Source organism: Bufo gargarizans, chromosome 10 (assembly GCF_014858855.1).
Source record: "Bufo gargarizans isolate SCDJY-AF-19 chromosome 10, ASM1485885v1, whole genome shotgun sequence".
NCBI classification, from domain to species: domain Eukaryota; kingdom Metazoa; phylum Chordata; class Amphibia; order Anura; family Bufonidae; genus Bufo; species Bufo gargarizans.
Window position 1 is genome coordinate 79,495,538 of NC_058089.1, and position 144,179 is coordinate 79,639,716.

General features: G+C 45.8%; 1 protein-coding gene across 4 annotated transcripts; it reads left to right on the forward strand.

Annotated features, from left to right (window-relative positions):
- The first annotated feature begins 15,881 nt into the window (after positions 1–15,881).
- On the forward strand, positions 15,882–119,633 carry LOC122920771 (transmembrane protein 272-like). Of its 4 annotated transcripts, XR_006386938.1 has the most exons (8): positions 15,882–16,009; positions 21,848–22,023; positions 23,645–23,677; positions 53,896–53,955; positions 64,792–64,918; positions 100,211–100,387; positions 110,100–110,254; positions 119,509–119,633. XR_006386938.1 is itself a non-coding variant. In XM_044270495.1 (7 exons), exons 3-7 carry the CDS (start codon positions 23,656–23,658, stop codon positions 119,533–119,535), a joined length of 441 nt encoding a protein of 146 aa, XP_044126430.1. In that variant the 5' UTR covers positions 15,882–16,009; positions 21,848–22,023; positions 23,645–23,655; the 3' UTR covers positions 119,536–119,633. The 4 variants fall into 4 exon arrangements, 1 of the variants encoding a protein (XP_044126430.1); XR_006386936.1 differs by lacking the exons at positions 64,792–64,918; positions 119,509–119,633 and adding an exon at positions 112,854–112,894; XM_044270495.1 differs by lacking the exon at positions 64,792–64,918.
- Positions 119,634–144,179: the final 24,546 nt, after the last annotated feature.

A 144,179-nucleotide genomic window follows, 5' to 3' on the forward strand; every position in this document is an offset into this window, starting at 1 on the left:
CTGTCTCAGCGTAGAACACCAGAGGGTCCTCTGCTTCCTTGTGGGTTTTACTCCCGGAAACTGTCTTCCGCGGAGTGCAACTATCAGATTGGTGACAGGGAGTTATTGGCCATCGTGCAGGCCCTTAAAGAATGGAGGCACTTGCTCGAGGGCTCGGTGGTTCCGGTTCTCATCCTGACGGACCACAAGAATCTGACCTACCTCTCTGAGGCCAAGAGATTGACACCACGTCAGGCCAGATGGGCTCTGTTCTTGTCACGTTTTAATTACGTGGTCTCCTACCTACCCGGCTCCAAGAACATCAGAGCGGATGCCTTATCACGGCAGTACTCCGAGCTGTCCGGGGAGGAGTCGATTCCGACTACGGTCATACCCCCGAATCAGATCCTGGCTGCTATTCGCACCAGCCTGACCTCTCCTCTGGGTGAGCAGATTTTGGCGGCTCAATCTGGTGCTCCCTCTGGGAGACCCAACGGCAGATGTTTTGTGCCTGAGGAGTTGCGCACTCGGTTGTTGCGAACCTACCATAACTCCAAGGCCGCGGGGCACCCTGGAAAGAATCAGCTGTCCTGGGCGGTTTCACGTCTGTTCTGGTGGCCTTCTCTACGTTCCGACATCGCCGCATATGTAGCGGCATGCTCCGTTTGTGCCCAGAGTAAGTCCCCTCGGCACCTTCTGTTGGGCCTTTTGCAACCCATAGCCACCGGGGAGCGTCCATGGTCACACCTGGGGATGGATTTCATTGTGGACCTTCCTGCATCCCGAGGCCATACGGTCATTCTCATGATTGTGGATCGGTTTTCCAAAATGTGCCACTGTGTTCCTCTCAAGAAGTTACCCTCTGCACAAGAGTTGGCCTCGATTTTTGCCAGGGAGGTCTTCCGGTTGCACGGTTTGCCCAAGGAGATTGTGTCGGATCGGGGGAGTCAGTTTGTGTCCAGGTTCTGGCGCGCCTTTTGCTCCCAGTTGGGGATTCATCTCTCTTTCTCCTCGGCCTACCACCCTCAGTCCAATGGGGCCGCAGAACGATCCAATCAGGCCTTGGAGCAATTCCTTCGTTGCTATGTCTCCGATCACCAAGACAATTGGGTTGACCTCCTGCCTTGGGCTGAGTTTGCCAGGAACACGGCGGTGAACTCTTCCTCTGGGACATCTCCCTTCATGGCCAATTATGGGTTCCAACCTGCCGTGTTACCGGAGGTATTCTCTCCCCAGGATACTCCGGCTGTGGAGGATCACCTTTCCGTCCTACGTACTTCTTGGGTACAGATCCAGAGGTCCCTTGAGGTCTCTGCGCAACGCCAGAGACTCCAGGCTAATCGCAGACGAGCGCCCGCTCTTTCCTACCAGGTCGGAGACCGTGTATGGTTGTCCACCCGCAACCTCAACCTTCGAGTGCCCACTCCCAAGCTGGCGCCTCGCTTTGTTGGTCCCTTCCGAGTGCTTCACAGGGTAAACCCGGTAGCCTATGCCCTTGCGCTTCCTCCTGGCATGCGGATCTCCAACGTGTTTCATGTCTCCCTGTTGAAGCCATTGGTGTGTAATCGTTTCACTTCCTCGGTTCCTCGGCCCCGTCCGGTCCAAGTGGGCAATCGTGAGGAATATGAGGTGAGCAATATCCTGGACTCACGCCTGGTCCGCGGTCGGTTGCAGTTTTTGGTCCATTGGCGTGGTTATGGTCCAGAGGAGCGTTCCTGGGTTCCCTCCACAGATGTCCATGCTCCTGCGTTGCTCCGAGCCTTCCACGCACGCTTCCCTCTGAAACCGTTCCTTACTCCGCGGAGGAGGGGCCCTTGAGGGGGAGGTACTGTCATGGTCTTACCTTCTCACTGTTCTCCTTCGTTTGACATGTGCTGGCGGCCATCTTGGTTTCTGGGTTTCTTGTAGCCTCCCACCCTGCGGCTCCTCCTTCCCACTGGGAGGAGCTGGATGCCCAGCTCATATATATAGAAGGTCTGTGGCTTCAGTTCCTTGCTTGGTCCTCCTGTGTTCACATGCTTCTAAGACTGCTGCTGCTTCTGGTTCCTGATCCTGGCCTCGTCTGACTACCCCGTTGGTTCCTGATCCTGGCTTCGTCTGACTACCCCGTTGGTTCCTGATCCTGGCTTCGTCTGACTACCCCGTTGGTTCCTGATCCTGGCTTCCTCTGACCACCCTCCTGATTCCTGACCTCTGTCTACGCAAGACCCTGCTTCGGTTTAGCCATCCGTTTGGACTTTTGCTACGGATTGATTTCCAATAAAGCCTTCTTATTTCCACTCATCTCTGTTGTACGTCTGGTTCATGGTTCCATGACATTGGGTTTGTACCAGACATAGCGTTTTCTTTGATGGCCGAAAAGTTTAATTTTAGTCTCATCAGACCAGAGCACCTTCCTTCATACATTTTGGGAGTCTTCCACATGCCTTTTTGCAAACTCACAGCGTGCTTATTTGTTTTTAGCTGAAATGAATGGCTTTCTTCTGGCCACTGTGCCATAAAGCCCAACTCTATGGAGCGTACAGCTTATTGTCGTTCTATGTACAGATACTCCAGGCTCTGCTGTGGAATTCTGCAGCTCCTTCAGGGTTACCTTAGGTCTCTGTGCTGCCTCTATAATTAATGCCCTCTTTGCCCGATCCGTGAGTTTTGGTGGGCGGCCGTCTCTTGGCAGGTTTGCTGTTGTGCCATGTTCTTTCTATTTGGTTATGATAGATTTGATGGTGCTCATGAGGATCATCAAAGATTTGGATATTTTTTATAACCTAACCCTGACTTGTACTTCTCAACAACATTATCCCTTACTTGTTTGGAGAGTTCCTTGGTCTTCATGGCAGTGTTTAGTTAGTGATGCCTCTTGCTTAGGTGTTGCAGCCTCTGGGCCATTTCAAAAAAGGTGTGTATATGTAATGACAGATCATGTGACACATAGGCAGACATCATTTCACTAATTATGTGACTTCTGAAGGTAATTGGTTGCACCAGAGATTTTTATGGGCTTCCTAACAAAGGGGGTGAATACATACGCACATGCCAATTTTCTGTTTCTAAACAATAATTTTATTCATATATTTTTCTCATTTCACTTCACCAACTTAGACTATTGTGTTCTGATCCATCACTTAAAATTTCAGATTAAAAAAACATTGAACTTAAGGCTGTAATGTGACAAAACATGAAAAAGTCAAGGGGGGTGAATACTTTTGCAAGGCACTGTATTTTGATCATAACACATCTGTGCCCACCTACCCAGATGTGTTATGAAGAGCGCAGATTCCGCACATATGGTGTGCTGCTCAATGCTTGCTTGATGCACATATAGGTGACTAGAAGTAGCACACCATATATTTTGTTAGTGCATTATTATCTTTTTTTGTAATGTTTTTCATGAATGTGGCCAGGGACATCCGCATATTTATTTATCATACCGTGCAGGATGTTTTTATCTTTGTTGTTTCTGTGATTCTTTTGTCTATTATGTAGTATATGCTTGCGGGAGTAGCACCTTCAAGTGTGAATGCGCTCCTATTTATCTTGGGAGAAGCATTCCTGTGCACTTTCACCCTTCCTATCAAACAGATGCCTTGATTAGGTGGTACATATAGGTGTGCTTGCTCCTCCTCTCATTGGTTGCTTGATGCACATAGAGGTGACTGGGAGCAGCACACCATATGTGCGGAGTCTGCTCTCCTGAACATACAAGCCCAATGGCTTAGGTAGGTTTGGCGTAGGACCCGCCTGACCTGAGACCACCTTGGCTCTGGGTAGGTGGGCACAGATGTGTTTTGATCACAATATATTGGCTAAGAGTCTCAGATTTTATTACATCAGAGTGAGGGCTTGGTCCATATATAATGCTTGTATCTATTTTGTTAGTGCATTATTTTCTTTTTTTCTGTGATTTTTTTTCCACACATACATGCGATATACAGTGGGATGCGAAAGTTTGGGCAACCTTGTTAATCGTCATGATTTTCCTGTATAAATCGTTGGTTGTTACAATGAAAAATGTTAGTTAAATATATCATATAGGAGACACACACAGTGGTATTTGAGAAGTGAAATGAAGTTTATTGGATTTACAGAAAGTGTGCTATAATTGTTTAAACAAAATTAGGCAGGTGCATAAATTTGGGCACTGTTGTCATTTTATTGATTCCAAAACCTTTAGAACTAATTATTTTAACTCAAATTGGCTTGGTAAGCTCAGTGACGCCTGACCTAAATACACAGGTTAATCCAATTATGAGAAAGAGTATTTAAGGGGGTCAATTGTAAGTTTCCCTCCTCTTTTAATTTTCTCTGAAGAGTAGCAACATGGGGGTCTCAAAACAACTCTCAAATGACCTGAAGACAAAGATTGTTCACCATCATGGTTTAGGGTAAGGATATAGAAAGCTGTCTCAGAGATTTCAGCTGTCTGTTTCCACAGTTAGGAACATATTGAGGAAATTGAAGACCACAAGCTCAGTTCAAGTTAAGGCTCGAAGTGGCGGACCAAGAAAAATCTTGGATAGACAGAAGCGACGAATAGTGAGAACAGTCAGAGTCAACCCACAGACCAGCACCAAAGACCTACAACATCATCTTGCTGCAGATGGAGTCACTGTGCATCATTCAACCATTCAGCGCACTTTGCACAAGGAGATGCTGTATGCGAGAGTAATGCATAGGAAGCCTTTTCTCCACCCACAGCACAAAAAGTGCCACTTGAGGTGGGCTAAAGCACATTTGGACAAGCCAGCTTCATTTTGGAATAAGGTGCTGTGGACTGATGAAACTAAAATTGAGTTATTTGGCCATAACAAGGGGCGTTATGCATGGAGGAAAAAAGAACACAGCATTCCAAGAAAAACACCTGCTACCTACAGTAAAATATGGTGGTGGTTCCATCATGCTGTGGGGCTGTGTGGCCAGTGGAGGGACTGGGAATCTTGTCAAAGTTGAGGGACGCATGGATTCCACTCAGTATCAGCAGATTCTGGAGACCAATGTCCAGGAATCGGTGACAAAGCTGAAGCTGCGCCGGGGCTGGATCTTTCAACAAGACAACGACCCTAAACACTGCTCAAAATCCATTAAGGGGGTTGTCCAAGTTATATTTATTGATGACCTATCCTCAGGATAGGTCATCAATATCAGATCAGAGGGGGTCCGACACCCGGCACCCCCTCTGATCAGCTGTTTGAAGAGAAGGCGTGCGCGGTGTCAGCGCTGCCTCCTCTTCACTGTTTACCTTCTAGCCGTTGCATCTGCAGTGGTGAGCAGGTGTAATTACACCCAAGCCTTCCTATTGAAATGAATGGGACGGTTAGGTGTAATTACACCTGCTCACCACTTCAGATGCAACGGCTAGAAGGTAAACAGTGAAGAGGAGGCAGCGCTGACACCGCACACGCCTTCTCTTCAAACAGCTGATCAGAGGGGGTGTCGGACCCCCTCCGATCTGATATTGATGACCTATCCTGAGGATAGGTCATCCATAAATATAACTTGGACAACCCCTTTAAGGCATTTATGCAGAGGAACAAGTACAACGTTTTGGAATGGCCATCTCAGTCCCCAGACCTGAATATAATTGAAAATCTGTGGTGTGACTTAAAGAGAGCTGTCCATGCTCGGAAGCCATCAAACCTGAATGAACTAAAAATGTTTTGTAAAGAGGAATGGTCCAAAATACCTTCAACCACAATCCAGACTCTCAATGGAACCTACAGGAAGCGTTTAGAGGCTGTAATTTCTGCAAAAGGAGGATCTACTAAATATTGATTTCATTTATTTTTTTGTGGTGCCCAAATTTATGCACCTGCCTAATTTTGTTTAAGCAATTATAGCACACTTTCTGTAAATCCAATAAACTTCATTTCACTTCTCAAATATCACTGTGTGTGTCTCCTATATGATATATTTAACTGACATTTTTTATCGTAACAACCAACGATTTATACAGGAAAATCATGACGATTAACAAGGTTGCCCAAACTTTCGCATCCCACTGTACATAGTGCTGTATGTATGCATGTATGTGTAGCAGGCGCAGCACTATAAAGTGTCTATTGTGCTGTGGCATTAAAAGAATTTTGATATCTCTGACTTTTTAGTCTAACCAGACTATTACTCTGTAATTCCTCTAGCGCCGTTCTATGGAAGCAGTAGGTTTAAAGAGCAAACCAAATGCTTCAAATAACTTCTTTATTAACTTCAACTTTTCTTCATATATAACACTGCCACCTCCACAGCAGATAGTCCATGTACAAAACACGTGTTGAATAAAGTATCACAAATGGGGGCATGCATATATATGATGGTGGTTCAACTGTTCAATCTTGTCATTCAACATAAAATGGTGGATATATTTCACTCTTGAGTATCTGTACTCCTCACTTTAAGTTATTTAAGCACTTTATGATCTCTCTGAGAGGTATATCTGAGGTCTAATTAATAGTTCACTTGCTTTACTTGGTTTGCAGTTTGCTCTATACAATTGCTTACGATCTGGTATGAGCAGTTTGCATTTTTATGCAATTCGTTTGGAGTGTATGATTGTATGGCTCAGTAGTTTGTCTGTAAGTAAACACATATATAACTAGTTCAGTATACAGTTCTAATCACTATATTAACAGTAGAAACATTATATAACTGTTTTAAATAACTATTTTGGCCTCTCTGTTTCCATAAAACACAGCTCTTAGTGGAGTGAATGTCCCCATGCTAGGGGGATATCCCACACAGGCTGTGTGTGAGGCTGGCTGTGATTGGTGAAAACTCCTGTTGTGTGTGAGGCTAGCTATGATTGGTCAAGACTCCTGCCCAGCAACAACAGTTTAACTCTATGCTTTCTGTTGTTTCTGCTGTGTCATTGAGCTTACCTCACATCCATATAATGAATCTTAAAGGCATATTATCTTTTCTGCTTCTGTGAACACAATATATAACAGTTATATGACATCCAAACATAAAGTCACTATAAATAACTCTGCTTTTGTCTTTAACACACAAACATAGGAATTGTATTAAGGTTATTGGCAGGTCTAGCTGAATAAACATATAAGCTATATTAGCAACCTAGGACAGGTATTTGCTGGCCAGCTACACTCCCACCAAAATTACCTATAATTCTGTGTTCTTAGTGGTAGGACTTAAACATGAATTTGAGGAATTTTACATTATGTTCTCAACTCTCAAGTGTATTTTATCACTCTCAAGTAGAACAACTAACTTCTGTATAGGACGTTCCAACTTGAGTGGAGTAGTGAGACGTTTTCCTTTTTTGTCAAGTTTTGAGTCTCCTACTTGTAACAATACTCTTCTTACTAAACTGTCTTCATCCTTTTGAACTTCTAGAACTTTGGCCAATTTCCATTGACTTCTAGGTAAATCTTCTTCTTTCACTAACATTATGTTACCAACTTGGACATTTCTTCTGGGTATTTGCCATTTACTTATTAGCATAAGATTGGCTAAGTAATCTTTCCTCCATCTATTCCAAAACTAATCTAATATATATTGAACTCTTCGCCATCTCCTTTTAGCATACAAATCCTCTTTGGCGAACTTGCCAGGTGGTGGCTGTATGTTATCAGACTTAAGGTGAAGTAGATGGTTGGGAGACATTACTTCATAGAATAGGATCCTAAGTGAAGCATCATCTATTATTCCGGCGTTCCTTTTCAACACTGAACTTAACAAATTTCTTATAGTTCTGATTTGTTTTTCCCAAACCCATCCTGAGTGGCTTGCATGTGGAGCATTCTTGTAAAAATCACACTGTTTCTCTAACAAATACTCAGTTACATTTTCTTTATTAATCTCTTTTGAAGCTTTCTTCAATTAATTCTTTGCTCCGACAAAATTAGATCCTTGCTCAGGTCTAAGCTCTCTGACAGTACCACTAATGGCTATGAAACACCTCAATGCGTTGATGAATGAGTCAATTGACATATCTTCTAACATTTCCAGGTGAATTGCCCTGGAGATTAGACATGTAAATATTAGTCCTTATCTTTTGTACTCCTTGCGGTTTTGTTTGGTGATGAATGGGCCAAAACAATCCATTCCGCTATAAAGAAATAGTGGTGATGGGTTTACACGATCTGCCGGTAAATCTGCCATTCTTTGTTTTTCGGTAGGTCTACGTGCCTTTCTGCAGACTACACATTTACTTATATACTTTGCTATAACTTTGATTCCTTTCACTATTCAGTAACCACCTTCTCTCAAACAGCTTTGGGTAAAACTTCTTCCTGGATGCAAGAATTTGTTGTGGTAGTGATCAATAATCAATCTTGTGATGGTAGAATTTTTGGGTAGAATTGCTGGATGCTTCACTCTGCTAGGTAACGATGCATTTTCCAGTCTCCCTCCCACCTACAGTATACCATGCTGCAGAACAAGATTACGCTTGCACAATGGGTTGTTGTTTGGAAACCTTTTAGGTTCTTGACTAAGTCTCTTCAACTCTTCACTGTAGAATCTCTGTTGAATAAGTCTTTTGACTGTTTCTTCAGCTTTCATTCTTCTACATTCAACAATTCCTTCTTTCTGATTCCCTTTGTCAAATGTTGAATTCGAGCTACTACGTTTATGACTGTATTCTATTTTGAACATCTGGCTAGTCTTTGAAGTATGTCATCTTGACACTTGGCAGCAGTGCTCAATGTTTGTACAACTTTTACTTCTGGATCACCCATAGACAATTCTGTGTAACCTTTACTGGGCGTGATTTCCTTTTCCCAAAGGAACTCAGTTTGAATTTTTCAATTCTGTTACATTCAGGCCTCTTGATGCATGATCTGCTGGGTTATGCTTTGTGTCAATGTAATGCCAATGTTCTGGATTTTTTTATTTCATCAGATTTCTCAACTCAACTCAACTTGGCGACAAATATATGAAATCTTCGAGGTTAGTTGTTTATGTATCCTAGGACAACTTGTGAGTCTGTCCAAAAATATTCTTCATTTATTTTTAACTCCAATTCTTCTCTCAGAAACTTGCTTACTGATGCTGAAACAACAACTGCTGTCAGTTCATATCTTGGTATTGTCTCAATACTGGTAGACGCAACTCTGGCCTTTCCCATAACCAGGGAACAGTGTATCTTTTCTTCTCCTATCACTCTGATGTAGGAGCACTGACCATAACCATAACTACTGGCATCTGAAAAGTGATGAAGTTCTATTTTCTTGTACTTTCCAAAATCATGAGGCACAAAACATCTGGGTATCCGAACTTCTCTTAAGTTTTGCAAGTCTCTTATCCAACCCTCCCATCTTGGCCTCAAATTTTCAGGTATGGGCTCGTACCTTCCCAACTTCTGTCTGCATAATTCTTGCAGTATTTATTTTGCTCTGAGGATTACTGGGGCCAAGAATCCCAATGGATCATATATAGAAGGCACTGCTGAAAGAATGGTACATCTAGTTGAAATTTTCTCTTTAATAAATACTTCAAAGAAGAACTTGTAATTTTCTACATTCCATCCCAGTCCAAGTACGTCATAATTGAGATCTACATTCTTCATTGATTATGCACGTTCAGAGTCACTGATGGATTCCAGTATAGTGATGGACGAACATCTGCCGGGACAGTTCGCGAACCCGATCACGCAAACGCGATCAAATGTTTGCGATCCACAAGTTCGCGGCGGGTCCCATTCATTTTAATGGCAGGCAAACCTGAAAAACCTTCAGCTCATATTTGCAGCCAAGAAATAATTACTAGAAGTGCACACTGCTATAAATGAAAATAAATTAAATTATTAAAGTTAAAGGGGTTCTGCACTTTGTTTTAACTGATGATCTATCCTCCTGTGATTACCTTTCGTGGTACCAAGGCGTTGGGACAATCGTAGCCTTGGCACCACAAAACAAACAGTCCAACACCAAACTCCTTCAGTGGGGACATTTCATGAGATATGACAGATAGGTGTTCCCATTTATTGTCTGTTTCACAGGTAGGTATGCGATCTCGATCTAGAGGTATATTGTCTTTTGTAAAAGCTGGAGGTAGATCTAATGTGAAGTTTGAATGAAGGCCTCTAACTCTCAGTCCTTTGACCCTTTGACTGTTCACTAATGTGTCTCTCCCCGTCATTGTGGTGAGTTTGAACTTCACTGGTTTCTGTAGCCAATTTCTTGCAGATTTATCAATGAAGGTGAGGTCACTCTGGGCATCCAGTGGCGCATAGGCGTATAACTTCTTGTTCCTCCTTTTAGGATTTAAGATGCACATTGGTACAACCAATGACGTGCTGTTGCTTTCACCTTTCCTCACTCAAGAGAATACCGATTAGTTTATTTTCTTCCTCAGTATCTTAGGTATTGAGGATTTATCTTTCTTGGACGTTCTTCATGTAGTGGTGTAGGATGGTGTTCTTTGAAAACGCTGCATGTGGACTTTTTCTTACACTCCTTAGTAACATAGCCTTTTCTTAGTCATCCGAAACACAGTTGGTTATCCAGTACAAATTTTTTATTTTCTTCTGGGGACTTCTCCTTCAATTGTTGGCATTTGTATATGGAGTGTCTCTCTCCACAGAACATACTTTTGAAGGTAGTCTAAAGATTTGTCAGTTCTGTCTCACTACTGATCCCAGTAGTGACTTTGAATTTGCTCTTGTAGATGTTTGGACCTTTAGCTGCTGTGTTGGTTGCAAAGCTAGTTGCTCTTGCATGTCTTAGCTCTCTTGCAGGCCTTTCTTCTAAGGATTTTAAGTAGTAAGATGATGTTACTGGATTACTTGCTATCCGTGCATCCTCATTGACGAACTCAGTAAACTCTTTAAAACTTGGGAAGTTCTTACCTAGATCTAACTGTTTAGTCACATAGCGATTCCATCTAGAAGCCACTTCTTCAGGAAGCTTAGTTAGCATCCTGTGGTTTTGAGTACTTCCAGTCCTTGAACATGTTGGATGGCATTGCTGCATGCTTGAAGGAAGTCATCATACTTTTGGAGTCTGAAATGTTCTTTAGGACCTATTTTAGGTCCGTTATTTAGTTTTTCTCTAAAGGCTCTTTGTACTAAGAAAGGATGTCTTGCATTCAATTGTTTCCAAGCTTGCTTGTAGGCTTCTCTGTCTCTTCTATAGATGTTACCTTCAAGAACTTCCTTTGCTTCCCCCCAACATATCTCTGAAGGTAGAATAACTTGTCAACTGGACTGAAGCAATAATGCTCAATGATAATTTCAAAGCTTGCCTTCCACTCTATGAACTTCAGTACGTCTCCTGAAAATACAGTAGGTTCCAGAACGTGAAGTCTAGCTAGGACTGTTCTCTGTTGTCTTGCTGGGACAATGGTTGTAACACTCTCCTGAGCATTGCCGTGACATTTTGGAATAGAATAATCCTGTTCTATTTTCTCACTTAGTTCTGAATTAGGCGAGTCCCTTTCTTTATCTTTTCTGGTAGAGAGAGAGCGTAAATTCACACACCCTTTTCCTGACACTGGACTAGCCTTTCTTTGTCTTTCTGAGCAGGGATAGAAAGATAATTACTTATTTTCTCACTAAATGCTGGAGATTTCCTTCAATTCTCCTGGGCGTATGGAGGAAAATATGAGTCTGTTTCTTCACTTAGTACAGATTTGAACCTAAGACTACTCTGATTCATATCCTCTTCGTGTACTCTGAGTCTGGCTTCTATGATCTTAACTTCTTTCTGCCTTTCTAGACTTGGTGCTGTGCCTCCATTTCAGCTTCCATTTGATGGCGCTGTGCCTCCATTTGACAGTGATGTGCCTCGATGTGAGCTTCTATCTCAATTTCTGCTCTCTTGACAGCAAGTTGTTCAGCTAATTCCTTTCTTTTGGCTGAAGTATTTGAGGACTCTGATATATGGGTGGCACTTCTGCTAGCTAAGGGATTGTGGTTCCCCCTAAGGACCTAGCATAGTCTCTCATAAAAGCTCATTCATTCTACTTCTTGCTTTAACTTCATCATAGTTTTCTACGGTTGATAGTTCTTTCATGAGCTTTACCAAATCTTTAGTGACCGCAGTACATGTGTTCATGTTCCTTGCAATATCCTGGGAAGGTGTCGGAAACGATCGCAGGTTGATATATGCTGCCATAAGCTCTGATTCAGATTATTCTACCGTCTCTACCATATCACTCAAGTTCCTTTTCATACTTTCTTGCTTTAGCTTTCTACGAATGTCTTTAATGTATGATTTCCACCTATCATACATCTGGGCAACCTTTTTCTCCTTCAGTGCTGCTTCTTGCTCCAAAATTTCCAGCATTTCTGGGGTCGGTTTTCTGGTACTTGATGAATGTCTTAGTTCATCTGCTTGGGCTAGATTTGTTTGAGGCAAGACTAGTGCTGCATTAGACTCTTCTAACTCAGACAGGTTCTCTTGCTCGTCACCTTCTACCCGATCTATCTTTGTATCCTCTAACAGTGGCATGTTAATACTAGGCCCGGACATTTTACTTTAAATGCTATAACAATCAGAACAAATATTAAGATGCCTTTCACTTTAAATGCAATACTGACAAATGCAGAAATAAATGATTTTCACTTTAAATGCAATACTGACAAAATGCAGAAATAAATCACTTTCACTTTAAATCTAACAAAGTCCATGTATTACAAACTGTTCTTTGTCTTTTATTCCTGAACATGAAAATGTCACTTTATCCCAAAACCTAAGTGCAATGAAAAGTAATAAGAAAAGCTTTCACCTTATTCTGAAGATCAGGAACAAATGTCTGTCTTAAAGAAGACATGTCTTTTCTTTATGATGCAATGCTCTGTGATGACTTGCGATGCGCTGGCTTGGATATGCTGTTGCAGGCTTTAGGTCTAGTGGTGGGAAACTAGCTGGCCTCTTCGTGGATAGCGGTGCGGGCACTTTAGCTCTGGACTTTGGCCTCCCACCATGCATCTCTTTCTCTCTCTAGGGATCGCAGAAGGGTTGGCGCTCTTTCTCTGACAATTTTGCCTTTGCCGTTCTGCCACTTTAAGAGTCGGCTGCAGTTTGACTAATGCACACGTTCTATGGCCTCAATGGTAGCTCCGATGAGGTGTCTTTGTTTGCTCACTCAGGGAACATTTGCTGCGCGGCGGTATGTGCTGGCGCGCCGCTGATCTAATGCGCTCTTTTCTGTGCAAGTTGAGGAGCGCTATCGCTTCTCCCTCTGAGGGTAATAGTTCCACTGTTGCAGGTGCAGCACTATGAAGTGCCTTTTGCGCTGTGGCATTAGAAGAATTTTGATATCTTTGACTTTTAGTCTAACCACACTGTCTATTATGCTGTAATTCCTCTAGCGCCGTTCTATGGAAGCAGTAGGTTTAAAGAGCACACCAAATGCTTGAAATAACTTCTTTATTAACTCTTCATATATAACACTGCCGCCTCCGCAGCAGATAGTTCATGTACAAAACACATGTTGAATAAAGTATCACAAATGGTGGTATGCATAAGATGGTGGTTCAACTGTTCAATCTTGTCATTCAACATAAAATGGTGGATATATTTCTCTCTTGAGTATCTGTACTCTCACTTTAAGTTATTTAAGCACTTTATGATCTCTCTGAGAGGTATATCTGAGGTCTAACTAATAGTTCACTTGCTCTACTTGGTTTGCAGTTTGCTCTATACAATTGCTTATGATCTGGTATGAGCAGTTTGCATTTGTATGCAATTTGTTTGGATTGTATGGCTCAGTAGTTCGTTTGTATGGTGGAACTGTAAGTAAACACATATATAACTAGTTCAGTATACAGTTCTAATCACTATAACAGTACGAACATTATATAACTGTTTTAAATATCTATTTTGGCCTCTCTGCTTCCATAAAAACACAGCTCATAGTGGAGTGAATGTCTGTTCAGCTTCTCTCTCTTTTGAATAATAATTCTAGCAGCTCCTGCTAGGGGGATATCCCACACAGGTTGTGTGTGAGGCTAGCTATGATTGGTCAAGACTCCTGCCCAGCAACAACAGTTTAACTCTATGCTTTCTGTTGTTTCTGCTGTGTCATTGAGCTTACCTCGCATCCATATAATGAATGGAGGGCTAGGAGATGAAGTATATGGGAGAGGAGCACATGGAGACTGCTCCTTCTTTTTCCCTCTCTACAGCCACTCTGACTGGAATCTTCTGGAACTAGGGTTGGAGCCAGCTAACACCCTTAGCTCCAAAGATGGCTGGGGCAGAATTGTTGACTCTGGCCTTGGCTGAATCATGCTGGAACAACTGGATGTTCAGTATATAGCATTAACATTACAAACAGTTTATAACAAACCACAACTTTGAAGCTACCCCCAGGTCTGGGATATTGCACTTTTAAAATGTCAGTCTACATAACTGAGGAGACCGCATATAACATTGTGTGGTGGGACCAGGTATTTACTGTTGAGTCTTTGGAAGCCATGGATGTGTTCTTTTAAAATTTTGCATGTTTACTCCTCACCCAACAGATCCGAGAAAATGTAAGTAGACCCAGGCGATAATGATTCATGTTCGTTTGCGTTTGCTTCTTTTTTCCTGTTCTTTAATTAAACTAAGTGCCATATTCAGGGAGTCTATTTGAACTGAGCAATTCTGTCCCACTGCCTTGCTAAATTATACCAAAGATACCAGATTGGATTTCAGAGGTTCTACTCTGCGTCCTCTCTGTGAAAACCTCTATCTTTATGTCAAGAGATCTTCCCATTACTGGGTTGTCCCGGTTTAGTACTGAATTCGGACATTTTCACCAAGGCAGGCCCTGTGATATGAGCATTGGAGTATTTCATGCTTCGATGCTCTCCCTTGCCCTGCATTGAATAGTGCAGGACAAGGGCTTCTTTGTATCTGTTTTTACACAACTAGGTGTAGGCTTCCGCCCAGTAGTGTATTCGGCAATGTCTTTACAGGGTAGGACAGCGCTATCGCCTAGCATACCCTATGGAGAGCCCGGTACATCATTGAATCTCCATATAAAGCCTTTTCTCTGCGCAAATAAGCGCAGGGAAAAGGAGAGCATAGGAGCATGAAATGCCCCGATGCTCATATTAGGGGGGCTACCTGAATAAAAATGTGGGTATGTCCGGGTTCAGCTCTGAACCTGGAAAACCCCTTTAAAGGCTTGTGTGACAGTTTTTTAAGAGCAATCTGGACAGTGGGGCAAAGTAAGATTGCCCTGAGGACTCTGATAGGTCTTGCATGTTCTCTTTAATAGATTCCTCTGTAGCCAACATGTGGATCTGTCATCATCTTTGCAACGCAAGCAGAAGAGGCTGCCAATTACCTTTTTAAAAATGTGTCTGAAGCCTAATTCACACGTCAGTGTTTTGGTCAGTGATTTCCGTCAGTGATTGTGAGCAAAAAACAGGATTTGAGCCTCCACAGAGATAAGTTATAAGGGAAAGATCTGCACCTGTTCTGTGTTTAGAACTGCACCTGGTTTTGGCTCACAATCACTGATAGAAATCACTGACCAAACACTGACATGTGAATGAGGGATAACTATAACTGTCCCTTGGATTTAACTCTTTCAAGATGTCCCTGAGTTTTCCATTACTCATCTTCACCATGATGATAGGCCCGTGACAAGGACCTGTTTTATGTGGGTATGTCTCAGACATCTGTAATGCCATTCAGTCAGTTACCACCCCTGTAAATCAAAGTGTCCCTGAATAAATATAGTATGATAAGGCAATCACAGTATTTAATAGTTCCCTTGGAAGGTTGCTGTGTGAAATGGTGGCTGGATTACATTTACGTAGAAACTACAAGGGGGGATATGGGTACTTCCAATGTAACCCTGGCCGCCCATAAAAATTTAGAGAGGTACGATCGGAGGTCATGGGCAGACTACAACTAAGGCAGTCTGTTAAAATTAGGGATGTGCCCTTACTCACTTGATCTGCTGAAGTCTACATTTGAATTTGAAGAGTATATTTACTTAAGCACTCATGATCTGAAAGCTGCAGGGTGAACAGACACAGCAGGATCAGTTATATTTTCTTTGCACTGTAAGGAGTCCACAATTACTGTGTAGTCCAGGAAGTAGATGGTCCTAGAGGTTCCCTCTTCAGAAGCAGGTAAGTGTTGGGCCACTGACCTGCTGAGGCCAATGTTCTGCAGTCTGCCAGACAATGTGTTCAGCCCATGTATAGTGAATGATGGGACAACCAAAAGCTCCACTTCAAAACCCTCTGTGATGCCTTCAGAGTGCTCGGGCAGTGGAGAGAGATATCTCCAGGGTGCTGTATGGGCAGGCCACATTTCTTCCTTTTCCAGCAGTGGTTCTGTGAATGGCCTTGTCACTTTCAAGATGGTGCTTAGGTAAGGTTTAAATTCAGGCCTTTCTGATCTGAGGATATGGAACAGTGGTGTGCAGTTCTGGTGGCTGCACACATGTCTGTTTATATTCCTGCCACCTCTATGGTTAGACATGGTATGTCACTGCTCTGGGCAGGGTAGAAATTGAGCTCACAACTTCACTTGTGGGACTAGACAGCAAATTCTGAGTGGCGCTGAAATTTGGTCTGTGCCACTGGGTGATAAGGCAGGCTGGACCACCACATCGGAGCCACGGTTCTCCCAGGCCACTTTATGGTGATGCTGCATGTGTTGACACCGCAGAGTATGGCATTTTCCCCCTAACACTCCGTGCTGACTGCCTGCTACCGCTGCCTCCGTGAACCTCTGCATCGCTACTTTCCAGGCAGGTAGGCTCCTGCAAAGTGGGTGGTCTACCCCGGGCACGTTTGGCTTCTGACCTACCAGTGCTGCCACCCTGCTGACTCATGGCCACGCTACCACACTGCTGGCATAGCCGCTGGCTCACGCGCAAGCTGCCACCCTCTTCTTTTGATGATGATGATTTCGTTCCTCCACTGTTCCCCTGGTTTATTTGATGCTATTTTGCAATATTGGAGGCTGCAGTACAGGTTTCCCATGGCCACTCAGACCCCCCCCCCCAAACCCTTGCAATACATCCTTAGATGCTGTTCACAAGATTCATTCTGTCCTACCCTCCTTCTTTTACTTCTCCTCTGCTCCCTCTTACTCTCCCTCTTTCACAACTCCCTTCTCTGATAATTGTACTGAACATTTCCAAAGACTCTCTTTCTCTTCCTGTCACAACAAAACCTTAGAAGTTGTTCTATGCTTTAACCCCTTCTCGACATCCGTTGTACATGTACGGCTCTCTGTTTTGCTCGAACAGCGGCAGTGGTCCAGCTGACAGCGGGGCCCCTGCTGCATTCGCCAATATTGGTGAAAACACAGATGGCGGCACATTAACCCATTCTATACCATGGTCAACGCTGACCATGGCATGTACAGGGTTTGCGGAGGGAGCTGCAGTGACGGGGACCCAATGGCTGGCATGGCAGACCAATGCCTTCCACAGGCAACGGGGCCTGCCAGCTTTTTTTTTTTTTTCAAAAAGCATTTATTGTGCTACGTCTGTAACGACAGCTGTATAAAAATATCATATGATCTACCCTATCAGATGAACGCCATAAAAAAACTGTCAAAAAAGCTATTTTTTGCCAGCTTGCCTTACTTGAGCGATCAAAAAGCATTATGTACCCCAAGTTTGTACCAATGAAATTTTCACCTCATCTTGCAAAAAATTTAACCCCCAAACAGCAATTTATGACCACAAATGGGGTGTTGCCATGTACAGGAGAAATTGCTTAACAAAATTTGGGGTGCTTTTTCTCCTGTTACCCCTTGTGAAAATGAAAAATGGGGAGCTTATGCAACATTTTATTGGAAGAAACTCAAATTTTTATTTTCATAGCCAAGTGTTTCTAAATTCTATGAAATGCCAAATGTCAAAGCATTATCATTGGAGTGTATGAGAAATTTACGAACAGATATACGCCACAAGAAGTGTAAAGTCTGCCTAAGTTATGTAGAGGCCGCTTCAGGAAGGATAAAGACCGGCATCTAAATCACGAGTCTTCATAAATGTCGCCTTATGTTCCTATGGGGCCCTGCCAAAAGCAAGGGCACCATAGAAACTAATGTGTGGCATCTTCTGTTCATTCAGGAGGGCAGAAGCTGCCACACAATGCATCTGGCTCCCCCGGTCCTCCCCAGGAAAGCTGAAGCACACCCAGAAGCACGTGCGTCTGGGTTTTAGCACCTCCAGGTGCCATGGTGACGTTTGACCACGGCATCTGAATGGTTAAATGTCTATGACCAGCATTACCGCCAGTTGCAGACATTAGTCCTGGGTGCCTGCTGTTTAAACCATTTTTAAATGCCCGATCACTGGCATAAATTTACGTATGGCAGTCAGGAAGGGTTTAAACTGTATTCAGGTACGTAATAACTAACAAGCAGAGCAGAGAGGAGGACGAGGCAGCTCTTTATCTCAGTATTCTGAAGTAACTTGTTCTGCTGTGCGATTAGGACAGGTTTTGTGTGTACTAATAGGACGGTGGCCATTTCTTTTCTCCTAATAATTGCTTTCTATACAAAACAAGTTATTAGGATGAGTTCACAATTCAGTTATTTCCATCAGTTATTGTGAGTCAAAACCTCTAGTGAAGCCTACAGAGAGGTAAGGTATAATGGAAAGCTATTCACCTGTTCTGTGGTTTTGACCCGCACCTGGTTTTGACTTACAATAACTGATGGAAATAACTGAAGTGTGAACTTAGCCTTATAAATACTGAAAGTTATTTGGGAGTGTATTCATAATAAAGTAATATTTAAGTATTTTAATTTTCTTAATTCCCGGAGAACTCCTTTAACTTGTTTCCCACCACCTTGCAGTGGAGTCTGTATAGCTTGATCACTTTGCTGACACAAATACACAGTAGTTTTCAAATGTGCTATAGCCTAGAACCCTGCAGTCTCTCTTGGGCAATGTTATTCCCCATAGATGAGCCACCTCTATGGTCCATATGGTCTGGAGAAGCAGGAGATAGATTTCATGCTCCCTCATTCCCCACTTTCCTCTCTGCAACTCCCTCTAACTAGCTCTGCCTCTACCTTGGCAGGAAGTCAGACCAGCCCACTGCTACCAAAAGGGGTGGAATGGGATGGAAAGTCCCATTCCCGTTGCCAACCATACCTCATCTGCTGGTGAACAAAGTGTACAGTGAATTACAGGATCGAGCTTGAGTCCGCGCGATAGACGGGATCGCGCTGCTACTGAGGCCGACGGCGCATGCGTCGCCTGTACAAGCGCGGTCCCGGCGACTGAGCCGGGTATCAATTAGACTGCATAGAGGCGGGGTTAGGGCAGGGGAGTTACAGCCTGGAGTGAGGGAAGGGCTACCCCCTTGACTTCTATCGTGACTTGTGGAGCTGGAGAAGAGTACTTTATAAGGTGATTTTTTTCATGCATATACAGACGTGGACAAAATTGTTGGTACCCTTTGGTCAATGAAAGAAAAAGTCACAATGGTCACAGAAATAACTTTAATCTGACAAAAGTAATAATAAATTAAAATTCTATAAATGTTAACCAATGAAAGTCAGACATTGTTTTTCAACCATGCTTCAACAGAATTATGTAAAAAAATAAACTCATGAAACAGGCATGGACAAAAATGATGGTACCCCTAGAAAACACAGAACATAATGTGACCAAAGGGACATGTTAATTCAAGGTGTGTCCACTAATTAGCATCACAGGTGTCTACAACCTTGTAATCAGCCATTGGGCCTATATATATGGCTCCAGGTAATCACTGTGTTGTTTGGTGATATGGTGTGTACCACACTCGACATGGACCAGAGGAAGCAAAGGAAAGAGCTGTCTCAAGAGATCAGAAAGAAAATTATAGACAAGCATGTTAAAGGTAAAGGCTATAAGACCATCTCCAAGCAACTAGATGTTCCTGTGAGTACAGTTGCACATATTATTCATAAGTTTAAGATCCATGGGACTGTAGCCAACCTCCCTGGACGTGGCCGCAGGAGGAAAATTGATGACAAATCTAAGAGACGGATAATCCGAATGGTAACAAAAGAGCCTAGAAAGACTTCTAAAGAGATTCAAGGTGAACTTCATGCTCAAGGAACATCAGTGTCAGATCGCACCATCCGTCGTTGTTTGAGCCAAAGTGGACTACATGGGAGACGACCAAGGAGGACACCATTGTTGAAAACGAATCATAAAAAAGCAAGACTGGAATATGCCAAACTACATGTTGACAAGCCACAAAGCTTCTGGGAGAATGTCCTGTGGACAGATGAGACAAAAATCGAAGTTTTTGCCAAGGCACATCAGCTGTATGTTCACAGACGAAAAAATGAAGCATATCAAGAAAAGAACACTGTCCCTACTGTGAAACATGGAGGAGGCTCTGTTATGTTCTGGGGCTGCTTTGCTGCGTCTGGCACAGGGTGTCTTGAATCTGTGCAGGGTACAATGAAATCTCAAGACTATCAAGGAATTCTAGAGAGAAATGTACTAGCCAGTGTCAGAAAGCTTGGTCTCAGTCGCAGGTCATGGGTCTTGCAACAGGACAATGACCCAAAACACACCGCTAAAAACACCCAAGAATGGCTAAGAGGAAAAAATTGGACTATTCTAAAGTGGCCTTCTATGAGCCCTGACCTCAATCCTATTGAGCATCTTTGGAAGGAGCTGAAACATGCAGTCTGGAAAAGGCACCCTTCAAACCGGACACAACTGGAGCAGTTTGCTCATGAGGAGTGGGCCAAAATACCTGCTGAGAGGTGCAGATGTCTCATTGACAGTTACAGGAAGCGTTTGATTGCAGTGATTGCCTCAAAAGGTTGCGCAACAAAATATTAAGTTAGGGGTACCATCATTTTTGTCCATGCCTGTTTCATGAGTTTATTTTTTTACATAATTCTGTTGAAGCATGGTTGAAAAACAATGTCTGACTTTCATTGGTTAACATTTATAGAATTTTAATTTATTATTACTTTTGTCAGATTAAAGTTATTTCTGTGACCATTGTGACTTTTTCTTTCATTGACCAAAGGGTACCAACAATTTTGTCCACGTCTGTACATGGCAGAAAAGCGGGACAAGACTGTATGATAACACAATGAGGATGATCTATAAGGTACTTTTGATAGTTTATTAAGTGAAATGCAGGTGAAAGGTTCGCTTTAAGTCTATTGAGTATATTGCTTGATGTAGTAACTGCACTGGCAGCACCTACATCAGTTACTTACTCTTATGTTGTATATATAGAGGACAAATTTAGTACCTCTGCCTTTTGAACCCCAAGTTACAAGCTCCCCATTACTGCCATATAGGGGACCAGACCTAACAATGCATCACTTCTAGTAAGATCTTCCAGAGTCAATTGGTGCTACACTATCTACACACTTTGCAGAACAGACAAATGGCCGTACCACGTCCAGGTGGTGCTCACTGTATAAAATCCCAAAAGTAAAAAAAAAATCACATCCAATACAATAGTAGAAGAGTCAGGTTTGTATCTTTATTTCACATCAATCCAAAAACTGAGGATTTCCCTCCCGTTTGCAGTTGAAGCAGAACCGTGACCCGATAAATATGTGGGTTGTAAAAATCTTACATAATGACCACTGTAGCATCCTGATCAGCTCACTCCTCAGTAATGCTGGGTGTTTATAGATTGCACCAAATATATATTTTTCGTGTTCACCTTACTTTGTATCTGATCTGTGGACTCCTCATCATGAGAACAGGGGTCCTGTGCTCCATATGCATGTAGGGGCAGGTCAAGCATGCAGTTAAACCCCAACCAATCAGATGCTTATGCCCTGTCCTGTGGATGAGGCATACATTTCATTCCTGGCACATCCATTTCAACACTCAATACATTTGTCAACGATTGAGTGAAGATTGTACAATTCGTTATTATTTAGTGATTTGTAATGTGCTGTCTCAGGGGATGATTTGATCACATTCCAGGTTCAGTTATATCATTATTACTTTTTTACAGTGCATTCTCAGTGCAGATGTCAGCAATCTTCCACCTGTGCCTTTAGGGCTGGCGGGTGAATGCATCCTTAATCCGGTATGTGCCACTACCTCTAGGCTATAGCTGTTCTCTGAACTCCTGCATCACCATCAAAGCCTTCACCTTATTTCTTGAATTTGTGGAAAGGGGATCTGCAGGTAAGCAATGTAGTGGATGCTTAAATATGAAGTGCTTTACTTTTAGTAGACAATACCTCAGTATATACAGCATTTGAATATGCCACTATTTTTTCCTTATGGTTTCTGAGAAAAGATTTCAGTGTGTTTGGAGCAGGGCAGATTAGGTGCATCATTGGCCTGGGGCTATCTACCCAACTTGAGCCCCCTCCCCTCCATTTTCCCATGACATCCCCCAGCAGTTTAAAAAAAAAATCTGTATGAAGAGGCTGCGGTCCTTACTGAGCACTGAAGCCTCTTCCTCGGCCATGCGCTGCTCAGTCTTATCTAAGTGAAAAGGGCTGAGCTGCAATACCAAGTACAGCCACTATACAATGGATAGCGCTGTGCTTGGCAAGCAGCGAGGAGGCCCCGTTGCTCACTGGAGCACCACGATCTCCTCAAACTGCTGATCGGCCGGGGGGGGGGGGGGAGTTGATTTGGAACCCTCCAATCTCAAAATTGATTACCTATCTACCTGAGGGTAGGCCAACAATGTGTAAATCCTGGAGAAACTTATTTTATTTGTAGTGTTACATAGGACTTGAGGTGACATCTACTACATTATCTATACTCAGAGAGCTATCACTATGCTATCTGTGCTGCCACATAGGTCTACAGGTACCATCTACTACATTATCAGTACTCAGAGTTATCACTGTGTTATCTGTGGTGTTACATAGGACTGCAGGTAACATCTACTACATTATCTGTACTCAGAGAGTTATCACTGTGTTAGGGCTCATGCACACAAACGTATTATCCGTGTTTGCTTTTTGCGGACCGTATGCGGAACCATTGATTTCAATGGGTTCGCAAACAAAAAGAAAGTTACTCCGTGTGCATTCCATTTCCGTATTTTCGTTCCACAAAGAATAGAACATGTCCTATTATTATCCGCATTATGGACAAGGATAGGACTGTTCTATTAGGGACCAGCTGTACTGTTCTTCAAAGTACTGAATGCATGCAGATGTCATCCGTATGTTTTGCGGATCCGTTTTTGTTACTTGCAGTCCTATGTATCACCACAGGTAACACAGGACTGCAGGGACCATCTCTAGGTACAGATAATGTAGCAGATGTTACCTGCATACTGGTGCTGCCTCCTCTTTCGATGCTCCTCTAACCTCCTCTTTTTCCCAGCAACGAGAAAGTTTCAGTGGCAAGAGGGAGGGGGACTGTCAGCAGCTGAGAGCGGACCTTTAACAGAAGGTGTGCAGCTGCACTGCTTAGGGGGACAGAGCAGTACTACGCACTGCTGAATTCATAACATGTGTATATGGGCATTTGGGGCGATGTTGGGCCCCACAGAAATGTCGGGCCGGGGCTGCCGACCCAAACGCCCGTATTATAATTCACCATTGTTTGGAGGATATATAAAGGTACAGTATGGTCCTATAGACTGCTTTCCGTGCTATTTTGTGGCTCCGTATATCTCAGAGGTTTTACTTAATCACAACAATAAGCTTGTGTGCATGAGCCATTATAGATTAATTGGACTACTTTCTATAAAATAAAGTATATGAATGTAACTTCTTTTAAAACGTTTATAGTAACTGTAGAAAAAAAGTAATTGTAATAAAAATGATCTGTCTTTCAGAGCATTACATAATGGGACTCACATTTAGTGGAGGTAAGGACTCTACTTTTATAAGAGAGATGAAGATGTGATTATTCTCACTATATTGTTAAGTTCTGTTCTAATTGGGGTAATCTTAAGGCCTCCTGCACACAAACTAAGTGCACTGAACTAAATCTTTTTTCTCCTCCTCTTCACTACATTGACTAGTGTTTTAGAATACTACCACATTTCAAGATGAATTTAGATAACTGAGATTTAAGAAAAAGCACTTAGGCCTCCTGCACACGAACGTGTGTGCTCCGTGGCCGTATTGCAGACCGCACACCGGAATTACGGAGTGCTTCCATGGGGTTTCGTGTGCAGGAGGCCTAAGTGCTTTTTCTTAAATCTCAGTTATCTCAATTCATCTTGAAATGTGGTATTCTAAAACACTAGTCCATGTAGTGAAGAGGAGGAGAAAAAAGGAGATTTAGTTCAGTGCACTGGTCAATATAGCTTTCATGCTAAGACAAATGAACTTGTCTAAAGAGAAAGAAGCAGGATAAACCTCCCTAAATCTCCAAAGTCTGCAATAAAATACAGTGGGGAAAGTTTACTAAATTGTCACATGCCTGTCTTAGTCTGAAGCTACTTTCACACTGGCATTTTGGTTTCCGTTTGTGAGATCCGTTTCAGGGCTCTCACAAGCGGTCCAAAACGGATCAGTTTTGCCCTAATGCATTCTGAATGGATAAGGATCTGTTCAGAATGCATCAGTTTGCCTCCGTTTCGCCTCCATCCCGCTCTGGACGCAGACACCAAAATGCTGCTTGCAGCGTTTAGGTGTCCGCCAGATGATGCGGAGGCAGACACACAATGTAAGTCAATGGGGATGGATCCAGTCTCACTGACACAATATGGCACAATAGAAAACAGATCCGTCCCCCATTGACTTTCAATAGTGTTCAAGACGGATCCGTTTTGGCTTTGTTACAGATAATACAATTGGATCCATTCTGAACGGATGCATGTGGTTGTATTATCTGAACGGAAGAGTTTGTGCAGATCCATGACTGATCCGCACCAAACGCGAATGTGAAAGTAGCCTAAAGTGTGCAGGAGTAAGATGCCACAAATGATTAAGAGACACAGGCCTCTATGTTTGTCAATGTGCCAGAAAATTAAAGGGGTTAGCCCAAGATTAATGTAAAAAAATCAGACATCATATACTAAATGACAATCTCTAACAAAGCTAGAACCAGCCCTGTACCTCACATGGATTCAGAGATCTCCCCATTCATTGCTCTGCTAGATTTATGTCAAGTTGGCCGCTCAAGGGGAGTGTCTTTTCTGCTGCGCTGCAGCCCAGGGGGCGTGTCCATGCTCTCCCTATCATAGCTCAGGAGGCGTGTCCATGCTCCACCTATCACAACTCGGGAAGCAATTGAAGGATGAAGCTGAGCATGTGCGGCCATCTCAGTGAGCAGGACAAAGAAATGAGAAAAAAACTGCAGGTGGCGCTGTACAGATACATTTTATTGAATAACTCAATTTTTTTGTTACATGCAATTACAAAAGTATTCAAATGCAGTTACTAGTTTTAAAACTGTAGAACATTTACCATGGGACCACCCCATTTAAATCTACGCCACCCATGATCTGGCACAAATCTGTAGTGTAATTTACACCAGTTTCTGTATAATAATGTGAAGAAAAGAATGGAACCCACTGGTCTGCCCTGCCAGCAATATGGATGGAGAAGCAGTGTTCTTTAAATGTTCTTTTTTATATATTTTTTAATATGATGAACGATATAATAAATGGTATATTTAAAAAAAATAAAGAAGAACATTTAAAGAACACATCAATATTGCTGGCAGCGCCGACCAGTGGGTTCCATTGTTTGCTTCACATTATCTAGAAAATCATCCTGGCACTCGTTCATCCGAGCCAGGAGGGAACCTGGGCAGCAGCACAGCATCACTTTATGCTGGTAAGGATTAAAAACCAGTGAAGCCACCATAGCTGCTGTGACTACTCACAACAGCATCTGGTAAGCGCATATACCTTACTATGACTGCACATCTTTCAAGGTGATATTGCACATGAGGTGCTGTATGTTTTTGATTTTCTTTTGTCTATATATATTACACCAGTTTTTGGCATAAACTATGGAGAATCTGTTGGTCTGCAGGAGCTGTAGAGTTATGAAGATTTTCCTGCGTACTTTAAATTCAGTATTCTCCACATCGCTGACTTCTCAGAGTATGGAGTTTATAGTTTCTCAATGGGGCCGCAGTGCATGAAGTACGGGCAGAAGCATGTATTCCTGCTCCTGCCTGTGCCCCCCGATGTTTACTAAATGCTGGCCTATCACATGGGTACCCCTAGTGTACTCTGTGCACTGCTGAGAAGTCAACAATGTGGAGAATAGTGAATTTAAAGCTCGCAGGAAATCTGTGCTTTAGAAGGGAATATCTCTAGTAAAAATACAAAATCCATTAATAAAATACATTAGAAAAATTATTATTATGGCTAGGGATGAGCAAATACTGTACGGAGCAGGAGGTGGGTACAGTATTAGAATGTATTGGCTCCGATGAGCCGAAGTTATTGCTTCGCAAAGTAACTTAATAAATTAATTTGTACTGTAAAAAAACATTTCCCGAACTCAGGTTAGGTTCCAAGATACCACCTGGAACAGATCCCGAGTTCAGGAAAAATGGTTTTGTACAGTAAAAATTAATTTATGAAGTTAGTTCGCGAAGCAATAACTTCGGCTCATCGGAGCCAATACATTCTAATACTGTACCCACCTCCTGCTCCGTACAGTATTAGAACCAAGTTTTATGCGAATCAACTTTGGATGTTTCATCCGAAGTCGATTCGCTCATCCCTAATTAGGGCATTTAAATAAAATCATTAAAAGTTTAGTTACTCTTTAATTCTCTTTACCACAAAATATCGCTCAGGACTCTTGTTGAGACCATTTAGTGTTAAGATTCAAAACATTTCTCATTTGGACAATAGTTTAAAACCTTTATCAAACCTCATCTGTTCACATTCTGTAATCTCCATTTTACTCGATCTTTTCGTGACACTCTGAGAAAATAATGGGAGCGCTATGCTTATTGTATCCTGCTAAAATGTTTGATTAGTCATCCCTTATAATCATAGTCATAAAAGAGGCCACAAATGCATCTCTCTCTTTTATATACAATATATCTTTTCATCTTTTATCTTCCTTATATTCATGACCAAACGACTAGACCAATCTGCACCAAATTTACCGCATGAGTAAATCAGGTGCTTCCAAAGGTTGTAGACTAAGTTTCTGCTCTCTAAGACCTACAGTTTTTGAGATAGTCACAAAATTAAATTGTAATACAAAAACATGTATGGCATAATCATATGACCCATATTAGGCTACTTTCACATATGCGTTCGGTGCGGATCTGGTATCTGCACAGTCGGATCCGCACCTATAAATGTAAAAGATGGATCCGTTCAGTTAAAATTCTAAGTCTAAGTGTATGCAGACGGCTCCATCCTGACTTTACATTGAAAGTCAATGGAGGATGGATCTGTTTACAATTGCACCAATATTGTGTCCAGATCCGTCCCCATTGACTTCCATTGTAACCCAGGACGGATCCGTTTGGCTCCGCATCGCCGGGCAGACACCAAAACGCTGCAAGCAGCGTTTTGGTGTCCGCCTCCAGAGCAGAATGGAGGCGGAATGGAGCCAAACTGATGCATTCTGAATGCATTCCATTTGGGGCCGCTTGTGAGATCCTTGAAACGGATCTCACAGGCGGAACCAGTGGCATTGCCAGGGGGGACCAGAGGGGGCCACGGCCCCCGTACATCACGCTGTGCCCCCCCATGTGCCCCCCCAACTAAAATGCCCTCCCAGCAGTCGGGCACAGGGAGATGAGCGCTTCCATTGCTCTCATCTCCATAGTCATCTGCCTGTGCTGCGGCAGGGGAGGGAGAGGCGTGTCCCTTTCCCTTCCTCTGATAGGCTTCAGGCACTAGGCCATACAGCGCGGGACACAGGCCGGAAAAGGCTGCATCGCATCGCTGACATGGAGGTAAGTATAAGTGTATTTTTTTTGTTTTTTACAATAGTTTTACAGGCACATTGGGGGGCTCTTGTTACTGGCACATTGGGGGGGCTTATTACTGGCACATGATGGGGGGCTTATTACTGGCACATTGGGGGGCTTATTACTGGCACATTATGGGGGGCTTATGACTGACACATGATGGGGGCTTATTACTGACACATGATTGGGGGCTTATTACAATACTGGCAGATGATGGGGGGCTTATTACATTACTGGCGCATGATGGGGGGGCTTATTACTGTAACGGAATGCCTAGCACCCCGACCGGGTACCTCCGTCGATAGATGCTCCTTGTGCTTTCCGAGTACTCCAAGCACTCCACTTGACACCGTCAGCGCTGCAGACCCCACGAACCGCCGAAGCTTGGCTGGGGTCTCACCGCCCTCCACCCACCCTGGACCTACGACAAGGCTCCAGTGGGTGAACCTCTCCTAAATGCAGAGACAGGAACCAGGAACAAGCTCTTACAAGAGCTTCTACTCAGGGGAGTATTGTGATATAGCAATCCCCAAGAGTGTAGTTATCGCATTCCCCAAACATGAGCCAAGACTTCATGAAGGTATAAAAACAGCATCTCTTTATTGAGGGCTACCCGCCCGTATTTATGCAGGTCCCCATCTGGTGGACACACCCCCAGGGGACCAGAAGGGAGACTGCGACACACAGACACAACACATCCCCACAATGCACCATGGCCTCCTCCCCTCTGCCCCGGAGACACCCGAGGAGCAATTCAATTATCTCTCAGGACAAAGGGAAATCGCCAATACACATGTGGAGACAACAGGAAAGAAATTACCATTTAAACACACAACGGGACAATGGCACAATGGGACAATAGAAACACACCCAGCATATTCCTCCCCTCTGTCTAGGAGACAATTGAGTCAATCTCTGTATCTACCCAACTATCTCCTAAGCTGAAAAGTTACACCTCTCATAAATTGCCGCAACTTTGTGAGCCTACATTGTACATACACATAACCCATATCAACCCAACCAGTATAACTTGGGGACAAACCCATCCAAAATTCACTCAAATAGGTTCAAGGGTTTAAAAGTTAGCAAAAGTATCTCAAAGGGCCGTAATCTTGGGGTAGGAGGCTGGCAAACAGCCCCCTCCAAAACACTGTGGTGAGGTTGGTTTCGTCACACATCTCCCCCTCCTAGGGAAGACTAGCCAGATACCTGACCTCACGGTCAGTACCTGAGTTAGTCTGGCAGTCCAACCACAAACCAATACTGCACCTGTTGAATCTTGGGGCCTGACTCTGTTCTGTATATCCCCAGCTGTTGAGTGGGCATCTGCTACTCCTTGCTTCCTTGTGGTTCTCCAGCTTGGAGCTGTAGGTACTTGGTGGGCAGAGGCCGACTGCGCTCTGCCCAGATGCCAGCTCTTCCGCTGGGGTAGCCTGTAGGTAGTCCGGCTCTGAAGAACAGGATAGGGGAGGGCAGAGGCCAACTGCGCTCTTCCCAGAGGCCAGCTCGTCCGCTGGGGTAGCCTGTGGGAAGTCCGGCTCTGGAGAAGAGGATAGGGGAGGGCAGAGGCCGACTGCACTCTGCCCAGATGCCAGCTCTTCCGCTGGGGTAGCCTGTGGGAAGTCCAGCTCTGGAGAAGAGGATAGGGGAGGGCAGAGGCCAACTGCGCTCTGCCCAGATGCCAGCTCTTCCGCTGGGATAGGGTCAGGGAATCCTACCCCCAGGACCTTGTTGCGGATCATCTGTGGACAGGAGGGATCGCTTACCTCCTCCTCCTGGCATTCCTGTGGGGTTGGTGTGGACTCTGTACCGGCCTGGTGCAGAGACTGCGGTCCCATCTGGGTCATTGGAGTTAGGGGTGCTGTCCCCCTGTGGTTGGGGAGAGAGACCGGTTGTCTCCTCTCCCTTCAAAGTACACTGCCGCTGGGGAGAGAGACCGGCTGTCTCTTCTCCTATTAACACCCTCTGCCGCTGGGAAGGGAGGACGACACCCTTCTCTCCCTGTATTACCACCATCTGGAGTTGGAGATCTGGGCCGGCTGCCCAGCATCCCTGTAGGGCCGATGGAGAGATCTCGGTCCCATCTCCACCTGCCATCTGTGGGTCTTCCCAGGACCAGTCTGTGAGGTCCCTCAACATTTGCGAGTAAAGACCACCTGCGTCCACACCTGGCAACTCCGGCTGCTGCTGAGGGTCTGGGCCAGCTGCCCAGCATCCCGGTGGAGAGACCTCAGTCCCGTCTCCACCTGCCTGTTGTGGTTCCTCACAGGACCCGTCTATGAGGACCCCTACTTCGGGTTCCTCTGGCAGCCTCAGCGGGAGACTGCTAACCTCCTCGGATGAAGCCTCTGCTCGGCTGCTGTAACACTCCTTCCGCTGGGCAATTTCTCTCTTTCGCCATTTGGAATTCTCGTTCCATCCTTGCGTGTCGCTTGGCTGTGACCTGGTTCCAGATGGCCTGGCATATATCCATGGACACATTATCTCCATCCTGGGCCACTCGCTGCCTCACCTCAGCCAGCCAGTCATCTTCAGAGCCTTCCATACTTGTCTGCTCCAAGTCGCTGGATACCTCTGCTCCCAGGGGCGCTGCACGAGTGCTAGCGTTGCCCTCAATTTTTAACTCCACACGTTACCGGTGTCTCTGAGCTGCTTCTCCTCGCACTAGGACGCCATCCCACCGCTTGCCACCAATGTAACGGAACGCCTAGCACCCCAACCGGGTACCTCCGTCGATAGATGCTCCTAGTGCTTTCTGAGGACTCCAAACACTCCACTTGACACCGTCAGCGCTGCAGACCCCACGAACCGCCGAAGCTTGGTTGGGGTCTCACCGTCCTCGACCCACCCTGGACCTACGACAAGGCTCCAGTGGGTGAACCTCTCCTAAATGCAGACACAGGAACCAGGAACAAGCTCTTACAAGAGCTTCTATTAAGGGGAGTATTGTGATATAGCAATCTCCAAGAGTGTAGTTATCGCATTCCCCAAACATGAGCCAAGACTTCATGAAGGTATAAAAACAGCATCTCTTTATTGAGGGCTACCCGCCCGTATTTATGCAGGTCCCCATCTGGTGGACACACCCCCAGGGGACCAGAAGGGAGACTGCGACACACAGACACAACACATCCCCACAATGCACCATGGCCTCCTCCCCTCTGCCCCGGAGACACCCGAGGAGCAATTCAATTATCTCTCAGGACAAAGGGAAATCGCCAATACACATGTGGAGACAACAGGAAAGAAATTACCATTTAAACACACAACGGGACAATGGCACAATGGGACAATAGAAACACACCCAGCATATTCCTCCCATCTGTCTAGGAGACAATTGAGTCAATCTCTGTATCTACCCAACTATCTCCTAAGCTGAAAAGTTACACCTCTCATAAATTGCCGCAACTTTGTGAGCCTACATTGTACATACACATAACCCACATCAACCTAACCAGTATAACTTGGGGACAAACCCATCCAAAATTCACTCGAATAGGTTCAGGGGTTTAAAAGTTAGCAAAAGTATCTCAAAGGGCCGTAATCCTGGGGCAGGAGGCTGGCAAACAGCCCCCTCCAAAACAAAGTGGCGAGGTTGGTTTTGTCACAATTACATTACTGGCACATGATGGGGGCTTATTACAATACTGGCACATGCTAGGGGGCTTATTACATCACTGGCACATGATGGGGGGCTTATTACATTGCTGGCACATGATAGGGGGGCTTATTACATTACTGCCACATGATGGGGGGCTTATTACTGGCACATGATGGGGGGGCTTTTTACTGGCATATGATGGGGGCTTATTACTGGCATATGATGGGGGGCTTATTACTGGCACATGATGGGGGGCTTTTTACTGGCACGTGATGGGGGGCTTATTACTGGCACATGATGGGGGCTTATTACTGGCACGTGATGGGGGCTCTTGTTACTGGAACATTGGGGGGGCTCTTGTTACTGGAACATTGGGGGGCTCTTGTTACTGGCACGTTATTGGGGGCACTTCTTACTGGCACATTATTGGGGGCACTTGTTACTGGCACGTTATTGGTGGGCACTATAGGGGCATCTACTGAGGCCACAAAGAAGGGGTATTTTATATGGGGGTCTATGTACAGTAGCATTTTATACTGGAACACATTATGGTGGGTACTATGGGGAAGGGGGGAAAGGAGTACTATGGAGTCATCTACGGGACACTAAGAAGGGGTATTTTATACTTGCAAATTATGGGGAACACAGGGCATCTACTGGGGCACGATATATGGGGCATTTTATACTGGTACATTATGGGGGGCACTAGGAGGAAGGGGGGAGAGGAGCACTATGGGAGCATTTACTGGGGGCACTATATAGGGGTATTTTATACTGGCACATTATGGGACACATTAGCTCAACTGGGTATTACATGGGGGTATTTTTTGTATTGTCACATTATAAGGAGATTTATTTCTACTGGGGGGGGGGGCATTATGGTGGGCTTTATTATTCCCCCATGGTATGACCCCCTAGTAGCAGCACCAGACTCTCCCTGCTCTGCTATCCCTCTGCCCCTTCTCCAAATCCTTATTATGAAATCTTTCTCATTAAGATAAAACACAACATCAGCTCCGCCGAGCCCCCCAGCCAAAGTGTTGAAGTGGCGTCCGAGATCCCAAGGTCAAGCCAAGTAATTGTAAGTTTTCATGTGGAGTATGTTTATGTTATACACATATAGCATACACTGCGCCCTACAATGTACAGTATACCGCTACACTGTGCCACACAATGTACAGTATACCTCTACACTGTGCCACACAATGTACAGTATACCTCTACACTGTGCCACACAATGTACAGTATACCTCTACACTGTGCCACACAATGTACAGTATACCTCTACACTGTGCCACACAATGTACAGTATACCTCTACACTGTGCCACACAATATACAGTATACCGCTACACTGTGTAGTCTGTTCTATAAGCACCCTTGTTCTGTGGCGGCAGACAGAAAATAATCTGGAAGTGCCCCTCCCGAGACCAGACTCTGGATCCGCCACTGGTCTGGACCGCTCACAGGAGTGTACATTTCTTCAAAACTGTAATCCGTATGCTCTGACCTGCAGAAATCAGCACTTGCTTGGTAACAACTAACAGGCGGTGCCTGTAGGCTGTAGCCTGGCTCTGTTACCGAAGCTAGCCGAGTGGTGTATGGTTAAGGTACTAGTAGAGATGAGCGGCCGCTGAGTCCTGATTTAAAGTTAAAGTTACTGCAGGATATGGATTACAGTTCAGAAATGTCAAATGTACACTCCTGTGAGTGGCGGGGAGGGGGATCTGTGGATGACACTGTTATAGGGAGGGGGATCTGTGGATGACACTGTTATAGGGAGGGGGATCTGTGGATGACACTGTTTTAGGGAGGGGGATCTGTGAATGACACTGTTATGGAGGGGGAAATGGGGATGACACTGTCATGGGGTGGATCTGTGGATGACACATATAGCATAAGATGCTATATACGGTATGTGTCATCCACAGATCCCCCCCATAGCAGTGTCATCCACAGATCCCCCTCCCTATAAAAGTGTCATTCCACAGGCAACTAGGACATGTTGAAATCTGAATGATTGTGTTTTTTTTTTTTTAAACCACAGACAGCAGGACTTTTCTTCCCTGTTGCGGTTTTAGGTATTGGGTAAAGTATTGCAGCATTTCTAAGCGTACTTGTGTAAATGTATCGTTGTTATAGCTGCCCCCCCTACTTAGGTCCTGGCACCCAGTGTGCCCCCCCAAAATTTGAAAGCTAGAGACGCCACTGGGTGAAACCCTAAACGGCAGTGTGAAAGTAGCCTAAGCCAAAACAAGCTTGCAGGTCCTTCATTATTAGCTTAACTAACATACACAGTCACATGACCCCTTTTGGCCAATAGAAGCTTGCAGGTCCTTCATTCTTTGCCTCACTGACCTACACACAGCAGGTCATGTATTAAGACCGTCAAAACCTTTGCGCCACAATCTGTGCCAGTAATACACCAAATATAGGCAAATTTCTGGATAATAAGTGACCCCCACAGTTTTTACACCAGGTTTCCATAGCAACCCTGCCATTTTTCTTTACTGCTATAGGGGCACTGTGGATGTCACTGTTATGGAGGCACTGTGGATGTCCCTGTTATGGGGTCACTGTGAATGTCACTGTTATGGGGGCACTGTGGATATCACTGTTATGGGAGCACCGTGGATGTCACGTTATGGATTTTAAATGTTTGAGGTAGCTCCAGGCGAAAAAGCCACGGGGTTAATGATAGCTACTATTTTGTAAGGACCAATGAACCTAGGAACAAGTTTCCAAGAGGAAACCTTTAACTTAATATTCCTAGTAGATAACCACACATAGGCATTCACTTCTAGGACCGGACCTGACGACCGTTTCTTATCAGCCATGCATTTATATTTACCCCCCATATTTTTCAAGTTAGCTTGCACTTTCTGCCATACAGATGAAGGAGATGACGAAAACCGTTCCTCTTCGGGAACCCCAGAAGACCCCCCTCTTGGAAAGTACAGAATTGGGGATGAAAACCATATGCACCAAGAAATGATGACTTGCCAGTAGATTACTGATGACAATTTTTTATAGCAAACTCGGCTAATGGTAAATATAATGACCACACCTGTTGGTTTCGAGACACAAAACACCTTAGGTATGTCTCAAGGTTTTGGTTGGTACGCTCAGTCTGTCCATTCGACTGAGGATGTAAAGCTGAGGAAAAGGACAAGTGTACCCCCAAACGGGAACAAAAAGCTTTCCAAACCTTAGAAATAAACTGGGTTCCCCGATCCGAAATATATAGTCCCAGGTGGGTGATGTATACTACATCAGGGGCAAGCTGAGCCTGTCACCAAGTGCATTTAACCCTCAATAGTGTGGTTGGTCAAGCTGTCACACCAAGTGCATTTAACCATCAATAGTGTGGTTATTTTTTGGCCATATACTACATCAGGGGCAAGCTGAGCCTGTCACCAAGTGCATTTAACCCTCAATAGTGTGGTTGGTCAAGCTGTCACACCAAGTGCATTTAACCATCAATAGTGTGGTTATTTTTTGGCCATATCCCAGTCTAATTCTGTCTGTAAACCTATACCTGTCACCCAGCGCCTAAATAATAGGCCTCAAATTTATAGTCAGCTAAATCTGTGGTTATTGCTGTGGCTGGTCAAGTTATTTAGTGTCCATCAAAGCACAGTTTTTGTTCTGGGTTGAAATACAATTTCCAATTTAGCAATTCTCTAAATTAGTGGTTTCTGCTGTATCAGGCCTACTTTAAATTTATACAAACCAAAAAAGACAAGGTGGCATTAGCAGGAGGTGCTCAAACCCACATGCAGTCGTGCATATATACAGGGGAGTAAATCCTGCACTTGTGGCCCGTTGCTAATTGCGATCCCCAGCAAAATGCATACGGTGGAGGATGCCCGCGGCGAACCACAAGAACCACAATAGACATCTCACACAAGGTAATAAGTGCGGATGTCATAATCAAAATAACAATATAAAAAAACAATAACAAATACAGGTGCACTCTGCAGTCTCACTAAACCCTCAAACTGATTTTAAAATTGAGAGATTAGTCAACATGTCCTACGGTGTAGAACATGTCTAAGCCCGGGCACCACGTCAAGGTTTCTCAAGTAGCCCGGGACCTAACACTCTCCTACCTGCGCCGTATGGGCGATACCAGGAGCCAGTGGGCAAATTACAGGAGCATGAGGCCGACTCACAAACAGCTCACCAGTTACGTCCAGCATGTAACCATGCTTGCAATGGGAGGAGGGAGGAGTCTGCAAGTCCCACTCAAGACTGACTGATATGGCCCAGGCCTCACAGGTGCACCTAAATGTGGCCTGTAGATGGAAAACAGGCACATTTAAATTGGAGTTTATACACCTCCAGGAATCTATATATACAAACCAAAAAAGACAAGGTGGCATTAGCAGGAGGTGCTCAAACCCACATGCAGTCGTGCATATATACAGGGGAGCAAATCCTGCACTTGTGGCCCGTTGCTAATGGCGATCCCCAGCAAAATGCATACGGTGGAGGATGCCCGCGGCGAACCACAAGTACCACAATAGACATCTCACACAAGGTAACAAGAGCGGATGTCATAATAAATATATCAATATAACAAAACAATAACAAATACAGGTGCACTCTGCAGTCTCATTAAACCCTCAAACTGATTTTAAAGTTGAGAGATTAGTCAACATGTCCTACGGTGTAGAACATGTCTAAGCCCGGGCACCTCCTGCTAATGCCACCTTGTCTTTTTTGGTTTGTATATATAGATTCCTGGAGGTGTATAAACTCCAATTTGAATGTGCCTGTTTTCCATCTACAGGCCACATTTAGGTGCACCTGTGAGGCCTGGGCCATATCAGTCAGTCTTGAGTGGGACTTGCAGACTCCTCCCTCCTCCCATTGCAAGCATGGTTACATGCTGGAGGTAACTGGTGAGCTGTTTGTGAGTCGGCCTCATGCTCCTGTAATTTGCCCACTGGCTCCTGGTATCGCCCATACGGCGCAGGTAGGAGAGTGTTAGGTCCCGGGCTACTTGAGAAACCTTGACGTGGTGCCCGGGCTTAGACATTTTCTACACCGTAGGACATGTTGACTAATCTCTCAATTTTAAAATCAGTTTGAGGGTTTAGTGAGACTGCAGAGTGCACCTATATTTGCTATTGTTTTGTTATATTGCTACTTTAAATTTATCCCTAAAAGGGTATATTAGATTCAAGGTGCTGATAGGGTCATTCTCAATAACTTCATACACACGCTACTGTGCATATCCCAGTCTAATTCTGTCCGTAAACGTATACCTGTCACCCAGCGCCTAAATAATAGGCCTCAAATTTATAGTCAGCTAAATCTGTGGTTATTGCTGTAGCTGGTCAAGTTATTTAGTGTCCGTCAAAGCACAGTTTTTGTTCTGGGTTGAAATACAATTCCCAATTTAGCAATTCTCTAAATTAGTGGTTTCTGCTGTATCAGGCCTACTTTAAATCTATCCCTAAAAGGGTATATTAGATTCAAGGTGCTGATTGGGTCACCTGTAAACGTATACCTGTCACCCAGCGCCTAAATAATAGGCCTCAAATTTATATTCAGCTAAATCTGTGGTTACTGCTGTGCCTGTATTAGTGTAATACGGTACCTAAATAGATAGCCAGATAGTGTTAGGTGTCTGTAAAAAAAAGGCCTGAATTTGAATTCAATACATTGGGCCAAATAATATTTTTGTTGTTGTGGTGAACGATAACAATGAGGAAAACATCTAGTAAAGGACTCGGACATGGTCGTGGTGGTGTTAGTGGACCCTCTGGTGCTGGGAGAGGACGTGGCCGTTCTGCCACAGCCACACATTCTAGTGTACCAACTACCTCAGGTCCCAGTAGCCGCCATAATTTACAGCGATATTTGGTGGGGCCCAATGTCGTTCTAAGGATGGTAAGGCCTGAGCAGGTACAGGCATTAGTCAATTGGGTGGCTGACAGTGGATCCAGCACGTTCACATTATCTCCCACCCAGTCTTCTGCAGAAAGCGCACAGATGGCGCCTGAAAACCAACCCCATCAGTCTGTCACATCACCCCCATGCATACCAGGGAAACTGTCTGAGCCTCAAGTTATGCAGCAGTCTCTTATGCTGTTTGTAGACTCCGCTGGCAGGGTTTCCCAAGGGCATCCACCTAGCCCTTCCCCAGCGGTGGAAGACAAAGAATGCACTGACGCACAACCACTTATGTTTCCTGATGATGAGGACATGGGAATACCACCTCCGCATGTCTCTGATGATGACGAAACACAGGTGCCAACTGCTGCGTCTTTCTGCAGTGTGCAGACTGAACAGGAGGTCAGGGATCAAGACTGGGTGGAAGACGATGCAGGGGACGATGAGGTCCTAGACCCCACATGGAATGAAGGTCGTGCCACTGACTTTCACAGTTCGGAGGAAGAGGCAGTGGTGAGACCGAGCCAACAGCGTAGCAAAAGAGGGAGCAGTGGGCAAAAGCAGAACACCCGCCGCCAAGAGACTCCGCCTGCTACTGACCGCCGCCATCTGGGACCAAGCACCCCAAAGGCAGCTTCAAGGAGTTCCCTGGCATGGCACTTCTTCAAACAATGTGCTGACGTCAAGACCCGAGTGGTTTGCACGCTGTGCCATCAGAGCCTGAAGCGAGGCATTAACGTTCTGAACCTTAAGACAACCTGCATGACCAGGCACCTGCATGCAAAGCATGAACTGCAGTGGAGTAAACACCTTAAAAACAAGGAAGTCACTCAGGCTCCCCCTGCTACCTCTTCTGCTGCTGCCGCCTCGGCCTCTTCTGCTGCTGCCGCCTCGGCCTCTTCCTCCGCCTCTGGAGGAATGTTGGCACCTGCTGCCCAGTAAACAGGGGATGTACCACCAACACCACCACCTCCGTCACCAAGCATCTCAACCATGTCACACGGCAGCGTTCAGCTCTCCATCTCACAAACATTTGAGAGAAAGCGTAAATTCCCACCTAGCCACCCTCGATCCCTGGCCCTGAATGCCAGCATTTCTAAACTACTGGCCTATGAAATGCTGTCATTTAGGCTGGTGGACACAGACAGCTTCAAACAGCTAATGTCGCTTGCTGTCCCACAGTATGTTGTTCCCAGCCGGCACTACTTCTCCAAGAGAGCCGTGCCTTCCCTGCACAACCAAGTATCCGATAAAATCAAGTGTGCATTGCGCAACGCCATCTGTGGCAAGGTCCACCTAACCACAGATACGTGGACCAGTAAGCACGGCCAGGGACGCTATATCTCCCTAACTGCACACTGGGTAAATGTAGTGGCGGCTGGGCCCCAGGCGGAGAGCTGTTTGGCGCACGTCCTTCCGCCGCCAAGGATCGCAGGGCAACATTCTTTGCCTCCTGTTGCCACCTCCTCCTACTCAGCTTCCTCCTCCTCTTCTTCCACCTGCTCATCCAGTCAGCCACACACCTTCACCACCAACTTCAGCACAGCCCGGGGTAAACGTCAGCAGGCCATTCTGAAACTCATATGTTTGGGGGACAGGCCCCACACCGCACAGGAGTTGTGGCGGGGTATAGAACAACAGACCGACGAGTGGTTGCTGCCGGTGAGCCTCAAGCCCGGCCTGGTGGTGTGCGGTAATGGGCGAAATCTCGTTGCAGCTCTGGGACTAGCCGGTTTGACGCACATCCCTTGCTTGGCGCATGTGCTGAATTTGGTGGTGCAGAAGTTCATTCACAACTACCCCGACATGTCAGAGCTGCTGCATAAAGTGCTGGCCATCTGTTCGCGCTTCCGGCGTTCACATCCTGCCGCTGCTCGCCTGTCTGCGCTACAGCGTAACTTCGGCCTTCCTGCTCACCGCCTCATATGCGACGTGCCCACCAGGTGGAACTCCACCTTGCACATGCTGGACAGACTGTGCGAGCAGCAGCAGGCCATAGTGGAGTTTCAGCTGCAGCACGCACGGGTCAGTCGCACTGCGGAACAGCACCACTTCACCACCAATGACTGGGCCTCCATGCGAGACCTGTGTGCCCTGTTGCGCTGTTTCGAGAACTCCACCAACATGGCCAGTGGCGATGACGCCGTTATCAGCGTTACAATACCACTTCTATGTCTCCTTGAGAAAACACTTAGGGCGATGATGGAAGAGGAGGTGGCCCAGGAGGAGGAGGAGGAAGAGGGGTCATTTTTAGCACTTTCAGGCCAGTCTCTTTGAAGTGACTCAGAGGGAGGTTTTTTGCAACAGCAGAGGCCAGGTACAAATGTGGCCAGCCAGGGCCCACTACTGGAGGACGAGGAGGAGGTGGAGGAGGATGAGGATGAAGCATGGTCACAGCGGGGTGGCACCCAATGCAGCTCGGGCCCATCACTGGTGCGTGGCTGGGGGGAAACGCAGGACGATGACGATACGCCTCTCACAGAGGACAGCTTGTCCTTACCCCTGGGCAGCCTGGCACACATGAGCGACTACATGCTGCAGTGCCTGCGCAACGACAGCAGAGTTGCCCACATTTTAATGTGTGCGGACTACTGGGTTGCCACCCTGCTGGATCCACGGTACAAAGACAATGTGCCCACCTTACTTCCTGCACTGGAGCGTGATAGGAAGATGCGCGAGTACAAGCGCACGTTGGTAGATGCGCTACTAAGAGCATTCCCAAATGTCACAGGGGAACAAGTGGAAGCCCAAGGCCAAGGCAGAGGAGGAGCAAGAGGTCGCCAAGGCAGCTGTGTCACGGCCGGCTCCTCTGAGGGCAGGGTTAGCATGGCAGAGATGTGGAAAAGTTTTGTCAACACGCTACAGCTAACTGCACCACCACCTGATACGCAACGTGTTAGCAGGAGGCAACATTTCACTAACATGGTGGAACAGTACGTGTGCACACCCCTCCACGTACTAAATGATGGTTCGGCCCCATTGAACTTCTGGGTCTCTAAATTGTCCACGTGGCCAGAGCTAGCCTTTTATGCCTTGGAGGTGCTGGCCTGCCCGGCGGCCAGCGTTTTGTCTGAACGTGTATTCAGCACGGCAAGGGGCGTCATTACAGACAAACGCAGCCGCCTGTCTACAGCCAATGTGGACAAGCTGACGTTCATAAAAATGAACCAGGCATGGATCCCACAGGACCTGTCCATCCCTTGTGCAGATTAGACATTAACTACCTCCCCTCAACCATATATTATTGTACTCCAGGGCACTTCCTCATTTAATCCTATTTTTATTTTCATTTTACCATTATATTGCGAGGCAACCCAAAGTTGAATGAACCTCTCCTCTGCCTGGGTGCCGGGGCCTAAATATATGACAATGGACTGTTCCAATGTTGGGTGACGTGAAGCATGATTCTCTGCTATGACATGCAGACTGATTCTCTGCTGACATGAAGCCAGATTCTCTGTTACGGGACCTCTCTCCTCTGCCTGGGTGCCGGGGCCTAAATATATGACAATGGACTGTTACAGTGGTGGGTGACGTGAAGCCTGATTCTCTGCTATGACATGCAGACTGATTCTCTGCTGACATGAAGCCAGATTCTCTGTTATGGGACCTCTCTCCTCTGCCTGAGTGCCGGGGCCTAAATATATGATAATGGACTGTTACAGTGTTGGGTGACGTGAAGCCTGATTCTCTGCTATGACATGCAGACTGATTCTCTGCTGACATGAAGCAAGATTCTCTGTTACGGGACCTCTCTCCTCTGCCTGGGTGCCTGGGCCTAAATTTATGACAATGGACTGTTACAGTGGTGGCTGACATGAAGCCTGATTCTCTGCTATGACATGCAGACTGATTCTCTGCTGACATGAAGCCAGATTCTCTGTTACGGGACCTCTCTCCTCTGCCTGGGTGCCAGGGCCTAAAAATCTGACAATGGACTATTCCAGTGTTGGGTGACGTGAAGCATGATTCTCTGCTATGATATGAAGACTGATTCTCTGCTTACATGAAGCTAGATTCTCTGTTACGGGACCTCTCTCCTCTGCCTGGGTGCCTGGGCCTAAATATCTGACAATGGACTGTTACAGTGGTGGGTGACGTGAAGCATGATTCTCTGCTATGATATGAAGACTGATTCTCTGCTGACATGAAGCCAGATTCTCTGCTACGGGACCTCTCTCCTCTGCCTGGATGCCGGGGCCTAAATTTATGACAATGGACTGTTCCAGTGTTGGGTGACGTGAAGCATGATTCTCTGCTATGATATGAAGACTGATTCTCTGCTGACATGAAGCCAGATTCTCTGTTACGGGACCTCTCTCCTCTGCCTGGGTGCCTGGGCCTAAATATCTGACAATGGACTGTTCCAGTGTTGGGTGACGTGAAGCATGATTCTCTGCTATGATATGAAGACTGATTCTCTACTGACATGAAGCCAGATTCTCTGCTACGGGACCTCTCTCCTCTGCCTGGATGCCGGGGCCTAAATTTATGACAATGGACTGTTACAGTGGTGGGTGACGTGAAGCATGATTCTCTGCTATGATATGAAGACTGATTCTCTGCTGACATGAAGCCACAGTCTCTGTTACTGGACCTCTCTCCTCTGCCTGGGTGCCTGGGCCTAAATATCTGACAATGGACTGTTCCAGTGTTGGGTGACGTGAAGCATGATTCTCTGCTATGATATGAAGACTGATTCTCTGCTGACATGAAGCCAGATTCTCTGTTACGGGACCTCTCTCCTCTGCCTGGGTGCCTGGGCCTAAATATCTGACAATGGACTGTTCCAGTGTTGGGTGACGTGAAGCATGATTCTCTGCTATGATATGAAGACTGATTCTCTGTTACGGGAACTTTCTCCTTTGCCTGGGTGCCTGGGCCTAAATATCTGACAATGGACTGTTACAGTGTTGGGTGACGTGAAGCCTGATTCTCTGCTGACATGAAGCCAGATTCTCTGTTACGGGACCTCTCTCCTCTGCCTGGGTGCCTGGGCCTAAATATCTGACAATGGACTGTTCCAGTGTTGGGTGACGTGAAGCATGATTCTCTGCTATGATATGAAGACTGATTCTCTGCTGACATGAAGCCAGATTCTCTGCTACGGGACCTCTCTCTCCACTGCCTGGATGCCGGGGCCTAAATTTATGACAATGGACTGTTACAGTGGTGGGTGACGTGAAGCATGATTCTCTGCTATGATATGAAGACTGATTCTCTGCTGACATGAAGCCACAGTCTCTGTTACGGGACCTCTCTCCTCTGCCTGGGTGCCTGGGCCTAAATATCTGACAATGGACTGTTCCAGTGTTGGGTGACGTGAAGCATGATTCTCTGCTATGATATGAAGACTGATTCTCTGCTGACATGAAGCCAGATTCTCTGTTACGGGACCTCTCTCCTCTGCCTGGGTGCCTGGGCCTAAATATCTGACAATGTACTGTTCCAGTGTTGGGTGACGTGAAGCATTTCTTAGTTTCTCTGCTAAGACATGCAGACTGATTCTCTGCTGACATGAAGCCAGATTCTCTGTTACGGGACCTCTCTCCTCTGCCTGGGTGCCTGGGCCTAAATATCTGACAATGGACTGTTCCCATGTTGGGTGACGTGAAGCATGATTCTCTGCTATGATATGAAGACTGATTCTCTGCCGACATGAAGCCAGATTCTCTGCTACGGGACCTCTCTCCTCTGCCTGGATGCCGGGGCCTAAATTTATGACAATGGACTGTTACAGTGGTGGGTGACGTGAAGCATTATTCTCTGCTATGATATGAAGACTGATTCTCTGCTGACATGAAGCCACAGTCTCTGTTACGGGACCTCTCTCCTCTGCCTGGGTGCCTGGGCCTAAATATCTGACAATGGACTGTTACAGTGTTGGGTGACGTGAAGCCTGATTCTCTGCTGACATGAAGCCAGATTCTCTGTTACGGGACCTCTCTCCTCTGCCTGGGTGCCGCGGCCTAAATATATGACAATGGACTGTTACAGTGGTGGGTGACGTGAAGCATGATTCTCTGCTATGATATGAAGACTGATTCTCTGCTGACATGAAGCCAGATTCTCTGTTACGGGACCTCTCTCCTCTGCCTGGGTGCCGGGGCCTAAATATATGACAATGGACTGTTACAGTGGTGGGTGACGTGAAGCCTGATTCTCTGCTATGACATGCAGACTGATTCTCTGCTGACATGAAGCCAGATTCTCTGTTACGGGACCTCTCTCCTCTGCCTGGGTGCCTGGGCCTAAATATCTGACAATGGACTGTTCCAGTGTTGGGTGACGTGAAGCATGATTCTCTGCTATGGGACCTCTCTCCAATTGATATTGGTTAATTTTTATTTATTTTATTTTTATTTTTATTCATTTCCCTATCCACATTTGTTTGCAGGGGATTTACCTACATGTTGCTGCCTTTTGCAGCCCTTACAGCCTTTTTAGTGCCGAAAAGTTCGGATCCCCATTGACTTCAGTGGGGTGCAGGTTCGGGACGAAGTTCGGGTCGGGTTCGGATCCCGAACCCGAACATTTCCGGGAAGTTCGGCCGAACTTCTCGAACCCGAACATCCAGGTGTTCGCTCAACTCTACATGTGACGCAAATTGCAGTGTGCACAGGGTACTATCCCAGGGCCCTTCCAAGGTGTTATAACGCACGTCCCAGATTAGGAATGCCAGAGTGGTGTAATGGCCTATAATGTCTCTGTAATTTGGTGGTAGTTGTGTCACGGTATCTCCAACCTGGGTACGGCCAGATTCCTGGCTCGTAGCTTACTTGAAATAAATTTGAGTGTAATGATAGTAGGAGTAATAGAGGAACTTTGCAGAATAAATTATGTCCAGACCTTTATATGAAGTTCAAATGTTGCTTTACTTGACATAACTTGCATCCAAGCAGTATACAGCTTTGGTCTCTTGGTCCCAGAAGGTTTTGGCAAGGATTGGCAGGAATGAGTACTTCTGCTTTAAATGTGACTTCTGTTGTGTGGGTACCGACTAGCGGAGGAGGAATAGGCTTCTCCTAGGCACTGGACTTATCTCAGAGATGGATTCTCAGGGGATGCTTTCTTCCTGGAACTCTGGAGTTTGTTTGTAGTTTCTGCTTTCTTCATCCAGCAGAGCTGAAGGTGATCAGACTGGGTATATGGCCGAGTCTCAGCCGAGACTAGGTCCTTGCTGTCTTCCCTTTGCAGGGGAACTGCACACACATACATCCTACCCCTAGCAGGGGGTGGGCTACACTCCACTCTAACTTCCTTCTTTACCCATGCTGTAGGATTTAGGTCCAACCCACCTCCCCAGAGGGGGAGCTAAGCTGGAATAATCCATTCTAGGTCAGATACACTAAACTGTAACTTATACCTGCCAATGGATTGCTGCCACCTGCTGATAACCAGGATAAATACATGAACAATTACTTTTAACATAGCTCTATGCACATTTGTGGAAGACATAATGTAAATTATATCTGATGACAGTATAAAGGCTCCTAGGAGATAGTAGCGGGGTAGAGGCATGTAGTAACCCAACTCTGGGGTGTTACATTCCCCCTTACTTTGAGTCAAACCATCCTCGGCTTGTGCTTAGGATAATATAAATGAGCTCTGGGGTACCCAATTTAATACAAAGTGCTGCATGAAGTACATATGAAGACATGCAAAGACAAACATATAACAACTACCCTAAGGTTCCTGCACGCATGAGTAGGAAATGTTGCCATTTAGGCTTGTGGACACTGAGGTCTTCTGCAGCCTGATGTCAGTGGCCATCCCTCGTTACGCAGTCCCCAGCCGCCACTATTTTTCACGGTGTGCCGTGCCCGCCTTACACCAGCATGTGTCCCAAAACATCAACCGTGCCCTGACCAACACAGTTACTGGGAAGGTCCACTTAACCACTGACACATTGACAAGTGCTTATGGCCAGGGATGCTACATTTCCCTGACAGCACACTGGGTGAACGTTGTGGAGGCTGGGAGTGAGTCATACCCTGGGATGGCACAGGTGCTACCGACGCCAAGGATTGCGGGCTCTACTTCCATCAGGGTTTCCACCACCACCTACGTTAGTGGCTCCAACCCCCACTTCTACGCCACTTCCACCTCAGAATTATCCTCTTGCAGCACCAGTCAGCCATCAGTTGGTAGCTGGAAGCAGTGTAGAACTGACGTGGGGAAGCGTCAACAGTCCGTGCTTAAGCTGATCTGCTTAGGTGACAAACAGCACACTGCCGCCGAGCTGTGGCAGAGGATAAGAGACCCGACTGAGCTGTGGCTCTTGCCACTCAACCTACTGTAGAACCAGGCATGGTTGTGTCTGATAATGGCCGTAACTTGGTGGCGGCTTTGGAGCCCGGCAAGCTGGCACACATCCTATACCTAGCCCACGTCTTCAACTTAGTGGTTCAGTGGTTTCTCAAAACCTACCCCAATTTGCCTGAGCTACTAGTGAAGGTGCGCCGCGTGTGTGCACATTTCTGCAAGTCATCAACAGCTTCTGCTGGTCTGTCAACGCTGCAGAAGTGCTTACAATTGCTAGCTCACCGACTGTTGTGCGACGTGAGCATGCGCTGGAACTCCACATTCCACATCTTGTCCAGGCTTTCTGAGCAGCAGAGGGCAGTAGTGGAATACCTGCTGCAACATGGTCATTGCCTTGCCAGTCAGCTTCACAAGCAAGGAGTGAGCATGGATGTCTGACCTCTGTGAGGTTTTAAGAAAGTTTGAGGAATCAACACAGATGGTGAGAGGTGATAACGCTATTGTCAGCGTCACCATCCCACTTCTGTGTCTACTCAAACGCTCACAATTAAGGCCAACGTTTTGCATGTGGAAGAGGAGGAAATGGGGAAAGAAAGTAAGCAGGGTGATAGCCAGACCACCCTCAGTTCGTCTTCTCAGCGCAAATTGGATGATGAGGAGGAGGAGCCAGAGACAGTTGCCCTTGCTACAGAGGGTAGTACCCATGAAAGTTTAATTCCATTTGTTTAGCGTGGATGGGCAGAAGAGGAGAAAGAGGATGAGAAGATTAAGAGTCATCCTCCTGATGACGACAGTGAAGTCTTGTCTGTTGGGACTCTGACACACATGGCTGATTTTATGTTAGGCTGCCTTTCCCGTGACCCACGCGTTTTACGCATTTTGGACAACATGGATTACTGGTTGTTCACCCTTCTCGACCCCCATTACAAAGAGAACTTCTCATCTATCATTCCTTTGGTGAAGAGGATGAGCAAAATGGTGCAATACCAGAAAGTCCTTGTGGAAAAAATGCTCCAAAAATTTCCATCTGACAACGCTGGCAGCAGAGTACGTAGTTCCTTGGGCAACCGAGGAGGGGAGAAGAGGGGAACACACATCAGTTCTAACAGAGGCAAGGCAACACTCTCCAAGGCCTGGGACAGTTTCATGACACCCCGCCAGCACCCTCACCCTGATGCGTGGCCTATTGTCACAAGGAGAAAAATGTTTTGGAAGATAGTGGATAGAGTTGAGCGAACACCTGGATGTTCGGGTTCGAGAAGTTCGGCCGAACTTCCCGGAAATGTTCGGGTTCGGGATCCGAACCCGACCCGAACTTCGTCCCGAACCCGAACCCCATTGAAATCAATGGGGACCCAAACTTTTCGGCACTAAAAAGGCTGTAAAACAGCCCAGGAAAGGGCTAGAGGGCTGCAAAAGGCAGCAACATGTAGGTAAATCCCCTGCAAACAAATGTGGATAGGGAAATGAATTAGAATAAAAATAAAATAAATAAAAATTAACCAATATCAATTGGAGAGAGGTCCCATAGCAGAGAATCATGCTTCACGTCACCCACCACTGTAACAGTCCATTGTCATATATTTAGGCCCCGGCACCCAGGCAGAGGAGAGAGGTCCCGTAACAGAGAATCTGGCTTCATGTCAGCAGAGAATCAGTCTTCACGTCACCCAACACTGTAACAGTCCATTGTCATATATTTAGGCCCCGGCACCCAGGCAGAGGAGAGAGGTCCTGTAACAGAGTAGGCCTGATACAGCAGAAACCACTAAATTAGGAAATTGCTAAATTGGGAATTGTATTTCAACCCAGAACAAAAACTGTGCTTTGACGGACACTAAATAACTTGACCAGCTACAGCAATAACCACAGATTTAGCTGACTACAAATTTGAGGCCTATTATTTAGGCGCTGGGTGACAGGTATACGTTTACGGACAGAATTAGACTGGGATATGCAAAGTAGCGTGTGTGTGAAGTTATTGAGAATGACCCTATCAGCACCTTGAATCTAATATACCCTTTTAGGGATAGATTTAAAGTAGGCCTGATACAGCAGAAACCACTAATTTAGAGAATTGCTAAATTGGGAATTGTATTTCAACCCAGAACAAAAACTGTGCTTTGACGAACACTAAATAACTTGCCCAGCCACAGCAATAACCACAGATTTAGCTGACTATAAATTTGAGGCCTATTATTTAGGCGCTGGGTGACAGGTATACGTTTACAGACAGAATTAGACTGGGATATGGCCAAAAAATAACCACACTATTGATGGTTAAATGCACTTGGTGTGACAGCTTGACCCTGATGTAGGATATAGCCAAAAAACAACCACACTATTGAGGGTTAAATGCACTTGGTGACAGGCTCAGCTTGCCCCTGATGTAGTATATGGCCAAAAAATAACCACACTATTGATGGTTAAATGCACTTGGTGTGACAGCTTGACCGATGTAGGAGTCAGCCAAAAAAGAACCACACTATTGAGGGCTAAATGCACTTGGTGACAGCTTGCCCCTGATGTAGTATATGGCCAAAAAATAACCACACTATTGATGGTTAAATGCACTTGGTGTGACAGCTTGACCCTGATGTAGGATATAGCAAAAAAATAACCACACTATTGAGGGTTAAATGTACTTGGTGGCAGCTTGTGCTGGCGCACCACAAGACACAAAATGGCCGCGATCACCCCAGAAAAAAGTGAATGAAAAATGCTCTGAGCAGCCTAAAAACAGTGAGCAATTAAATAGCAGCAGTTCAATGATCCACAGCTGCAGATCGATCACTGAATGAAGTCTTTTGGAGGAGTTAATCACTGCCTAATCTCGCCCTAACGTCGCAGCTGCAACCTCTCCCTACACTGATCAGAGCACAGTGACGTGTGGCGCTACATGACTCCAGCTTAAATAGAGGCTGGGTCACATGCTGCACTGGCCAATCACAGCCATGCCAATAGTAGGCATGGCTGTGACGGCCTCTTGGGGCAAGTAGTATGACGCTTGTTGATTGGCTGCTTTGCAGCCTTTCAAAAAGCGCCAAGAAAGCGACGAACACCGAACCCGGACTTTTACGAAAATGTTCGGGTTCGGGTCCGTGTCACGGACACCCCAAAATTCGGTACGAACCCGAACTATACAGTTCGGGTTCGCTCATCCCTAATAGTGGAGTACGTAGAAGACCGTGTCAGCATCCTCAATGATCCCTCTGTGCCTTACAACTACTGGGAGTCCAGGCTGGACACGTGGCACAAACTGGTGCTCTACGCCTTGGAGGTGCTGGCCTGCGCTGGTAAGCGCATCCGCCTGTCAACTGAAAATGCAGACAAGTTGACTCTTATAAAAATGAACAAGGCCTGGATTGCCCCTGACTTCTCTACTCCACCAGAGGAAAGTGGCTGAACATAAAGGCACTTTAAATGTGTTTTTATAATGTTCTGAATTCACTGAATTTCCATGCACCCCTAACACCACAAAAAGCATATTTAGTTCAATCTTCCTTTTCTCGTCCTCCTCTTCCATCATATCAACATGATTATTATTCTGCCATCGCTCCTAATGTTGTAGAGGGTCAGCTCACCTGCAGGCCCTCACCTACAATCTTTTAAAGCAGGTGTGCACGTTTTCTTGTTGGGGGCCACATTGTCAGACTGAACCAATGTCAAGGGCCAAAAATAAAATTTTAAGAGGTATTAACAACTGAAATACTTTATTTATATGTATGGCATATTGAACATACAGTATATAATATAATAATTATAGCTCTAGTACTTTCATGAAAAATACATTTGAGCAGTCACAAAACATAGACATATATGTCTGTTACCAGATGGTAGCAGGCCCACACCTACAATCTTTTAGAGGGTCAGCTCACCTGCAGGCCCTTGCATATAATGTTTTAGAGGGTCAGCTCACCATCAGGCTCTCAAATACAATATTTTAGAGGGTCAGCTCACCTACAGGCCCTCGCATGTAATGTTTTAGAGGGTCAACTCACCAACAGGCCATCGCCCATAATTTTTTCAATGGTTAGCTAAGCAGCAGGCACTCACTCATAATTTTTTCAATGCTCAGATCAGCAGCAGGCACTCGCCCCCAATGTTTTAGAGAGTCAGCTCTGCAGCAGACCCTCAGCCCTAATGTTTTAGATGGTCAGCTCAGCAGCAGGCCCTTGCCCGTAATGTTTCAGAGGGTCACCAGCAGGCCCTTGCTCCTAATGTGTTTGAGGGTCACCAGCAGGCCATCAATCATATAATTTTTGAAGGGTAATAAAGGGTGTATTGGAATGCCGGTTCCTTGCAATTTTTGGAAGCCCTTTCACAGTGCATAGGCTTTATGAGTGTAGGAGTCCCAGTACCTGAACAATATACAGGTTGTATCGGAGTGCCTCTTCCTTGTAATTTTTGGCAGCACTTGCACTTTATATACAAGTAAATATACAAGAAAGAATGTTTCCTAACAATTTTTCCTCTAAAATCGATTTCATCTTCGGTTTTGTGCGTATTAGTGTCAGTCTGTAAAAGTGGCGTACTACTTGGACAACATCTTTCCCAGAAGCGACCTGAGAGTCCAAGATGCATCCACACATCCTCCCCATGCTGTTCCCTAACCATTTCGGCGGTGTTTCCATCAATTTCTGACCTTTTCGTATGAACCAGACACCCTCCCTTCTTTAGATCAGGGGGTGCCTTTTTTAATGCTTGGGTTCTCCCATTGACTTCCATTGTGCTTGGCAGAGCACCCAAGCACTTTGGTGCTCGATCAACACTACTTTTAACCACACACACAAATGAAATAGACCCGTGCAAAGCTGGGTAATTTTGCTAGAATATATTAAATATTCCTACAAGCACAATTTAACCCCTTAGGGACCGGGCTCATTTTCACCTTAAGGACCAGGCCATTTTTTGCAAACCTGACCAGTGTCACTTTATGTGTGAATAACTTTATGTGTGAATAAAACGCTTTTTTACTTATCCAGGTCATTCTGAGATTGTTTTTTTGTCACATATTGTACTTCGTGACACTGGTAAAATGGAGTAAAAAAAATCATTTTTATTTATAAAAAAAATACAAAATTTACCAAAAATGTACAGGGAGCAGAAGGAAAGGAACACCATATGGTTTCTGGAAGGCAGATTTTGCTGGATTGGTTTTTAGACACCATGTCCCATTTGAAGCCCCCTGATGCACCCCTAGAGTAGAAACTCCAAAAAAGTGACCCCATTTTCGAAAGTACGGGATAAGGTGGCAGTTTTGTTGGTACTATTTTAGGGTACATATCATTTTTGGTTGCTCTATATTACACTTCTTGTGAGGCAAAGTAACAAAAAATAGAAATTCTGAAATTTCATTTCCATTTGCCATTAACTCTTGTGGAACACTTAGGGTTAACAAAGTTAGTAAAATTTGTTTTTAATACCTTGAGGGGTATTAATACCTTGAGGGCAATAAATATTGAGTTTTGTTTGGCTGTTAACCCTTGCTTTGTTACAGGAAAAAATGGATTAAAATGGAAAATTTGCCCAAAAATAGCAGTTTTGGCACAGTTTTTATTTTTTATTATTTACAACGTTCATCTAACAGGTTATATCATGTGCTATTTTTATAGAGCAGATTCTTACGGAAGCGGCGAGTGAAGGCGTCCGGTAGCCATGGTAACCATCACTCGCTGCCACAACGCGCGTCTGCCCGCCCGCCCCCCCTGCACCGCCCGCACTGCACGCACCATCCGCACTCCACCTCCCCGCTGCGCCTGCCAGCACATAACAAAGAGGGCTGCAGGGGGGGGGCGTTAAACATTAAAATAAGGCATTTTGAAGTTTCTGGTACCCACGGTTTCATCAGAAACTTCCGAAAGCGCTGCAAACCGCAGGTCTGAATTGATTGCAGCGATCGCCGATACGAGGGGGTCATAGGACCCCCCTCGTCATTGACCCATTGGTGCCTGCTGGTGCCGGCGGTGATCGGAACTACACAGGACGTACCTGTACGCCCTGTGGGACATCAGGTTAAGTAGTTTTTTTTTCTTGCATTTAACATACCTTTGTTCTTTCATCTCAACTTCTTTAGAGCCAGGCCATAATCTGATCGCAGCATTTACATCTTCTGTAACCACAAAGGCTCCCAACACATTATAGAGCCAGGATGTTCTTTAATGTTCTCAACCATAAAAAAACAATAAGGAACAAACAGCAGGTGGCGCTATACCGATGCATTTTATTGAATAGCTTAGTGGCTATATTCAATTTTTAATTACATGTAGTTAGAGAAGTATTGAGATGCAGGTGCTGGTTTAAAAACTGTAGCTCTATTTGCAGAATTCATAATTAGGCTTCCAGGGCAAGGCTAGTTTCAGACAAGCATGTTCGTGTATTGTGTGAGCATCATTTCCCGGCCTAAAAGCTGCAGATTTATAATGCTGTGGGTTCCTGACTGACCTCCGCTGTAATGAACTGTACTGACAGCTTTATGTGACTACAACAGGCGGTCCCAAGGCCATCGGCCTACCAGGAAGTTTCCCTGTAGGGTCTATGGCCAGTCCACCTCTGCTATGATCCTCTGATACCTGTGTGGCACCCACCACAGTACCCCTAGTCGTACCTGAAACCTGTCACCTCACAGTGCACACCACATACAAGAAGACAATCTCAGACCAATAGAAATCAAACAGCTTAAAGGGGTTGTCTTACTTCAGCAAATGGCATGTATCATGTAGGGAAGGTTAATACAATACCACTAATGTAAAACCACTAATGTATTGTGGTTGTCCATATTGCTTCCTTTGCAGGCTGGATTAATTTTTCCATCGTGATATACATTGCTCGTTTCTTTGGTTACGATCACCCTGCAATCCATTAGCGGTGGAAAAATGAATAAAGCAGGCAAAATGGACAATAACAATACATTAGAAAGTGCTTTGTATAAACTTTCTCTACATGCCACTTGCTGAAGTGACAACCACTTTAACTGTAGTGAACACAACTGTAAATATAGTGGCACTCAAAGTGTTTTGGTTGTCGTTACTTTAAGGGTCCATTCACACGTCCGTTTTTTCTTTCCTGATCTGTTCCGTTTTTTCAGGAACAGATCTGGACCAGATCTGGACCCATTTATTTTCAATGGGTCCTGAAAAAAAACGGACAGCACAATGTCAGATTTTTTTCAGGACCCATTGAAAATGAATGGGTCCAGATCTGGTCCAGATCTGTTCCTGAAAAAACGGAACAGATCAGGAAAGAAAAAACGGACGTGTGAATGGACCCTAAGAGACATATCATGATTAGTGGTTTTAACACTCATAAGAAACAATCTCTCAATGTCATAGAATAACCCAAACTATTAAACCACAGAACAATAGGTGTAACTTTTTTCCCCAGGTCCCTGATCACCTTACAGGGGTCACTATCAGAACAGCGATGCCCCATACAGTCTCACACCAAGCTCTCAATATCTGCTGTGGATTTGATTATAATCACTCTCTCACTGAGCCTTCTCTCAAAGCCCTTGTCTCTTTGTCACAGACTCTTCATCTCAAGGGTTCTGCCCACTAATATGTATGTTCTCTCTAAATTACGTCCTGTAGGCAATATCACAGAAAAGTCAAGCTGAGGTCAGTATCAGACGGGAGTCATAATACCAAATCACGAGGCAGAGGGTGGTCAAAGGCAAGCCAGGGTCAAAACAAATAGCAATCCAGTATGCACAGAACGGAACCGGGTGCACATCAAGGGTGTAAAACCTATAACTGGCAAAGGTGTATTGCCAGCAAGTGATTTTTAGTAGTGCTCCGAGTCCCTGGATCAGAACCGATGGGTCCAGGGACTCGGCGCCCCATTGGATCAGAAAACCAGTTCCCTTATGATAGGCAGGCTGAGAAAGATCAATGATCATACACACCTGAACCCTCAATAGCTTAATATTCCCCCAGGGTGCATGCGCTGTGGGGAAGAAACAGAGCGTGCTCTCTATATCTATGTACGTGCTCACGTTACCAGGGGGTCTTGCTAGACAGTGCATCACAGGAAGAGCGCACCCGGCATCGCGTCTCACAACTTCAGAGAGCATCGCTGGAGCCCGGACAGGTAAGTTGGTGACAGTGCCATAATGAGAAGAGGCTTCATGGAAATGGCTGTGGCTTAGTAAGCTGCATTTGAAATACTCGATGATTGCTGATTGACTTTTGTTTCGTTAATTGGCGCTTGTTATTGCCCTGGCATCGGCCTGTGTAAGAGGACCCTTACATCAGAATGCTTGCTGTGAGCATTTGGGACAAGGTTTCCCCCATATTACTGTTTAAAGAAACAGCAGGCAAAAATTAGCTCATCTCTATTCGTAGTTATATCAACTGAAATATCAATGGATTCATAGTTTGATTTTGTATCAAAAATTCTTTTTTTTCTTTTAAGGATTTCGAGTATTTATTTTGTTGCTGTGGTCGGGATTAAGTACTGCCATGATAACAATAGGTAACGTATGAAACACAATATCATTGTTCATGGGCCTTTTTAAATGTGTGGGGATAACGGTAGTGTATTGAAGTGTATTGAGAATAAAGAAAGCTTTTTTGGTGTTCTTTTACCTATGACACAGTTAGTGGTTTCTTCAGTATCAGAGAATTCCCAGCTGCCTTTATGAAGCCTGTAGTATATAGGGTCTAGGGGAGTGGCCTTAGGGGATGCAGTAGTAGCAGTTGCAACTGCAACGACCTGGTGCCAGCATCTGGGGTATCCCTTGCCTCTTAGGAAGTTTCTACGAAATATGTCCCTCTTATAGAGCAAGTAAATGTGATGCCAGTTGCAATAAAGCAACGAGGACATGGAGTCCCCTTTGTAGATGGTAATGTTGGTCCCCAGGGTAGGATTGCCAGAGTGGTGTAGAATGGCCTACAACGGCCACAAACAGACAGGAGCAACTGCCACAAACGGAAAACAGGAAACAGGAAGTGATGCACCAACATAACATCCATAACAGTTGTATACACGTGTTACAGTGTTACTACCTGGATATCTGTGGATCCCAGATGTGATGTGGTCCGAAGCAAATGCAAAAAGGGTAGTTTAACTTGGATGATGAACAAGTGGAATAAAAGTCCAGACTTTGAACACAGCTTTACTTGGCATAAACGGTAATCCAAACAGTTTCCAAACGGTATCTTGGTCATCAGCAGGTATTGGCTTAACTTTGGCAGGGAAATACTTCTCTGCAACAATCTCAGCTCTGCTATGCTTGGCTGGCTTAGATAGGAACTTTTCACTTGTGCTGGAACTTAGTTTAGCTGTCTGTAGTCTCTTACTTTAATCCTAGGAACTTCTTGTCCTGGCGTTGGAGTATCTCAAGCTCCAGCTTCAGCTTGGATGAAGGCAATGCAAGCCCAGGAGGGGACAAGCAACCATGTAGACTTCAGAGGCAGGGCTCTGCTAGCTGATACACAACCTCTCCCTTAGGCCGCATGCACACGACAGCCTTTACATATAACTGCCTATTCTTGTCCACAAAGCGCAGACAAGAATAGGACATGTTATTTTTTTTTTCCGGGGCCACGGAACGGAGCAACAGATGCGGACCCATTCATTGAAGTGAATGGGTCCGCATCCAAGCTGCCAAAACAGCGGCTCGGAATCGGACCAAAACAACGGCCATGTGCATGAGGCCTGAGGAGGGTGTACTAGACACTGAATTCTAACTAACTAACTAACTCCTTCTCCCTCTCTAAAGAGGGCTGGAAGGGAACAAGGAGGTTCCTCTCCAGGGAAGCTAACACTGCCAATGTTTCCGCCATCTGCTGGTAGACCAGGCAATTACATGAACATAACCAGTTTCAGGAATAAATATGCACATTATTAAGCGATGACATAAAATACCTTAGATGTTATACACTAGCACACAGGAGGCGGTAGCAAGTTGCCAAAAAGAAGTGGTAATCACACTACGGGACATTACACAACCATGCTTTGATGCCTGAGGGGTTCAGACTCCAGATAAAGCCTCATTCACACATCAATTATCCACGGACGTGTGCTGTACATCCGTGTTGCATCCATGCTTCACTGATCATTAGGAAAAGATGCTTTGAAAATTATTTTTCAGCTGTTCAGTGTCAGTGAAATGTGGATGGCACACGGACATAAAAAAACTGACACACAGACCCAACACGGATCCTTCACAGACAGCTTCATGTATGCTTAACTGACCACCTTCTCACGGATTTGAGAACAGACACGGACATGTGAATGAGGTATAGGGCTCACGCACACGACCGTATGTATTTTGATGTCCGCAAAACACAGATCTGCAAAAAAACTGATGATGTCCATGTGCATTCCGTATTTTGCGGAACGGAACAGCTGGCCCCTAATAGAACAGTCCTATCCTTGTCCGTAATGCGGACAATAATAGGACATGTTCTATTTTTTTGCAGACCAGACATATGAAAACAGAATGCACATAGAGCAACTTCTGTTTTTTTTTGTGGACCCATTGAAATGAAAGGTTCCGAATACGGTCTGCAAAAAACAGAACAGACACGGAAAGAAAATACGTTCATGTGCATGAGCCCTTAAGAAGACTAGTATAATAAATGGCATATGGCAGGCGTGGGGTCCTCTTTGCCAGGAGCTTTGTTACGCCCGGTACATTATTGGCTTTACTAATCACCACGGTGCCAAAGTACAGCAAGCACAACAAGTCAGATTTTAGACAACCAAGAACCCTGGGGCTGAGCAGTAAGCGTCTTGTGCTCTGTGTGGGATTCTTTATTCTGGCAAGGTGTCAAAACTAGTTCTTCTAGTATGATGAATGAATTAATGAATTATACAGGGTACACCCATGTTCAAAGGAATTATACATGAAGATGACATATTTATAACACTTTAGATTTGTCACATTTTTGGGCGGGTTTCAGGAAATAGCTATCACTGTAATCCAAATGGCACTCATTTAGTCAGAGTACTAGATACACATTCCTAAAAACAAAACAAAACAAAAAAAAGCTAAAATATAACATTACATAAGTCAGGGCACAATGGGGTCCCGGGATCCCAATCAGATACTGATGACCTACTGATGAAGTAGGATAGGTCATCAGTTAGAAAGTGTCGAAAAACCCCTTTGACTGGGGAGCAGGGAGAAGGCACTGGTGCTCGGAGTAGGGACTGATGACATATGGGCTGTATTAGACTAGCAGATAAGGCTGTCAGGAAGGAAGCGTTCTTTCCTTCCATTTAGCACTCTCGCACCCCTCCAATCTATCCTCAACTCTGCTGCCCGACTAATCCACCTCTCACCTTATTACTCCTCTGCCTCTCCCCTCTGCCAATCCCTTCACTGGCTCCCCATTGCCCAACGAATCCACTTCAAAGTACTAACAAACACATACAAGGCCGTCCATAGCCTGTCCCCTCCCTACTTTCCCGATACATCCCCACAAGCACTCTCCGATCCTCACAAGACCTCCTTCTCTCCTCTCCTCTTTTCGCCTCTTCCCACAATCGACTCCAAGATTTCTCCCGTGCATCCCCCATACTCTGGAACTTGCTACCCCAACATATCACACTCTCACCTACAGTGGAATCCTTCAAAAGAAACCTGAAAACCCACCTCTTCAGACAAGCCTACAACCAGTGAGCCTGCTGCCTCTATACCGCCATGACCAACTTCACCCGCACCTACTGTGTCCTTCTCCTATACCATGTAGATTGTAAACTCTCACGGGCAGGGCCCTCTCTCCTTCTGTACCAGTTTGTAACTCATCTTGTTTATGATTAGTGCAATTGTCTGTGTTATGTATGTGCACCGCTTATCATATGTACAGCGCTATGGAATGAATGGCGCTTAAATAATAAATAATAATAATAATAATCACCTGCTTGTCAGTGAAGGAGATCGCTGCTATTGCATGCAGCAATCTCCTCCTGAGTATGAGAAGGAGCGATCACTAATGCAATCACTCATCCTCATACTACAGTATTAAACAGGCAGATCATCGCTAACAAACGTTGATCAGATACTAGTGACCTATCCAAAGGATAGTTCTTCAGTAAAAATTTGTCAGAAAACCCTTTTAACTACTTTGACAACTCCATTTCCAGTCATTTTCTCTATTAGATGCTGCAATCAATATTCATCCCTCCACCTATGGAACATAAATGAATGGGACCATATCCTTGAATAGCAAAACTGCCGTACAGATAAACTGTGCAGCCTTTTCATTTATTGGTGGTGATTAGTGTTGATCGAAGCAGAATTCGGTCTGAAGTTTAGGAAAATTTTGATTGGAAACAAATCCGAATTTTCTTACACTTGTGGTAATGGATCAAGTTTTCTTAAAATGGACATGTTGCAAAGCGAAACTAAATATCGAGCAGAAAAGCCTGTTAAAGCAAGATCACCCATAATACCTTGCAGTCAGCCAATCCGCAAGTAGACATTCCTTATGATTTCACAGCCCTATAAATCCTGCACGGTCTCCGCCATTGTCCTGTGAGCTGAGCATTGGATAGAGACTCATGCACTAGCGACAGTATTGTTGAAAATGATTAATAGAAGAATAATATTAATGATGACCATCCTCATCTTTTACTGGCTTTACCTCTTCTAAATCATTCTTCAAAGTCCCCATGTCGTAGAAAAGTCAGCAAGTTGCAGAGAGAGGAGAAGCTGGATGTTCCTGATGACATATTCCCATTCCTATAACCACCTACATATAAATCTAGCTGATATATGTGAGAGCTATAGAGCTATTAAGGAGATTTGTGAGCGCCGATGCCTTCTTCTTGCTCACCAAGCACAGCACTGTACATTGTATTGTGGTTGGTATCACTATCAGCCCTATTCACTTGACTGAGGCTGAGATGCTCCTAGGCCATGTGACCGATGAACGTGTGATCACTCGGCCTAAGAAAAGCAGAGAGAAGGCCGCAGCACTACTGCGAGCATTACTGCCTTCTCAAACAGATGTTAGACCCCAAGTGATCAGATAATGTTGACCTTTCCTTAGGATAGGTCATCAGTATAAAAATCTCAAAAAACCCCTTTAAATCTGCTAAACTTCACTGAGAACCAGTCATTTATGTGTAATTTTGGTACTGCTGCTAGAGGCTATAACGCAGACTGTTCGCTTGTGACTCTGTCCCTTAGAAGAGTAGCGATAATATTGGTTATTATTCAGCCACAAGAACTGTAAAACACGCAGCTACGAGACAACAATCAGCTTAACTTTATACCACAATGTTGTCGACGCAAATATTCATTTTTCACAGAACCATAAGCTAGTCTGAAACTGGACCATAGAACGCAACAATGTTCCCAAGAACACTAGCAAATTGACATCTAAATGGCTACACAAGAAAAAAAAAATCACGGTGTGGGAATGTCAAGGCTGTAAGATCACTAGGGGTACTTTCACACTTGCGCTGTTTGATTCCGACAGGCAGTTCTGTTGCTACCAGGCAAACTGTATGCAAATGCATGTAATTTTTTCTGACTGATCAGGCATTTTTCAGACTGATAAGGATCCTGATCAGTCTGAAAAATGCCTGATCAGTCAGAAAAGTGCATTGCAATACCGGATCCGTTTTTTCCGGTGTCATCCGGCAAAACTGATCCAGTATTTATTTTTTCACATTTTTAAAGGTCTGTGCATGCGCAGACCGGAAGGATGGATCCGGCATTGCTGTATTTTAAATGCCAGATCCGGCACTAATACATTCCTATGGAAAAAAATGACGGATCCGGCATTCAGGCAAGTGTTCCGTTTTTTTGGCCGCAGATAAAACCGCAGCATGCTGTGGTATTATCTCCATCCTGAAAAGTCTAAAAGACTGAACTGAAGACATCCTGATCCATCCTGGATTGCTCTCCATTTAGAATGCAAGGGGGAAAAAAAAACTGATCAGTTCTTTTCCGGTATTGAGCCCCTATGACGGAACTCAGTTCCGGAAAAGAAAGACACTAGTGTGAAAGTACTCTAAGATGCTATTGTATGACCTTAAAGGGACACTGCCATAAAAATCATATATTAAAGAACATGTGACTATAATGTGTATTTTTTAAAGGTGATTCTTTTAGGTGGACAAAGGGACAGGTCGGACATTTACACCTATAATCTTATTCTTTTGCTCCAGTAGAAGGCAAAAAAAGCATATGAAAGGGTCACCAATTATCTCAAATTAGAAGAAAAATTCCTTCCTGAATCCATATATCCAAACAAAAAAATAATTGGACTGACACCCCAGTTCCAGAATTTTAATATCTGTGATATAATCACTTTCAAGCATCTTGAACCTGCATAGTGTCACTGCTCGTGCAGGAATAGGCTAATTGTGAAACCTTCTTTTCTCTAGAGACAGAGGATGGCATATTGTCATGGTTAGAGGCCTAGTTATAAAAAGATCATTAGGAAGATTTCTGTATCATCAATTCATATATATGTACATTATAATTTGATCACCCCTGACTGAATAACCCCAAATTTGTTAACCTGTCTTGGTACTTCAATCCACCCCGTTCTCTGAATTTCATTGGTCCCCTCCTCTAGTGGATTTGGCATTTATGGGGGCCCAAGCAAAGTGATGGATAGGGGCCGCTGTTGCATCAACAAGTTCTTCCTCATTGTACCGCAAAGCTCTGCCCCATCAGCCTGCTATACTCTGCTCCTAAAATTCCTCATTCCTCAATTCCAGTAATAATGATAATGTTCCTTATTAATGTTCTCACTAGTAATAAATAGTGCCCCCAGATGGTTTGGCTTAGAAGAGTGTCCCTGATCTATGTTTACTGTCCACTAATATTCCTCAGTCTTTTTCAAAGGAAGCTTTACCAATTCTTTTACAATTTTTTTGTTGAATCTATTTTTATTGATAAATCAAGGTAGACATGAGAAATCACTGTGTACAATGAATGACCAATAATAGTACAGTCACAAGTCAAGATACATATAGCAAGCAGGAGTTGAGCATCTGGAGACAATCGGATCTAGACAAAGGCTAGGTGTCTAGCAGGTTCTTAAGGCTAGATGGAGCAGATAATTGCAGTATAATGACCAGAGCACCATATATGTATCCTAATCAGAAAGTGTATGTCAACTAAAATATAGCCGAATATCATGTACACCGTGACAAATGGTAGAAAGGAAGAGAAAGAAGAAGAATAGAATAAGGAATAGGGAAGAGGTAAAAAAGGAGGGGGGGGGGGGGCAATTGTCCTTTGTAATCAGGAGGTACAGTAAATGGAAGGAATGTCGAGCTGACTTGAAGCTCATGACGGCGAGAGAGATCTCAATATGCATACCACCACTGTCATCAACGCTAGAGGCCATAAACAGAGCCGGGAGAGAACGAGTCCAGACTGAACAGAGGAGGGTGGCGATCCAGGGATCTCCTAATATAGACCTAAGGGAGAATATGTTTTCCCCAGGGTAAGCTAATCTCAACTCTGGTGTATGTGCTATATTCACGAGAACTTCCTATATGCTTTCCAGGGACCCCAAATCTTCAGGAAGGCTGAACGAGAGTGAGTCTCCCAATGGGCTAATTCCTCAAAGCGATACAATTGATCTACTTTTTCTATCCAAGCCAAAGTAGGGGGAGGGAAATCCTTTAGCCAATATAAGGGTATGAGTAACCTAGCAGCTGTAATTAGCATAGTGGGAAGATTGCGTTTCAAAGGGGTAAAACTGACGGATGGGCACCAGAGTAGGACTAATTTGGGATCTAGTGTGATGGATAAGTACCATATTTGGTTGATCATCTCCTTAATTTCCAGCCAAAAGGCTTGGATGTGATGGCAGAACCACCAAATATGTGAAATCGAACCCGTACCAGACCTGCATCTCCAGCACTATTCCGATACATTGGGGTTGATACTATGAAGAAACTCCGGTGTCTTGTACCACCTGGAGAGCAGTTTGTACGAGTTTTCTTGAATTCTGATGCACCTATTAAAGCCGTGGGAATTGGTTAGTATAAATGCTTTCTCCGGATCAGAAAGAGTGATAGAGAGTTCTTTTTCCCAGGCTTGTATAAAATAAACAGCTGGGAGACAATTCTGGAGGGACTTTTCGTGCTACATAGCTAGAACCACCTATTATCTGTATGCACTGGAGATAAATCACTGCTCTAAGTGACTAGTCATAGGAATTTTTGGGACACCTCCATTGACTTGCGGTTTGCGGCACCATAAGCACCAATAGTGATTATTCACTGCAAGAAACTAGGTGCTTTAAAGAGACTTTTGGAACACCAATTATCTAAGGATTGTGGCAATAGGGTTTCCACCCCGATATCAGTATACTTTTAGGCATTGGTACCAATTATATTTTTTACTGTATTTTAGTGTATGAATTATGTGTGATTGGAATTGATTTATTTATTGGACGCAGCAGGTCCTATCATAATAAATACATCCTTATATCCTATGGTCCAAGTGTTGTGAGTGCTCACTCCTCTTCTTTTTTCAATTCTTTTTTTTTTTCAATTATTTATACCACTTTGGGGTCGGGCACCCGATTTGTGAGTTAGCAGCACCCGTCATAGCCACTAGGCGAGAGCCAACCACCTATTTATCCTTAATAGTTGTAAGTGTGTAAGTAGTAAAATGATGCCATGAGATCCCTCCATTAATAGCAAAAGCACAGGGAAAGGAGGAGAGGGGTTAAGGAGTGACAAAGAGGTTTGATTGACAGTACAGGAAAAGTGGTATGGGAAGCATAACACATAATAAAGCATTAACAGTCATCTTGCAAGACTCCTGAGGGGAAGATTGGTGCCTTTTTTTGACATGCAATCAGAGGAGGCCTCAGGAGGGGGGAATTGCAAGAAGGTATATCTATAGGAGTAATGACTAAAATGTCCCAGGCTGGTTTCAGGTCAGAAGGGGAGTGAATGATGATTTGTTCCCAGTTCCTCGTGAAGGATAAACCGAATGGGTATAACCAGCGGAACGGAGTAGATGTAGACTTCAACACATCCAGCAACGGGACTAGGGGAGTACTATAGAGAGTAGTGGCTTGACTGGGGCAGCGCTCTTTAGTGTAATAGGATAACTGGGGCAGATTTCTATAGAGAGTAGTGACGGGACTGGGAGAGCGCTCTATAGAGAGTAGTGGCGTGGGATATGTGTGTAGGGATATGTGTGTATACAGCCTATCACGTACCTTATATACCCCCCGAGTGATATGTGTGCAGACATCTTATCACACACCTTGTATACTCACCAAGGGATATGAGAGCAGACAGCCTATCGCACACCTTATATACCCACCGAGGGGTATGTGTGCAGACAGCCTATCACACACCTTATATACCCACCAAGTGATATGTGTGCAGACAGCCTATCGCATACCATATATACCCAGCGAGAGATATGTGTGTAGACAGCCTATCACACACCTTATATACCCCCCGAGTGATATGTGTGCAGACAGCCTATCACACACCTTATATACCCACCGAGGTATATGCGTGCAGACAGCCTATCACGCACCTTATATACCCATTGAGAGATATGTGTGCAGACATCTTATCGCACACCATATATACCCACTGAGGGATATGCATGCAAACAGCCTGTCACACTCCTTATATACCCATTGAGGGTTATGTGTTCAGCCTATCGCACTCCATATATACCCACCAAGAGATATGTGTGCAGACAGCCTATCACACACCTTATATACCCATTGAGGGATATGTTTTCATACAGCTGGTCTCACACCTTATATACCCACCGAGTGATATGTGTGCATACAGCCTATCACACATCTTATATACCCACTGAGGCATATGTGTGCAGACAGCCTTTTACACATCTTATACAACCACGAGGGATATGTGTGCAGACAGCCTATCACACACCTTATATACCCACTGAGGGATATATGTTCATACAGCCTATAGCACACCTTATATACCCACTGGGGTATATGTGTGCAGACAGCCTATCACACACCTTATATACCCCCAACTGATATGTGTGCAGACAGCCTGTCATACACCTTATATACGACCGAGGGATATGTTTTCAGACATTCTGTCACACACCTTATATACCCACTGAGGGACATGTGTGCAGATAGTCTGTCACACACCTTATATACGCACCAAGGGATATGTGTGCAGACATCCTGTCACACACCTTGTATACTCACCGAGGGATATGTGTGCAGACAGCCTATCACACACCTTATATACCCACCGAGGGAAATGCGTGCAGAAGGCCTACAACACTCCTTATATACCCACCAAAGGATACGAGTGCAGACAGCCTATTGCCCCAGTGACCAATGCCACATGAGGAGTTGATAGGAATAGGTAGTCAAGCCTGGAGGAAGAGAGATATGTGTGCAGACAGCCTATCGCACACCATATATACCCAGCGAGGGATATGTGTGCAGACAGCCTATCACACACCTTATATACCCACCGAGGTATATGCGTGCAGACAGCTTATCACACACCTTTTATACCCATTGAGAGATATGTGTACAGAAAGCTTATCGCACTCCTTATATACCCATTGAGTGTTATGCGTCCAGACAGCCTATTGCATACCATATATACCCACCAAGAGATATGTGTGCAGACAGCCTATCACATACCTTATATACCCATTGAGGGATATGTGTGCAGACAGCCTATCACACACCTTATATACCCACCGAGGTATATGTGTGCAGACAGCCTATCACACATCTTATGCAACCACCGAGGGATATGTGTGCAGATAGCCTATCACACACCATATATACCCACTGAGGGATATGTGTGCAGACAGCCTATCACACACCTTATATACCCACCGAGGGATATGTGTGCAGGCAGCCTATCACACATCCTATACAACCACCGAGGGATATATATATAACCAATATACCCATATTATATTATCTTCTGTAGAGCTCATAGTATCATTTGGATATATTTTTTACTCTGGAAGCATTCTACAAGGTTGTTAATACTTAAAGAAAAGGACCCAATACTGACTCCTGTGATATAATACTGACTCTGTAACTGGTAAAGGGACTCCATGTAAAATCCCATTCAGTGGCGGGGGATTAAATGGGTGAGTAATAATTGCTTTATTATTTTTATTAGTTTAAAACCTCTTCTGCCTTTACAAAAAAATGTATTGTAGTGGACAACAAAAGTAGCTTTCAAGATGCAGACTAAACAGTGCTCAATATGTTAACACAGTGAGCCAACTATTATTACTCACGCTCGTTTTTTTTTTGTTTGTACAAAATCAGTGTTTTTGTTTCTTTATTGCTATCATTAAATTAATTTATTTTATCATCCCTTTTTCAAAAGCCCACATTGGGAATGTTGAATTTTCCACTTGAATAAAAAGTATTCCGCACTTGAAAAATAAAATCTGCCGCCTTTAAAAACACACTATTGAAATTAAAGTACATCATTTCAATACGTCGGATGAAAGGTAAGGCTGTATACCTGGGTATGAAGTGGCAAAACATGGATACAGGAATTATTGCAATGTTGTCATATGGAAAGAAAATTTGTTGGTCATAACAAAAGGACCACACACATCGGATACATGAAATGGAATTATAACAAGAAATATAGGATAAATTCAGTCCCTTAGGCGGGTATCGCATGTCCAATTTCAGTATTCAGAACTCTCCTCATAACAATAATTTTTTTTGTTCCAATCACACAATTAAGGGAAATTTAACCTGTTCCAAGCCAAAAAACCTGAAATACTCAATAGTATGTCATGTGTTTCAATAAAGTGTTTGGCAGCTGTAGAAGCATTGCTTGATTTATTGTTAATATAAGGGCTCATGCACACAAATGTGTTATTTTCCGTGTCCATTTATTTTATTTTTTTGTGGTTAGTAAGCAGAACCAATCACTTCAGTGGGGCCTCAAAAAAACTGAGATGACTCTGTGTATATTCCGTGTCTGCATGGCCGTTCTGCAAAAAAACAGAACATGTCCTGTTATTATCTGATTTATGGACAAGGATAGGACTGTTCTATTAGGGGCCAGTGGTTCAGTTCCGCAAAATGCAAAATGCACACAGCTGGCATCCGTGTCTTTCAGATCCGCAATACATCCAACAGTTGTGTGCATGAGCCCCTAGACAACTGCTCCAATGTGTGCTTTTCAAGTAATGCAAACCACATAATATAGGATGTACATACTTAGTGCATAAATTGCATACACTATATAATGGAAATCACAATTAATAAAACTGTTAATCATAAATATGTCCTTGATTTTCGATGTTTTAAATGCATATTTGCATTACACCTTTTTGAAGGGTACTGGTTATGTTTACTTGATCCTTCTCCCCCATTAACCCTAACTCGCCCACCCCCTTACATTCCTAAGTTCCCACCTTAATTCAATAATGACACAGACGCCCCATTTTGGATTAACTTGGCCACAGCAGCCTTTTTATTAACAAACATACAAAAATAATATTTTTTTAATACCAACATTATTAACCTGTACCAAATGTTCAGTCACCGAGGAGGAGGTCTTTGAAGCCCCAAAACCACTGAATAACCATATTGGGGTGAGCCAACTTACCTCCAGCCGTTGACCGCTGACTCGGAGGCACCCCTGCCGGCTCACCCCAACAATTCAGCCACAGCAGCCCACCAACCAATGGGAGTCCAGCCCCCACCGTGGGGCCCTCCCATCCTCATCACCTGATAAACTCACCAACTCCAAGGACCTCCCACGGCCACAGACGCACCGGATTGACCCCTTAAGCCTGTGCGTCCCTCCACACATGCACAGCAATCTCCATTCCCTCTTGCAAAGCTAAGCACCACATGTCCAAACCCAGAGCATTGAGATGTACCCCGTCACTACGCCAAAACACCCCAACCCCTTTCTGAAGCTCCACGTGTCGAATCGACAAGGCCCCATTCTTAGACATAAACCTGCTAATAGCCCTATTAACTTTCACTCTGGCCTTGTTTATCCTGTTAACTGAACGCGCCCCTCGCCACAACGTTCTCGGAACGATGTCTGACAAGACCGTTACCATTTTTGGAAACATCGCCCATAACCGCAGCAAGTCAAATTTCACGTCCCATACTAGCTCCCTAAACAGCTGGGCAGCCAAATCATTACCTCCCACATGCAGGACTAATACGTCCAGGGCCCTATCTTGCTTGACATATCTGTGAAATTCCGGTAAAACCCTGCTCCATATCATGCCCCGCCGACCTATCCATCTCACCACCGCCACCTCCCCAGCCCCTAAATTACCCGTCCACTCCTCCCACCGATGCCAAGCTTTCGAATACAGCTCCCACGTACCAGGCGCCAGTGAAGACCGGATAAGACCCGTTACTGTAACTCCAGCACTTCCCAAAGACAGGTTGGACACTCCAGCCCCACTTCCGCTGCCCCCGGAGCCAGCTGACGGAAACGGTCCCACTGCGAACGAGAGAGAGCATCAGCAATGCAGTTGTCAACCCCAGGCAAATAAACCACCACTACCCATGTGTTATTTAACAAACACTCCAACACCAACTTCTGCAACAGCCAAACTACCAATGTCGATGAGGCTGACAAACCATTAATCGCCTGCACTACCCCTAGGTTGTCGCAGTGGAACCGGATTTTCTTATTCCTAAAAACCTGCCCCCACAACATCACCACCACCACCATCAGAAAAAGTTCTAACAACGCCAAATTTTTAACCCAACCCCTCAGAAACCAACTGTCCGGCCACTTCCCTGCACACCATTCCCCCGCACAATAAACCCCAAAACTACAACCCCCCACCACATCTTTAAACAGGTCGAAATCGAACGAATCCACCATCTCGTCAATGAACAAGGAACGACCATTATGTTTGTCCAGAAATGCTCCCCAAACCAACAAGTCCCCCTTCAGCTCCTGCCCCAGCCTAATGAAATGATGGGGCATCTGAACCCCTGCTGTCGCCCCCTCCAACCGTCTGCTGAAAATTCTTCTTATGGGCATAATTAATCACTCGAAATTAAGCTTTCCCAGAAGCGACTGAAGCACCCGCAACAGAATTTTTTGTAACCGCCCTGCCCGTGCCCCCTCTTGTTTCAAGTCCACTAACTTATCCGGAGGAAGCCTACATTCCATGCGCTCAGAATCAATTTCTATCCTGAGAAAGCTCAATTTAGTCGTAGGGCCCACCGTCTTCTCCCTAGCTAAAGGAACCCCAAACAACCCGAACAACCACTCTAATGTATGCAACAAAACCGAACAAACCCTCGACTCCGTAGGGCCGACGCAAAGAAAATCGTCCAGATAGTGGATAACAGAATCACACCCAGACGAATCTCTAACCACCCATTCCAAAAAAGAACTAAACATCTCAAAATATGCTCAGGACAATGAACAGCCCATCGGTAAACACCGATCCACATTAAAAAAAAAACACTGCCTCGATATCGGTCTTTGCCATTAACGCTCCCCGACCGAAACGCCTTACCCATGCCACTGCCGCGTCAAACGAGGTATAGACAACCGAGCATAAGGCCGGTTCAATGCCGTCGTTAACCGACGTTCCCTTAGGGAAGGACAGGTGGTGAATCAACCGGAATTTTTTTACCTCCTTTTTTGGGACCACCCCCAACGGGGACACACGCAAATCCAACAAGGGTGGCCCTGCAAAAGGGCCAGCCATCCTACCTAGTCTAATCTCCTTCTCCAACTTTTCCGTAAACCACCCCCGTGCGCTCAATTGCCGAACACAAATTTTTTGTAACTAACGTAGTGCCAGACGGAACAAACGGGATCCGAAAAATCAATGCAAATCCCTCCCCTAGCATCTCCGCGGCCTTCCTGTCAGGATACCTATCGAGATACGGCTCCATCTTTTCCAGACGAACCGGCGTCTCCCCCTTTTCCAGACCCCTCCCCGGTATTTTTGCTTGCCGCTCCTAAAACACCGTGTGGCCCCGTGTAAGCCCCCGCAGTTGGAGCACTCATGCTTAAACTTGCACTTGGCCCCAAACTTACATCCACCCTCATTGAACAGGAAGCACAGTCCTTTTGTGGAAGCTGCCGCAAAACCCGGCTGCACTTCACCCCCGGCCTCCCCCGAAAGGACTGCCCTGATCTAACAGGGGCCGTCACTTTTAACCACAAGGCAATATCCTTGTGATCCCATCTGATACCCGGACGCACTGCCAGGTAGCAAAAAAGAGCGGAATAACATTCCGGCTCTTTTTTTCCCTATTACGCTTGCTAGTATCGCAAATGCTTGTAACCAGTTTGCAAACTACCTTGGTATAAGCCTGTGCCTGCGCTTTTCTTCATCCTCCTTCTTGCTCCTGTCCTTCTGAACTTTATCTAAGTTAAATTTTTCCAAAGGGAGCAAGGAAAAAATATCTACGTACTCCCCTTTCCATATTTTTTCCCTCGCCTCCTGCTTAAGATGCACCGCCAGGGAACCCTCAAAACATACATATACCTCCCCTTTCACCCTGTCATCCATCTGCGTTGCATCTTCCTGCCCTGAGCACCCCGCCTACGTCTGAACCGACACCGTGCTGGCCCACACACCCGACACCACTGGCCCAGCGCCCCCAACCGCACCAGAGCCCCCCCAACACCCCACGCCGGTAATGTGGACGCCCCCCCATGCCCCATCCTGCTACCAAACCGGCTAACCCCCCCCAACAACTGACCCAAACCTTTACTCAGTTCTGTCTGTGGCCCCCCTCCCCCGCAGCTAAGCTAGCACCCCACTGCACTAAAGGTCCCCACTGCTCACCTGGCTGCATGGGTGCGGTGACCCCACCAGCCGCAGATCCTTCCCGACCGGTCCTCTGTGCAGATCCTCCTGGAGAGTCATCTCCTGTGTGTCCCCTGGCTAGGCTGGAGTCTTCACCCGAATCTTCAGGGGAGGCGGAGCCAACCCCCTTTTGCGTCGTGGGAGGAGGTAAGGCAGGCACCTCTGCCGCCCCTCTCAGCAGCTCCTGCACCCGCTCCTGGAGCCATCCGTCGCCATGCTCTGCTGCTGCCGCCCGTAACTCTGCCAGCAAGGCCTCCATCTCCAGTGAGCTCAGATGTTCCTCTTCAACAAGATGGCCCCTCTTACCGGCCGCACTCTTCATATAAACCCCATAACTCCTCCCCAATCCCCTACAAATTCACCAATCCCTAACTCTGGGTCTCTTTAAACCACCCCCCGTCATGGTCGCCTCCCCCTAAGGCTATAGCCCTCAGTCCGGCTTTACTATAGTGTGGCACACCATGCCATGATTAAGGAAATTGGTCCGAAAGGTGTCAGTGGTGCTGCATCTTGAGGTTTCAATGAATTCTAAATAAGAAATTGGATTTTATGTTTTAAGTGCAGAAACATTTTTTTGTTTCGATTGGATTACCTTGCATGAGCCAGCAAGTGTCCCCTGCACTGATACATGTAGTATGTGCAGAAGGTATTTTTCAATAGAAGCTTTGAGTCCTCTCTGCTTTATTCCTGAGTTTTCCACTCCTCTCGCACGACATTTCGGGGGACCACACTAAGGCTCGGACTGGTTCACAGAGGTACAGGTGAATCCCCCGGTGGGCCCTTGAGTGAGGTGGGCCCCTAGTCTACCACCCCCTGCACAAGTGACACATAACACAGTAGACTTACTGCACTACATACATATATTCAATGTACAGCATCTCAACCAGCCTATGTTCATATAAAAAACTTGATAGATTATTAAAGAAACTCCCCAGTTTATTGTTATAGACACAATTAGAGCTGAGATGTCTTCTAGGTATAAAGGAAAGCTACCAGTTTCCTCTTCTCCCCAGGACCTTCTCAAAGTTACTGTAGGGACCCCCATATTCAATCATCTGCTGCTGTATGAGACAAGGCTGAAGTCGGTTTCTTATTTGTCATTTTGTTATTCACATAATTTGTATTTTTTTAAAGAATTTTGAGGAGGCCTTCTCCCAAGTAACTGAAAAACTTGCAGTGAGCTGTGCGTAACATAAATCGGTGGAAAGCGGCATTAAAATGCAAAAAATGGGCATCAAAGTGGGCACAACAAAGTGTGATTAAAGGAATGAAATTAATTCGGACCACTGCCAACATACAGAGGGTGAGTTTTCATGCCCAGAACCTGTTTGGGCCATCAGTTACTTATTGAAATCAGAAATAAATGTCTGCCCGCTTTGATGCTAGTTCTCATGCCCAGAACCTATTCGGGCCCGGCTGAACTCCACTGTATCTGATGCAGGACATCACCCTCTGTATGTTGGCAGTTCAAGATCACTGGCTGGATTCATCTAATTACTTTTGTGCCCATCTTTTTTATTTTAATGCCACTTTTAGCTCATTTACTTTAAGCACAGCTCACTGCAACTTTTTCAGTTACTGTCGATAAGATTTCCTCAAAATACTTAAAAAATATACAAATGATGTGAATAAGAAACTGACAAATAAGAAACCAACTTCAGCCTCGCCTGTGTAATATTTGAATATATCCGTACAGTGGGCCCCCAAAATAAATTTTACTGATAGGCCCTAGACAGCCCAGTCTGACACTGACCACACTTATACGTACTGATGGGAGTGCATAATGTGTTTAAATAATCACTTACAGATTACATTACAATGAAGACACCATCCATGCAGCTTCATATAAAGCCACTATGTTCTCTAAATATAAATATATAGAAAAGATTAAAAACATTAAACAGGTTACTGTCGTTTTTATTTGATTAGGTTGCTGCATGATTTAACCCAGAAACAGCTGGTTCACATGCAGAAAACTGCGTCACCGAGTTCTAGCTCATAAATATCCATAGTTTTTTTTTCTTGCCTTTCTTGAAAAAACATGTGCCAATGTGTGTTGTGTTTTTTAATAGTGCTTTTATGTGGCATGTAATTATTTTTTTATTTTACAAGTGCTTTTTCCCCATAGTGCTCTACAGAGTAGGCGGCATTACTGGGGAGCACATGCTTTCCTAATTCCTATACAAAAATGCAACAAATTCCATTACAAAATGACAGGTGCTCAAACACACTGTCCAAAAATGGCTAAAAAGGGTTACAAAAAAACACAGCACAAGTTAGTCTTTTTGGAAGCATTTTTGGGGGAAATGCATGTGTCGATGACGGGGGTAGGGAAGAATGCACACCCTGACTGCCACCCACACCTCTGCCCCTATCTACTTGCACGATCCGTCCTAGGTAAAGGGGCGCAACTGGACGGCAGTCCCTAACTTAAGTAAGTGCAGGGAGAAACAAAAGACAGGACAAACAGAACACAAAGCAAGTCAAACTAGCCGAAGTCAATTAGCAGCAAAGTCAAATCAGTACAAAAGAGCGAGTCCAAACAAAAGCAGGAAGTCAGTACCAGGAAATCACGACAAGCAACAGGGGATCAGTGGCGGATCCAGGAAGGGGGGCAACGGGGCAATTGCCCCCCCCCCACCCCGAGGCGGCAGCGGGGCACAGAGAGATGAGCGCTTCCATTGTGGAAGCGCTCATCTCCAGTCATCTGTATCGCCGTCCTCAGGACAGCGATACAAATAGAAACATAGAAACATAGAATGTGTCAGCAGATAAGAACCATTTGGCCCATCTAGTCTGCCCAATACAGGTCCTTCTAAAAAAATTAGCATGTTGTGATAAAGTTCATTATTTTCTGTAATGCCCTGATAAACATTAGACTTTCATATATTTTAGATTCATTACACACCAACTGAAGTAGTTCAAGCCTTTTATTGTTTTAATATTGATGATTTTGGCATACAGCTCATGAAAACCCAAATTTCCTATCTAAAAAAATTAGCATATTTCATCCGACCAATAAAAGAAAAGTGTTTTTAATACAAAAAAAGTCAACCTTCAAATAATTATGTTCAGTTCTGCACTCAATACTTGGTTGGGAATCCTTTTGCAGAAATGACTGCTTCAATGCGGCGTGGCATGGAGGCAATCAGCCTGTGGCACTGCTGAGGTGTTATGGAGGCCCAGGATGCTTCGATAGCGGCCTTAAGCTCATCCAGAGTGTTGGGTCTTGCGTCTCTCAACTTTCTCTTCCCAATATCCCACAGATTCTCTATGGGGTTCAGGTCAGGAGAGTTGGCAGGCCAATTGAGCACAGTAATACCATGGTCAGTAAACCATTTACCAGTGGTTTTGGCACTGTGAGCAGGTGCCAGGTCGTGCTGAAAAATGAAATCTTCATCTCCATAAAGCTTTTCAGCAGATGGAAGCATGAAGTGCTCCAAAATCTCCTGATAGCTAGCTGCATTGACCCTGCCCTTGATAAAACACAGTGGACCAACACCAGCAGCTGACATGGCAACCCAGACCATCACTGACTGTGGGTACTTGACACTGGACTCCAGGCATTTTGGCATTTCCCTCTCCCCAGTCTTCCTCCAGACTCTGGCACCTTGATTTCCGAATGACATGCAAAATTTGCTTTCATCCGAAAAAAGTACTTTGGATCACTGAGCAACAGTCCAGTGCTGCTTCTCTGTAGCCCAGGTCAGGCGCTTCTGCCGCTGTTTCTGGTTCAAAAGTGGCTTGACCTGGGGAATGCGGCACCTGTAGCCCATTTCCTGCACACGCCTGTACACGGTGGCTCCGGATGTTTCTACTCCAGACTCAGTCCACTGCTTCCGCAGGTCTCCCAAGGTCTGGAATCGGTCCTTCTCCACAATCTTCCTCAGGGTCCGGTCACCTCTTCTCGTTGTGCAGCGTTTTCTGCCACACTTTTTCCTTCCCACAGACTTCCCACTGAGGTGCCTTGATACAGCACTCTGGGAACAGCCTATTCGGTCAGAAATTTCTTTCTGTGTCTTACCCTCTTGCTTGAGGGTGTCAATGATGGCCTTCTGGACAGCAGTCAGGTCGGCAGTCTTACCCATGATTGCGGTTTTGAGTAATGAACCAGGCTGGGAGTTTTTAAAAGCCTCAGGAATCTTTTGCAGGTGTTTAGAGTTAATTCGTTGATTCAGATGATTAGGTTAATAGCTCGTTTAGAGAACCTTTTCATGATATGCTAATTTTTTTAGATAGGAATTTGGGGTTTTCATGAGCTGTATGCCAAAATCATCAATATTAAAACAATAAAAGGCTTGAACGTCTTCAGTTGGTGTGTAATGAATCTAAAATATATGAAAGTCTAATGTTTATCAGTACATTACAGAGAATAATGAACTTTATCACAATATGCTAATTTTTTTAGAAGGACCTGTATACTGAATACTATGGATAGCCCCTGGCCCTATCTTATATGAAGGATGGCCTTCTGCCTATCCCATGCATGCTTAAACTCCCTCACTGTATTTGCAGCTACCACTTCTGCAGGAAGGCTATTCCATGCATCCACTACTCTCTCAGTAAAGTAATACTTCCTGATATTACTTTTAAACCTTTGCCCCGCTAATTTAAAACTATGTCCTCTTGTAGCAGTTTTTCTTCTTTTAAATATTCTCTCCTCTTTTACCTTGTTGATTCCCTTTATGTATTTAAAAGTTTCTATCATATCCCCTCTGTCTCGTCTTTCTTCCAAGCTATACATGTTAAGGTCCTTTAATATTTCCTGGTAAGTTTTATGAAGATTTCACTTTGGTCTTCACCTAGGACCTACACAGGCCGGAAGAGGCCTGCATCGCATCGCTGACATGGAGGTAAGTATGTTTTTTTTTTTTTTTTTTTAATATATACAATACTTAGACTGGCACGGGGGGGTTGTTAATACTGGCACAGGGGGGCTGTTAATACTGGCACAGGGGGGCTGTTAATACTGGCACGGGGGGCTGTTAATACTGGCACGGGGGGCTGTTAATACTGGCACAGGGGGGCTGTTAATACTGGCACAGGGGGGCTGTTAATACTGGCACAAAGGGGCTGTTAATACTGGCACAGGGGGGCTGTTAATACTGGCACAGGGGGGCTGTGGGGCTGTTAATACTGGCACGGGGGGGCTGTTAATACTGGCACAGGGGGGCTGTTAATACTGGCACAGGGGGGGCTGTTAATACTGGCACGGGAGGGGGGACTGTTAATACTGGCACAGGGGGGGCTGTTAATACTGGCACAGGGGGGGCTGTTAATACTGGCACAGGGGGGGCTGTTAATACTGGCACAGGGGGAGTTGTTAATACTGGCACAGGGGGGCTGTTAATACTGGCACAGGGGGGCTGTGGGGCTGTTAATACTGGCACGGGGGGCTGTTAATACTAACACAGGGGGGGCTGTTAATACTGGCACAGGGGGGGGCTGTTAATACTGGCACGGGGGGGGCTGTTAATACTAGCACAGGGGGGCTGTTAATACTGGCACAGGGGGGTTGTTAATACTGGCACAGGGGGGCTGTTAATACTGGCACAGGGGGGCTGTGGGGCTGTTAATACTGGCATGGGGGGGGCTGTTAATACTGGCACGGGGTGGCTGTTAATACTGGCACAGGGGGGGCTGTTAATACTGGCACAGGGGGGGCTGTTAATACTGGCACAAGGGGGGGCTGTTAATACTGGCACAGGGGGGCTGTTAATACTGGCATGGGGGGCTGTTAATACTGGCACAGGGGGGCTGTGGGGCTGTTAATACTGGCACGGGGGGCTGTTAATACTAACACAGGGGGGGCTGTTAATACTGGCACAGGGGGGGGGCTGTTAATACTGGCACGGGGGGCTGTTAATACTGGCACGGGGGGGCTGTTAATACTGGCACAGGGGGGGGCTGTTAATACTGGCACAAGGGGGGGGCTGTTAATACTGGCACAGGGGGGGCTGTTAATACTGGCACAGGGGGGGCTGTTAATACTGGCACGGGGGGGCTGTTAATACTGGCACAGGGGGGCTGTTAATATTGGCACGGGGGGGCTGTTAATACTGGCACAGGGGGGGCTGTTAATACTGGCACAGGGGGAACTGTTAATACTGGCACGGGGGGGCTGTTAAAACTGGCACGGGGGGCTGTTAAAACTGGCACGGGGGGCTGTTAAAACTGGCACGGGGGGCTGTTAAAACTGGCACAGGGGGGGCTGTTAATACTGGCACAGGGGGGGCTGTTAATACTGGCACGGGGGGGCTGTTAATACTGGCACAGGGGGGGCTGTTAATACTGGCACAGGGGGGGCTGTTAATACTGGCACAGGGGGGCTGTTAATACTGGCACAGGGGGGGCTGTTAATACTGGCACAAGGGGGCTGTTAATACTGGCACAGGGGGCCTGTTAATACTGGCACAGGGGGGCTGTTACTGTTAATACTGGCACAGGGGGGCTGTTAATACTGGCACGGGGGGGCTGTTAATACTGGCACGGGGGGCTGTTAATACTGGCACGGGGGGCTGTTAATACTGGCACAGGGGGGCTGTTAATACTGGCACAAGGGGGGGGCTGTTAATACTGGCACAGGGGAGCTGTTAATACTGGCATGGGGGGGCTGTTAATACTGGCACAGGGGGGCTGTAGGGCTGTTAATACTGGCACGGGGGGGCTGTTAATACTGGCACGGGGGGCTGTTAATACTGGCACAGGGGGGTCTGTTAATACTGGCACAGGGGGGGCTGTTAATACTGGCACAGGGGGGGGGCTGTTAATACTGGCACGGGGGGGCTGTTAATACTGGCACAGGGGGGGGGGCTGTTAATACTGGCACAGGGGGGGCTGTTAATACTGGCACAGGGGGAGTTGTTAATACTGGCACAGGGGGGCTGTTAATACTGGCACAGGGGGGGCTGTTAATACTGGCACAGGGGGGGCTGTTAATACTGGCACAGGGGGGGCTGTTAATACTGGCACGGGGGGGCTGTTAATACTGGCATGGGGGGGCTGTTAATATTGGCACGGGGGGCTGTTAATACTGGCACAGGGGGGGCTGTTAATACTGGCACAGGGGGAACTGTTAATACTGGCACGGGGGGGCTGTTAAAACTGGCACGGGGGGCTGTTAAAACTGGCACGGGGGGCTGTTAAAACTGGCACGGGGGGGGGCTGTTAATACTGGCACAGGGGGGGCTGTTAATACTGGCACGGGGGGGCTGTTAATACTGGCACAGGGGGGGCTGTTAATACTGGCACAGGGGGGGCTGTTAATACTGGCACAGGGGGGCTGTTAATACTGGCACAGGGGGGGCTGTTAATACTGGCACAAGGGGGCTGTTAATACTGGCACAGGGGGCCTGTTAATACTGGCACAGGGGGGCTGTTACTGTTAATACTGGCACAGGGGGGCTGTTAATACTGGCACGGGGGGGCTGTTAATACTGGCACGGGGGGCTGTTAATACTGGCACGGGGGGCTGTTAATACTGGCACAGGGGGGCTGTTAATACTGGCACAAGGGGGGGGCTGTTAATACTGGCACAGGGGAGCTGTTAATACTGGCACGGGGGGGCTGTTAATACTGGCACAGGGGGGCTGTAGGGCTGTTAATACTGGCACGGGGGGCTGTTAATACTGGCACGGGGGGCTGTTAAAACTGGCACAGGGGGGGCTGTTAATACTGGCACAGGGGGGGCTGTTAATACTGGCACGGGGGGGCTGTTAATACTGGCACAGGGGGGGCTGTTAATACTGGCACAGGGGGGGCTGTTAATACTGGCACAGGGGGGCTGTTAATACTGGCACAGGGGGGGCTGTTAATACTGGCACAAGGGGGCTGTTAATACTGGCACAGGGGGCCTGTTAATACTGGCACAGGGGGGCTGTTACTGTTAATACTGGCACAGGGGGGCTGTTAATACTGGCACGGGGGGGCTGTTAATACTGGCACGGGGGGCTGTTAATACTGGCACGGGGGGCTGTTAATACTGGCACAGGGGGGCTGTTAATACTGGCACAAGGGGGGGGCTGTTAATACTGGCACAGGGGAGCTGTTAATACTGGCATGGGGGGGCTGTTAATACTGGCACAGGGGGGCTGTAGGGCTGTTAATACTGGCACGGGGGGGCTGTTAATACTGGCACGGGGGGCTGTTAATACTGGCACAGGGGGGTCTGTTAATACTGGCACAGGGGGGGCTGTTAATACTGGCACAGGGGGGGGGCTGTTAATACTGGCACGGGGGGGCTGTTAATACTGGCACAGGGGGGGGGGCTGTTAATACTGGCACAGGGGGGGCTGTTAATACTGGCACGGGGGGCTGTTAATACTGGCACAGGGGGGGCTGTTAATACTGGCACAGGGGGGCTGTTAATACTGGCACAGGGGGGGCTGTTAATACTGGCACGGGGGGGCTGTTAATACTGGCATGGGGGGCTGTTAATATTGGCACGGGGGGCTGTTAATACTGGCACAGGGGGGGCTGTTAATACTGGCACAGGGGGAACTGTTAATACTGGCACGGGGGGGCTGTTAAAACTGGCACGGGGGGCTGTTAAAACTGGCACGGGGGGCTGTTAAAACTGGCACGGGGGGCTGTTAAAACTGGCACAGGGGGGGCTGTTAATACTGGCACAGGGGGGGCTGTTAATACTGGCACGGGGGGGCTGTTAATACTGGCACAGGGGGGGCTGTTAATACTGGCACAGGGGGGGCTGTTAATACTGGCACAGGGGGGGCTGTTAATACTGGCACGGGGGGGCTGTTAATACTGGCACAGGGGGGGCTGTTAATACTGGCACAGGGGGGGCTGTTAATACTGGCACAGGGGGGCTGTTAATACTGGCACAGGGGGGGCTGTTAATACTGGCACAAGGGGGCTGTTAATACTGGCACAGGGGGCCTGTTAATACTGGCACAGGGGGGCTGTTACTGTTAATACTGGCACAGGGGGGCTGTTAATACTGGCACGGGGGGGCTGTTAATACTGGCACGGGGGGCTGTTAATACTGGCACGGGGGGCTGTTAATACTGGCACAGGGGGGCTGTTAATACTGGCACAAGGGGGGGGCTGTTAATACTGGCACAGGGGAGCTGTTAATACTGGCACGGGGGGGCTGTTAATACTGGCACAGGGGGGCTGTAGGGCTGTTAATACTGGCACGGGGGGCTGTTAATACTGGCACGGGGGGCTGTTAATACTGGCACAGGGGGGTCTGTTAATACTGGCACAGGGGGGGCTGTTAATACTGGCACAGGGGGGGGCTGTTAATACTGGCACGGGGGGGCTGTTAATACTGGCACAGGGGGGGGGGGCTGTTAATACTGGCACAGGGGGGGCTGTTAATACTGGCACAGGGGGAGTTGTTAATACTGGCACAGGGGGGCTGTTAATACTGGCACAGGGGGGCTGTGGGGCTGTTAATACTGGCACGGGGGGCTGTTAATACTGGCACAGGGGGGGCTGTTAATACTGGCACAGGGGGGGCTGTTAATACTGGCACGGGGGGGGCTGTTAATACTAGCACAGGGGGGCTGTTAATACTGGCACAGGGGGGTTGTTAATACTGGCAAAGGGGGGCTGTTAATACTGGCACAGGGGGGCTGTGGGGCTGTTAATACTGGCACGGGGGGGCTGTTAATACTGGCACGGGGAGGGCTGTTAATACTGGCACGGGGGGGCTGTTAATACTGGCACAGGGGGGGCTGTTAATACTGGCACGGGGGGGCTGTTAATACTGGCACAAGGGGGGGCTGTTAATACTGGCACAGGGGGGCTGTTAATACTGGCACAGGGGGGGCTGTTAATACTGGCACAGGGGGGGGCTGTTAAAACTGACACAGGGGGGGCTGTTAAAACTGGCACGGGGGGCTGTTAAAACTGGCACAGGGGGGGCTGTTAATACTGGCACAGGGGGGGCTGTTAATACTGGCATGGGGGGGCTGTTAATACTGGCACAGGGGGGGCTGTTAATACTGGCACAGGGGGGCTGTTAATACTGGCACAGGGGGGCTGGTAATACTGGCACAGGGGGGGCTGTTAATACTGGCACAGGGGGGCTGTTAATACTGGCACAGGGGGTCTGTTAATACTGGCACAGGGGGGCTGTTACTGTTAATACTGGCACAGGGGGGGCTGTTAATACTGGCACAGGGGGGGCTGTTAATACTGGCACAGGGGGGGCTGTTAATACTGGCACGGGGGGGCTGTTAATACTGGCACGGGGGGGCTGTTAATATTGGCACGGGGGGGCTGTTAATACTGGCACAGGGGGGGCTGTTAATACTGGCACAGGGGGAACTGTTAATACTGGCACGGGGGGGCTGTTAAAACTGGCACGGGGGGCTGTTAAAACTGGCACGGGGGGCTGTTAAAACTGGCACGGGGGGCTGTTAAAACTGGCACAGGGGGGGCTGTTAATACTGGCACGGGGGGGCTGTTAATACTGGCACGGGGGGGCTGTTAATACTGGCACAGGGGGGGCTGTTAATACTGGCACAGGGGGGGCTGTTAATACTGGCACAGGGGGGCTGTTAATACTGGCACAGGGGGGGCTGTTAATACTGGCACAAGGGGGCTGTTAATACTGGCACAGGGGGTCTGTTAATACTGGCACAGGGGGGCTGTTACTGTTAATACTGGCACAGGGGGGCTGTTAATACTGGCACGGGGGGGCTGTTAATACTGGAACGGGGGGCTGTTAATACTGGCACGGGGGGCTGTTAATACTGGCACAGGGGGGCTGTTAATACTGGCACAAGGGGGGGGCTGTTAATACTGGCACAGGGGAGCTGTTAATACTGGCACGGGGGGGCTGTTAATACTGGCACAGGGGGGCTGTAGGGCTGTTAATACTGGCACGGGGGGGCTGTTAATACTGGCACGGGGGGCTGTTAATACTGGCACAGGGGGGTCTGTTAATACTGGCACAGGGGGGGCTGTTAATACTGGCACAGGGGGGGGCTGTTAATACTGGCACGGGGGGGGCTGTTAATACTGGCACAGGGGGGGGGGCTGTTAATACTGGCACAGGGGGGGCTGTTAATACTGGCTCAGGGGGAGTTGTTAATACTGGCACAGGGGGGCTGTTAATACTGGCACAGGGGGGCTGTGGGGCTGTTAATACTGGCACGGGGGGCTGTTAATACTGGCACAGGGGGGGCTGTTAATACTGGCACGGGGGGGGCTGTTAATACTAGCACAGGGGGGCTGTTAATACTGGCACAGGGGGGTTGTTAATACTGGCAAAGGGGGGCTGTTAATACTGGCACAGGGGGGCTGTGGGGCTGTTAATACTGGCACGGGGGGGCTGTTAATACTGGCACGGGGAGGGCTGTTAATACTGGCACGGGGGGGCTGTTAATACTGGCACAGGGGGGGCTGTTAATACTGGCACGGGGGGGCTGTTAATACTGGCACAAGGGGGGGCTGTTAATACTGGCACAGGGGGGCTGTTAATACTGGCATGGGGGGGCTGTTAATACTGGCACAGGGGGGCTGTTAATACTGGCACAGGGGGGGCTGTTAAAACTAACACAGGGGGGGCTGTTAAAACTGGCACGGGGGGCTGTTAAAACTGGCACAGGGGGGGCTGTTAATACTGGCACAGGGGGGGCTGTTAATACTGGCATGGGGGGGCTGTTAATACTGGCACAGGGGGGGCTGTTAATACTGGCACAGGGGGGCTGTTAATACTGGCACAGGGGGGCTGGTAATACTGGCACAGGGGGGGCTGTTAATACTGGCACAGGGGGGCTGTTAATACTGGCACAGGGGGTCTGTTAATACTGGCACAGGGGGGCTGTTACTGTTAATACTGGCACAGGGGGGCTGTTAATACTGGCACGGGGGGCTGTTAATACTGGCACGGGGGCTGTTAATACTGGCACAGGGGGGCTGTTAATACTGGCACAGGGGGGCTGTTAATACTGGCACAGGGGGGTTGTTAATACTGGCACAGGGGGGCTGTTAATACTGGCACAGGGGGGCTGTGGGGCTCTTAATACTGGCACGGGGGGGGGCTGTTAATACTGGCACAGGGGGGCTGTTAATACTGGCATGGGGGGGCTGTTAATACTGGCACGGGGGGGCTGTTAATACTGGCACAAGGGGGGGCTGTTAATACTGGCACAGGGGGGCTGTTAATACTGGCACAGGGGGGTTGTTAATACTGGCACAGGGGGGCTGTTAATACTGGCACAGGGGGGCTGTGGGGCTGTTAATACTGGCACGGGGGGGCTGTTAATACTGGCACGGGGGGCTGTTAATACTGGCACAGGGGGGGGCTGTTAATACTGGCACGGGGGGGCTGTTAATACTGGCACAAGGGGGGGCTGTTAATACTGGCACAGGGGGGCTGTTAATACTGGCATGGGGGGGCTGTTAATACTGGCACAGGGGGGGCTGTTAATACTGGCACAGGGGGGGCTGTTAAAACTGGCACAGGGGGGGCTGTTAAAACTGGCACAGGGGGGGCTGTTAATACTGGCACAGGGGGGCTGTTAATACTGGCACAGGGGGCTGTTAATACTGGCACGGGGGGGCTGTTAATACTGGCACAGGGGGGGCTGTTAATACTGGCACAGGGGGGCTGTTAATACTGGCACAGGGGGGGCTGTTAGTACTGGCACAGGGGGGCTGTTAGTACTGGCACAGGGGTCTGTTAATACTGGCACAGGGGGGCTGTTACTGTTAATACTGGCACAGGGGGGCTGTTAATACTGGCACACGGGGGGGCTGTTATTGCTTGCTCACGGGGGGCTGTTATTGCTGGCACATGGGGGGGCTGTTATTATTACTGGCACATGGGGGGGGTGTTATTATTACTGGCACATGGGGGGGCTGTTATTATTACTGGCGCATGGGGGGGCTGTTATTATTACTGGCACATGGGGGGGCTGTTATTATTACTGGCACATGGGGGGCTTTTATTAATACTGGCACATGGGGGGGCTTTTATTAATACTGGCACATGGGGGGGCTTTTATTAATACTGGCACATTGGGGGGATGTTATTAATACTGGCACATTGGGGGGATGTTATTAATACAGGCATATTGGGGGATGTTAATACTGGCTCATTGGGGGGGATGTTATTAATACTGGCACATTGGGGGGGATGTTATTAATACTGGCACATTGGGGGGATGTTATCAATATTGGCACATGGGGGGCTGTTAATACTGGCACATGATTGGGGGCACTATAGGGGCATCTACTGAGACCACAAAGAAGGGGTATTTTATATGGGGCTTCTGTACAGTACAATTTTATACTGGGACACATTATGGTGGGTACTATGGGGAAGGGGGGAGAGGAGTACTATGGGGTCATCTACGGGGGGCACTAAGAAGGGGTATTTTATACTTGCAAATTATGGTGGACACTGAGGGCTTCTACTGGAGCATTTTATACTGGTACATTATGGGGGGCACTAGGAGGAAGGAGGGTTTGGAGCACTATGGGGGCATTTACTGGGGGCACTATATAGAGGTATTTATACTGGCACATTATGGGGGCACTATGGGGACATTAGCTCAACTGGGGGCATTACAAGGGGGTATTTGTTGCACTGTCACATTATAAGAAGAATTATTTCTATGGGGGGGCATTATGGTGGGCTTTATTACTCCCCCATGGTATGACCCCCTAGTAGCAGCACCAGCCTCTCCCTGCTCTGCTATTCTTCTGCCCCTTCTTCAAATCCTTATTATGAAATCTTTCTCATTAGGATAAAACACATCAGCTCCGCCGAAGCCCCCGGCCAAAGTGGTGAATTGGCGTCCGAGATCCCCAAGGGGCAAACCAAGTAATTGTAAGTTTTCTTGTGAAATATGTTTATGTTATACACATATAGCATACACTGTGCCACACAATATACAGTATACCTCTACACTGTGCCACACAATGTACAGTATACCGCTACACTGTGTAGTCTGTTCTATAAGCACCATTGTTTTGTGGCGGCGGACAGAAAATAATCTGAAAGTGCCCCTCCCGAGACCAGGCTCTGGATCCGCCACTGCAGGGGTTGAGCAGAAGCGAGGTCAAACGAGCAGAGCCAAGGTCAGGATACAGGAACACAATGCCAGGAATACAGGAGTGTATAAGGACGAGAGATAGAAAGGTCATGGATCGCATTAGTGCTGCAGCAGGTTTTACAGAAGTTATTTTACTAACACATTGTTAGCAGTAGTTATGGAAACAAGCAAGGCTTTATTGTAATGGACCCAATAATTATATTCAATGCTTTCCCCATGGTGTCATACCTTTTACACCCACCATGTAATCAGTGTCAATGTTTGATTCAGACTTAATGTCACATTATTAGAGAAACTAATCAGCACACAGTTTACTTTGAAAGGGCCATAATGTACAAATACACATTTGTAAAGATGCATTGATGCAAAGCTGATGATAAAAGAATGAATCAATCTAAGGCCAAGTTCACACTTTAATTTTTTGGTCAGTTATTGCTATCAGTTAGGGTAAATTCACACATACATAATTCAGGAATGGGAGCAGACCCATTCATTTCAATGGGGACGCAAACGATACGGACAGAACACCGTAGTTACGTTCTGTGGCCCCCGCAAAAATTCAGAGCATTTCCTATTCTTGTCCAAAGTCACAGACAAGAATAGGCATTTCTATCATAGGGTAGGCCATGTGCAGTCTGAAAAATGCAGAACGCACGAGGCTGCTCTCCGTGTTTTGCGGATCCGCAATTGTGAGCCCAAACCAGTAGTAAACCCTACTCAAACATTAGGTATAATGGAAAGATTTGCATCTATTCTGTGTTTTTGACCTACACCTGATTTTGCTCACAATAACTAAAGGAAATAACTGACCAGATAACTGAAGTGTGAACCATAGGCCTTATGCACTCAGCTGTTGCTCGGCCATTCTGTGCATTGGGGACCAGAATTTGCGGTCCTCAATGCATTGGCAATATTCATGCGGCTGCCACAGATGGATCCAGACCCAATTAACTTGAATGGGTCCGTGATCCAACCGCACCGCAAAAAATAGAACAAGGTCTATTTTTTTGCGGTGCGGAGGCAGGGTGAGAAACCCCACGGAAGCACTTCGCACTGCTTCAGTGGGGTTCTGTGCCTTCATTCTGTACCTGACCTTCATTGCGGACCAATTCCGTGATTCGGTGTGCACTCGACTTTTCTTATAAATTTAAGTTTTATTAAAGTTTTCAAAATAGTAAATTATAACATAAACCAAATCATATTGGTATAAGAAAGCAGGTATTAAGTTCAAGAGTTTTCTATAATCATCATCAATCAAATATTCTTACATTTTGTCGGAGAATACAATTTGAATAGAAACCCTGTTTGAGCATTTAATGAAAACAGCCTGTTATCACAGGCATGAGTATCTCTTATTCTTTATCCATATAATCTGTATACATATCCACATAACGTGGAATCACGTTCAACATTTCAACAATACTACTTAATCTATTTCCAAGGAGTCTTATAGGGCCCCCTCGAGATAAGAGTTTCACGGCTGAGGATGGGGGAAACCCTCAGCCGTGCGATGCCTAAGATGTTAGTCGCCACTTGGCCAGGAGCACAGGATCAGGGAGCAGGTCACCTCCTATAGTGTCCCTAATCTGACCTTGACTCCTAGCTGTATGAGCCGACCCTGATGGTGGGAGGGCTCATACTCTGGAACCTTGAAATCCCTACTAGCCCTCAGGATGGCCCTTTCACTAGGAGCAGGGTAAGACGACCTGTTCCTCCTGGATACGGAGGAACGGGAGTCTCACTGGCCAAGCTGCAAGGAATGGGAGACATATACAGACATATAGATATGGCAGGTGAACAACACTAGTTCCAAACTAACCTGCCACAGCCTTGCTGACTGGAACCCATGCACCAGGTATTGCTGTCCACACAAACACTAAGGAGACAGAACACACAAAACACACAGGAAACCAGGACATCTATAGCTGTAATAAACATAGAAAGGAACACATCAACTAGACATCATACATGGGTTTTATGACCACAAAGGTGGCGCTCACTGGCAGATGGAATAGGATACCAGGAGGATGACTCCAGCAACATGCCTGGAGTACCTCTCAGACTTCTGATCTCCACAGAGGCTTTATAGCCCAAAGTGGCCACGCCCAGACAGAAACACACAGGAAAGGGAGTTAACCCTTCCAACACAAACCAGGGTAGTGAAACCACTTAAAGGGGAATACACACACAAGTATCACACTGCAGCTGTTACCGCCGGCAATTACATGTCCTGGAAACAGCCAGAAGGCCGAGACACTGCCACCACATCTACATAGACACGACTTTGCCACAGACAACCGCAAGTGAAAGGAACAACACAGTGCACACACACATATAAACCCCGTGCACACCAAATGGATAAAAGGCACACCTATAAAGACAGGTTGCCGGGTACAACCGCATGGGATACTGCATTTACTACTGGATACTACATTTGGCTGCTATACTGCCAAATGTAACAATGTTGCCAGCGGCAACCACACGTGAGGCAACAGACAAGCAGCCCTCACCATGTGGTTGACAACAACACCAAACCGCAGGCAACCGCATGCGGATCAGGAGTCACGACCATACCCATGGTCGTGACAAAGAGGCTATCTAACCGCACTCGACTTTTATGTTCTTCTGATGACCCTTATTTTGCCCCAGAAGTAATAAGGCCCAGTAGTGCCCATACTAGTAATCATGTTCCTCGTAGTCAATAATGCCCCAGTAGTAATATTTCCCCCTATAATGTGTGCTTGTACCCAGTGCCGCCAGTAGAACAAATTTCCCCATAGTGGCCCCCTGTTAATGTGTTCCAATAAAAAAATGCCCCTTTTTAGAGCTCCCAATGTTCCCATAGTACTTCCCCCAGTTACAAAATAATGCCCCCCCCCCCCCCCATTGTGGCCCAACAGCATGCTGCCAAATAAAAATGATAAACTCAAATACTTACTGTCTCCTCATACTGATTAAGCTGTTCTCTACCTAAGGAGAGTTGGTTCTCCCCTTACCCAGACACGGGCCTCTCACCCAGTTAAGCCAGTACTCTCTTCTGCACTGATGAGGGGCAATCACCCCAAAACAGCTTTCTGCAGATGAGGTGCTGGCTTTTTTAATATGTAAGTCATGTCTCAAGGCTTATTTTAAGAGCTGAACATTGACTTATAGAATAGCCTTACATCTGAGGGCATTAGAGGCAGAGCTTATTAAGAGCTCCTTTGCATCCCTTCCCTCCTGCTATATTCACTATGCACATAAATGTAAGATTCTCAGCGCATGTTTTCTTCTAAGTTTGCAAGCCCATCTGCCAGACACAAGGCCACCTTTTGTTGACTGGCAGATATGCATTGCAGCCACATCGCACGTGTACATGGACATATGTGTTTTCTAGGAAGTGCTGACTAACATTGTTTATGTTGCATTGTACATTTAGGGAATTCTTTGTCAGCCTGAAGGCTAATACATTACTGACAGTGATCCCTTGTCATAATCTGCAAAGACAGAACACAGGAGTCTCTCAATTTTGGGTATATATCAAATTGCTGGTTCTAAATCTAAATAAGAATGGATTGAAGAGTGAATAGGGTACGGACAGGTACTGAGGAATTCAAATAAAATGCTTATAATGCTAGGCTCACATCTGCAGTGAGGTTCAGGCAGGATCCTCTGTTGCAGATTCTGGCAAAAAAGGACGAAATGCTGCTGCATGTGCAGTACCCAGAATATCACTGCAAAGGGTACATTGTTATGTTGCTAAGTAAAAAGCTCTAATTTACAGTATTTGTATACCTAACAGCACTGTATGGACAAGCAATGGCTAACATTTTGGATCATCCTCTAGGATTGCCAGGAGATGAACCTGGGTCTGCCCCTGGTTAGTCTTCAGTCTAGTTCTGCCCGAGGAACAGAGATTACCTAAATGTGCATGCTATTCAGAGCTAGACTCGAGCTTAGAGAACTTTCATCTCCAGCCAAGGAAGAAACTTCATCAAAAGTGCTCCAAAGAAAGAAAATAAACCAGATGGTCCAGAATTTACAAGCTCATGCATTAGCGTCAGTCAGCAAGGTATTGTGTACGTTTATGGCAGAGAGCCCTTACTGCTAATCCACTCTTCCCCACTTGGAGACGGTTTGAAGACCGTACCCTATATCTTCACCCCTCAGTCCTCAGGAATTTGCAGGAGCATTTTATTAGGAACCTCAATGAAAGCCTGTGGTTCTGCTGAGAATCTTTGGAACTGTGCCTTGTTGCTCTTGGATATACTACTACTCCTATTCAGCATTTTAGTAAAGAGACTTACTTATTTACTACAGTTGGCCTGCGGATAGGTAATCAATATTAAAAGCCTGGAAAACCCCTTTAACATCACGGACACCCCGTTCACCACCAAGCAGGAACCCCAAGACCAGGGTGTACACTGAGGGAAGAAAGGGTGCATGCTCCAGTCACTAAACTGTCCCAGGGAGAGGTAGAGGGAAAGAAAAGGTGGAAATTGCTACTGCTACTACTACCCTCAGGGCTAAAACTACCACTCTCATCCTCCGCTCCCCCCTCCCAGGCTGGCTGCATACGCAGCATCATTTTGGCTGGTAAAATGCTGGTATACTTGCAGGAACCCAATGGACACCCCTATAATCAATGGGATCTGGTCCAGCACCAGCAGCGTCTGGCATATGCAGAATAGGGCGGTTCCGGAATTGTGTTCCAGAGTTGGAATCTAAGAATAGATGTGCACATAGCATTAAGACAGTTGAAGGACTTGGACAATGACAAAGCTGTATTGATGTAAAACTCCTTGTCTTATATTGTGATATAAAGGATTTGTTTTGTAATTTTGAGATAATATTGGCAGCTGACTCAGATTGTGACGCTGACGTGTTAAACTTGCTAGGCTTGTGTCTTAGCCTCATTAATTATGTAACTATTTTACATAGGTGGAAAGGAATGATCAGTAATAAATTAACATAAGGGCCATTTCTCTGTATTAAAATCAGGTAGGCACAATTGAACTGAGACAGCCTATGTATTATACTGAAAACATACAAAGAAATGACATTATACTGTTTAAACCCTGAAGAATAATGATAGGGATTTACTAATACTTTGCACTATACAAGCAGTGTGCCTCTATCTCTCCCCGACACATCATGTGCCAAGATATCACCAGGGCACATGCCTTGTTCGTGAGGTTAAGGTCAGATCTAGCATTGTTTTTCTTAGAAAAATGACAGAAAATGTTGTAAACTACAGTACCCAAGGGCCTTCATAAATATGTTTTTTAATCATTTTCTTTACATTTACACCAGAAAACTACGGGCGCATTTATTAAAAACAGCGTTTTAGATGCTGGTCTCATTACAGGCCTATCGCCGGCGGAGGATCCGCCGAAGTTATGAAGAGGCGCAGTTCTAAATCCAGCACCAGTTCTAAATGTAACAGAAACAGGCGTCGTTCCACTATAGAACAAAAAAGAATGGCGCACCATAGGGTAATAACGTTAAAGATAAATTAAATCGGTATCTCCACTGGGAAGGCTCACCTGATAGAGTTGTGCTAGTTTAGGCACAACTCTAATGTGGACATGTATCGAATTGCCATGAACTCCTCACAACGGATGGTGTGCAGCCCGGGATGGATACTTCTGTTCAGGGATGCCTGGAATCCCGCAGAAAGCCAGTAGTTCAAATAAAAGAAAGGGTATCCCACGGCGCAAAAACCACCACCCAGTAGTTGGAGTAATAATGGTTCTTGTTTATTTGGGCAAGTGGTACAACGCGTTTCGGGGTTTAACCCCTTCTTCAGGTACAATTGACTTGCATCGTCAATTGTACCTGAAGAAGGGGTTAAACCCCGAAACGCGTTGTACCACTTACCCAAATAAACAAGAACCATTATGGAAGCGCTCACCAGTCTGCAGGAGGAGGGGGAGAAAAGCGCTGTGAACTTACCCCTCCTCCTGCTCTCTCTCTTCCCGGGGCCCGTGCTGCTGTGTCCTGGCTGCCTGCAGCATCAGGATGTACAGAGCGTACTCTGACCTGACACTGCAGGAGGTCAGGTCACAGCAACACGGGCCCTAAGAAGAGAAGGCAGGCAGGACAAGGAGAGTGGCGGCAGGAGAGGTAAGTTGCTTTATTATTTTACAGTCTGATCTGAGGTCTGCTATGGAGGTCTAATGGGGGGTCTGGAGAGGTCTAACGGGGGGTCTGGAGAGGTCTGACGGGGGTCTGGAGAGGTCTGACGGGGGGAGTCTGGAGAGGTCTGACGGGGGGAGTCTGGAGAGGTCTGACAGGGGGGAGTCTGGAGAGGTCTGACAGGGGGGGTCTGGAGAGGTCTGACAGGGGGGTCTGGAGAGGTCTGACAGAGGGGTCTGGAGCGGTCTGACGGGGGGGTCTGGAGAGGTCTGACAGGGGGGTCTGGAGAGGTCTGACAGGGGGGGTCTGGAGAGGTCTGACAGGGGGGGTCTGGAAAAGTCTGACGGGGGGTTCTGGAGAAGTATGACGGGGGTCTGGAGAGGTCTGACAGGGGGGGGGGGTCTGGAGAGGTCTGACAGAAGGGTGTCTGGAAAGGTCTGACTTGGGGGGTCTGGAGAGGAAGCCATGAAGACAGCCTGACCGGGAGAGGAGCGGCAGAGCAGGAGAGGTAAGTTTGTTCATTTATTTTATAGTCTGATTTGAGGTCTGATTGGGGGGTCTGAAGGGTCTGATTGGGGGTCTGATTAGGGGTCTGATTGAGGGTCTAAAAGGTCTGACTGGAGATCTAGAGAGGTCTAATGAGGGTCTTATTGGAGGGCCAATGGGGGTCAGATATGGGGCTTTGGAGGTCTTATAGGGTCTGGAGGTCTAATGGGGGTCTTATCTGAGGTCTGATATTGGGGCAGGGTCTGACATGGAGGTCTAATGGAGGTCTGATATGGGGCCTGACAGAGGTCTAAAGGGGGTCTGGTCTGAGATGTGTGGGGGGGGTTCTCATCTGTGGTTTGATATGGGGGTCTGATCTGAAAGGTAAGGGGGTATTTTTTTTTGTACTGGCACACTATCTGTGTACAGGGAGTGCAGAATTATTAGGCAAATGAGTATTTTGACCACAGCATCCTCTTTATGCATGTTGTCTTACTCCAAGCTGTATAGGCTCGAAAGCCTACTACCAATTAAGCATATTAGGTGATGTGCATCTCTGTAATGAGAAGGGGTGTGGTCTAATCACATCAACACACTATATCAGGTGTGCATAATTATTAGGCAACTTCCTTTCCTTTGGCAAAATGGGTCAAAAGAAGGACTTGACAGGCTCAGAAAAGTCAAAAATAGTGAGATATCTTGCAGAGGGATGCAGCACTCTTAAAATTGCAAAGCTTCTGAAGCGTGATCATTGAACAATCAAGCGTTTCATTCAAAATAGTCAACAGGGTCGCAAGAAGCGTGTGGAAAAACAAGGCGCAAAATAACTGCCCATGAACTGAGAAAAGTCAAGCGTGCAGCTGCCAAGATGCCACTTGCCACCAGTTTGGCCATATTTCAGAGCTGCAACATCACTGGAGTGCCCAAAAGCACAAGGTGTGCAATACTCAGAGACATGGCCAAGGTAAGAAAGGCTGAAAGACGACCACCACTGAACAAGACACACAAGCTGAAACGTCAAGACTGGGCCAAGAAATATCTCAAGACTGATTTTTCTAAGGTTTTATGGACTGATGAAATGAGAGTGAGTCTTGATGGGCCAGATGGATGGGCCCATGGCTGGATTGGTAAAGGGCAGAGAGCTCTAGTCCGTCTCAGACGCCAGCAAGGTGGAGGTGGAGTACTGGTTTGGGCTGGTATCATCAAAGATGAGCTTGTGGGGCCTTTTCGGGTTGAGGATGGAGTCAAGCTCAACTCCCAATCCTACTGCCAGTTTCTGGAAGACACCTTCTTCAAGCAGTGTGTCATGGAACCATGAACCAGACGTACAACAAGAGATAAGTGGAAAATAAGAAGGTTTTATTGAAGAGCAAGCCGTAAGCAAAGTCCGAACGGATGGCTAAACCGAAGCCGGGTCTTGCAGAGACAGAGGTCAGGAACCAGAAGGGTAGTCAGACGAAGCCAGGAACAGGAACCAACGGGGTAGTCAGACGAAGCCGGAATCAGGAACCAACGGGGTAGTCAGACGAAGCCGGAATCAGGAACCAACGGGGTAGTCAGACGAGGCCAGGATCAGGAACCAGAAGCAGCAGCAGTCTTGGAAGCATGTGAACACAGGAGGACCAAGCAAGGAACTGAAGCCACAGACCTCCTATATATATGAGCTGGGCATCCAGCTCCTCCCAGTGGGAAGGAGGAGCCGCAGGGTGGGAGGCTACAAGAAAACCCAGAAACCAAGATGGCCGCCAGCACATGTCAAACGAAGGGAACAGCAAGGAGGTAAGACCATGACACAGTGGTACAGGAAGAAGTCTGCATCCTTCAAGAAAAACTTGATTTTTATGCAGGACAATGCTCCATCACACGCGTCCAAGTACTCCACAGCGTGGCTGGCAAGAAAGGTTATAAAAGAAGAAAATCTAATGACATGGCCTCCTTGTTCACCTGATCTGAACCCCATTGAGAACCTGTGGTCCATCATCAAATGTGAGATTTACAAGGAGGGAAAACAGTACACCTCTCTGAACAGTGTCTGGGAGGCTGTGGTTGCTGCTGCACGCAATGTTGATGGTGAACAGATCAAAACACTGACAGAATCCATGGATGGCAGGCTTTTGAGTGTCCTTGCAAAGAAAGGTGGCTATATTGGTCACTGTTTTGTTTTTGAATGTCAGAAATATATATTTGTGAATGTTGAGATGTTATATTGGTTTCACTGGTAAAAAGAAATAATTGAAATGGGTATATATTAGTTTTTTGTTAAGTTGCCTAATAATTATGCACAGTAATAGTCACCTGCACACACAGATATCCCCCTAAAATAGCTAAAACTAAAAACAAACTAAAAACTACTTCCTAAAAATATTCAGCTTTGATATTAATGAGTTTTTTGGGTTCATTGAGAACATGGTTGTTGTTCAATAATAAAATTAATCCTCAAAAATACAACTTGCCTAATAATTCTGCACTCCCTGTATATACTGTACCATTTATTATGCGCAAGGCGAGCAGTATGGGACGGGGAAGTAGCCGTGCTGCTGATGGTGCACGCAGAGGCCGCGGTCCTGGGCGCGGTGAAGCTGTGCCTGCTGCCAGAGCACAAGAAACACACTCATCCACGATACCTAGCTTCATGTCCCAGTTTGCAGGGCAGCGCAGAACACCACTCTCAAAGTCAGACCAGTGCAACCAGGTGGTCGGTTGGATTGCAGGATTGCAGCAGATAATGCTTCCAATCAGTTAGGCACCACCCTGTCTTCCACAATGTTTAGTCTCAGTAGCCAAGAGTCTGGTCAACAGAATCCTTACCCGATACTCCTTCCAACCACCATGGAGAGTCTTGCCAAACAAGTGATCCCACACTCTGATATTCCGAGGAGCTGTTTTCATCACCATTCCTTAATTTGGGCCTCTCACCAAGCCCGCTTGAAGAGGGACATGAGGAGGTCTTGCGCCCTGATTCCCAAACTCTAGAGCCTCCACAGTCAGAAGAAGATGACGGTGGGGAATGGCAATTAGTGTTTCACGAGGTGGATGATGATGATGCGACACAGTTGCCAATAAGTCAATGGCAATTAGTGTCTCTAGTGGCTCATGATGAGGATGAGACACAGTTATCAATAACTGTTGTTAGGTCAACAAGTCAGGAGGATGACCACAGTGAAGAAGTGGAAAAGGAGGTGGTGGACAATGAAGTCACTGACCCAACCTGGGAAGGTGGCAAGCCAAGAGAGGACAGCAGTAGAGAGGGGGAGAGATCCGCAGCACTGCAACAGGCTGGAAGAGGCAGTGGGGTGGCAAAAGGGAGAAGGCAGCCACACCCAACAGGCCCGCAACTGTTCCCCGGAGAACCCCCTTGCGGCAATGTCCCTTGCCAAGGGGTAGGTGTTCCGCAGTCTGGCGCTTTTTTGAGGAAAGTGCAGACGATAAAAGAATAGTCATTTGCAACCTGTGCCGTAACAAAAAAAAACAGGGGCGTGAACACTAGCAATCTCACCACCACCAGCATGATCCGCGACATCGCATCAAAGCACCCTAATAGGTGGGCCGAACGCCTGGGTCCACAACCAGTGTCTGCGGGTCACACCACTGCCTCCTCTTCCCCTGTGTTATGTGCTGGCCAATCCCTTGTCTAAGACGCAGGCCCGGATGCCTCCCGCCATGCACCTGGACCTTTGCAAGCACCATCATCTAGCACATCCACTTCTATGTCCCAGCGCAGCGTACAGATGTCTATACCCCAGTCCTTTGAACGAAAGCGCAAATACCCAGCCAGCCACCCACCCACAGACTATAGCGCTAAATGAGCACCTTTCCAAATCACTGGCCCTGGAAATGCTGCAATTTAGGCTTGTGGACACTGAGGCTTTCACACAGTACTCTGTCCCCAGCCGCCAATCTGTCCCCAGCCTTACACCAGCATGTGTCCCTTAACATCACATGTTCCCTGACCAACGCAGTTACTGGGAAGATCCTCTTAACCACAGACACATGAACAAGTGCTTTCAGCCAGGGACACTACATTTCCCTGACGGTACACTGGGTGAATGTTGTGGAGGCCGGGAGCGAGTCGTACGCTGGGATGACACAGGTGCTACCGACGCCAAGAATTGCGGGCCCCAATTCCATCAGGGTTTCTGCCACCACCTACGTTAGTGGCACCAACCCCCACTTCTCCTCCTCCGGTTCCTCCTCTACTTCCACCTCTGAATTCTGCATCAGTCAGCCATGAGTCACTAGCTGGAGACAGTTTAGCACTGCAGTGGGGAAGTGGCAACAGGCTGTTGTGCGACGTGAGCACACGCTGGAACTTGACGTTCCACATGTTGGTCAGGCTTTGTGAGCACCAGCGGGCAGTAGTGGAATACCAGCTGCAACATGGTCGTTGCCTTTCCAGTCAGCTTCGGCTCTTCACAAGCGACGAGTGGGCATTGATATCTGACCTCTGTGAGGTTTTAAGCAACTTTGAGGAATTAACACAGATGGTTAGCGGCAATAACGCTATTATCAGCGTAACCATCCCACTTCTGGATCTACTCAAACGCTCACTGCTCACAATTAAGGCGGACACTTTGCATGTGGAAGAGGTGGAAATGGGGAGAAAAAGTACACAGGGTTATAGCCAGACCACCCTTAGTTCGTCTTCCCAGCACGAATTGGATGATAAGGAGGAGGAGCAGGAGATGGTTGCCTCTGCTACAGTGGGTAGTACCCATTGAAGCTTTATTCCATCTGTTCAGCGTGGATGGGTAGAAGAAGAGGATGAGGAGATTGAGAGTCATCCTCCTGGTGAGGACAGCGAAGTCTTGTCTGTTGGGACTCTGGCACACATGGCTGACTTTATGTTAGGCTGCCTTTCCCATGACCCTCGCGTTGTACGTATTGTGGCCAACACGGATTACTGGTTGTTCACCCTTCTCAACCCCCGCTACAAAGAGAACTTCTCATCTCTCATTCCTGTGGTGGAGAGGACGAGCAAAATGGTGCATTACCAGAAGGAAAAATTGCTCCAAAAATTTCCAGCTGACAATGCTGGCTGCAGAGTACATAGTTCCTTGGCCAAACCGAGGAGGTGACATGAGGGGAACACACAGCAGTTCCAACAGAGGCAGGGTAACACTCTCCAAGGCCTGGGACAGTTTTATGACACCCCGCCAGCACCTTCACCCTGATTCGCAGCCTAGTGTCACAAGGAGGGAAATTTTTTGGAAGAAGGTGAAGGAGTAAGTAGCAGACCGTTTCGGTGTTCTCAGTGATCCCTGTGTGCCTAACAACTATTGGGTGTCCAAGCTGGACACGTGGCACGAACTGGCGCTCTATGCCTTTGAGGTGCTGGCCTGCCCTGCCACCAGCGTTTTGTCAGAGCGTTTATTTAGTGCTGCTGGTGGCATAATAACTAATAAGTGCATCCACCTGTCAACTGAAAATGCTGACCTGTTGACTCTTAAAAAAATGAACAAGGCCTGGATTGCCCCTGACTTCTCTACTCCACCAGAGTAAAGCGGCTGAACATAAAGGCACTCTAAATGTGGCTTTTATAGTGTATTGAATACACTGTATTCCCATGCACCCTTCCACCACTAAAAAGGGTATATGGTTCAATCTCCCTTTTATTGTCCTCCTCCTCCTCCATCAATTCAACGTGCTTATTAGGCTGCCCTCGCTCCTAATGTTTTTGATGGTCACCAGCAGGCCCTCAACCATAATGTTTTAGAAGGTCAGCTCAGCAGCAGACCCTCACCCCTAAATTTTAAGATGGTCAGTTCGGCAGCAGGCTCTCGTCCACAATAATTTTTTTAGATGGTCAGCTCAGCAGCAGGCCCTCGCCCCTAATGTTTTACAGGGTCACCAGCAGGCCATCAATTGTAATTTTTCAAGGGTGTGTATGATGCCCTCCTTTATGTGTAAAAGTCTGTAAAAGTGGCGTACTACTCTGACATCGTTCCCAGCAATGACCTGGGAGTCCAAGATGCATCCAGACATCCTCCCCATGCTGTTCCCAAACCATTTTGGCGGTGTTTCCATCAATTTCTGACCTTTTCCTAGGAACCAGACACCCTCCTCTCTTCAGAGCAGGGGGTGCCTGGTTTAATGCTTGGGTTCCCCCATTGACTTCCATTGTGCTCGGGTGCTCGGTAGAGCACCCGAGCATCCCGAGGCATTCTACGCGAGCACTTTGGTGCTCGACCAACACTAGTAATGACATCTAAGTTGTTTGAAAATTTTTGCACTTTATTATGATCTTACTTATATGGACTGTCACCCTTTGTGTCTTCCTCTTGTGGATGCCGCCTTTTCCCTGCACTTAGTTTCATGTTTGTATTAGACCTTTTATATTGTGTTAATAAACTCTATTTATATAGATGCGGTTTGGTAATTTTTATTAGGCTTTTTGGTCCCCATTATAGTTAATGATGCCAGGCAGCAACGCGTTAACTTCTGGCAATGCCGGAATGCAGAGAGATCCTGCGGACTCCTCCCGGCCTAAATGCTAATACACTCATTGACAAAAAATACAGTATAACAAACGCAAACAGAAATGCCAGATTGCTGAAAAACTCAGCATGCAGTTAAGTCTCAGGAAGATATGTAAAATGATTACAGGTGTGACCTGATCAGACATTGGATCTTGCCAAAAGAAGGGGTAAGTGCTTACCCCGCTGACCTATAAAAAATCGTTTGGGTAATATACTTCTTGGTTATAGATTGTTGCCTGCTAGACGTGACTCTGACACACTCAGACATTTTGCCCAGTTGACAGACTTGGAGAGGGGGGCACATCACTGGACTAAGAGAAGCAGGATGAGTTTGCCATCATCTGTCTAGGATCTAGCTTTTAGGAGGTGTTGGGAACAGTAGTTTTTGAAAATTGTTCTTGATTTGATACAAAACATGAACAGATTAAATAGTATTATGCTTTGTAAGTATTTCCAAAAGCTGCCTATAGGTGTTTAATTATGCCCTGATTCAGGATGTTTTTTAGTGAGTATTGCATCAGCCACTTCAGATTTTGGCCTCATGCACACAATAGTGTTTTATCACTGTCAGTGATTTGGCTTCAGTGGTCCGTGTCTAACAGGGAAAAAAAAAGGAAGGTTAATGAAAAGTGTAATTTTATTTCACCAAGGTCTTGTAGAAAAAAACGGACGCGGACACGGATGACATACCAGTTGTGCATCCGTTTTATTTTTTGATGGACCCATTTACTTGAATGGGTCCGTCCTCCGTTTTTCACTGACAAGAATAGGACAGGTTATATTTTTTTGACGGACTGGAATCATCGATCATGGAGAAAAAAAAGGAGGACTCCGTTTTTTTTCACAGCTCCATAGAAATGAATGGGACCTCCGCTAAACTGTGAAAAATGACGGAACGGACGCGGATGCACATAACGGTCGTGTGCATGAGGCCTTTAGCTCTGCCTGTGAAAGGGGCAGATGCTAGTTCAGCTCCAGGAGAAACATCATTCATTTCTGTTGAGAGAATAATCCCTGAAGGAAAGCTAGAGAAGACATTCACAGACTTCCAGAAACACAAGGCCATGTGTGCTAGGAAGGTTCTAGCTGTTTATGACAGATATCGACTTTGCTGTGGAAGAATTAACAGTGAAATGGATGATCAGCATTTGATCGGCGGGGATCACTTCAATGGGGCTTAGCCGTGCCCAGGCCAGAGATACTAGTTGTGACCTCACTGGGCCTGTGGGAAACAACAAGAAGGCCGCGGCACTACTGCCAGTGCCGCTGCCTTCTCAAACAGCTGATCGGCAGGGGTTCCAGGTGTTGGACCCCCACTGATCAGATGCTGGTGATCTATCCAGAGCATAGATCATCAATAAGAAAAAGCTGCAGGACCCCTTTAACAGCACCTTTCACCCTTTACAGGTGAAACTCAAAAAATTTGAATATCGTGCAAAAGTCCATTTATTTCAGTAATGCAAATTAAAAGGAATTGCAATAATGCAGCTTAAAATTAGAATTTTGTGAAAAGGTTCAATATTCTAGGCTCAAAGTGTCACACTCTAGTCAGCTAATTAATCCATACCCCCTGAGCAAAGGGAACCTCAAAATTGTGACTTTGGGGTTTCATAAGCTATAAGCCATAATTATCCAAATTATAACAAATAAAGGCTTGAAATATCTCGCTTTGCATGTAATGAGTCGATCTCATGTGTTTCACCTTTTAAGTTGCATTACTAAAATAAATGAACTTTGCACGATATTCAAATTTTTCGAGTTTCACCTGTATAATGGTTTTGCTGACTGTTTGCCGATCTGCATCCTTTAGTACGGAAATTGCAGAGCTGATTGTGAGACTTTTTGCATGTGGATTGTTTTTAGTTTCTGGTATCTACCACACTTTCTCTGTGGATGATTTGTAGTCTGGGACATCTACCACATTTTTATGAATTTTTCACATTTGCAATTATCTTGGAGAGGTTGCAAAGTGTTTACAAGGATCTCAGTGACTACTCCTCCTATTATCATCATCATTGTTGCTGTTTGTCCATATACAGCTATTAGCAAGAGGCTGCAATGTAGCTTGCCTTGGAAACTGTGACTTAATATCGGTTGTACTACAACTCCCATTCTGCACTTTAGTAAAAGACTTATTTTCTACACTCTGCCTTGTTACTGACTGCAGTGTTGTATGCCAACTACTGCACCCTACATCTCCTGCCTTGCACCTGCACCAAACTCACAACACCAAGGTCATCCCAACTATGATCAGACATGGCTCCAGTGTCAGGTTGTGCCCCAAGAGAAGAAAGGATTCACCCTCCTTGCCTTGGCTGAAGGGAGCATAATGAATAATCATTGCACCCAAGAGCCACTACCACTCCCATCCTCCGCTTCCGCTCCTCCTGGGCTTGCATCAATTTCTGGCATCACAAGCAGGATACAAATCCTGTGTGTCCTACCAAACAAGTCCTGTGTGTCCTATTAGCTTGGAAGCCCTAAAAAGACTTAATTGTGCTACGAAAGTGTATTTTGAAAAGACTTATCGTGGGTGTTATTACTCACCTCAACTCGCTGTCAAGGCATAGAATCATGCTCCTTGCTGTGCACTGGCACACAGGTTAATCAGCCATGTAGGGTTACGACCGGGCCCCTATGCCAGTGGGGCCCAGAAGCCCCCCCTTGCCAGTGGTACTGTACTTTTCCCTTTAAAAGATGCAGTGCATCTTATAAAGGGAATACTAGCGATCGCTTCCATTATCACTAGTCTGCAGGAGGAGGGGGAGAGAAGCGCTGTGAGCGTTGTACAGTACTTACCCCTCATTCTTCTCGCTCTTCTCAGGGCCGGCGCTGCTGTGTCCTGGCTACATGCAGCGTCAGGACGTACAGAGCGCACTCTGACCTGAGGTCAGGTCACAGCAACACGGGCCCTAAGAAGAGAAGACAGCCAGGACAAGGACAGTGGCGACAGGAGAGGTAAGTTACTTTATTATTTTACAGTCTGATCTGAGGTCTGATATGGAGGTCTAATGGGGGGTCTCGAATGGTCTATGGGGGGTCTGGAGGTCTGCCTGGAGTGGTCTAATTGGGGGCGGGGGTCTGGAGAGGTCTGACGGGGGGGTCTGGAGAGGTCTGACGGGGGGGTTTGGAGAGGTCTGACAGGGGGTCTGGAGAGGTCTGACGGGGGGTCTGGATAGGTCTGACGGGGGGTCTGGAGGTCTAATAGGGGTCTGATTGGGGGTCTAGAGGTCTCATGGGGGTCTTATTATTGGTCGGGAGGTCTGATTGAGGGTCTGGAGATCTAATGGGGGTCTGATATGGGGTCTGGAGGTCTGATATGGGGGTCTGGAGGTCTAATGGGAGTCTTATATGGGAGTCTGGAGGTCTAATGGGGGTCTTATATGGGAGTCTGGAGGTCTAATGAGGGTCTTATATGGGAGTCTGGAGGTCTAATGGGGGTCTTATATTGAGGTCTAATGGGGGTCTGATCTGAGGTCTAAAACTGGGGTCTTATATGGGGCCTGACGTAGAGGTCTAAAGGGGGTTTGGTTCAATTAATTTCAGAATCTGGTCTAAGGTCTGACTAATTTTAATGATCTGTTCTGGACCTGAATAAATAATGGTGTGACTTGGGGTCTGGTTTGTTTTAAGTTTCTGGGGTAGCTGGTCTGGATTCTGAATTAACTTTAATTTGCCTAGTATGAGGTTTAAATTCTAAGGGTTTGTTTTACATTGAATAATTTAGATTATATAGCTTGTATAATATAACATTATATTTGTCTAACGTTTTACGTTATCTAAATTACACTTGTACGATTTGTGGTCCATCTTCTGAAATTCATTTAAGGTTATTTTCTGAATTAATGTTCCAACAGGTGTTATGTACAAGGATAAATGTCTGCTACAACCTGTGGTTCCATTTTACTTAATGGTGGCAGGAGCGAGTTACTTAATGATCATCCTACTGGTGTCATTGAAGTGTTTGTCCCATCAGTTATTTGCAGTACTGAAAGTGTTCCTATTAGTATTTATTCTGTGTTGGTTAATCGCTGGTAAGTACAAAATCCCTTTTATCCCCCACTACTGTTACCCTCTTAAATTTTCACTTTGTATATTTTACTATGGGTATTATGGCTGCAACATTTGAAATCCCAGTGATTCTACTGAACAGTACTGTTCCATTCAGTAGAAAAAAAATTTAAGCTCTAGTAGATACACACCTGACAAAGGCCAAAACAACCATTTTTTTGGTTTGTCCACTGGTATAATGGGGAGCTCTGGGTCTATAGGTGAAAGCTCCTGCACCACAATGTAACTGTACATGCTTAAGTCTAACCTAACACTACTTTGTGAGGATGGGGTGAAGGGGTTCCATCTGTCACATTATTGCCCCCCTGAAAAATGATTGCTGAGAACAAATGGTCTTAATGCAGACAGAAGCCAAACAATTGCCTACGGGGTAGCCAAGTACAGAGACCTAAGAACAAAAAGAACTGGGCACTCTCAGATATCTGAACCAATACAGAATTTATTAAATTAGATAAATCTAGTCCTACCCATTAGATGGGTAGACTAAAAAACACAATATTAAGTAATGAAATCGACTGGAGCATAAAAATCGAATACAACTACAATGGAATAAAATAGCACATCAGGAGGCTCAATAAAATCAATAAGGCTCCATTCACACGTCTGCAAAATGGGTCCGCATCCGTTACGCAATTTTGCGGAATGGGTGCGGACCCATTCATTCTCTATGGGCACGGAATGGATGCAGACAGCACACAGTGTGCTGTCCTCATCCGCATTTGCGGAGCGCGGCCCGATCTTTGGGTCCGCAGCTCCGCAAAAAGATAGAGCATGTCCTATTCTTCTCCGCAGCTGCGGACAAGAATAGGCATTTCTATAGGGGTGCCGGGTGGGTGTGTTGCGGATCCGCAATTTGCAGGTCCGCAACACAGCACGGACATGTGAATGGAGCCTAATAACATTGATAATAAAATCGATGAATACAAAAAATAATAATAATATAGATTGATATCTCAAAATAGGCAATAGTAGAGCAGCATACAAATATAGCAGCAGACCAAAGTGTGCAATAGAAGAACTCAATACGGTATAACCTAATGGGTCTAGATGGATGACCAGTATAAATTCTAGATCCAAAGGTGAATGTCTTATCATCCAATGTAAGGTTCTGAGGATCGATCAGGTCTGCTGTTTTATTTGTATGCTGCTCTACTATTGCCTATTTTGAGATATCACTCTATATTATTATTATTTTTTTTTTGTATTCATCGATTTTATTATCGATTTTATTGAGCCTCCTGACGTGCTATTTTATTCCATTGTAGTTGTATTAGATTTTTATGCTCTAGTCGATTTCATGACTTAATATTGTGTTTTTCAGTCTACCCTTCTAATGGACTAGATTTATCTAATTTAATAAATTCGCTATTGGTTGAGATATCTGAGAGTGCCCAGTTCTTTTTGTTTTTATTGCTACCTAATTGAGAAGACAGGGTGAGACTTCTCTATTGAGAGCACCTCGTATGATCTCTGGTTGCTCCAGTGCGCCACATTATTTATATTTTCTAAAGTACAGAGACCTATTGTCACAAACTTACCTGTCTGGGCTCCAGCGGCGAGATCTCCATCTTTGGCACGACTGCGCTGGGAGAGACACGCTGCTAAACCATGACACCCTGGTGACGTACCAGCATCCTTAGCAACAGGATGCAATGCTCATTCTCCCCACAGCACACATGTGCTGGAGGAGACTAGCAGTGGGCTCATTGCTCAGCTGCTCTATTCCTGTGCGCTAGTGTTCCGAGTAATGGAGCGCCGAGTCATGGCCCTATCAGGCTCAGAGCGCTGAGTCCCAGGATCAATTTAAACTCCCTCCTGGACATATACCAGTGCCAGTCAGTCTTGTTTGGGCTTACTAGCTAGGTTCCTGATTCTTGGATTCTTTTGGGTAGGTTTGTGCTTTTGACCCAGCTTGTCTTTTGACCACTCTGTCTCACTTGATTTGTACTGTGCATCCCATCTGGTATTTGATCTCTGCTTGTCTTTTGACTATTTTTGGTCTATTGTTTTTGTATTGCATTGTCTGCCTGGTTCTGAGCCATTTTCATATGACTATCCCTGTGTGTTTTTGTCTCTTGGTGTTTCTGTCTGTGCACATTAGTAGCATAGGGACTATCCACCAGTTGCGGTCTTGCTACCTAGGACTTGTACTGCAAGTAGGTAGGGAAAGCAGGCTGGGATCTAGGTCAGGGCTCACTGTCCACATCTGTCCCTACCTTCAGGCGTTACACCTATTATGTACTTTCCTGGGAATAATATAGTAAAATATTTTTAACTGTCATTTTTTTTATCCCCCTCCCACAAATGACATTTTTATCAATCAAATTGATAAACTATACAAATGTTATATTGCATCCGTAAGACTGACCTTTCCTATAAAGTTATGTTATATAAGCCATGTGGTGAACGCTATTAAATAATAAATTAAAAATGTGTTTTTTTTTTATTCATCTTGCCTCACAAAAATGCGGAATGAAAAGCAATTAAAAAGGGCCAACTGTCCCACAAAAAACAAATGTACACAGCACTGTTAGTTATGACTTTTATAACAGGATGATAGGTGGTAAATAATAAAAGTGTTTGGTACAAAAATAATAAAACATAAAAAAAGTATAAATTTTGTATTTTCATAATTGTATCAACCAGCAGAATAAAATAAACATGTCAATTATACCTCATGGTGAAGGCATAAAAAAAACATTAAAAATTGTTTTTGTTCCTCCCTCTGAAGACAGAATAAAAAGTGGTTAAAAAAGCCATGTACAATTATATTTTTTTCCTTTCATATTTATTTCTAGTTTTTACAAAATTGATAAAGAATAAAAAGGATACAACTTTGGTGTTACTGTAATAGTATTGACCCACAGAATAAAGTTAATATGTCAATTATCAGCTCACTAAATTTAGCACAGATGAGGTAGGCACTACCAAGGGACTCTAGTAAATATTTTAAATAAGTTTTGGGGTGCTAAAATAAAAAAAATAAAAAAAACAAAACCAAAAGAAGTTTATTGATGGAAATAGAAAGTAGGTGAATAAAATCCAAAACGTATATGATGCCAGGTCCACACCCCTATTGAAAGAATTCCAACTGGGATCACAATGAACCAGTCAGGGAATCATGTGGTAAATTAACCCCCTCAAACAGTATTACACAGTTGGAATAAACAATAGCATTGGGCCATACATCAACCTCAGGGTTTGGGCATGCAACTGTCAAAGCAGCTGATCAAACACCCAAAGCCTGTTGAACTATCAGACCAATGCATGTGGGAGACACTGCCACTAAATAGTGCACAGCTACTCTCTAACTTACAGGCAGTGCAGGGGAACGCAACCACAATATCCTGCAAATAGTGATGCTAGTTGCAAATCCCTATAGTGCACAGCATGTCTATAAAGATACTATTGATGCCTAGCCTGCCCTGCACATGCTACACATAAAGACTTAAAGGGAACCTGTCACCGCGATTTTGAATAGGAGCGGTATTGAGATGCGAAAAGGAACAGAAAAGAAGAACTACCCCACACACTTAGGGGCAGCACTCCGGCGCTATGATGGCCGTGAAATGGCTGCCACAGTTGGAGATATTTATAGGAAAAGCCTCCACCTATCAGCGACGTCATGTGGAACACCCTCCGCATAGCTGACAGGTCCACAGCGCATCGAGCAGTGAAAATCACGTGCTCCGCTTGGACCCGTGCTGCCTCTAAATGAGGGAGGTTCCAGCCGAGGGCCAGACTCGGTCAGTATACAGAGGACCCCTAACAGACATCTGGCGCTAAGACACTAAAGTAAGGGGATACAGAGCCAGACAGGATCATATGCTAAATGTGACAGATGATAGATGTAATGACCAATCTGTACAATATATGGCTATGCTGTTTAGTATTTGGCAGCCATTCACTATGCCTAACCAAATACAACAGAACAAAAAATCTAAAGTATATCCAGCTGAAACAAGCTATACACATGATATGGGACAATATTAAGGATGCACTCAAAAGAAACATAAATACGAAATACGGAAAATCCACTGTGCCTCCTTCTGCAACAGCCATCTGTCGAAGTCACCTTCTCTAACCGAGGGTCTGATGACTTAGATTCCTTGAAAACGGATGGCATAAAGATCATTGGCATGATGTTCAGCCACATGTCGCGCCACAGGGGTTTCTGCCTCCTTTCTGATGTAATTTAAGTGTTCCCCTATGCGTCTCCTGAATTCCCTCACTGCTTTGCCAACATATTGTATGGAGACTGCCCTTACCAAAGTCACCAATGACCTACTGACAGCCAAAACCAAGAAACAATACTCTGTCCTCCTTCTCCTTGACCTGTCCTCTGCCTTCGACACTGTTGACCACACCCTTCTGTTGCAAACTCTCTCATCTCTTGGCATCACTGACCTGGCTCTCTCCTGGATCACATCATACCTCACAGACCGGACGTTTAGCGTCTCCCACTCCCGCACCACCTCCTCGTCTCATGCCCTCTCTGTTGGTGTCCCGCAAGGCTCTGTCCTAGGACCCCTGCTCTTCTCAATCTACACTTTTAGCCTGGGACAGCTCATAGAGTCCCATGGCTTTCAGTATCACTCCTATGCTGATGACACACAAATCTACCTTTCTGGTCCAGACATCACCACCTTACTATCAAGAATCCCACAATGTCTATCTTCTATATCATCCTTCTTCGCCTCTCACTTTCTTAAACTTAACATGGATAAGACAGAATTCATAATCTTTCCCCCATCTTGTTCAACCCCCCCAACAGACCTATCTATCACGATCAATGGCTGCACATTATCCCCAGTCAAAAAAGCCTGCTGCCTTGGAGTGACCTTAGATTCTGCCCTTTCCTTCCGACCGCACATCCAAGCCCTTTCCACCACCTGCCGCCTCCAACTCAAAAACATCTCCCGCATCTGTGCTTTCCTTAACTTTGAATCTGCGAAAATGCTCGTACATGCCCTCATTATCTCCCGCCTAGACTACTGCAACATTCTCCTCTGTGGCCTTCCATCTAGCACCCTCGCACCCCTCCAATCTATCCTCAACTCCGCTGCCCGACTAATCCACCTCTCACCTTATTACTCCTCTGCCTCTCCCCTCTGCCAATCCCTTCACTGGCTCCCCATTGCCCAACGAATCCACTTCAAAGTACTGACAAACACATACTAGGCCGTCCATAACCTGTCCCCTCCCTACATCTCTGAGCTACTTTCCCGATACATCCCCACACGCACTCTCCGATCCTCACAAGACCTCCTTCTCTCCTCTCCTCTTATCGCCTCTTCCCACAATCGACTCCAAGATTTCTCCCGTGCATCCCCCATACTCTGGAACTCGCTACCCCAACATATCAGACTCTCACCTATAGTGGAATCCTACAAAAGAAACCTGAAAACCCACCTCTTCAGACAAGCCTACAACCAATGACCCTGCTGCCTCTATACCGCCATGACCAACTCAGCCCGCACCTACTGTGTCCTTCTCCCATACCATGTAGATTGTAAGCCCTCACGGGCAGGGCCCTCTCTCCTTCTGTACCAGTTTGTAACTCATCTTGTTTATGATTAGTACAATTGTCTGTTATGTATGTGCACCGCTTATCATATGTACAGCGCTATGGAATGAATGGCGCTTAAATAATAAATAATAATAATAATAATAATATTGTATGCCGCATACACACGTTATTAAATAAACCAGGCCCATGCAGCGGCAGTTAATAAAGGACCTGATAAAGAATTTGCGGCCCGTGTTGGTACTGGACTCTACGGATGGAATTGCAGGCAATACAATGACCGCATTTGAAGGTCCCTAAAAATGTTGTTCTCCAAGGGGATTCACATGTTATACGATAGAGGAATGGAGTCTATGAACAAGGCGGTCCCGATGTTTCTACCTCTCTAACATGTCAATTATACTACATGGTGAATGCTATAATAGTATCAATAAAAAATACACAGTATCTTGAAAAAAATAAACACACAAACGAAAAAAAATGGTAGAAATTGTTGTTTTTGTTCACCTTGCCTCAAAAAAAAATCATCAAATGGTTTTGTGAATTCCAATGTGGTCTCAATAATAACTAGACATTGATTCGCAAAAAAGGAGCCTTCTCACATACGTAGCTCTAAAATTAGAAAAATAGTTAAAGGTTATCCCATCTTGCTGTTTCTATAGTGAGATAGGGCTAGACGCTGGCATTAGATGGCTGGTCTTGTGGAAACTGCCAAGTGGGCCGGTGCTCTGCCGTTTCCATAACTCCCAGTATAGTGAATGTTAGCTATGGAAATAGTGTCGCTTTTTCTGCTACACTGTGTGGAAACAGTCAGATGGGACAATCCCTTTAAGGGTGTCAGAATGTGGTGACACAACACAAAGCTATATTATTTTTTTTTATAAAAAGGAGCTTTTTCCATAAATGTAAAAGGCTATTTTTATGATGCAATAAACATCTTTAAAAAACAACAACTAAAAGCAATGTCGAAATTGTGTTGTTTTTGCACACTGTTGCCCCAAATATTTGTTTAAAAGTTAAACATTACAGTACTGGAACCCCAAAATGGTGGAATTAAAAAAACACAACTTGTAGAAACCAAGGGGGGATTTATCAAACTGGTGTAAAGCAGAACTGGCTTAGGTGCCCATAGCAAACAATTAGATTCCACCATTTATTTTCCAAACGAGCTGTGGAAAATGAATCTGATTGGTTGCTATGGGCAACTAAGCAAGTTATACTTTACACCAGTTTCATAAATCTCCCCCCAAATCCTCATATGGCTATGTTGACGAAGCAATAAAAAAGTTATGGTTTTTAAAAAGTGAAGATGAAATAAATGAAAAAAAAAAAAAATTGCCGGTCGCTTAAATTGACCCTTCCATTAAAGATGTAAAATTCATATAAACTTTAATAAACTTAACTGTTTAGGCTCCAGCGGCACGATCCTCAGTAAACAGAATGCAATTCTCTGTTTCTCCCAGCAGTGGGAGTGTGCTGGAGGAGATTGGCAGTGGGCTGTTAGCTCAACTACTCTATTACTGTGTACTAGTGTTTCTGACTAATGGAGCGCTGAGTCATGGACCTATCAGGTTCGGATTCAGGGACTCAGTGTTCTATATAAATTCCTTTCTGTCCATACACCATTGCCAGTGATAGCCTTGTTTGGCTCACTAGCTACATTACTTGTTCCCTGCTCCTGCATTTGGTACCAATTTCCTCTGTGCTTCTGACCACTCTCTGTCTCACATGTTTGGTACTGTGCAGCCCATCTGGTTCTGACTCATTGATGCTTTTGTGTTTTGTGCTTTTGTGTTTGTTGTCTGTTGGTGTTTACCCGTCTCTGCACTTAGAGTAGTGACTACTTAGAGTAGTGACAGCTGTCCAGTTACGGTTCTGCCAATTAGGGCTTATACTGCAAGTAGGTAGGGAAGGCAGGCAGGGTTCTAGGTTAGGGCTCACTGTCCTTGCCTGTCCCTACCTACAAGCGTTACATTAACTGGGGAACAATCAGAACACTTACATAGTGACCTCCTTTTCATAGTTTTAGTTGCAGATCCACCATTTTCCATGCTAATCTTTTACCATCCAAGATTTACACACCACTTCTCAAACTATCTGATATACACTATGCATCAGTAGCCTAAACCATTTCCTACTTGTCCAGGCTTGCTCTTGGATTGGCCAACACTGTTCAATCCAACGGCAGCAGGAAGTGTCTTCATCTACCAAGTGCGCAGTGTGCATCAGGCAGTCTGAGAAGCAGAATAGGCAATTCGGAGGAGCATGGAAAGTGATACATTAGATCTGCATCTAAAAAAATGAAAAGAGGGCACCATGTACAGTAAGTGCACTGTTCGTTCTCCAGTTAATTTTTTTTATTCATTTATTTTCTTAATGGGGAGGGGGGGGGGTTGCTTTAGGTACCAAACGAGGGGGTGTCTTTAAGGGGTTTATGTATCACATCGTGGGACCATTATTTGCTTTACCTTTACCTTTCCTCGCCTGAACTAGGAAAATCTTTAAATTTTTTAATTTCTTAGAAAAATTTTAAAACCCGAGGATTCTAGATGGCAAGTGGCTGAATAATTGTCTATTCATTTACTGAGCAGCCATTTGATGGTTACCTCTACCACTGATCATAGTACTTGACCATGGGTTTTAATTTAATCCACCCTGGAGGCAACATTTATATAGAGTTTATATGTATTTTTTTAATGTGATCTTCTAGGTTTCTTAACAAAGTCATGTACACACGGATAGATTAGAGCAAATTTACTAATTCTGTACACCCATAATGTTAGGCTGTCCAGACATTTACCAGATCTACCACAGTGGCTCAGGCTGGATTATAAATTGGTGCTCGGATAGAAACTTTTGTCTAACTTTATACAAACTACTGGTTGGCATACTTTGCAACGGAATTTGCAATTATGATGCAATTTTGGAGCAAAATGTTGCATCTTAGGTCACACCCCTTTCTTGCTAACTCACATCCCTTTTCCTTGAATCTTCACCCCCTTTGCCAAATTGTGCCAATCTGTACAAAGTTTTGGTACATTTTATGACATGGTCTAGGTGCACTCACATTAGTAATTCTGGGTGATTGTCTATGAAATTACCATGTATGTGAAATAGAATAGGAATATTAGCCCGTATTTACTAATGTGAGTGCACCAAGATGTTGATGGAGGTTGCGTCAACATTCTAAAAAATCAAGTTTTGGAAAAATGTGCCTAGCTCACCAGGAGCGCGTCTTAGTCAAAAGGGGTGTGGCTTCTCAGGAAAGGGTGTGAGCTAAGGTGCACCATAATTGCACCAAAATTCTGGTATGAAATTATGTGGCAAATTAAGGCGACTGATAGTTGATTTAAAGTTAGACACAAGAGTTCTGCCCTGCACCAAATTTATCCAACACCAGCAACTGTGATAACTAGAGATGAGTGACGTTCTTGAAAATCCGATTCAGCTGCTTAACAAAACTTTACCAGAAATTACTTAGTCACGAAGCACATTTCTTTTTAATTAATGGGTGCAATGACTGGGAACGATTGTGCCACCCCCAGTCATTCAACCCCTCAGATGCTGCGTTTATCGTTCATCGTGGCATCTGAGATGCACATTGTGGCTTTCAGGGGTTAATCTGCTGAGAGAAAAAAAATACTTACCACGTAGAGGCTGCCACGCCCATCTGGATTGAAGATCCAACGTGAAATCTCGCACGGTGCATGATGCCATCTCGTCGCCCAGTGTGGTAACGTCATATGTCACCATGCGAGTGATTTTGCATGCGATCTTCTATCAAGATGGCTGCGTTGGCTTCTATGTGTTTAAATAGGGGCGGTGAGTTTGATTCCCTCCCATCAAATTTTCCCTGAAATTCAGATCAAAGTCCACTTCGGATACCTCAATTCGCTCAACACTAGTGATAACTTTGGTGCATGTCTAGACAGCCTGTCTAAGTTTGTGCGACCTATAGGATTAGTAAATCTGCTCCACTGATTATTAGTATATATATATATATATATATATATTATACTATGTACAGTATATATATTAGTATATAACTATACATTGAGCAGGTAGTGAATACAGTGATTATAGAGGAATTACTACAAGTGTGCATGTCTTACTATCCAGTAACCTACCTTCCTCTATATACCTTGCAGGCAGTGTATGGATATTTCCCATTTATTTTATGTATTCTGTCCTATGCAATAGTGTCCTCTACCAGTTTGCATTCGGTGTTCTGGTTTTCCAATATATATCTATTATTATATTCTTTGTTACATTGGTGTTTGCCGTCTACTTTACCGGACTGAAGGTGAGTTATGAACTCTCATATTAGTAATGTGCGCTGTTGCTACCATTTCCTGTGTTATGTTCCATCTGTTGTAATCTTTATTGACTGCTCTACCCCCTTTTGTGTTGGCCTTACCCCTTCTTTTATGTTTTTCCTGTTCCCTTTTTGTGTATCTCTTTTTCTGCCATGTCTCTTTTACACCTTTGTGGTATCTCCTCTTTTTCTTTGTTGCTTTAACTACTGTAGCATTCTTTTATATGTCAATTGTTGGTGCTTTTTACCTACTAGCTTTATTTACTGCATTGGCCTTAATTTTTGTGCCCCATTGAACTTTTCCCCTCTAATCATTAGGGTTAATACAAAGCTTTGCTTAAAGCAACACTCAGACAAAATGTTTTCTTATTTTTACCCATTTCTACATGTAAACGTATCCAGATCTTCCTCTTTGTAATATAGGCTTCGTACATTCCCCCTGATTGTTCATGTGATCTTAAAGTGAATTACCGATTTACACATAGCCTGATGTGCGAACTGGAAGCCACTGGGCGTCATTTATTAAGGGACTTTTGACTATTTTAGTAGAAAAAATTGTCCCTTTTTTAACCGATCGTGCAAGCTGGTTTTATGCTGTGTTTGGCAGCTGGGTGGAGCAGGGGTGTGCTAGGGCAAATTTACTAACATTTACAGATGGAAACAGGCATAAATGTTGGTGATAAACTGACGTCATTTTTTCGCCAGGCGTAACTAGGGGAACTAAGACCGCCGTAAGTAGCTGATCTTAGTAAATGTGCCCCACTTTCTTTTTGAATGTTGCCCTGGAAAAAGACATTTGTTGCAGTGTTGCGTTAAGAATAGAAAGTCAAACTTTGGTTTCCCTTATCTGATCTTCTTCCTACGGGACCTTTGATGCCGACCAAGGAATTACTGTTGCATAAGTTTTTTTTGCCATATATGACATTTATGGAATATCCACAGGGTATGCTATTAATGTTTGCTAGGTGCAGGTCCCAGCTCTCTGATCTTCTTCCTACGGGACCTTTGATGCCGACCAAGGAATTACTGTTGCATAAGTTTTTTTTGCCATATATGACATTTATGGAATATCCACAGGGTATGCTATTAATGTTTGCTAGGTGCAGGTCCCAGCTCTCTACCTTTTTTCTGTTGGGAGTTCAGAAAATAGTCAAGTTTGCTTACTCAACTCCCATTAAAGTGAAGAGAGGAAGATGAGGCCTTCTTTCCTGTACAGGAAAGTATCCTGGTGGGCCGATGCCCAGGGGACCCCCTGAGCCCTCCTTATGGCCACCAGGCAGGTAACTAATGATCTGTGGCTCCCTGAACTAACGCTGGGGGTGTCAAGTAGTTATGTACCTGGCCAGTGAGCACAGGATTCTGATTCCAGAATTCAACTGTATTGGCTTTGCTGGCAGGGGCGGATTGGCCATAAACCTTACCGGGAAATTTCCCAGTGGGCTGATGCCCAGGGGGCCGCCTGAGCCCTCCTCACGGCCAGCCAGTGGAAGTTTTTGGTGATGTATTTTGTGCTGCTGGCAGTATTTTGTGATGGACTGTGGTATTTGGCTCTTTTGGGGTGGTATACTGTGTCACAATATTGTATTTCTGGCCTTCCATAAATTTGGACCAGCCTACTAAAAGGGGACATTTTTTCCAGGGCCACTTTAAGTTCTCAGTCCTCCCCTGATTGCTGGGGTGGTATTTTGTGCCACAATATGGTATTGCTGGCTCCCGCTATTTCTATTAGTCCCACCGTCTGTCAGTTTGGACCCACCTACAACATGGGGACTCTTTTTTATTATTTTTTTTCGAAGGCCACTTTAAGTTCCCAGTCCGCCCCTCTCTAGATAAAATTAGCCACAATTCACTGAATAATTCAGTAGATAGCACAAGAACAGCCTGATCCTGAATGAAAAAATTATTGTGGTTAAGGCCTTACTTACTTGATCAGTGCTTGGTCAGGGATTTCCATCAGTAACTGTGAGCCAAAACCAGATGTGGGTCTAAAACACAGAAGCTTTGCAAATCATTGTGTTATACTGTAGCCTCCACTACTGGTTTTGGCTCAGAATCGGTGTTGGAAATCACTAACTAAATCACTAAAATGTGAACTAGGCCTTACTGCAGATCAGACGTTAAAATAAATAAATAAACTTACCTCGCTTGCTCCAGACAGCATTGCAGATCGAGGACTCGCCACACTGCTATTCCAGCCTGTGCTGCACAGTCAGGTTGTAGTGCGGGCCAGAGAGGGTGAGTACAGCCAGTGCATCGCTGCCATCCCCCTCTCCGTGCCTCACACATGCTGATGACCGATTCCATAATGGAAGCGGTTATTAGCATTCTGACTAGTGTTGATCGAGCACCGTAGTGCTCGGGGGCTCTGGCCGAACACATCGGGATGTTCGAGTGCTCGACCGAGCTCCCGAGCATAATGGAAGTCAATGGGAGAACCCGAGGATTAAACCAGGTACCCCCTGCTCTGAAGAGGGGAGGGTGCCTGGTTCATAGGAAAATGTCAGAAATTGATGGAAACACCACTGAAATGGTTCTGGAACAGCATGAGGAGGATGTCTGCCTTATCAACTTTCAATGTTATTTTCAGCCCAAACCATGTAGACCATGGGTAACAGGGGAATCATGGTTCGATTCTGGAGAGGGAGCCTGAGAAACAGCTACGGCTACAACATCCAAGCAAGGTAGCATGCATGCAAATTACCTATTAGGTATAATTAGGTGAGGGCCTGCAGGTGAGCTGACCCTGTAAAAGATTGTATGTGCGAGCCTGCTGGTGAGCTGACCCTGTAAAAAAATTTAATGCGAGGGCCTTCAGGTGATCTGACCCTGTAAAATATTTGAGGTGTGGGCCTACTGGTGAGCTGACCCTGTAAAATATTTCATGTGCGGGCCTACTGGTGAGCTGAACCAGTAAAAGATTGAAGGTCAGGGCCTGCTGGTAGGCTGACCCTCTAAAAAATTATATGCAAGGGCCTGCATGTGAGCTGACCCTGTAAAACATTATATGCGAAGGGCATATATGCAAGGGCATTATATGTGATGAATAAGCATGTTGATATGATGGAAGAGGAGGAGGAGGATGAGAAAAGACAGATTCAACCATATACCCTTGTTTGTGCTTGAAGAAGTGCATGGGAATACAGTGTATTCAGTACATTATAAACAACACATTTAAAGTGCCTTTATGTTCAGCCGCTTTCCTCTGGCGGAGTCGAAGTCATGGTCAATCTAGGCCTTCTTCATTTTTATCTGAGTCAACCTGTCAGCATTTTCAGTTGACAGGGGGATACGCTTATCTGTTATAATGCCACCAGCAGCACTAAATACCGCTCAGATAAAACGCTGGCGGCATAGAGCGCCAGTTCGTGCCACGTGTCCAGCTTGGACACCAGTAGTTGTAAGGCACTGAGGGATCATTGAAGATGCTGACATGGTCTGCTATGTACTCCTTCACCATCTTCCAAAAATGTTCCCTCCTTGTGACACTAGGCCGCGCACCAGGGTGAGGGTGCAGACGGGGTGTCATGAAACTGTCCCAGCCTTTGGAGAGTGTTGCCCTGCCTCTGTTGGAACTGATGTGTGTTCCCCTTGTCTCCCCTGCTTGGTTGGCCAAGGAACTATGGAATCTGCCGCCAGCGTTGTCAGATTGAAATTTTTGGAACAATTTTTCAACAAGGATCTTCTGGTATTGCACCATTTTGCTCGTCCTCTCCACCAGAGGAATGAGAAATAAGATGTTCTCTTTGTGGCGGGGGTCGAGAAAGATGAAGAACCAGTAATCCGTGTTGTCTAAAATGCATATAACACGCGGGTCGTGGGAAAGGCAGCCTAACATGAAGTCAGCCATGCGTGCCAGAGTACCAACAGGCAAGACTACGCTGTCGTCATCAGGAGAATCACTCTCAATCTCCTCATCCTCTTCCTCCTCTTTGGCCCACCCACGCTGAACAGATGGAATTAAACTTCCATGGGTACTACCCTCTGTAGCAGAGGCAACCGTTTTCTGCTCGTCCTCCTCCTCTTCATCGTCCAATTTGCGCTGAGATGACGAACTGAAGGTGGTCTGGCTATCACCCTGTGTAATGTCTTCCCCCATTTCCACCTCTTCCACATGCAAAGCGTCGTCCTTAATTGTGAGCAGCGAGTGTTTGAGTAGACACAGAAGTGGGATGGTTACGCTGATAATAGCGTTATCGCCGCTCATAATCTGTGTTGATTCTTTAAAGTTTCTTTAAACCTCACAGAGGTCAGACATCCATGACCACTCCTCACTTGTGAATAGGTGAAGCTGACTGGAAAAGCGAAGACCATGTTGCAGCTGGAGTTCCACTACTGCCCTCTGCTGCTCACAAAGCCTGGCCAACATGTGGAAAGTCAAGTTCCAGCGGGAGCTCACGTCGAACAACTTCAAGAGCTGCTGCAGCGTTGACAGACCAGCTGAAGCTGTCAGTGACTTGCTGAAATGTGCACACACGCAGCGCACCTTCACCAGTAGCTCAGGCAAATTGGAATAGGTTTTGAGAAACCGCTGAACCACAAGGTTGAACACGTGGGCTAGGCATGGGATGTGTCTGAGCTTGACGAGCTCCAAAGCCGCCACCAAGTTACGGCCATTATCAGACACAACCATGCCACAGCTCTGCAGCGGTGTGCTATTTGTAACCTAAGCATATCAGCTTCAGCATGGCCTGTTACCGCTTCCTCACTGCAGTGCTACACTGCTTCCAGCTACCAACTGATGGCTGACTGGTGCTGCATGCGGATAATTCAGAGGTGTAAGTGGAGGAGGAGGAGAAGTGGGGGTTGAAGCCACTAACGTAGGTGCTGGCGGAAACCCTGATCGACGTAGGGCCCGCAATCCTTGGCATTGGTAGCATCTCTGCCATCACAGGGTACGATTTGTTCGCGGCCTCTAACGTTCACCCAGTGTGCCACCATCGAAATGTAGCGGCCCTAGCCAAATGCACTTGTCCATGTGATCGTGGTTAAGTGGACCTTCCCAGGAACTGCATTGGTCAGGGCACGTGTGATGTTACGGGACACATGGTGGTGTAAGGCAGGCACGGCACACCGTGAAAAATAGTGGCAGCTGGGGACTGCGTAACGAGGGATGGCCGCTGACACCAGGCTGCGGAAGGTCTCAGTGTCCACAAGCCTAAATGGCAACATTTCCAGGGCCAGTCATTTGGAAAGGTGCGCATTTAGTGCTATAGCCTGTGGGTGGCTGGGTATTTGCGCTTGCGTTCAAATGCCTGGGGTAAGGACATTTGTACACTGTGCTGGGACACGCTGGGACTGCACTGGGACACAGAAGTGGATGTGCGAGCTGATGGTACTTGTGAAGGTCCAGGTGCATGGCGTGAGGCATCTGGGCCTGCGTCTTGGACAGGATATTGGCCAGCACGTAACGCAGGGGAAGAGGAGACAGTGGTGTGACCCTCAGACACTGGTTGTGGACCCAGGCATTCGGCCCACCTATTAGTGTGCTTTGATGCCATGTGGCGGATCATGCTGGTGGTGGTGAGGTTGCTACTGTTAACGCCCCGGCTCATTTTCTTATGGCACAGGTTACAAACTACTATTCTTTTGTCCGCATTTTCCTAAAAAAAGCACCATACTGCGTAACATCTACCCCTTAGCAAGGGAGATTTCTGCAAGGGGTTGCTCCATGGAACAGTTGCGAGCCTGTGTGGTGTGGCCCGCATTCTCCCTTTTGGCACCCCACTGCCTCTTCCAGCCTGTTTCGTTGTGGCATATCCCTCACCTTCTGTACTGCTGTCTTCGCTCGGCTCTCCACCTTCCCAGGTTGGGTCAGTGACCTCATCGTCCACCACCTCCTCTTCCACTTCCTCACTCTGATCATTCTCTTTATTTGTTGACATAACCACAACCTCAGTGATTGACAACTGCGTCTCATCCTCTTCATCAACTGCTTGAGACAGTAATTGCGGTTGACTTGACAAATGACTGATTTGCAACTGTGTCTCATCATCATCCATCTCATTAAGCACTAATTGCCGTTCCCCACCGTCATGTTCTTGTGACTGTGGATGTTTAAGAGGTTGGGAATCAGGGCTCAAGATCTCATGTCCCTCTTCAAGCGTGCTTGGCGAGAGGGCCAAATCAAGTAATAGCAATGAAAAGAGGTCCTCGGAATATCCAAGTGTGGGAACACTTGTTTGGCCAGACTGTAAATGGTGGGAGGAAGGAGGATCAGGGTGAGGATTGTGTTGACCAGACTCCTGGCTACTGAGACTGGACTTGGGGGAAGACAGTGTGGTGCTTAACCAACTGGAAGCATTATCTGCTGCAATCCAACCGACCACCTGGTCGCACTGGTCTGACTGGGACATGAAGCTAGGTATCTTGGATTATTGTTTTTCTTGTGCTCTGGCAGCAGGCACTGTTTCTCTGCGGATAGTTAAAATAGTGTTAGTCAGGCACTCATCAACTGGCACGACACAGATATATATATATATATATATATAAATATATAAAAAATATGCGTTTTTATTGGTAACAGTATATAAAAAGAGGGGTATAGTGTTGGTAACAAATAGATAAAAATAGATAAAAATTAATATTCCATGATGGTATTAAAATATGGTGGTATACAGCAGGGTTAGATGTATAATAATGTCAGCAGCCCCTGGTTGGGTGACTATCTCTTCATACAAAAAGATGTTAAAAAAGGCTGTTTCTCTGCGCCCAGGGCCACGGCCTCTTCGTGCACCATCAGCATCACGGTCATTTTCCCATCCGTTACTGCTCGTCGTCTTCATTAAAATTTGATATATGCTTGAAAATATGTCACATGTACAGTAGCGTAGGATTTAGAAGTGTATGTGCAAAAAAATTTACAAAGGCATTTGTGGTGAGGAAACGTTATACAGGACAGGTACCACAGGTAATGTCACAGTTCGCAGTGTCTACGTAAATAGAGCACTGGATGTCACTGATATTTTAGGGATGCGCACAGTTTACGCAGGAGATGTGGGTCTCTGAAAAGTTCTTTTGTATAAAAATCTTCCTATTACATTCCCTACACCTTCTGTCCCTTCCTATGCACAGCTCTCCCTAACACTGAGCAATTGAGCGCAGGTTGCGCTACAAACATATATTGCTGCTGTCACACACAATAGTCCTTACAAGGACTTTTGGGTCTATGAAACGTTTTTGTAGAAAAATGTAATTCAATTACACTCCCTAAACGCTGTCCCTTCCTATGTTCATCTCTCTCTGACTTAGAATGAGCCAAACACGCATCATTGGGTGCTATATAGTACCAGCCAGCCAATCACTGTAATGCCAGTAGCCAACATGGCTACTGGCATTACAGTGAGGGCAGTACTTACCTGCACGTTTATTGGCTGCTTAGCAGTCCCGAAACGTGCGGGGAGGAGACTCAAGCATTGCGCTCGAGCACATGCGGTACTCGGCTGAGTACCGCCATGTGCCGAGCATAGCGATGCTCGAGCCAAACTGATATTCGGCCGAGCATGCACGGTCAACACTAAATTTGACTATAAGACTGCACTGCCACTGTTCCCCACTTTTCTGGTTGCGGGGTGCGTCTTATAGTCCGAAAGATTTGTGTGCGTTTCTTAATGATGCTTAACCAATTTTTTCAGCGCATGCACTTTTGAAAGCTGTAACTTTTTTTTGTCTTTTTTTGCGTTTTTTCAATCTCCCATGGGGCTTTTTTGTGCAATTGTTTACAACTATTTTTTATTTTTTTATACACAGGAAAATGTTAAAAAAAGGGGATCAAATACTATTTTTCTAATTTTTTTTAAGCACATGAGCAACTGAAACATTTTTTATTGCGTCCCCTTTCCTTTTCATATAGGGCATATATACATAGGAAGTTAAGAAATAAATGCGGACCACCCAAACCTTAAAGGGGACAGGGAATAACAGATCGCTGGGGGTCCTACCGCTGGGAGCTCTCTCTACCAATAACAAAAACAGGGGCACTGTACCACCTGAATCCCCTCTGAAAAGAGCAGCGTGGCCGGTCGGGCATGCGTGCAACTGCTCCATTCATTTCTAAGGGAATCCTAGAGCCCTGTACTCGGCTATTTTCGGGAACTTCCATGGAAATGAATAGAGCAGCCACCCACATGCCTGACCGGCCGCAGGAGGTACTGGGCTTCCATTCTCGTGATCTAATAGTTGTCTCCTAACCTGTGCATAGGGGATAACTTCTGACAACCGGGATACTCCTTTAAGGTCAGCAGTGCGAAAGTGATTAATTTCCTCTTGACAGAACCTCATTAGCATCCAAGGGAGTGGTGGATATTTTATACAGTACTGAGTCGCTGTTGATCACATTTCACACTTGATGTATGGAAACGTTTCTGAATACATTACCATAATCATCTGCTGCTTGTGAAATGATATAAAGCAACCATGAATTAGATGGAATAGAAAAAATAAACAAGTGCATTAAGAGTGATAGTTTGATGTGGCAGTATTTCTGCTTTTTTTAATTCTTGAATATGTAAAATTACAATACAAAATCACTTGAATATAAACTGATTTGTCTGCTGAAATTCAAAGCAGATCTGGTTAAAAAAAAAACAAAAAAACATCACATCAACTGGGAGCGAACAGAACACGTAAATGGTGCCCTCTTTTTTATCTTTCCTGCTGCAGATCTACTGATTCCCAGGCTCCTCTTCTGCCATCCCACTTCTCAGACCACCTGATTCACGCTGTGCCTTTGGTAGTCCAAGACACTTACTGCTTGTCCAGCCTTGCTCTGGGATTGCCCAAAATTTGTGAGCAGTGCTGGCCAATCTAAGAGCTGCATGGAAATGTCTTGGACTATCAAATGTACAGTGTAAAAATCACCTAGCCGTGTATTTTAATTCTATATAAACCTTTATAGAACATATACTTGGATGCCAGTGATTTGTGTTACCAGATGTCCTTAACAAATGTTTCCGCCCAAAAAATATATAACGTAAGTTGCAGGGAACCAGGACATCACTAGTTTCTTTTCCTAAGTTAAATTGGCTTAGTTGCCCATATCAACCAATCAGATTCTACCTTTCATTTTCCAAGGAACTCTTAAACATGAAAGCTGGACTCTAATTGGTTGCTATGGGCAACTAATCCAGTGTTTCATTACACCAGTTTTGATAAATATCCCGCCTCATGCTTCTGCATTTGATGATGAATGATGCATCAATATAATCTAGGCAGTAATCTCTCTTTGTTCTCTTTATTATTTGCAGAGACTTGTTGAATCCTTTTCTATTTAAGCACATTACAACAGGCGAAACTAGAATGTCTGGCATCTCACCCAGTTACAGAAAGAATGTTGAATGATCTGTAATAAAATATTTTTCGTTGTATTGCAGCAGCGTTTTTTGTGATCAATGTGGATAAGCCAAACTGTAAAGAAAGCAATAAATGACAAAAAGAGAGCATATAAAACACTAAAACAGGAGGGTAGCATGGAAGCACTGAAAAACTATAAGGAAAAGAAATAGAACATGTAAAAAACTAATAAAAGCGGCCAAAATAGAGACCGAGAGATTAATTGCCAAAAAGAGTAAAACTAAATCTAAAATGTTCTTCAATTATATAAATGGTAAAAAGTATAAATCTGAAGGTGTCGGCCCTTTAAAGAGTAATGAGGAGGAAGTCGCAGAGAGCGACGAGGAGAAAGCAAAGCTGTTAAATATTTTTTTCTCCAATGTATTCACTGAGGAAAAAAAAATGTCAGATGACATGCTGAATGTAAAAATGAATTCCCCATTAAAAGTGTCCTGTCTGAACAAGGAATAAGTACAACAGCGAACTTAAAAAGACTAAAATAGACAAATCGCCAGGACCGGATGGCATACACCCCCATATCCTAAGGGAATTAAGTAATGTCATAGCCAGACCCTTATTTCTGATATTTGCGGACTCTATACTGACAGGGAATGTCCCACAGGATTGGTGCATAGCAAATGTGGTGCCAATATTCAAAAAAGGGCCCAAAAACAGAGCCTGGAAACTATAGGTCGGTAAGTTTAACATCTGTTGTGGGTAAACTGAAGGTTTTCTGAGAGATGCTATGTTAGAGCATCTTAACGGAAATAAGCAAATAACGCCATATCAGCATGGCTTCATGAGGGATCGGTCATGGCAAACTAATTTAATCAGTTTCTATGAGGAGGTAAGTTCTAGACTTGACAGCAGCGAATCAATGGATGTTGTATATCTGGACTTCTCCAAAGCATTTGACACTGTACCACATAAAAGGTTAGTATATAAAATTAGAATGCTCAGACTGGGAGAAAACGTCTTTATGTGGGTAAGTAACTGGCTGAGGGATAGAAAACAGAGGGTGGTTATTAGTGGTACACACTCAGACTGGGTCACTGTCACTAGCGGAGTACCTCAGGGGTCAGTATTGGGCCCTATTCTCTTCAATATATTTATTCATGATCTTGTAGATGGCTTGCATATTAAAATATCAATTTTCGCTGATGACCCTAAACTGTTTAAAGTAATTAACACTGAAGAGGACAGTATACTACTACAGAGCGATCTGGATAGACTGGAGGCTTGGGCAGATAAGTGGCAGATGAGGTTTAACACTGACCAATGTAAAGTTCTGCACATGGGAAAGAAATAATGCAAGTCATCCGTACATACTAAATGGTAAAACACTCGGTAACACTGACATGGAAAAGGATCTAGGAATTTTAATAAACAGCAAACTAAGCTACAAAAACCAGTGTCAGCTGCTGCCTAGGCCAATAAGATAATGGGTTGCATCAAAAGGGGCCCCGAGGCCCGTGATGAGAACATAGTTCTACCACTTTACAAATCGCTAGTCAGACCACACATGGAGTACTGTGTACAGTTCTGGGCTCCTGTAAACAAGGCAGACATAGCAGAGCTGGAGAGGGTCCAGAGGAGGGCAACTAAAGTAATAACTGGAATGGGGCAACTACAGTACCCTGAAAGATTATCAAAATTAGGGTTATTCACTTTAGAAAAAATACGACTGAGGGGAGATCTAATTACTATGTATAAATATATCAGGGGTCAGTACAGAGATCTATCCCATCATCTATCCCCCAGGACTGTGATGAAGGGACATTCTCTGCGTCTGGAGGAAAGAAGGTTTGTACACAAACATAGAAGAGGATTCTTTACGGTAAGAGCAGTGAGACTATGGAACTCTCTGCCTGAGGAGGTGGTCATGGTGAGTACAATAAAGGAATTCAAGAGGGGCCTGGATGTATTTCTGGAGTGTAATAATATCACAGGCTATAGCTACTAGAGAGGGGTCGCTGATCCAGGGATTTATTCTGATTGCCTGATTGGAGTCGGGAAGGAATTTTTTATTCCCCTAAAGTGAGGAAAATTGGCTTCTACCTCACAGGGTTTTTTTTTTTTTGCCTTCCTCTGGATTAACTTGCAGGATGACAGGTCAAACTGGATGGACAAATGTCTTTTTTCGGCCTTATGCACTATGTTACTATTATTAGAGATGCGCAAAGTTATGGAAAACTCAATTCAGCTACTTCGCTGAATTTCACAAAGAAAGTCGCTTCTTGACGAATTAGTTCATTTCTTTAGATGTTGCGGGCGCAGGACTGGGAATGGTGATTGCGCTGCCTCCCGTCATTGAACCACTCATCGCTGTTTGTGGCATCTGAGGCTACCATTTAGGTCTTTCAGGGGTTAATCAGGGTAAAATAAATAAATACTCGCTTTATCCATTTGATCACATAGAGGTTTTTGCGGCCATTTTGATAGAAGACATTGCGCAAAATCTCACGCGGTGCCGTGATGACGTCATGGAAGAAGCTGGGACTTAAAGCGGTTATCTCTGAATTCATAAAATATTACTTTATTATAAATATATTCCCAAATACTTTTCATTAGTTATAATGGCTCGTTTGATCTAGGGAGAAATCATTAGGAGAAATAAAATGGCCTCCGTCCTACTAGTACACATAAAACCTGTCCTAATCACAGGAGGACAAGTTACTTCACAACACTGAGCCAAAGAGCTGCCTCATCCTCCTCTCTGCCCTACTTTTCAGGGATTATGATCCTGAATACAGATAAGATCTTCTGATGAATCTCTGTAGGAATGGAGTTCATGAGGAGACATGAAGTAGAGAGAGGAGGTGGGGGTGAGGCTAATGAGCAGGAACCCTTGTATGCAGCCTTCATTACCACAGCCCCACATTACCACAGTTTGTCCTGTCCGTCCTCTCTGTACCTCATGTCGCCTCATGAACTGCATTCCGCTGAAGATCATATTAAACTGTATTCAAGATCCTAATCCCCGAAAAGTAGAGCAGAGAGGAGGATGAGACAGCTCTTTACCACAGTATTCTGAAGTGATTAGGACAGCTTTTGTGTGTACTAATAGGACGGCAGCTATTTTATTTTTCCTAATGATTGCGCCCCAGACAAAACAAGCCATTATATTTAATGAAAGGTATTTGGGAATATATTTATAATAAAGTAATATTTAAGTATTTTTAGCAATTTTATTTTGAATATATGAATTCCCAGAAAACCCCTTTAATGAACATCAAATTGGAATAATCCAGCACTGCAACAGTTCCTCAAAATAGGATAATTATTATTAGAGTGCATTCAAACCACTGTATTTTCAGTCCATGCATGTTTTGCATTTTTTGCGGCTTGGACGTGGGCCCATTCATTTCTGTAGGTCCGCAAAAAACTGCAGACAGGACACGAGCACAGATGTAATCTCTGTGCTGTCCACATCTGTGCGACTGAGCCGCAAATTATAGGACATGTCCTATTCTTTCCATTTTTGCGGACAAGAAAGGGAATTTTTTCAGTTTAGCTGACAAAAAGTGGAGGATGCACACAGATTGCATCCGTATTTAGAGGATTCGCGATTTGCAGACCGCAAAACAAATACTGTTTTGTAAATGCACCCTTAGGCTACATTCACACGTCAGTATTTTCCTATAGCCCGATTTTCGGTCCGTTTTTTGCGGATCTTTTTTAGGGTCCATTCACACGTCCGTTTTTTCTTTCCTGATCTGTTCCGTTTTTTGCGGAACAGATCAGAACCAGATCTGGACCCATTCATTTTCAATGGGTCCTGGAAAAATCGGACAGCACAATGTGTGCTGTCCGTTTCCGTTGTTCCGTTCCGCATGTCCATTTAAATATAAAACATGTCCTATTCTTGTCCGCAAAATTCGGATCCTGGTACAATACAAAGTCAATGGATCCGCAAAAAACGGAAGACATTCGTATGTCATTCCGTATGTCATACGTTTTATGCGGAATCCGTTCCTGGAAACACATAACAAATTTTTAAATGTTTTTATTAAATTTTTTTTCAAAGAAATCCAAACAACTTTATTTGATTATTGAACTTTATACATGTTTCCGTTTTTTGCGGATCCGCAAAAAACGGATGACATATGGAAACATTTTCAGGAACAACAGATACGCAGAAAAAAGGAACGAAAATCGGGCTATAGGAAAATACTGACGTGTCAATGCAGCCTTACAGGGAGTAAAATGCAAAAATTGCTTATGAATTACAGGCTACTCTTGCTTCTTCTCGAACCCTGTTGATATACAGTACTAGTTGTTATGCATCAGAATTATCATCCTGTCTTCTGGAATACACTTTATATTCGGCATACTACTCCTGGTCCTGTATACATGGTATTGCTTATGAGGAATAAAATTAATACATTCTTGCTCTTAAACCACTTTCTGGTTACTGTTGCTCAGAGTGTTTGTGAGATGATCATATGGCAATAATATAGCCTTTGTTAATAATCTGCCCCCTTGTTGGCCAAGTCTTTTGTGCTGATCACACAAAGGTCCCGTTCATAAAATGGCAACTAATGGAGGGCCATGTGACCAGGCAAAAATAACTCCAGACACATCACTCAGCCTCCTCCATTGAAATAAATCATTATGTGATGTGTCTGATCACATGACCTTCTATAAGCAGCCATTTTATGGACAGTCCCTCTTTGCAGACAGTACAGAAGATCTGCCCAAAAAAGAGACATGGCTTATGATTTAAAGCAAATGGCACAGAATATCAACAAAAAATATATCAAAAAGTGACATATAGACATCTTAGAAACACACTGGTCAACATTAGCCAGAAAGTGGACGACCCCTTTTAAATGTTTTGTCAATTATTTAATGAACATCCTTATTTTTTTATGAATTTTTAAGGCTGGAAATTAGTGATGAGCGAAGTTGAAAAATTCAATTTGGCTGCTTCACCAATTGTCATGCAGAAATTCAATTTGTGATTAATTACTTTGTCATGAAGTGCATTCCTTTGTATGTAGCAGGTACAATGACAAGGAAAGGCGATCCCGCCAACACCCTCATTGAATCCCTCAGATGCCGCGTTCATCACTGATCACGGCATCTGATGCTACAATTGACGCCTTTCAGGGGTTAATCAGGTTTAAAAAAAAACAAACATACTCACCGTATCCATTTGCTTGCAGAGAGGCCATCGCAGCCGACTTGATTGAAAATAACGCGCGGTAATGTGATAACATCATCACGCTGGCCGGGTGCAATGATGATGTCACCGCACCTGGTGAGCTTGCATGGTAACATCACACGTCACTGCACATAAGATTTTTGTGTAGTATGTTCAATCAAGATGGCTGCGACGGTCTCTCCGTGAGCAAATGGATGATGTGAGTATGTTTTTTTTTTTTTTTTAACCACCATTTCAGGAAAAATAGATTCATTACCATGAAGCGCGAGGAAATTTGGTTTTGCGGCGAATCAAACATTTTCCTGAAATTCAGATCAAAGTCAATTTGTTTTGTTTTTCTTCGATTCACTCAATACTACTGGAAAGCTTTGAATATTTTACTTGCTGTAAATAGAATAATATTCCTGATAGTTTTTGATATTGCTGGATGTGCCATGCCAGGTGATGTTTTTCATTGTATTGCCCCCGTTGCCCCATTGAAAATTCACAGCCAAAGGGTAGTCACTGGGTGAAGAATGAGGCCTCTTTCACATAACAGAGCTGTAGGCAGTATGGTACAAACATCTTTATTTAACACATCAGAAAAAGCAACCATCAAGGACCATCACAGGGTTACAATAACAGACAAGGTATACATAGTGCACACCCTTAAATACAATGAAGTCTGTGTCCCTGAGAGTGGGAGGAGAGAGAGGTTCATAATCATTGACTGCCCTGAAAATATGAACTCTTATTTATGGTTTCATTCTGGCTTTAGAACCTTCCAGGAATTTTTTAGCCAAAAGTCTAGAGGGACAAGAAAAAACAGGCCTGGGTGTCACACTTTGCACTGACCAAGAGGGACACATTTTGTTGTGGGACACATTTAAGATAATTTACACCAAAATGATATCTGTGGTAAGGATTTCAGTTTTTGGGTGCATTCACAGATCCGTAAAAAATAAAGATGACATCTGTGTGATGACTGCGTTACATCCGCTTTTTTGCGGACCCATGCCTATTCCTGTCTGCAAAATGGACTAGAATAGGACATGTTTATCTTTTTTGTGGGGATGCAGAATGGACATATGGATGTGGACAGCACACAGAGTGCTGTCCGCATTTTTTGCAGCCATATTGAAATGAATGGGTCCACATCTGATCCGCAAAAGATACAGATCGAATAAAGAGCAAAAATAATGTGTTGGGGCCTTTGTCATACAGACAGTAGAAGATGCAACAAACTCTTTGAGGTGAGCCCTCATGCATGCTTATTTTTACATTTAAAGAGGACTTCTCAGGTCGTCTGACATATTGAATGTAATATATCATTAGAAATCTGTGAATATCACCACTGTGCAGAGCGAAACACCCCCTTCACTATGTACAGCCACAAGGGCATTCCTCACCACCTAGAGATAATGCCCCCGTGGTCCGCCACACAGTATAATGTCTCTTTACCCCCCCACATATACTATATAATGCACCATTGTGGCCCCACACACAGTATGTCTCCTTGTGGCCATCACAGAGTATAATGGCCCCCATACAGTATAATGAACCTCAGTGGCCCCCCTTGCACAGTATAATGACACCCCAGGGCCTCCCATACAGTATAATGAGGCCCAGTGGCCTCCTCATAAACCTGTCATTGCTGGAAGGTTGTTGGTGCTTTCACCTACTGATGGTGCTCATTTCCCCATGCCCCTTCTCTACTCTGGGCCCGGAGAGAAGGAGCACGTGGGGGCTGAATGCAGTCGTGAGGGAAAGGACATCCAGCTTCCTGGCGCTATCGAAATAAGTTCTTCCATCTGCATTGATGGAAGCAGCCATAGCTGCTGTCACCCCCTTGACAGCTGACACCTGGGGTGGAGTCCCCCCCCTTCCCCGACTTAGAACTCCACTGTCACAAGAGATATTCTTTCCTAAAAACCATGCTTACAGTTGAGAACATTTCTACAATGCTGCTTCTAATACAACATAGCACAATTATTTTTCTATTGGATTCATTTGGAATCGGAGGTATAGGAAGATACATAAGAACCATATAGACCTCTACAGGTGCCATTTAATGGCTCTGTACAAAAAGTATGTGTGCATAAATATAAACTTCTACAGACCTTAGATACCAAGTATAATTTTTTATATATTTATATTATAGCTCAGTTTAATGTACTATTTAATAGAAATCCACTCATTTCCTTGTCTTGAAAATACTATGGCATTCTTTCAAACATGACAAAACTAGTCACGTTTCATGCACCATTGACTTAATTTATTTATAAGGATGCTGTAGTAATTATTATTCCCACATTCTCTATTTCAATTAGGTCATGCTTCCGGAAAAGATTGCTGAGGTTTATCAATAGCATTCTACACATACCTCATTATAAAAACAACTATTAGAAGTCACATCTAAGCTGAAGCTCAGAACATCAGAACATCTCAATTGCAGGAGGAAAACTTTTGTCAGTTCAGGCAGAGGAGAGGAGAGCAAAGTCAAGATTCTCATTAGATTCATATAAAAGTTGTATAAATAAGTCTAAGGGCATATTCACCATATCCATACATACAGTAAGGGTCGACAAGTCAATTCTGACTCCTGATGATCCAGTTTCACACTGGGGAAATGTGATGAGTAAATCAGACCAATAGACCCTGTATGTTTTGAGTAAAATCAGACAAATATAGAAGCACACAGTTTTGGCGTATAAGACTATTAACTGATTGGTAGTAGAATAGCCCCATTATTCTGGGGCATTTATTAGATACCACCATCATATCAGTTTGGGGTTTCTTACTGGTTCCCAATTCGTGGTTGCTAAATCAAATAGACAATAAACTAATCCAGGGAACCATTGCTCTGGTGACATGGCATATGTCACCGTAAGCGGTTGACAACCCTGGGAGAACGTTCTTTTGCCTCCAGACTTAATAATACCATAGAGGTTTATGAATCATATAGTGTCAGTACATTCTGTAGACACTTGGTCTGTGAGGTTTTTGCTTGTGATATAAGGGGCCCTCTGCCCACACATATGTTTTAATCTTATATTGAGTAATAAAGAGTTTATTATTTTGTCTTTTAGTATCTATACAAACAGTGAAATAATTTTTAAGGGCATATTCACACTATACTTTTGTTGTGGTTTTTTTTCAATTGAAATGACTAAACATTACCAACTTATATGAATTTTTCCTAAAGTTCAGAAACATGGTAATAGAATGGGTTATATAAACTATAGGACATATACTGACGTGATTGGGCTGCAACAATCAACAAGATATACAACTTACTCAAAAAAGTGTCATGACAGAGCGATAAAAATATATAAAATCACATTAAAGGTGTGTCATATAACACAAATAGGGACTACATTCAGGGATATTACATACATTCTAAGTAAAGTGTTTGGCTCAAATGATTAAATAATGAATAATGTAAAAATAGCAAATAATAATATATCATACATAAAAAGAGAGGCTCCTATATACTTTAGAGGGGTTCTTTGGCGTCATAATTAATTTTTTTCTTACCTGCCCAGAGAACCCCTGGCTAGCTAACATGGAGAGGGGAGGTGTTCTGTGTAAACAGGAAGTTCTACAAGTAAACATCCTGCCCAAATGGAATGATACATAAGAACATTCCAAGGCACACTTATTTATTGTATCTAGCAGTTTTACAATGACAGCCTATTAGGTTTCTGTGCATGGCAGACCTAAAGTCTTTTGTAACGCCTCTTGGAGCAATAACAACCATCGGGACCCTGAGATTGCATTGTGGGGGACCTGATGGGGTACAGAGGGAGCACCCTCCCTCTGTAAACAACCTTTTAGATACCACAGTTGCTACTGACCACAGCCTCTAGTGGTTTAAGCCCACAGGATAGGTGATGTCTCTAATTGGTGTGGTCCAACACCCCGAACCCCCACCAATCATGAGAATCGGTATTAAAGTCCCCCATTTGAATGGAGCCACAGTTTAGCCTGTATGCTGTAGGTCCATTCAAACTCTGCAGCTCCCGGAGAACACTGTGGTTGAATGCTCACCAAATAAACACTTATCACCTATGCTGTTGCATTGTTCACTGTCCTGGACACCTGTGCACAAATCTTTAGCATGTTCAAATGTGGCAAACGCAAGTAATAAAATTAAATGAAATAAGATAAACTTAGGGATATTTTGTTAAGAATAAATGGCTGAAGGGTGAGCTAATAACTACCTATTGTGGCGAAAATAACCTCGCCACTGGGTTTTGGAGGGGCCTGTTTGCCAGCCTTTTGCCTCAGGATTATGGCCCATATACTAAAACTTTGTTTTCTCTCATTAAAAAGGCTTGTTCGTGTATTTTTACTATGTGGTTCGGCAGATGGGATTTACCGAACAAACTACCTAACAAGACGCTTTCAACGAAAGTATGCATGAATGGATCTATTTGTGCAATTTGTACATTCTTTGAAGGATAAGGTATTGTGTTTGTTAACTGCATGTGATTGGCTAATGTAAAATCTGTCTAAGTCTTCCACAACATCCCCAGGGGAGTTTCCCTTGCTAGAAGACCGGCATCAAAGGCTGACATGTAGCCCCATTAAAGAGTTCCTGTTTACCCTCAACATAGAGCCTCGTCTCACATGTGCGGGGAAAAGGCTGCCTCTACACTTGGGAATGTTATACGCTGTATACTCCCCTGGCTATAATCACTGTGCTGTTTTAAGAGCTTGTTCCTGCATCGCTCTCTGAAGGAAGAGAGGGTCACCGACTGGAACCTAAAAACCTTGTCGTGGGTCCAGGGTGAGTAGAAGATGGCGAGATCCCAACCAAGCTATGGCGGTCCATGAGGTCAGTGTCACGATCAGTGTGGGGGGTAAACTCCACACTGAACACAGGAGGGAAGGGGGACATTGACTGGGCCTGGAAACTAGGGAAGAAACAGGTCACCCGCTAGACAACCCTCATCCGGGCCCTGACTACCTATCAATATGAATAGACCTTGAAGATAGGAATATTCATAAGCAGGATACCTAGGCCCTGATTTCCCTATAAGGCCCTGGAATAAGTATAGGACCAGAGACAACCCATTCCTCTCCAGATGGACGAATGGAAGTCTCTGTCTCAGGCCCAGATACAACAACAGGGAATAAAACAAATACAAACAAATGTGACACTTAACTTCTGTAGAGATGGAAGAACAGGAACACCAGAGAGGATCTCACCTCAGCCAAACCCAAATTAAGCTATCAACTGCATAATCAGAAGGGTGGGGTGAGAAATCGTACCGGAGGAAAAGAAAATGGAAGTGAGTCTGAAACAAGACAGGCGACAGATATGGTAATTAATAAATGTAAACCTGAAACGTAACAGGCAACAGACCTGGCAATCAATAACGTAAGACTTAAGCGTAACAGGCAACAGGTATAGTAATTAATGAACGTAAGCCTGAAACATAACAGGCAACAGATATAGTAATTGATGAACGTAAGCCTAAAACGTAACAGGCAACAGACACGGTAAATGATAAACGTAAGCCTGAAGCGTAACAGGCAACAGACATGGAAACTGCTAAACGTAAGCCTGAAGCGTAACAGGCAACAGATAAGGTAGTTAATAAATGTAAGCCTGAAGCGTAACAGGCAACAGATATGGTAATTGATAAACGTAAGCCTGAAACGTAACAGGCAATAGACATGGCAATTGCTAAACGTAAGCATGCAGCGTAACAGGCAACACATAAGATAAATAATAAACGTAAGCCTGAAGCGTAACAGGCAACAGATATGGTAATTAATAAACGTAAGCCTGAAATGTAACAGGCAAAAGATATGGTAATTAATAAACGTAAGCCTGAAACATAACAGGCAACATACATGGTAATTGGTAAACGTAAGCCTGAAGCGTAACAGGCAACGTATATGGTAATTAAAAAATGTAAGCCTGAAACGTAACAGGCAACAAACATGGTGATCTGAAAACGTGAGCCTGCAACGTGACAGGCGACAGACATGGTGACTGAAAAGTGAGCCTGAAACGGCCAGCAATAGAAATGGTAGCTACCAAACCCTGGGGGGCCAACCGTGACTGGTAGCGACATTCATAACTAATGTGGGACTGAGTGACGGAATGAGTGTGTGGAAAAGAAATGTAGTTACCGAAACATCCGCAGATGTAGCAGAGTGGAATAGGTGGCGGTCGGTTCAGTCAGAACGACTGACAGACTATTAGAGAGAACCTCGGCTGGCGGTATGCAGCTAGAACAGGGGAGCACCCAGGGTCTGCAAAACAATTAGTATCGTGACGAGCAGGCCAAAAATATATATATATGTTGGTAAGGCTGAGGTTCAGCCTGCATTTGTGGGAGGGGCTTGAGCCTTCTTAAACCCCCACTTACCTCGTCACAGTGGGCGTTCCGGTTCTTGGTTATTCACTTGCTATTGTTCGTGTGTCTCCTGGTACCTACGGTCGCCTCGTGCAGAGTTTCGTCTCTTCTGGTGGTAAGTAGGGGGGCTCTTTCGCAGGGTCCTTCCCGTCGGCTCCTTCCCGCCGCCTCATTCTACAGGTGCGTTCCAGCGTGGAACGCACGCGCTTCCGGCTCCCCTCCACCGCCTGTCTCCCTGTTTGCCTGGCAACGTGGTGATAGGGAGCGCATCCGGTAGCTGGCACTGCCATTCCAGTGTGCCGGTACCCGGCGGCTCCACGGGCTTCCGACGGCGGGCGGCCCGGGGATGAGTCTGCACACCCCGGCATCTCCCCGACACTACTTCCGGTGCCACTGGTGACGTCACCCGCCCCCTCCTGGCTGGTCTCCCTGGCTGCGATGTCAGCTTGCGTTCCACGTGGAGCGCGGGCTCACGGGCAGCCGGGCCGGCCAGGGAAGGGAGAAGGGGGGGGTGGGGAGAGAGAGAGAGAGGGGTTAGTTCTCCGGGTGACGGCACGGTCCTGGCCCACAGGGCAGGGCCCTGGGCAAGTCGCCCATTGATTGTTCTAAACCCGCCATCAGGGCAAAGGAACTGAAAAAAAAAAAAAAAAAAAAAGAAACAAACGTTTTTCAACCAAACCCGCCAGTAATGATATATAAACCGCCATATAGGAAATTAAATATGTTAGAAATTAAACCACCATATAGAAATCAATAACTATTCAACTGCCATATAGAAAAAAAAAAGAAAAATTTAAAAATTTATAAACCTGCAATAAACAAAAAAAAGAAAAAGAAAAAAGGAAAAGAAAATGGATTCACAGACAAACCCGCCATATGGTTAAAAAAAAAAAAAAAAAAATTTATTTACTGGAAACCCGCCATATGGAAAAAAAAATAAAATAAAATGAAACCCGCCATGGTAAAAAAAAAAAAAAAAAAATATAAAAGAGGGAAATGAGGTACTGGAAACCCGCCATATAGTAAAAAAAAAAAAAAAAAAAATTTTATAAATAATTTTAAATTCGGGGGTCCACGTGGGACCAGTCTGGCTCCTTCCCACTTCGGCCATCGGGTCACATCCGAGGGGTCTGGTTTCCCTGGTTCGCCCAGGCTATCATGTTTTGTCAGGTCACCAGGTCATTGTCTGCCGGTTGCAGTCGGGTGGCCGCTCACGGTTGGTGGCGCCCCCTCCTCCCCTGGTACGCTCAGGGCTCGGCTCACTCCTGGTACGCCCAGGTCTTCACGTTTCTTGTCTTGCACACGGGTTCACGCACCTGTCCTTCGGCTGCAGGTCTCCCTAGGCGGCCATCTTCGGCTTCTCCCCTGGGCTTCCTTGCTGTCCGTAAATCCAAAGTTCATGGCTTACCACTGCCCTTCGCGGGCCGCTGCTACGCGCAGCCTCCATTTTCAGGGCTACGCGCCTTCTCTCCTGTCAAACCGCCTGGTTCGCCCAGGCGGCTCAATTCGGTCAGGTGTCCGATCCGATGCGCTCGGATGGTCGCTTGGCCTTAGGGTGAGCCCCAGCCTGGCCAGTTCGCCTGGTGTCGCAGGTTGGGGGACACCCATGGCCTCTGCACTTTCAAATGTTTCGCCTGTTGCTTTATTTACAGGAGTTTTGTTCCCAGTTCTCCGTTCCTTTTTCGGTCCTGTTCAGGTAAGTTCGTGCTGGCACCACCTCGGTCCCAATCCAATCATAACCACGCGTTAATTACCTTCGTCTGTTCGGCTAGGCCAGGTTCGTCGGAACCGTCTTGCGAATTCCGTTACCAGTACGTGTCTCTCTGTCGTGCACCAATTTAATCTCCAAGTACGTCATCACCTTCTTTTTTTTTTTTCTTCCCCTTTCTCCCTTTATTTTGTCATGCCTTATATTTTTTAGCTGCTCTGCCATGTCTCGAGCCTCGGATATGGAGGACGGCCTTTCCATCTCCGGCTCGATCGCATCAAGCCAAGCGGGTCCCTCGTCCCTTCGGAGCTGGACCATCCCAAAGCTATTGGCCGAGTTAGGCTACTTTCACACTAGCGTTCGCTGGTCCGCTCGTGAGCTCCGTTTGAAGGAGCTCACGAGCGGACCCGAACGCAGCCGTCCAGCCCTGATGCAGTCTGAATGGAGCGGATCCGCTCAGACTGCATCAGTCTGGCGGCGTTCAGCCTCCGCTCCGCTCGCCTCCGCACGGACAGGCGGACAGCTGAACGCTGCTTGCAGCGTTCGGGTGTCCGCCTGGCCGTGCGGAGGCGTGCGGATCCGTGCGGATCCGTCCAGACTTACAATGTAAGTCAATGGGGACGGATCCGTTTGAAGATGCCACAATGTGGCTCAATCTTCAAGCGGATCCGTCCCCCATTGACTTTACATTGAAAGTCTGGACGGATCCGTACGAGGCTATTTTCACACTTAGCTGTTATATGCTAAAAATAATGCAGACGGATCCGTTCTGAACGAAGCCTCCGTCTGCATTATTATGAGCGGATCCGTTCAGAACGGATCCGCCCGAACGCTAGTGTGAAAGTAGCCTTAAACCGGAGGGGCATTCCACACCCGGCCACCGCAAGAAAGGCAGAATTATATAAACTGCTTATGACCAGCCCTAGCGCCACGGCGGTGCAACCGGAGGCGTCGGCCATCCAGTTGTCCCTGGTACAGCTGCAGGCGACCCTGAATTCCCTGGTGGACTCGGTAGCGGACGTTCGGGCTAGAGTTTCGGAGCTTGAATCCCGGCCACCCGTTGTACCTCCGGCTCCCGTTCCGCTGATGACCCCATCTACATCAGGCTGGCTGGCTACAGGTACGCCAAGACCCATTCCACAGGTGTCCCCCTCTCACTTCATCCCTGATAACCTTAAAAGAGACATCCTGGCGGGGAAAGATGTCAATTTGGCATCAATCTTCATTGCCGCTCAAGATGTGCCCGAGAACCGGGTCATCAACTGTGGTGATGTGTCGGTGGTCCTTCGGGCCAAGGATTCACGGCTCAACCGCAAGTTGTCCATCCCGAAATTTGTCCTGGCCTTCAGCCTCTTCAGGGACATCGTTTGCACCGCACAGCCAGAGAGAAGGGAGGAGCTGGACAGTTATTTGTACCTAGTCACTGACCTGGGGCACAAATATGGTGGGTCGGCCTTCTATGACTACCACCGTTCCTTTTCAGCCAAGGCGGCGGCAGCCCTGGCCCAGTTCCAGTATGTCACCAGCTGGTCCTTGATTGACACCGAACTTTTCTGCCGTCACTTCGCTGGCCTCAGGGCTCCCAACTGTGCGACATGTCAGTCGATTTTCCACTCCTCTGAATGGTGCCCTAATACCGCGCACCCGTCTCAGGACAGGGCCATCCCGGGGACCTCTGGATCATTTCCATCCAACCCCTCCACAGACAAGCTCGGCAAACCTATTGTCTACCTGGGGAAGAGCCAGGTCTGCAATAACTTTAATTCAGGGGGGTGCTCTTATGCCAGCTGCCGATCGCTCCACGTCTGCTCCCAGTGCTTCAGGGCCCACCCGCGGTCCGCCTGCCCAAAGAAGTCTTCCAAGGGTTCCTGACTAGCGGACATCAACGTGGACCTCTTGGCGGCACTCCTTCGCGATCACCACGATCAAGACTTCGTGGCGTTCTTGTTGGCAGGCTTCCGCAAGGGGTTCCACACAGGGCTCATCGCTCTGCCACAGGTGCCCTGGGAGGGCAGGAATCTGCTGTCCGCCACCCTGGACCCCCCAGCAACTAGCGAGTTGCTCCAGTCGGAGGTATCCAAGGGGTTCCTCATAGGCCTGTTCCCACGCATCCCGTTTTCCTCATGGCGCATTAACCCCATCGGCTTGGTAGCAAAGAAGAACACCAATAAAAAAAGATTAATTTATGATCTGTCCGCCCCTCATGTGTCCGGTGTTCCAAGCCTCAATTCTCTGATCCCCTCAGAAGAATTTTCCATGCGTTATTCTTCGGTGGACGACGCCATCCAGGCCATCCTGTCGCATGGTAGGGGCGCTTGGCTGGCAAAAGTTGACATTGCAGATGCATTTAAACTCCTTCCCATCCTGCCGCAGTTATGGCAGTTCTACGGTATTGAGTGGGCCGGCCAGTATTTTTTCGCCAACAGGCTCACGTTTGGATCCAAGAGTAGCCCGCTACATTGGATCCTGATCCATCACGGGGGCCTCCGGTCGGTCATTCACTACCTTGACGATTTTCTTGTTGTCGAGGATCCGCAGGGCGGGTCCGGCATACTTTCCGTCCTCCTCGAATTGTTTGCCAGTCTGGCTGTTCCGGTCGCGGAGTCTAAGACTGAGGGTCCGGCCACGAGGGTATCATTCTTGGGCATCGTCCTGGATTCGGTTCTGTTGCAAGCCAGCCTACCAGAGGAGAAACTCGCTCAGTGTCGGGAGGTCATTTCCCATGCGGCAGCCACGGGATGCCTCACTAGAGTCGAGTTGCAGTCTCTTCTGGGGCGGCTCAACTTTGCCTCCAGGATTATGCCCCAGGGGAGAACCTTCGTGTCAAGGCTGCTCCAGCTTCTTCCCTCGGCACCCGAACAGGACAGCATCATCCGATTGGACGGCCAGGCCATGGCGGACCTGGCTATGTGGGAGTTGTTCCTGTCCCGGTGGAATGGTGTCTCCTTTTTCGTGTCACCTTGGTCTTCCTCCTGCCCGACTATTTTTTCAAACGCAGCGGCATCTTGCGGCTACGCTGCCATTTGGGGTTCCCAGTGGCTAGCGGATCGTTGGCCCAGCGCCATCATAGAGGAGGCTGAATCCATCCGCACCTCCTCTTTGTTGGAATTATACCCCATTATGGCAGCGGCTCAGGCTTGGGGCCACCTCTGGGCCAACTTGCCGGTGATATTTGTGACAGATAACCAGGCCTTGGTCGACATATTGGCCAAGGGCAGGGCCAAGTCCCCCAAAATCATGGCACTGTTGCGCCAGCTGGTTTGGCTGGCCCTGTCGCATAACTTCCACGTGCATTGTAGCCACATCCCGGGGGAGAGGAATATAGCAGCCGACGCGCTGTCCAGATTTAATTTCGAACTTTTCTTCCAGGTAATGCCGGAGGCCGAGCCACGCAGATTTCCCACCCCGCCCTTCAGTTCCCTGACAATGGACTAAGCATACTCATCGCGTCAGCAAGGGACCTGGCGCAGCAGTCCCTTGCCCCCAACACGGCCAGGAACTACCTTTTGAGGCCTGAGAACCTTCCAGGAGTTCTCACGTCTGCACCCGCAGGCTGGCCTGGCAGACATTCCTTACGTCATGGCCTTCATCGCCCATTGTCACCACCAGTTACACCTCTCCTACAACACCATTAAGTTGTACCTAGCGGGCGTGCAACACCACACCATGCTCCGCAACCCGGGGGGCGGGTCCATTCTTTCTGCGCATGCGGTCAAGGCCACCTTGCGAGGGGTCCAGAAGGGTGGGCCCAATGCCCCGTCCCGCAGGCAGGGCATCACGGGGGAAATGTTCCGGAAATTATCTTCAGCCCTGGATGGTGCTCCTTTTGGGCCAGCTTGGTCATCAAAGCTGCCATGTACTTAGCATTTTATGGCTTCCTTAGGCCGGGCGAGTTCACGTGCGGTACGGCGGGACGGTGCAGCCTGCACAGAGAGCAGCTGGTGAGGGGGATTGACCATTATGCGCTGAAGATAATTACCACCAAAACCAGTCAAACTGGCCCCCCGGTGAAAGTCCAGTTCTTTCCCACTAGCAATGAATGGTGCCTGATACAGGTATTTGACCGGCTCATCCTCGCCCTCCGGGAGGAGCCACCTCACAGCCCTCTGCTACCCCATCTGAAGGGAGCTCTCACCACGGCGCAATTCGTCAGCCACATCCGCACGGTGGCGGCTGGCTTGGGATTGGACTCAGGAGCGATATCCGGTCATTCCTTCCGCATTGGTGCCGCCTCCGCGGCTTCCCGGCGGGGGGTCCCCGCCCATGTCATCCGGAAAATGGGGAGATGGCGTTCGTCTTGCTTCGCCAGATACATACCTAACCCGCAGGTGGAGATTTCGCAGGCATTTCGGTGTTTGGTGTTATAAGTAGGGATGAGCGAACTCGAACTGTATAGTTCGGGTTCGTACCGAATTTTGGGGTGTCCGTGACACGGACCCGAACCCGGACATTTTCGTAAAAGTCCGGGTTCGGGTTCGGTGTTCGTCGCTTTCTTGGCGCTTTTGTGACGCTTTCTTGGCGCTTTTTGAAAGGCTGCAAAGCAGCCAATCAACAAGCGTCATACTACTTGCCCCAAGAGGCCATCACAGCCATGCCTACTATTGGCATGGCTGTGATTGGCCAGAGCACCATGTGACCCAGCCTCTATTTAAGCTGGAGTCACATAGCGCCGCCCGTCACTCTGCTCTGATTAGCGTAGGGAGAGGTTGCGGCTGCGACAGTAGGGCGAGATTAGGCAGATTAACTCCTCCAAAGGACTTGATTAACTGATCGATCTGCAGCTGTGGATCATTGAGCTGCTGATCCTCAATTGCTCACTGTTTTTAGGCTGCACAGACCGTTTGTCAGTCTCATTTTTCTGGGGTGATCGGCGGCCATTTTGTGTCTTGTGGTGCGCCAGCACAAGCTGCGACCAAGTGCATTTAACCCTCAATGGTGTGGTTGTTTTTTGGCTAAAGCCTACATCAGGGTGAAGCTGTCACACCAAGTGCATTTAACCAGCAATAGTCTGTTCATTTTTTGGCCATATACAAAATCAGGGGCAAGCTGCGCCTGTCACCAAGTGCATTTAACCCTCAATGGTGTGGTTGTTTTTTGGCTAAAGCCTACATCAGGGTGAAGCTGTGACACCAAGTGCATTTAACCAGCAATAGTCTGTTCATTTTTTGGCCATATACAAAATCAGGGGCAAGCTGCGCCTGTCACCAAGTGCATTTAACCCTCAATGGTGTGGTTGTTTTTTGGCTAAAGCCTACATCAGGGTGAAGCTGTCACACCAAGTGCATTTAACCAGCAATAGTCTGTTCATTTTTTGGCCATATACAAAATCAGGGGCAAGCTGCGCCTGTCACCAAGTGCATTTAACCCTCAATGGTGTGGTTGTTTTTTGGCTAAAGCCTACATCAGGGTGAAGCTGTCACACCAAGTGCATTTAACCAGCAATAGTCTGTTTATTTTTTGGCCATATCCCAGTCTAATTCTGTCACTAAATCCATACCGGTCACCCAGCGCCTAAATACTAGGCCTCAAATTTATATCCAGCTAAATCTGTCCCTAGTGCTGTAGCTGGGCGAGTTATTTAGTGTCCGTTCAAGCACATTTCTTGTTCTGGGTTGAAATACAATTCCCAATTTAGCAATTTCATAATTTAGTGGTTCCTGCTATATCAGAGCTATTTGAAATCTATCCCAAAAAGGGTATATAATATTGAAGGTGCACATTGGGTCATTCAGAATAACTTCACACACACCCGCTACTGTGTATTTCCAAGTCTAATTCTGTCACTAAACCCATACCTGTCACCCAGCGCCTAAATACTAGGCCTCAAATTTAAATCCCTCTAAATCTCTCGTTACCGCTGTACTGTTGTTGCTGGGCAAGATATTTAGTGTCCGTCAAAGCACATTTTTTGTTCTGGGTTGAAGTACAATTCCCAATTTAGCAATTTCATAATTTAGTGGTTCCTGCTATATCAGAGCTATTTGGAATCTATCCCTAAAAGGGTATATAATATTGAAGGTGCACATTGGGTCATTCAGAATAACTTCACACACACCCGCTACTGTGTATTTCCAAGTCTAATTCTGTCACTAAACCCATACCTGTCACCCAGCGCCTAAATACTAGGCCTCAAATTTAAATCCCTCTAAATCTCTCGTTACCGCTGTACTGTTGTTGCTGGGCAAGATATTTAGTGTCCGTCAAAGCACATTTTTTGTTCTGGGTTGAAGTACAATTCCCAATTTAGCAATTTCATAATTTAGTGGTTTCTGCTATATCAGAGCTATTTGAAATCTATCCCTAAAAGGGTATATAATATTGAAGGTGCACATTGGGTCATTCAGAATAACTTCACACACACGCTTCTGTGCATTTCCAAGTCTAATTCTGTCACTAAATCCATACCGGTGACCCAGCGCCTAAATACTAGGCCTCAAATTTAAATCCCTCTAAATCTCTCGTTACCCACCGCTGTACTGTTGTTGCTGGGCAAGATATTTAGTGTCCGTCAAAGCACATTTTTTGTTCTGGGTTGAAGTACAATTCCCAATTTAGCAATTTCATAATTTAGTGGTTTCTGCTATATCAGAGCTATTTGAAATCTATCCCTAAAAGGGTATATAATATTGAAGGTGCACATAGGGTCATTCAGAATAACTTCACACACACGCTTCTGTGCATTTCCAAGTCTAATTCTGTCACTAAATCCATACCGGTGACCCAGCGCCTAAATACTAGGCCTCAAATTTAAATCCCTCTAAATCTCTCGTTACCCACCGCTGTACTGTTGTTGCTGGGCAAGATATTTAGTGTCCGTCAAAGCACATTTTTTGTTCTGGGTTGAAGTACAATTCCCAATTTAGCAATTTCATAATTTAGTGGTTTCTGCTATATCAGAGCTATTTGAAATCTATCCCTAAAAGGGTATATAATATTGAAGGTGCACATAGGGTCATTCAGAATAACTTCACACACACGCTTCTGTGCATTTCCAAGTCTAATTCTGTCACTAAATCCATACCGGTGACCCAGCGCCTAAATACTAGGCCTCAAATTTAAATCCCTCTAAATCTCTCGTTACCGCTGTCCTGTTGTAGCTGGGAAAGTTATTTAGTGCCCGTCAAAGCACATTTTTTGTTCTGGGTTGAAGTACAATTCCCAATTTAGCAATTTCATAATTTAGTGGTTCCTGCTATATCAGAGCTATTTGAAATCTATCCCAAAAAGGGTATATAATATTCAAGGTGCACATTGGGTCATTCAGAATAACTTCACACACACGCTTCTGTGCATTTCCAAGTCTAATTCTGTCACTAAATCCATACCGGTCACCCAGCGCCTAAATACTAGGCCTCAAATTTATATCCCGCTGAATTTGAATACAATACATTGGGCCAAATAATATATTTGTTGTTGTGGTGAACCATAACAATGAGAAAAACATCTAGTAAGGGACGCGGACGTGGACATGGTCGTGGTGGTGTTAGTGGACCCTCTGGTGCTGGGAGAGGACGTGGCCGTTCTGCCACATCCACACGTCCTAGTGTACCAACTACCTCAGGTCCCAGTAGCCGCCAGAATTTACAGCGATATATGGTGGGGCCCAATGCCGTTCTAAGGATGGTAAGGCCTGAGCAGGTACAGGCATTAGTCAATTGGGTGGCCGACAGTGGATCCAGCACGTTCACATTATCTCCCACCCAGTCTTCTGCAGAAAGCGCACAGATGGCGCCTGAAAACCAACCCCATCAGTCTGTCACATCACCCCCATGCATACCAGGGAAACTGTCTCAGCCTCAAGTTATGCAGCAGTCTCTTATGCTGTTTGAAGACTCCGCTGGCAGGGTTTCCCAAGGGCATCCACCTAGCCCTTCCCCAGCGGTGAAAGACATAGAATGCACTGACGCACAACCACTTATGTTTCCTGATGATGAGGACATGGGAATACCACCTCAGCATGTCTCTGATGATGACGAAACACAGGTGCCAACTGCTGCGTCTTTCTGCAGTGTGCAGACTGAACAGGAGGTCAGGGATCAAGACTGGGTGGAAGACGATGCAGGGGACGATGAGGTCCTAGACCCCACATGGAATGAAGGTCGTGCCACTGACTTTCACAGTTCGGAGGAAGAGGCAGTGGTGAGACCGAGCCAACAGCGTAGCAAAAGAGGGAGCAGTGGGCAAAAGCAGAACACCCGCCGCCAAGAGACTCCGCCTGCTACTGACCGCCGCCATCTGGGACCGAGCACCCCAAAGGCAGCTTCAAGGAGTTCCCTGGCATGGCACTTCTTCAAACAATGTGCTGACGACAAGACCCGAGTGGTTTGCACGCTGTGCCATCAGAGCCTGAAGCGAGGCATTAACGTTCTGAACCTGAGCACAACCTGCATGACCAGGCACCTGCATGCAAAGCATGAACTGCAGTGGAGTAAACACCTTAAAACCAAGGAAGTCACTCAGGCTCCCCCTGCTACCTCTTCTGCTGCTGCCGCCTCGGCCTATTCTGCTGCTGCCGCCTCGGCCTCTTCCTCCGCCTCTGGAGGAACGTTGGCACCTGCCGCCCAGCAAACAGGGGATGTACCACCAACACCACCACCACCACCTCCGTCACCAAGCGTCTCAACCATGTCACACGCCAGCGTTCAGCTCTCCATCTCACAAACATTTGATAGAAAGCGTAAATTCCCACCTAGCCACCCTCGATCCCTGGCCCTGAATGCCAGCATTTCTAAACTACTGGCCTATGAAATGCTGTCATTTAGGCTGGTGGACACAGACAGCTTCAAACAGCTCATGTCGCTTGCTGTCCCACAGTATGTTGTTCCCAGCCGGCACTACTTCTCCAAGAGAGCCGTGCCTTCCCTGCACAACCAAGTATCCGATAAAATCAAGTGTGCACTGCGCAACGCCATCTGTAGCAAGGTCCACCTAACCACAGATACGTGGACCAGTAAGCACGGCCAGGGACGCTATATCTCCCTAACTGCACACTGGGTAAATGTAGTGGCAGCTGGGCCCCAGGCGGAGAGCTGTTTGGCGCACGTCCTGCCGCCGCCAAGGATCGCAGGGCAACATTCTTTGCCTCCTGTTGCCACCTCCTCCTTCTCGGCTTCCTCCTCCTCTTCTTCCACCTGCTCATCCAGTCAGCCACACACCTTCACCACCAACTTCAGCACAGCCCGGGGTAAACGTCAGCAGGCCATTCTGAAACTCATATGTTTGGGGGACAGGCCCCACACCGCACAGGAGTTGTGGCGGGGTATTGAACAACAGACCGACGAGTGGTTGCTGCCGGTGAGCCTCAAGCCCGGCCTGGTGGTGTGTGATAATGGGCGAAATCTCGTTGCAGCTCTGGGACTAGCCAATTTGACGCACATCCCTTGCTTGGCGCATGTGCTGAATTTGGTGGTGCAGAAGTTCATTCACAACTACCCCGACATGTCAGAGCTGCTGCATAAAGTGCGGGCCGTCTGTTCGCGCTTCCGGCGTTCACATCCTGCCGCTGCTCGCCTGTCTGCGCTACAGCGTAACTTCGGCCTTCCCGCTCACCGCCTCATATGCGACGTGCCCACCAGGTGGAACTCCACCTTGCACATGCTGGACAGACTGTGCGAGCAGCAGCAGGCCATAGTGGAGTTTCAGCTGCAGCACGCACGGGTCAGTCGCACTACAGAACAGCACCACTTCACCACCAATGACTGGGCCTCCATGCGAGACCTGTGTGCCCTGTTGCGCTGTTTCGAGTACTCCACCAACATGGCCAGTGGCGATGACACCGTTATCAGCGTTACAATACCACTTCTATGTCTCCTTGAGAAAACACTTAGGGCGATGATGGAACAGGAGGTGGCCCAGGAGGAGGAGGAGGAGGATGAGGAAGAGGGGTCATTTTTAGCACTTTCAGGCCAGTCTCTTCGAAGTGACTCAGAGGGAGGTTTTTTGCAACAGCAGAGGCCAGGTACAAATGTGGCCAGCCAGGGCCCACTACTGGAGGACGAGGAGGACGAGGATGAGGAGGAGGTGGAGGAGGATGAGGATGAAGCATGGTCACAGCGGGGTGGCACCCAACGCAGCTCGGGTCCATCACTGGTGCGTGGCTGGGGGGAAAGGCAGGACGATGACGATACGCCTCCCACAGAGGACAGCTTGTCCTTACCCCTGGGCAGCCTGGCACACATGAGCGACTACATGCTGCAGTGCCTGCGCAACGACAGCAGAGTTGCCCACATTTTAACCTGTGCGGACTACTGGGTTGCCACCCTGCTGGATCCACGCTACAAAGACAATGTGCCCACCTTACTTCCTGCACTGGAGCGTGATAGGAAGATGCGCGAGTACAAGCGCACGTTGGTAGACGCGCTACTGAGAGCATTCCCAAATGTCACAGGGGAACAAGTGGAAGCCCAAGGCCAAGGCAGAGGAGGAGCAAGAGGTCGCCAAGGCAGCTGTGTCACGGCCAGCTCCTCTGAGGGCAGGGTTAGCATGGCAGAGATGTGGAAAACTTTTGTCAACACGCCACAGCTAACTGCACCACCACCTGATACGCAACGTGTTAGCAGGAGGCAACATTTCACTAACATGGTGGAACAGTACGTGTGCACACCCCTCCACGTACTGACTGATGGTTCGGCCCCATTCAACTTCTGGGTCTCTAAATTGTCCACGTGGCCAGAGCTAGCCTTTTATGCCTTGGAGGTGCTGGCCTGCCCGGCAGCCAGCGTTTTGTCTGAACGTGTATTCAGCACGGCAGGGGGCGTCATTACAGACAAACGCAGCCGCCTGTCTACAGCCAATGTGGACAAGCTGACGTTCATAAAAATGAACCAGGCATGGATCCCACAGGACCTGTCCGTCCCTTGTCCAGATTAGACATTAACTACCTCCCCATAACCATATATTATTGGACTCCAGGGCACTTCCTCATTCAATCCTATTTTTATTTTCATTTTACCATTATATTGCGATGCTACCCAAAGTTGAATGAACCTCTCCTCTGCCTGTGTGCTAGGCCTAAATATATGCCAATGGACTGTTGCAGTGGTGGCTGACATGAAGCCTGATTCTCTGCTATGACATGCAGACTAATTCTCTGCTGACATGAAGCCAGATTGTCTGTTACGGGACCTCTCTCCTCTGCCTGGGTGCTGGGCCTAAATTTATGACAATGGACTGTTGCAGTGGTGGCTGACGTGAAGCCTGATTCTCTGCTATGACATGCAGACTGATTCTCTGCTGACATGAAGCCAGATTCTCTGTTACGGGACCTCTCTCCTCTGCCTGTGTGTGTGCTGGGCCTAAATATATGCCAATGGACTGTTGCAGTGGTGGCTGACGTGAAGCCTCATTCTCTGCTATGAC

Bases quoted from the DNA above. Each gene is read 5' to 3' on its own strand.
- LOC122920771 (XM_044270495.1), top strand. From the start codon at position 23,656: ATGGGACTCACATTTAGTGGAG. The intron at 23,678-53,895 runs GTAAGGACTCTA...TTTTCTTTTAAG, and splicing joins GGGACTCACATTTAGTGGAG to GATTTCGAGTATTTATTTTG. The intron at 53,956-100,210 runs GTAACGTATGAA...ATGTTCCAACAG, and splicing joins TACTGCCATGATAACAATAG to GTGTTATGTACAAGGATAAA.